The 121,896-nt window shown below is 41.7% G+C and overlaps 1 protein-coding gene across 1 annotated transcript; it reads right to left on the minus strand.

Moving 5' to 3' along the window:
- Positions 1-44,921: 44,921 nt before the first annotated feature.
- Positions 44,922-112,446, minus strand: PNOC (prepronociceptin). Its single transcript, XM_070741826.1, has 3 exons — positions 112,385-112,446; positions 58,801-58,942; positions 44,922-45,511 (listed from the first exon to the last, which is right to left on the minus strand). The coding sequence occupies exons 2-3, from the start codon at positions 58,924-58,926 to the stop codon at positions 44,945-44,947; spliced, it is 693 nt and encodes a 230-aa protein (XP_070597927.1). The 5' UTR covers positions 58,927-58,942; positions 112,385-112,446; the 3' UTR covers positions 44,922-44,944.
- Positions 112,447-121,896: the final 9,450 nt, after the last annotated feature.

Here is a 121,896-nt window from a genome sequence, read left to right on the forward strand (position 1 = left end):
GACTAAACAATGTCGTCTGGCGGGCCCCAGGTGAAGAGCCTTCTCTGTGGCGGCCCCGGCCCTCTGGAATCAACTCCCCCTGGAGATTAGAACTGCTCCCACCCTCCTTGTCTTCCGTAAACTACTTAAGACCCACTTATACCGCCAGGCATGGGGGATTTGAGACACCTTTCCCCCAGGCTTATTATAATTTATGTTTGGTATGTATGTGCTGTTTGGTTTTTTAATCATGATAGGGTTTCTGGTTTTTTCTTAATATTAGATTTGTGCCTATATATATTGTTTTATCATTTGTTGTGAGCCGCCCCAAGTCTTCGGAGAGGGGCGGCATACAAATCTAATAAATTATTATTATTATTATTATTATTATTATTATTATTATTATTATTATTATCATCCTAGCTGAAATTTTCCAGAAGGAATTTAGTAATGAATTTCACACACAAAAAAAATCATAATTGAATGTGAATATTATCTGAGGTGTGTTGTAGTGCCAGCCATTCCAGAGGCACTTACAAGATTGTGATTCCAGCAACTGGCATCAACAAGTAGAGAAGGTTAATTTCTCAACATCCCAGTTAATGTGTGCTTCAAGGGAATTTGAAATTTTTACCTATTATCGGTATTTATTTTACTGCCCTCTTTTCACTTAAGTAAGTGGAAAATGTTTGGTGCCTCTCCTTACCTGAAAACCATCTTATCTTTATTTAATAGAATTGAATGTCAAATGAATTTAGTCAAGAAGACAATGCTATGGAAATTAGCAATTTATGCACATGCTGATGCTGATAACACAAATTATAAACTTAATTATATTAATTATAAAATTATTAATTATTAAATATTAATTATAAAATTATTAAAAGTTCCTGATTTTTTTCCTGATATTTTACTCGCAGTACTAAAATTCTGAAGACATCATGGCCAATAAATTTGGAGCTCAATGTGCATATCAACAGAAAAGAAAGGGGATTGAACAGTGAGCAAACTGTTGTACAATATCCTTAATTTCATTTGCTATGAAAACCCCCCAGTGTCTAGGATTATCCAGTGCAGATTAGAGCCTTATATGGAAAAAGAGATACCAGATGTTCATGTTAGTTTTAAGAAAGGCCAGGGAAAATGAAATATTATAGCTGATGCATGCTAGGTAATGGAAAAATCACCCAGCATTACAAAAGTAATGAATACCAAGCCAAAGTCAGCATATGCTTCATCGATTGTAGAAAGGTCTTTGTTTGTGTTAGCCATGTCAGGTTGTGGAATGTGCTTAGAAAAAACAGGAATCCCACAACATCTCTTTCTCCTCATGTGAAAGCTACACATAGGTCATGAATCCAGGCCTGGATCAATAATGGAGAAATAGATTGACTCTAACCTGACAAAGGAGTGAGACAATATACTCTCCACTTATTCAACTTACATGCATTTATTTATTCAGCTTATATGCAGAGTTGGATTGGTTTTAAAACTGTTGGGAAAAATAACCAACAACCCTCACTGGGCTAATGATTCTGTTCTGATAAATTCAAATTATCTGCAAAACTTATAATAGAAATCAAAATGTACAGTGGGAAAGTGTGAAGAAGACCAGTCTAATATAATGGATCTTGAAGATATTGAAGTAGTAGATACTTTTTGCCTTTTATGTAAATAGTAAAGGAATCAACAAGAAATTAAGAATGGCATTTGGTAAAGTAGGTAAGAAACATCCAGAAAATATTGGCGGTTTTGAACTTTAGTGTGGGAAAAGTCTCCTGAGAATGCCATACAAATAAATGGATTATTGAACAAACCAACCTAGAGAAATATTTGAGTTTGGTCATTTGAGGCACAAATGACCAAACTCAAAATTTATGTACTTCAGAGATATTATGTGAAGATGTGATGCAGCTCTCCAAAGTTGCCTATAATGCTGGGAAAGATGGAAAGAAAGAGAAGAAGAGAATGGCTAAAAAACTACAATGCTGATCCAGCCCTCAAAGAAATCCAGTTTAACACCCCTGATGTAATTTAAAAGATTTGATTGTTTTTAAATGGAGTAACTTTTAATTAAATAGTCAATTTTTAAAAATTAAAGGAATTTTAAATAGTTTGTTGAGTTGTTTTAAAATAATTCAGTCAGATACACATAATTTTTAAGATTCCTCTGCTGGAAATATTGTGAACTTGTGTAATTCAGGCTTTTGTTTAAATTCTTGACCCTGTTTTAAGATTATCCCACCATATTTCCATTGCCAATAAAAGAGAATAGAACTCAGGATTTGAATTGTGGAGTCCTTGATGTTTGTGAGCTTGGCTGGGGTTGGGTCCCCCCCCCCCAGATCTTTCATTACCAAACTAGGTAACATCATCAGACTAGCACCAGTTTAGTAATGAAATGTCTGCAAGAAAACAACCAAGCTGAGAAAGTACCAAAACCCCCAGATTTCCTTAGTCTTATGACCAACGATGGGCTGCCAAAATGTTTACTGCCACACTGTGGGTGTGGCTTATTTTGTGGGTGTGGCTTGATAATGTGATAATATGACCAGGTAGGAGTGGCTTTACAATCATGTGACCAAGATGGCTTAAAGGTCATGTGACTGGGTGGGAGTGGCTTACTAACCAAGATAAGTTTTCAAATAGGTGCTTGGACTCTTTTTCAGTGGATTAAGTCACATTATTTGAATAGCTACAAAAAGGACAAATGATAGACAGCATTATTTGCTGAGGAGCACATTAACATTTTAAGGTTTTGTACTGAACCCACAAGGTTAAGTATGATAACAAATTAGGCAAGTAGCTCAATTTTCTTTAATTGCTATAAAAGTTCAGTTCTACATAATGATTAAAATGATTAAAGTGTTTATGGGTAAAAACATACTATTTAATTATTTCCTATTTTAAAAGTAATTAAGGATCATACTAAGCTACTAGAGAAGGAAGGACAATAAAACATGGGGCTACCTTTGAAAAGTGTTCGGAAACTTCAGATCGTGCAGAATGCAGCTGCGAGAGTAATCATGGGCTTTCCCAAACATGCCCATGTCACACCAACACTCCGCAGTCTGCATTGGTTGCCGATCAATTTCCAGGCACAATTCAAAGTGTTGTTTATGACCTATAAAGCCCTTCATGGCATCGGACCAGAATATCTCCGAGACCACCTTCTGCTGCACAAATCCCAGCGACCGATTAGGTCCCACAGAGTGGGCCTTCTCTGGGTCCTGTCAACTAAACAATGTCGGTTGGCGGGCCCCAGGGGAAGAGCCTTCTCTGTGGCGGCCCCGACTCTCTGGAACCAGCTCCCCCCAGAGATTAGAACTGCCCCTACCCTCCTTGCCTTTCGTAAACTCCTCAAAACCCACCTTTGTCGTCAGGCATGGGGGAACTGAGATATCTCCCCCGGGCCTATATAATTTATGTATGGTATGTTTGTAGGTATGTCTGCTTAAAAATGGGTTTTTTTAACTATTTTAAATTTTAAATTGTATATTATTAGATTTGTTATGAATTGTTTTATTGTGTTGTGAGCCGCCCCGAGTCCACGGAAAGGGGCAGCATACAAATCTAATAAATAAATAAATAAATGAATGAATGAATGAACGAACGAACGAACGAACGAACGAACGAACAAACAAACAAACAATAAATAAATAAATAAATAAATAAATAAATAAAACTATTAAGTATTCAATAAATGGTGCATAAACTTGCTATCCCCACTGCAAACCCCTCCCCATGGGGGCAGCAGCCCATTTCTGCTTATGACCAAGGGGCGCAATTGTGTAAGTCCGTGTTTGTTCTTACAATTTCCTCATTGCTTGGGATGATTTGAATGCTTAGGCTGTCAGTTACTGTGCAGGAGGTGGGGTTAGACGCCAGGTAGCAAGATGGAGGATGGTGAAGAAGATAGACAAGGGTTAACCAGCGTTTAAACAGAGCCTCCTCTTCCTTAGTAGATGCCTGAAACTGTAGGTAATAAGAGCGTCCGTTGATCAGCTGGATTTTGATGAGTTGCTTCTTGGGGTTGTAGATGGAGATCCGCACAAACTTCAGAGGGAGGAGTCTGGAATTATACCAAAGTTATAAATATATAGAACTTTTCATTCCAAGTACTCAAAGAACTGTGGATGGATTTGCCATTTAGTTAAAATGTTAGTAAGATAATAACAATGGTTCTAACAAATGAACAAACAAAAAGTGTCAAATTCATCTATGCTGTGCCATTAACTAACCATATTGTCTGAAGGAGCAACATTGTATACAGTTCATGCAAGATTCAGAAATTATATAATTTTTTAAATGTTGGTGAATCTTTGAAAAGTGGCTGAAAATTGTCATTGACTGAAAATGCAGTGCCTTTGTTTATTTGTTTATTTGTTTATTTGTTTATTTGTTTATTTGTTTATTTGTTTATTTGTTTATTTGTTTATTTGTTTATTTGTTTATTTGTTTATTTGTTTATTTGTTTATTTGTTTATTTGTTTATTTGTTTATTTGTTTATTTGTTTATTTGTTTATTTGTTTATTTGTTTATTTGTTTATTTGTTTATTTGTTTATTTGTTTATTTGTTTACTTACTTATTCTTACTTACTCTTACTTACTCACTTTTACTTACTTACTCATTCATTCATTCATTCATTCATTCATTCATTCGTTCATTGGTTCATTCATTGATTTGATTTAATTTGATTTGATTTGATTTCTATGCTGCCCTTCTCACAGCGACTCAAGGTGGCGTACAATATTATAAATACAACAATACATAAAAAATATCGAATTTACTTCAAAGACTAATATAGATTGCTAAAATGTGCTAAAACCCCATATACAGACATACGCACTCATCTGATCCAATCATTCATAATATTGGCCAGAGACAATCTCATCGCTCATGGCCCCCATGTCTCCCGGCAGAGGTGGGTCTTCAGAGCTTTACAAAAGCCCAGGAGAGAGGGGGCAGTACGTCTCTCTGCAGGGAGTTTGTTCCAGACGGCCGGGGCCGCCACAGAGAAGGCTCTTCCCCTAGGTCCTGCCGACGGGACCTGGAGAAGGCTGACTCTGTGGGACCTAACTGGCTGCTGGTATACATGAGGCAGAAGATGGTCCCGAAGGTACTAATGGTTGCTAATGATGCAAGATACAAGGGTTATATGATGTCCTTACTGAAAGCCCTGCACAGAATTTAAAGGGCTGGGATTAAGGATTAATGCCTACCTTTCCTGTAGGGCCATCTTTCCTGCAGGTCATTTTGATCAGCAGGACAGGCTCTTTAAAAATGCCACCCCCACTACGTAGCTTCTCCTTTGTGTAAAGGAATTACAACAATCTGGTGCTCTCAATAGTTGTCAAAAACATCCTTTTTGCAAAACATTTAGTCAGAGGTGGGTTCTTACCAGTTCTAACCAGTTCTATAGAGCCATTAGCAATTTGGCAATCTGGGTCACTGGAACTGGCAGTGACCCAGGGTTGCCACCCCCCCGAGCCGGTTCTCATCTTGTTTTTTGTTTTTGTTTAGAACTGTGCATGTGTGCGCATGCACAAAGGGTGCACATAGCACACAACACCCACCTTCATGAACAGGCAGTAAAAGAATCTGCAGCCCACTCCTGCATTTATAATAATTTGAGTGGTGATAAAGCTAGGTACAATTCTAATTATGCATTTTTACAGAGGCATAACTGAGAGCATTTTAACAAAGTACATCACTGTTTGGTTTGGTGGCAGCATTGCCTCAGATAGAAAGTCCATACAGAGAGTGGTAAGGACACCCGAGATATTAGGAAGCTCCCTCCCTGTTATTCAGCACACTGCTTATTAGTGCTATGCGCTTAGGGCTCAAAGCATTGTTAGACCACACCCATTTTACGATCTGTTTCAGTTTAGAAGTATTTCTAGCAAGATTTCCAGATTCTGTATCAGCTTTGTTCCCTATGACATCCATCTGGTAAACTCACAAGCTTTGTTTTTCTCTCCATGTGCATGTATACATCCAAACCAGACTGTGTTGTTTCTCTGTGTCATATAATATATGTGGGCATATGCACATTTTTGCATTTGTTTGTTTGTTTGTTTTGTCATGTTTATATTGTGCATATTGAGGTGGTGACCTTTTGAGAGCTCTATGAAATTTCATTTTAATATATGCCAGTTACTGTACATTCAAAGTGAAAATAAAGTTATTCTAAACTCATATTTACATCAATATCTGGGGCTCTTTATGTTATATTACAACTCCTATCTTCATCCAGTCAGCATGTGATCAGCAGATGGTAAGTGCTATATGTAATTCAACAGATTTAGGAGGGCACAGTCTACAGAAGACTGTCCAAATGATCATAAGAACATAAGAAGAGCCTTGCTGAATTGGGCCAAAGCCCATTGAGTCCAGCATTCTGCGTCACACAGTGGCCCACCAATTGTACATGGGGATCTTGAGCAGAAAAAGAAGGCAAGACCCTCCCTTTCCCCTGACCCCCAACGAATGATACCCAAGGGAATTCTGCCCTCCTCAACCAACACAGAGGAGGCGCTTGGACATCTGTTTCAATAACCACCAACACACTTTGCATCCATGAATCTGCCTAATGCTGCCTTGAAGCTATCCAGGCTGACAGTTGTCACGACCTCTTCTGGAAGTGAATTCCATAAACCAACGACCCTCTGGGTGAAGAAATATTTCCCTTTATTTATCCTCACTTTCTTACCTATGAGCTTTAGGGAGTGCCCCCCCCCTTGTGTGATAGAGAAAAGAATTTTTCTATATCCCCCTTTTCTATCCCATGCATGATTTTATACACTTTGATAAAATCACCTCTTAAACACCGTCTTTCAGGCCTGGAGAGACCAAGGCACTGCAACCTAGTTTCATAAGGGAGGTGCTCCATTTCCTTGATCATACTTGTTGCCCTTTTTGTACCTTTTCCAGTTCTATTATCTCTTTATTTCCTCTTTTGCCTAGCACTATAATCCTGTTACTTTTTTATCTAGCAAATACAATAGATGCAGTTATATCACTTCTGTAACTTAACCTGGTGAGTGTCAGTTCCTCTGCTTGTGAACCTGGCGAGGAGACCTGTTCTGCAACAGGACGAGCAATAAACATCAGATTGGGCAGTGGCAAGTTGTTGTTGGTGGAGGCAATACCTATTATGGCTTCATTGGAACAGTTGTGGATGTAGATATGTCTGCCTTTTCTCGTGACCTGGGATAAAGGAAACCAAAAGCAAAGTTTAAACAGAAGTTCATTTTCCAAAGAAGGACATAAACAAAGGATATATGTTTGGGAGGGGTAATTAACAGCTCCACTGAAGTATCATATTTTTCGGAGTTTAAGATGCACCGAAGTATAAGATGCACCTTAGTTTCTGGCAAGTGTCCTTAGTCAGGTTAGTTTCAGCACATTACTTTATAATAATAATAATAATAATAATAATAATAATAATAATAATAATAATAATAATTTATTAGATTTGTATGCTGCCCCTCTCCGAAGACTCGGGGCGGCTCACAACAATAATAATTTTTAAAAAAATCCCCTTTATCCCCTGGTTAGGGCTTTAAAAAAAACCTTATTTGGAGAGAGTAACAATGAAAGAGCTTGCAAGCCGAAAAAACCTGGGAACATCGTGAGTTAGGGCTGGAAAGAAACATTCGGAGCAAGTAAAACAATGGGGAAAACCTCTCTGCAAAGACAGGGTTTGGAAAACATTATTTGCAGAGAGTAACAATGAAAGAGCTTGCAAGCTGGTAAGAACTGGGAACATCATTAGCACCTGGTTAGGGCTGGAAAGAAACTTATTTAGAGCAAGTTAGAGCAATGAAAAAAATCTTGCAAAGACTTAGGGCTTGGAAAACATTCTTTGCAGACAGAAACAATGAAAGAGCCTACAAGGTAAGAGCTGGGAAGATTGTTAGCAGCTCGCAGTTAGAGCTGGGGAAAAAAAGCTACATTTAGAGTATAAGACACACCCAAATTATCAGCCTTTTTAAGGGAGGTGCGTCTTATACTCTGAAAAATAGGGTACAGTGGTACCTTATGATACGAACGTAATTGGTTCCAGGAGGAGGTTTGTAAGGTGAAAAGTTCGTAAGATGAAACAATGTTTCCTATAGGAATCAATGTAAAAGCAAATAATGCGTGCAAATCCTTCAGGAAAACTCCAAACTTTAGAAGGGAGGCGAACAGAGGGCAGGGAGGAGCAGCTAAAGGGGGCGGGTGGAAGAAGCAAGGCTAGGCTAAAGGGTGAGTGGGAAGGAAGAAAGGCAAGGGGGGCGCCCCTCCCTTTTCTTTCTTCAAAAGACACCCTTTCAGTGCCTCTGCAAACAAGTGTTCTCTGCAAAATCTTTCCTCCTCCAAGCTGCCTCTCTCTTTTCTTTCTTCAAAAGACACCCTTTCAGTGCCTCTGCAAACAAGTGTTCTCTGCAAAATCTTTCCCCCTCCAAGCCGCCCCTCCCTTTTCTTTCTTCAAAAGACACCCTTTCAGTGCCTCTGCAAGCACGCTGTTCCCTGCAAAATCTTTCCCCCTCCAAGCTGCCTCTCTCTTTTCTTTCTTCAAAAGACACCCTTTCAGTGCCTCTGCAAGCACGCTGTTCCCTGCAAAATCTTTCCCCCTCCAAGCCGCCCCTCCCTTTTCTTTCTTCAAAAAAGGGGAAAAAAAGAAACCCCTTCATCCCAGCAGCAGCAGCTTGGGTTCGTAAGGTGAAAATAGTTCGGAAGAAGAGGCAAAAAAATCTTAAACAACGGGTTCATATCTTGAAACGTTCGTTAGAAGAGGCGTTCGTAAGATGAAGTACCACTGTAATTTGTTTTTCACTACTGGTGTGCTATGCATCAGGGTTGGGTTCTAACTTATTTCGCTGCCGGTTCACTTCCTCATGCGGCATGTTGGTGCACAGGCATTGCGTACACACAATGGCATGCATATGCAGTGCTAAAAACCTTGCTTCTGTGAATGCCGAAAGAGCCGTTTTGGGGGCATGGCCAGCTGGCCATCACTGCCGGTTCGGTAAGTGGAGGGGAGGGGGCAAATCCGCCAAATTGGTTCTATAAAACCGGTCTGAATTATCAGGAACCCACCTCTGCTATATATCATTTCTTTTGCACCATCAAATGATCTAAAGGGATGGGTTTATTCAACTTGCTGGGTTTATAACACATAATTGCTAAATTTACCTAATGTGCTTTACCCATCAATTTAAGCACGTTATAACTTAAAGGTAATGGCCTATTTTGGACAATATGTTAAGTCAGTGGCTAAAGCCCTAAAATTTATTTATTTATTTTATTTATTTGGTCGGATTTCTATGCCACTCTTCTCCGCAGACTCAGGGCACAAAATACACTGAAACAGTGATGGCGAACCTTTTTTTGGCTTGGGTGCCAAAAGGGTGCAGTAGCACTCACGTGCGTGACAACGCCTATAATACAATGCCTTTCCCCTGTGCACATGGACACAATCCTGTTTGAAGCCTGGTGCACCAGGTGCCGCCCTATTTGGACAGGGAGTCACTGCTCACAATCACTCATGCCCTCATCACCTCGAGGCTCCACTACTGTAATGCTCTCTACATGGGGCTACCTTTGAAAAGTGTTCGGAAACTCCAGATCGTGCAGAATGCAACTGCAAGAGCTATCATGGGCTTTTCTTAAATATGCCCATGTCACACCAACACTCCACAGTCTGCATTGGTTGCCAATCGGTTTCCGGTCACAATTCAAAGTGTTGGTTATGACCTATAAAGCCCTTCACGGCATCGGACCAGAATACCTCCAGGACCGCCTTCTGCTGCACGATTCCCAGCAACCAGTTAGGCCCCACAGAGTTGGCCTTATCCAGGTCCCGTCGACTAAACAATGCCGTTTGGCGGGACCCAGGGGAAGAACCTTCTCTGTGGCGGCCCCGGCCCTCTGGAACCCACTCCCCCGATATCAGAGTTGCCCCCACCCTCCTTGCCTTTCGTAAGCTCCTTAAAACCCACCTCTGTCGTCAGGCATGGGAGAATTGAGATATTCCCTTCCCCCTAGGCTTATAAAATGTATGCATAGTATGTCTGTATGTATGATTGGTTTCTCAAATTGGGGTTTCTTTTTAAATTAACTTAAATATTAGATTTGTTTATATTGTTTTATTACTGTTGTTAGCCTCCCCAAGTCTACGGAGAGGGGCGGCATACAAATTAAATAAATAAATAAATAAATAAATAAATCCCCACGCTGCCAACTTCCTGCACATGCGCACAACTCCCTGTGCTGCCCCCGCCTATGCATTTGCACAGGTCTCACTGAAGCCCCCAGACTTCCAGTAGGTCCAGTTTTTGCCATTCCCAGGATTCAGGAAAGCCTCCTGAAACCTGGAGATAGAGAAAACGAGCAAACGGGCCAACCGGAGAGCGAAAACGCCTGAAAACAAAGACCCAAAATCAGCTGGTCAGCACACGCACGAGCACTGGAGCTGTCATAGGACCTCGCGTGCCCTCAGATATGGCTCTGTGTGCCACCTGTGGCACGTGTGTCATAGGTTCATCATCACTGCACTAAAACATGGACTATCTTAATTCCACGTTAATCTACTGCAGAAAATTACACGGACCTGTCACAGTTATTTTGAATTTGTGTTGAAAATGTGGAGGATACCAGTCACTGGACAGTTTTCTTTTTTTCCAAATATTTTATTGTTTTTCTCAAACAAGCATGACAGACACAACATATAACATTTAGTGGAGCTACAGTCGCTCCGCTCAAAATAGAAGTCTTCATTATACAAAAAGAAGAAAGATCTTATTGTTATTTAACACCGTCTATGAAATATATAAAAATATCTATTTATAAAACACTACATAAAAACACATCTAAAAGTTTATAAGGATATACAGTGTTCCCTTGATTTTCGTGGGTTCGAACTTCGCAAAAAGTCTATACCACGGTTTTTCAAAAATATTAATTAAAAAATACTTCTTGGGTTTTTTCCCTATACCACGGTTTTTCCCGCCCGATGACGTCATATGTTATCATCAAACTTTAGTCTGCCTTTAATAAATATTTTTTAAAATAAACTTTAATAAATAAACATGGTGAGTAATAATCTAAATGGTTGCTAAGGGAATGGGAAATTGCAATTTAGGGGTTTAAAGTGTTAGGAGATGGCTTGTGATACTGTTCATAGCCAAAAATAGTGTTTACTTCCCCATCTCTACTTCACGGATATTTGACTTTCGCGGGCGGTCTCGGAACGCATCCCCCGCGAAAATCGAGGGAACACTGTATATAGAAATTCTTATTTTGTAAATTAAATCAAAATAAAATAAAGAAGATAAGAGAAAAAGAAATTACATTTATATTATAGATAATCACAATCTAATACGCTTTTACTATTAAGTTCAAATTTTCAAAGTAATATAACAACAAGCTTATCTCTTTATCTTTTTATCCCACCAAGTATATACCTTCTGCCAGATATCATAAAATTTTGAGTCTTCTTGATTATTTAACTGTCTCGTCATCATGTCGAGCTCTGCGCATTCTAAGACTTTCTTAAGTATTTCTACTTCTTTTGGACTCTCCATTTCTTTCCATTTTTGAGCAAAAACTATCCTAGCGGCTACTAATATGTATTTTTTTACAGTTTTCTTAATAAGGATGCTACAGCAGGAGTTCTTTCTTCAGAAGGTTCTTTTACTTTTCAGTAGTATCAAAACTATTAACCCTATACTATATTACAGAACAAACCACTATACAAAACACCTAACCAAACTATTACACCAGACAACATTATCACAGCAACCACTCTATACTAAATGACAACAGACCACCACATACCAGACCACCAAACCATACACAGGTGTATTACAATATATACAAGTATTGACCAACCAGGTTGTAGAACAGATTGCACCATTCTGCTGATGCACCATGACTCAGCAAATTACTTCACAGTAATTACAGCATTTCCACTGTACTTGCAATATCACCTCAGGTTTAAATCCTGGCAGGACCCAACCAATATTTTATCTGATTTATTGTGGTACTTTCCCACTCCACCCACATGATATTCTCTGACTGGGAAGTGCTTTGAACTGAGTTTATTGTCAAGTGAGGTAAATATTTTTGCCAATGCATTTCTTTTTCCATTTAGATATTATTAAATTAGGTTTAGCTACTGGTGACTTAAGTATATTTGCCATCTTGACTTGTCTTTAGCTATAATTCAAAACTCTTTCAAGGTCTTTTCAGTAATCCCTTTGATCAATCTTAACCACATTCATTACCTTCATTTCCTTTACGTCTCTAATACCTTGGCAAATATAGTCATTTGATATAGTCCATTATCCCATGGACAAAATAAGTGAGTTTCTGCTCGCTGATCTTTGCTTCAGAGGAACAGCAAACCTTTATTTGCTACAAAATTGATTAGTTGGTTATTCAAGTCTACTGCAACGTTAGTACTGTAATTATCTCCAAATCCATAATATGGACCATTTCTTTTGCTCTTGTCAGTCTCCAATATTCATAGCCAATTTGTTACTATTGCTTTCACTATAATGGCCTTTCTAAAGACTCACTTCCTTTCCAATTCTGAATTATTTTGCTACTTTGCTTCTCCAAACTTAGTTTTTAACATACATTCTTGTTCATTACAGAGTCGTCAGAAAAATAGTCTGTTCGACTGTATCCATTAGCCTGTTTTACATTCATAAGCTGTGCGATACTAAATGGGCAAATATAAACCTGCTTTTCATATTATTTTGCTTTTCCCATTATTTAGCCTGTATTACTCATCTGATTTCATATTCCTCCGTAGCCTCAGAAACATGCCTGCGTATTTGGTATTTCTTTCTTCTTGTGTAGCTCTACTCTTTTTTGTAAGAACTGAAGCATAACTGGTTCCAAAAGGAACTAGTGCAGTTACTTGTTAACCAGGGATGGGTTCCAAATTATTTACTACCACTCTGTGGGTGTGGCAGCTTATTTTGTGGGCATGGCTTGATGCTCATGTGATGGTGGGCATGACTTCATACTTCACCAGAAGAGCCCTTCACTCCTCCACTCGAAACAGAATACCCTACGAAAGCAGACTATCAATCCTAGGTCTAGAAAGCTTAGAACTACGTCGCCTAAAACACGATCTAAGTATTGCCCACAAGATCATATGCTGCAACGTTCTACCTGTCAATGACTACTTCAGCTTCAATTGCAACAATACATGAGCAAGCAACAGATTCAAACTTAATATTAACTGCTCCAAACTTGACTGTAAAAAATATGACTTCAGCAACCGAGTTGTCGAAGCGTGGAACTCATTACTTGACTCAGTAGTGTCAACCCCTAACCCCCAACATTTTTCCCTTAGACTATCCACGATTGACCTCTCCAGGTTCCTTAGAGGTCAGTAAGGGGCTGAAATAAGTGCACCAGTGTGCCTTCGGTCCCCTGTCCAATTGTCTCCCCTTATCTCATTTATCTTTTCTTCCTTTCAAATATGTTCACCTATACTTTTATATCTTTTCTTCTATTCTTTTCTTTATTTATATTATTACATATCTATTCTCTTCAATGTGTATTATGTATTGGACAAAATAAATAAATAAATAAATAAATAAATAAATAAATAAATAAATAAATAAATAAATAAAATAAATATGACTGGGTGGGAGCGGTTTGCAGTCATGTGATTGGGTGAGAGTGGCTTTGCAGTCATGTGAATGGGTGGGGAGTGGCTTAGTGATCATGTGACTGGGTGGTCATTTATTTATTTATTAGATTTGTATGCCGCCCTTCTCTGTAGACTTGGGGCGTAGACTCGGGGCGGCTCACAACAACAATAAAACAATTCAAGACAAATCTAATAATTTAAAAACATTAAAAAAGCCCCGTTTATTAAAGCAGACATACACACAAACATACCATACATGAATTGTATAGGCCCGGGGGAGATGTCTCAGTTCCCCCATGCCTGATGGCAGAGGTGGGTTTTAAGGAGTTTACGAAAGGCAAGGAGGGTGGGGGCAGTTCTAATCTCAGGGGGGAGCAGGTTCCAGAGGGTCGGGGCCGCCACAGTGAAGGCTCTTTCCCTGGGACCTGCCAAACGACATTGTTTAGTCGACGGGACCCGGAGAAGGCCAACTCTGTGGGACCTAATCGTTCGCTGGGATTCGTGTGGCAGAAGGCGGTCCCGGAGATATTCTGGTCCGATGCCATGAAGGGCTTTATAGGTCATAACCAACACTTTGAATTGTGACCGAAAATTGATCGGCAACCAATCCAGATTGTGGAGTGTTGGTGTAACGTGGTCATGTGACATCACTAGCGGGTCGCTACTGGTTTGATAGAATCTGAGCAAGGTAAGAGTTCCCATCACTATGAAACAGCTTGTCTCTTTTTGAAGCATTTCTTCCAGAACAGAAATTGAATCAGTAACTACTTAGTTACCAGCATATTAAGGTACCAATTAACCAACTCGAGCCACAAGAAAATCATTGAGGGTATACAAAACCTTTACTAATTTTAGATTGTTCTCGGCTTACAACAGTTCATTTAGTGACCATTCAAATTTACCACATGGGGAAAGACAAATTTCCCATGGTGTTATGAACTAAAGCTTCTATTCTGGGTACCTTGAAACATATTTTTACAATCCGACCAATGAGGCATTTACAGTGAGGGTGTCCTTCTGACCTTCCTGCCAATCAGCTGAAAGCTCTGTTGGGAGAATTGGTGCTAGACTTATGGTTGGGGATCACCACGACATGAGGAACTGTATTAAGAGGTCACAGTATTAGAAAGGTTGAAAACCACTATCTTAAAGAAACAGTCTGACAGTCTCAAAATGGTGAACAGTGCAGTCAGGCGGTAGGGAAAGCAAGTAGGATGCTTGGCTGCATAGCTAGAGGTATAACAAGCAGGAAGAGGGAGATTATGATCCCGCTATATAGAGTGCTGGTGAGACCACATTTGGTATACTGTGTTCAGTTCTGGAGACCTCACCTACAAAAAGATATTGACAAAATTGAACGGTCCAAAGACGGGCTACAAGAATGGTGGAAGGTCTTAAGCATAAAACATATCAGGAAAGACTTAACGAACTCAATCTGTATAGTCTGGAGGACAGAAGGAAAAGGGGGGGACATGATTGAAACATTTAAATATGTTAAAGGGTTAAATAAGGTCCAAGAGGGAAGTGTTTTTAATAGGAAAGTGAACACAAGAACAAGGGGACACAATCTGAAGTTAGTTGAGGGAAAGATCAAAAGCAACATGAGAAAATATTATTTTACTGAAAGAGTAGTAGATCCTTGGAACAAACTTCCAGCAGACGTGGTTGGTAAATCCACAGTAACTGAATTTAAACATGCCTGGGATAAACATATATCCATCCTAAGATAAAATATAGAAAATAGTATAAGGGCAGACTAGATGGGCAAACTAGATGAGGTCTTTTTCTGCCGTCAGACTTCTATGTTTCTAACAGCTCCTAAAGTGAGTTAAATATCCCTTTAGTCTGTCAGCACACTTCCACTGTTCACATTGACCTAGCATCCATTTCTATTTCTTTAATGTTTTTCCAAGTGTCAGTACACCACTAAGAACCTGTAGATTTTGGAGCATTCTCCTTCCCCATTAAAGTATGTTCTCTCTTAGGTGTATTATACTCCAAGTCCTACCTCCAACTAATCACATTGGATGAGGATGGTGGAAATGGCAACCAGGAGTTTCCAGATTGGGAGAGGTCGCCTGGTTCTTACCTGTACAAAGCTGCTTTCAAACATGGCAATAGACTGAAATGAAGGGTATTCTCCCTTTTCAAAGTATTTCTGCAGAACTGCCTTGCTAGGAGCTTGGACCACAGGAGTAAAATCCATATTCTGCTCAGTCCTGGGGAAAAGATCCAGCACCAGGCTATCTGCAAATGAGACATCAGGGCCTTCAATAATCATCTCACTACCAAAATTCTATCTATCAAGCCTTCTCTGTGGCGGCCCCGGCCCTCTGGAACCAACTCCACCCAGAGATCAGAATTGCCTCCACCCTCCTTGCCTTTCGTAAGCTCCTTAAAACCCACCTCTGCCATCAGGCATGGGGGAACTGAGATATTCTTTCCCCCTAGGCCTCTACAATTTATGCATGGTATGTTTGTATGTATGTTTGGTTTTATAATAAGGTTTTTTTTAGTTTAGTATTGGATTGTTACATGCTGTTTTTATCACTGTTGTTAGCCGCCCCGAGTCCACGGAGATGGGCGGCATACAAATGAAATGAAATGAAATGAAATGAAATGAAATGAAATGAAATGAAATGAAATCAAATCAAATCAAATCAAATGACAGACAAACAAACAAACAAACAAACAAACAAACACAGAGGTCTTGTCAATGCTCTTTTTTACTTTTAATATAAAATAAAACAACTCCTGAAAAGTGATAGTCAACAAGCATAGTACTAATATACGATATTAAAAGAATAAATATTTGACCAGAGTTCTCTATAGTTCCGAGGAATCTTATTATCATTTATAAAAGAATGGCATGTATTATAAAAACTTTTGGATCTGTGTATCTTTTAAAACACACTATTTTACTTTTTCTATAGTTACAATTTATCATATTTTATGTTACCATATGTCAAGTGATACGAGTGGGCGGGGAATCTGATTTCCAGCACTGAATTATTGTCAGTCTGACAGATACAAGCAGGGCAATTAACATGTCTTTTGAAGTAGTACTTAACTAGGCTTAGAACAGATAGACAACAGATATAATTTTACTTCTGCTTCAAATAGTTTAAAAATAATACTGTGACTTTTCTCACTGGATGTATTGTAGAAATTTTTATTTCATTGTAGGTATTCCTAACAGATATATAAAATAGTTCCTTTCTGTCCATAGCCTTTTCAGATTAGGATTTCAATTAAGTTTCTGTGAATTTATTTAACATATATTTTATTTATTTATTTATTCATTTATTTATTCATTTGTCCAATACACAAATGCATAGGAAGAAAAATAGACATGTAGTAATATATATAAGGGTAAAGTGAACTTAGAGGAGAGGATATATGAAAGAAAGAAAATATATATGATAAGTGAGAGAAAGGAAAGACAATTGGACAGGGGACGAAAGGCACACCAGTGCACTTATGTACGCCCCTTACTGGCCTCTTAGGAACCTGGAGAGGTCAATTGTGGAGAGTCTAAGGGAGAAATGTTGGGGGTTAGGGGTTGACACAATTGAGTCCAGCAATGAGTTCCATGCTTCGATAACTCGATTGTTGAAACAATATTTTTTACAGTCAAGTTTGGAGCGGTTCGTATTATGTTTGAATCTGTTACGTGCTCTTGTGTTGTTGCGGTTGAAGCTGAAGTAGTCATTGACCGGTGGGACGTTGCAGCATATGATCTTGTGGGCAATACTCAAATCGTGTTTTAGGTGCCGTAGTTCTAGGCTTTCTAGGCCCAGGATTGTTAGTCTATTTTCGTAGGATATTCTGTTTCAAGTGGAGGAGTGAAGGGCTCTTCTGGTGAAATATCTTTGGACATTTTCAAGGGTGTTGATGTCTGAGATGTGGTATGGGTTCCAGACAGATAAGCAGTAGTCTAGGATGGGTCTAGAAGTAGTCTAGGATTTGTCATGATGGTCATGAAATAAACCTTTTAAGCAGATTTTTAAATTGTTTCTCCATGATAGAAAGAATCTTGCCAAACTGAAGCATGCTAACATTATTTAAAAAAATAACTCTATAACTGTCTGGTTTGGTGCTGCAACCCAACAGGACCGACACAGACTTCAGAGGATAATCAGAATTGCAGAAAAAACAATTGCTGCCAATCTGCCTTCCATTGAGGACCTGTATACTGCACGAGCCAAAAAGAGGGCGGGTAAAATATTTACTGACCCCTCGCATCCTGGACACAAATTGTTTCAACTCCTACCCTCAAAACGTCGCTACAGAGCACTGCACACCAAGACAACTAGACACAAGAACAGTTTTTTCCCGAACGCCATCACTCTACTAAACAAATAATTCCCTCAAAACTGTCAGACTTTCTACTAAATCTGCACTTCTATTCTACTAGTTTTTCTCATTATTCCTATCACCCATTTCCTCCCATGTTGACTGTATGACTGTAACTTGTTGTGTATATCCTAAGATTTTTATTAATATTGCTTCTTCATTGCTTATTTGACCCCTATGACAATCATTAAGTGTTGTACCACATGATTCTTGACAAATGTATATTTTATTTTATGTACGTTGAGAGCATATGCACCAAGACAAATTCCTTGTGTGTCCAATCACACTTGGCCAATAAAAATTCTATTCTATTCTATTCTAAAAAAGATACTGCAAGAATTAAAACGTTAGGCCAGTTGTTTGAGATTTTCAATGGATAATTAACCATTGTATTATCAGTTGTAAAATTGTTACTTTTTAAAGGTGAAAAATATATTTTGAACCCAACATAGTTAAGAACTCCATAATTCTGGGAAAGCTGAAAGGAAAGAGAAGAAAAGAAAAGGTTGAACTCAATTAGAGTGGAAATACCATTGGAAAACCTGAAGGGCAAAGTTGAAGTCAATCATTGTGAAGTACTTGCTAAGAATTGGTAACTTGATTGTATATAATCAAATCAGTTTTGGAATGATTAATAGAAAAATGAACTATGGAGTTAAACTCCTGTACTAAATTTATTACATGGACTGAAATTTCAAGCTATTGTATAACCGATACTGTAGTTTCTAAATTATTTTCTATTATAAAATCCAAAGGGTTCTAAAGAAACATAAATAACAGAGTGTTCAGTAACACTAGCAATTCTAAATTGTGTTGAATCTCTTTCATTAACTCTAATACTAGGAAATGATTTAAAGTACAATTTAGTTGTTATATTAAGAAAAAGGCAATCCCATTCTAATTAAAAAGCACAAATTTAGACAAGTGGTTTATATGCACAGAGAATTGTCAAAAGAAATTTGGTAATTTTACTATGAACTGTATTATATTTAATAGCCTTCTGATAAGATCTGAAATTTGTCTGCCCTTCATAGACCGATTAGAATCAGCATAATGTGAAATAAATGAACTGAAAAGACTTGCTAATATAGAGGCAACTAATTTTATACTTTGAGTTAATAATGATGTGGGTCCCTAGTTGGATACTTATATTTTATCCTTGCTATGTTTAAGTAAATGTTAAAGGAGATCCTGCAGATTTTCTCCACTTCTCTTTGCCAACTATAGCGGGCAATACTCATCTCCATTTCAAGGCCATTGAGCCAGTGCTGTCCCAAGACATTACTGCAGCCATTTATTTATTTATTTTATTCAATTTTTATGCTGCCCTCCTCCCTAGACTCAGGGCGGCTTACAACATGTTAGCAATAGCACTTCTTAACAGAGCCAGCATATTGCCCCCACAATCTGGGTCCTCATTTTACCCACCTCGGAAGGATGGAAGGCTGAGTCAACCTTGAGCCGGTGATGAGATTTGAACCGCTGACCTACAGATCTACAGTCAGCTTCAGCGGCCTGCAGTACAGCACTCTACCTGCTGCGCCACCCCGGCTCAATTCATGTCATGTGGCCAGAATGATGCCATAGAGCACTGTTACCTTCCTAACTAAGTGGCACCTATTAATCTACTTGCGTTTGCATACTTTTGAACTGATGGGTGGGTAAGGAATTGGGAAAGGAGTTTATCTCGGGTTTCGAACCTGGGTTGCCGGTTTTCCAACGGACAAGCCCAGCAACTAACCAATGAGACACCATGCTGCCCCTACCATGTTTAGACAGAAATTAAAACAAATATAGCCATGAATTGCAAGTTAGACATCTGTCTCTTAATATTACAGAAAATCTTACTATCTAAGCAATCATGCTTTGTATAAGTATTATTTATTTGTTATTTATTTATTTATTTGGATTTGTATGCCACCCCTCTCTGAGGACTAAACATCTCTCTTAAAATATCTGTATAGTTGCCAATCTTAAATCAAACTCCCTAAAGTAAAACAACATATAGGTAATCCTCAACTTACAACCATAAGAAGAACTAGGTCCTTAGTGTTCTTTTGCAAGATTAAAAGAATGGAGATCTCTTGTGGGAGAATGTTCCATAGGACAGAGACTGCAATGGAAAAAGCATGCTTCCGAGCACCCACAAGATGGCAATGTTTAAGGGAAGGGACCTGGAGTGTGGTTAAGGGACCTCTGGGGGCCATTGATTCCATAGGGTTGGAGCTGCCACAGAGAAGGCTCTTCCCCGAGGTCCTGCCAACCAACCTGGAGAATGCCGACTCTGTGGGACCTCACTGGCAGCTGGGATGCATGAGGTAGAAAATGGTAATCCTAAGCCATGATCCCATCACTCTTGTTCTGGGGTGTGAAACTGGTGGCCGAAGGACTTGCTGGCCACACCCACCCCAGCTCTGCAAAGGGGAAAATGTTGCGATATGTCATGCAACAGCAACATGACATGACATGGTGAATTTGACACCTGTGTTCTAATTTCTTTGACGTGACTGTGGTTATGGGGCTCAAGTTTGTTTGCCCTCTGGGCCATTGTGCTATCGTTGTGTTATTTGTTCTTTATAATTATGTATTGTTTATATTTTGTTGGTTTGAATCCTATATTCCGTATCTTGAGCGTTACTGTGAGATGAGTGCTATAGAGATTGAGAAAGAAACTGCATTTATAGTATGTAATACCATGCAAATATTGATCATATCGATCATTTCATCATAATGTGCTGCATTATTTATAATGACTCTTCAGAAGATGGTTATTAGAAACTCTATTTTTGTCTCTTGGAGATAACTGGCTGCCATTCAATCTCTTGAGCTAGTGAGATCTCAAAATGTATGTTATCCTATTTGATCTGGTCTCAATATTGAGATTTTCACTTCTAGCTTTTCTCTAGCTTTAGGATTCTCTACAACAGATTGCCAATTCCATTATCTTTAATGCTTAGACCTTCATGAGTCTATAAATTGCATGTTTTGGACCAATTCTCGACATTGTTACGATTTGTTTATGCCTTGTTGTGAGCCGCCCCGAGTCCGCGGAGAGGGGCGGCATACAAATCTAAATAATAAAATAATAAAATAAATAAATAAAATAAATTGTTCTAAGCTACAGTTAATTAAATAAACTCTACTTATTTGGAATTATACAAGTTGCTAAGCGGTAAATCAAGATTTACAGAGGCTCACTTTCTACAGCATGCTTAGCCAAAATCCAGCAAATTGCATTTTGGCTTAGTGAAATATGAGATCCGGTCCTTAGATAAGGACTGATGGTTTTATCTGGGTTATAAACACATTTTATTGCTCTTTTTTATTTTCGTTCTGTTCAGCTTGATTGGTTTTTTAAAAATATGTAAAGACAAAATTATGAGAGTAAGCTTACATTTGAAAGGGTTTCATGAATGCTAAAACTAATAATATAGTTTGTTGGAGTAGCTCCACAATTAGATAAAATAAGATTAATCTGGCTAACAGATTTAAAATAATTTGAAGGGATGGCAAACAGTTAGCTATAAAATTTGTTTTAGTACTGCCAGGGATTTTTCCATCCAATGGGCCCAAATAACTTACCTGGGTTAGAATACAAACCAGTTTGGTTTTGAATTGGGGCAATATGATAAAGCAATTTGCTTGCATTGTTACCAATTGTTATTGCGGTTTGTTTGACATATTCTCTAAAAGAAAGGATTGCAGCTTAAGTTCTCGGGATGAGACCTTTGACTTACCTTGATGATGATGGCTCCTTTTTTTCTTGTGAACTTCTCTGTCTGGTACAGATTCGCTGCTGGAACTCTTCTGAAAGCTCAGGACAAAATTTTGTCTTTTGATCCATGACAAAAATCCCATCTGGCCAATAGATACGTCAGTTCAGGTCTACTTAGCTTGATTGTATGAGCTGATTGGAGCTTCTTTAACCTTGTCAAATTTAATCAGCGTATATGAAAATCAGAGTGATGGAATCTATACAGTTTAATGGCAATAGATTTAGTTTCAAGGTCTCACTTGCTTGATCTAAGAATAACAGATCTCTATTTTTCTCTGCCAAACATTATAGGTTTTATTATGAGACCAAACCTACTGTCATACATATATACATATGTGTATGTGTATGTGTATGTGTATGTGTATGTATATGTATATGTATATGTATATGTATATGTATATGTATATGTATATGTATATGTATATGTATATATATATATATATATATATATATATATATATATATGTATATGTACGGAGAGGGGCGGCATACAAATCTAATAAATAAATAAATAAATAAACAAATAAATAAAATATGTATATGTATATGTATATGTATAAGTATATAAAAATTGTATTATCCCACAACATGAATAAACGTGATGATACCGCCCATCCTACAAGACATCTGGAAACTAGCAATAATCAACAAATGAATCCCAGCCACAAAAACTGACACCAGACCCAGAACAGCACAGGGAGCCACCACCAATTACCCTCACCAGACCCAAACCCATCCCCACCCCACAGACAAAATACAACCACCACCCAGAAGCCAAACCATGGTGGTGCCTCCAACTGCTGCACCCCCCTCTGACACACACATAAAGCAAACTGACACACACCATAAACACATAGTCAGACCAAAAGCTCAGAGCCAAATCCAAACCAGGGATATTACACCACAGACATACCTTACAAAACAGCTGACTAGTGTGCAGGCATCAACTGCTACAACTACTCAGGATGTCATTCCTAATCTGCATACATCAACTACATCAATTACTCAAGGTGTTACCCCACCAACTAATCAGGATGTTTCAATACAGCTAACCAACCCGCTTGCAGCAGCTGATCCAGCACTCCATACCCACCCAGCAGTATTTATAGAGGGATGGCAGCTCAGACCACGTTTTGATCACCTCACCACAAAGCCAAAGACACCAGCCTGAAGATGATGAGTGGGACCTCATCAAAATGTTGCCAGGAGTCTATCAATCTTACACAGAAAAAGACCCGAATATGCATATGCTCCGAAAGAGCATACATGCATGCTATTGCGCATGCACGAGTGCCCACACCCATAATTCAATGGCTGGGGTGAGCGAAAACAGCTTCCCCCACCTCCCCGGAGGCCCTCTGGAGGCCAGAAACAGCCTGTTTCCCAATTTCTGGTGGGCCTAGTAGGCTCATGTTTCACCATGCCCAGGCTCCAAAGGCTTCCCTGGAGCTGGGGGAAGGTAAAAATGCCACCCCATCTCCCCGGAGGCTCTTTGGAAGCCAAAAACATCCTTCCAGAGCTTCTGTGTGAGCCAAAGATCAACTGGCTGTCACACACATGTACGTTGGAGCTGAGCTACAGCAATGGCTTGCGTGCCAGCAGATATGGCTCCGCGTGCCACCTGTGGCACCCGTGCTATAGGTTTGCCATCACTGTGTTAGACTAAGTAGCTTTTGGGTCTGTTTGAGGCACAGGAATATTCTGTTGTTGTTGTTTTTTAAATAAAAAGGTAACTAGCATGCCTGTAGGTTGAAGTTCTCAACTGGAATTAACACAATGTCGGGTGAATGGGCTTCCTTTCAGCTCAACTGTTGTAGATGAGATGTTGTTACTGAGGTATCTTGTAGTCTGTTCTTCTCATAGGTGCAGGCAAGCTGGTTATGTAAAGCAACTCTGAGGAGGCAGGATATTGCCCCCAGCCTGTTCTGATCCTGCCTTGTGATGTCATTTCCCTGGTTGCATCACCGCATTCTAATCTATACTTTTTAGCACCTTATTCTGAGGTAATTCAAAATTTTTGTCCATCATTTCTGTTGTCTCTGGATGATGAAATCTTTCATCTGTGTACCTGCTAATCAATCTATCTATCTATCTATCTATCTATCTATCTATCTATCTATCTATCTATCTATCTATCTATCTATCTATCTATCTATCTATCTATCTCTGTATCTATCTCTGTATCTATCTCTGTATCTATCTCTCTATCTCTCTATCTCTCTATCTCTCTATCTCTCTATCTCTCTCTCTATCTCTCTATCTCTCTATCTCTCTATCTCTCTATCTCTCTATCTATCTCTCTATCTATCTCTGTATCTATCTCTGTATCTATCTCTGTATCTATCTCTGTATCTATCTCTGTATCTATCTCTGTATCTATCTCTGTATCTATCTCTGTATCTCTCTATCTCTGTATCTCTCTCTCTCTATTATAATATAATATAAGAAAAATATAATATAGTATAATATAATATATAATATAATATAGGAAAAAGGGAAGCAGTATGCTACCTCCCATATTTGGATACACCAGGGTGATTCGACAGAAAAAACAGATATAGCGTATAATTTGGAGTATAAGATGCACTGGAGTATAAGACGTGCCTAGATTTTAGAGGTGGAAAACAAGGAAAAAAGTATTCTGAACCAAATGATGTAGTAATATATTACTTAATAAAATACCAGTGTAGCAGAATATCCTTTTCCACCATGTACACTTTTTACAAACTTCAAATTTGACAGCTTTTAGACTAGTGGACTTCAACTCCCAGAATTCCTCCTCCAGTCATGCTAGCTCAGGAATGGGAGTTGAAGTCCACAAGTCTTAAACATGCCAAGATTGAATACCCTTGCACCCCTAACTCCTAACTCAGGGGTCTTCAAACTTGATAGCTTTAAGACTAGTGGACTTCAACTCCCAGAATTCCTTCTCTAGTCATGCTAGATGGGGTAATTAGAAGGCAACACCAGCCCAATTTTTGTGAGAAAACGGGCCATATTTTGCCCACTATTTTGCTAAAAATTAGGTGGGCAAAGAGTTTGAGGATCCTGCAGACCGCTCTGACGTAGCTGTCCAGAATGAAAGAGTTCATTTCATAGCCATCTTTCCTTAATGAGAAACTTGGACTTTCTGTATACAAAGGAATGCTTGGTCACTAAGATCAGAATAAAATGATCCTTGGATGGGGCTAATAGAACAACTACATTTTTAGAGATATTCCTTTCCACGTGCCTTTGGCAGGCCACATTTGTTGTAGTAGTAGTAGTAGTAGTAGTAGTAGTAATGATAACAACAATAACAACAACAACAGAGTTGGAAAGGACCTTGGAGGTCTTCTAGACCAGGGGTACGCAAAGTTGGTTCTTCTATGATTTGTGGACTCCCAGAATTCCTGAACCAATCATGCTAGCTCAGGAATTCTGCGAGTTCAAGCCCACATGTCATAGTCCTTGGAGAGAGGTGGCATACAAATCCAATTAAAATAAAATAAAAATAAATAAATAGAAGAGCCAACTTTGCCTGTCCCTGTTCTAGACCAACCCCCTGTTTAGGCAGGAGACCCCACACTACTTCAGACAGATGGTTATCCAATATCTTCTTAAAAGCTTCCAGTGTTGGAGCATTCACAACCTCTGGAGGCAATTAGTTTTGTCATTCAGTTATGTGGGCTGTGGAGATATTTGGAGTGTCAAGGTTCCAACTAGTGCCCTAACACAATTAATAATCTCAAGCCATCTGGAAATAAAAACCCAGGCTTTTATTAGGAGCAGCATGTCAGTATTACCTAGGTGGAGCCAACTCTGATTTCACCCCCTCCGCTCCTTGTCTCTGACCCTGTTTTTCCCTCCCCCCAAAGTGTGTCACCCATTCCCCAATGAGGTAATTTCGTGGGTTGTAGAAATCACTCCCTCCACGGAGATGGCCTTGGCTTGATCAGACAGAATGCATCTTGTTATGACTGAGAAGTAAATTCCTTAGTGCAGCTGTGAGGTGTGATTTCCTATCCCTCTGCCTATGGCAATTCGTGAGTGTCAGAAATAAGTTTATTTCTGGAGGTAATATTACAATGTAAGTAAATGGTTTGGAACCATGGGAAGGGCTGTTGTAAACCATAATCAGTATGTAATCATGTGCTGCAACCTGATTGGCTGTAACCTATATATTAGGAGGAACACCCTTGCATGGGTGTGATTTGTTACAGTGGTTTGTTATAGAGTGGTTTGTGCTGGGTGGCTTGTAGTTAGTGTGTTGTGGTTAGCTCTGGCCCAGTTCTTGCCCCAAGCAATGTGGAGGTGGTTGTGGGGGAGACATCCACATGCCGCAGGCCTGTTTGCTTCCAGTAGAATCTGTCTCCTCTGACCAAGGAAGCGTGAGTGACAGGGAAGAGGGGAGTTTGGCAGACAGCCCAGGAGGAGATCAATCATCTGTATCATCCCTGGATTCTGAACAAGAATTAATGACATATCCACGCATGCGTAGAGTGATGCATAGGAGACAACAACTGAAGGATTATTACAAGAGAAAATGAGACCACCTGTGGTTGGGTGGGGCTGTTGTAATTAGTGCTACAGATTGTGTGTATGGACTCTCTGGACTTTAGAATTGGACTCAATTTCCCAGTTATTGGGTGAGCAATTTGATTGCGGCGCAGGCGGAGTAATAGTCGGACACAAGGTGTGGGTATAACGGGGTCACTTTTTATTCAAACAACTTAACTTCTTAACCGATTAACTTATTTAAACCATTAACCCCACATGACCTGCAGGGTGCATAAATCAAATGGGGGCGGAATTAACTTAAGCCAATTCAACAGAGCAACCCTCGGGCGAAAACTCCTTGAAACTGGGTGCGGGTCATGGTAAACTACACCTGCCCCCTGCACCGTTACTACGCCACCCCTGGCGTGTGGGATGGCTCGCTACTGGTCTATGTTAAACTCCAGCAAGCAAGCCACAGGAGCGACCCACTCCCCGAACCCAGGCCGGTCGAGCCCTGTAATCCGAGAAGGAGCTCGCCCCTCACCTCAGTAGAGGTGCCCCTAAAGGAGATCACCAGTTGCTATTTACTTTATTTTCCGCCCCCTATCGGCCACAGCAGGGGGTGAAATTTTAATTTATTCCCCCTGCTCCCCCCCCTGCACATATATGTGCAGGCACCTCTGCAGGTCTGATATAAATTTATCGTTCCCCCTGTCGGTCAAGTGTACCCCGTCCTGTCTATACAAGTCTATTAGGGATGCCCTGATGTCTGGATGGTCTATCACTCCACCCCCGGCCTGAATCACCCACTTCTTAACCGCTCTGTTTACCCTCTTCCTGGCCTTATCCACTGCAATAGGGCTTCTAGCCTGCCGCCAACTCCTCCTAGGCAGGATGTTGGACCACCACACACACGTATCTGGCCACCGCTCCCAGATCACTTGCAAACTCTCCCAAATGTGCCACAGCAGATCTATACCTGTCATCGCTCCCAGATTGTTCCCACCAATGTGCAAAACCAAACAGCCCGGCACCCCTTGCACCTTCCCGCTGTTGAATAACAGGGGAAGAACCTCGCGCCACCGTAGGCCACGACGGCCCAGCCACTGAACAACCGCTCGATCCATCTCCAACTGCGTGCCGGGCGTTGTCTCACGGGCCCTCTTCTCGGCCCAGTACACCATGCTGTGGCCACATATCAGGATTCTGCGGCGCCAGTCAAGTATTCGGTCTAGAGAAAGGGAGGAAGCAGAGCAGCATCAGACGTGGCGGCCCGGCAAAACCTCCCGCCCCGCCCCACTCACCTAGGGGCGGATGTACGTCCGGAAGGCCCCAGATCTCCAGCTGCCCACTGTCTTTATATCCAGCCTGCTGAAACCTTCGACTGCTGCCAACGACGCTGCACCTATCCTGAATGAGTGAGTCCCGTAACGTCTGGGGTCCAAGCCCAGCCTTGCCAGCGCCTTGGACGTGACAGCCCAGAATTGGTACCTGGTAAGGGGTTCGCCGGACACATGACAAAACAAAAAACCCGGCTCTTCACCCCTATGGGCCCAATACGCCACCAGAGCCGCCACCGGGCACACCCTCCGGTTGTTAGCCCGGGAAAGTTGGACCGTCACACCTCGACCCCTCTGGTCGGTCTTGGACCGTCTAAGCCTCAGGGACACCGAGCTACGACGTAACTTGATATCCCTTGTGGTGAATGCCTGGCCGGAGCTATCGGCTCGGGAAGCTGCAAGAACCTCACTAACCCGAAACGCCCCGAAGAACAAGGTCACCGCAACCGCGTGGTACAGTGATGCCTCATACTCAGAGCGGCAGAGCCGACCCCACAGCTCATAAAGCCCCATCAAGTGGGCGAGCTTTAGGGGACGCCTGCTGTCACCCTGGGCCTGACCTTTCTCCCTAATCCACCCCTCCAATGTCTTCCTGATCCTGAAATCCCCTGTGGTGTCCAAAAAGCCCCGAGACTTGGCTACGAAGGCCAAGCCAGCCAGCTTGCCCCTAATCGTCCGGGCAGACAACCCACGGCGATGGTTAAGCACGCAGAATTCGAGCAGGTGTTCGACCGGGGCAGGCCAAAGCTGATCGTATCTCCTATCATGACGAAAAGCCCAAAATTCCCTACCTGCCCGCTGGTATGATCTCCTGGTGCTGGGGGCTATGGACAAATCCATGGCCTTGCTTACGTCGGCCCTCCAATCAGCCACAGATGCTGTGGGGCTGCTTCCGGGTGCTCCTCGGCCTGTGGGGCAAGCAGCCGGAACCTAGCCAACTGCCCCCTTGACAGTGCATCAGCCACCCCGTTTCTTACCCCTGGAACATGGTGGGCCCGGAAGAGCATATTATTGGCAAGGCATCTCGCTACCATATGCCGGACCAAACCCATAACCCGTTCATTCCTAGAGGAGAGTGTATTCACTACGTGTACTACCGCCATATTGTCGCACCAGAAGTGGACTGTCTTACCGGCAAAACTGGTGGCCCACAGCTCGATGGCCACGACAATTGGGAATAGCTCCAAAAACGTCAAATCCCTACAGATGGCCTCACCGCGCCACTCTTGCGGCCAGTCAGCTCGAAACCATTTGTCCTGCCACACCACACCAAAACCGGTCATGCCCGCCGCATCGGACTTCACCTGAAAGTCTGCTTTCAGCAGCATATCCTGTCTCCATAATGACACACCGTTGTACCCGTCCAGAAACCCTTGCCACACCACGAGGTCCTCCCTAACGCTCTTCGACAACCTGATCCTGTGGTGCGGCTTCGTCAAGCCGACCGTTGCCCTATACAGTCTAAACATAAAAGCCCTACCTGGCGCTATCACTCGACAAGCAAAATTTAACAGGCCAGCCAGCTCCTGAACCTGCCTAAGAGTCACCTTCTTAGTGGCTCGGGCAACCCTCACCGCATCCTTGAGTCTAGTCAGTTTATCATCGGGTAGCCTACACGTTTGCGCAACGGAGTCCACCTCGATGCCTAAAAATGTCAGTCTGGTCGAAGGCCCCTCGGTTTTTTCGTGAGCCAAAGGTACGCCCAAATCCAAGCATAAATCCTGGAAACCTGTCATACCCCGCTGACAGTCGTCGGAGCCCGCCGGCCCCGCGAAAAGAAAATCATCCAAATAGTGCACGACGGACGCAATGCCTGTACTTTTAACATGTGCCCACTCCAAAAATGAACTAAACTTCTCGAACAGCGAGCAGGATACTGAACAACCCATTGGCAGGGCCCTATCAACAAAGAACCCGCCATCAAACTGAAAACCTAACAGGTCGAAATCCCCCGGGTGAATAGGCAAAAGCCGAAAGGCCGATTTGATATCACATTTTCCCATCAGCGCCCCCACTCCGCACGCCCGGACCATCGCGACAGCCGTCTCGAATGGTGTGTAGCGCACCGAGCAAAGCTCCTCGGGAATGTGATCGTTCACCGATTCACCAGGGGGGAACGACAGGTGATGTATGAGCCTGAACTCTCCCGCGGCCCTCTTGGGCACCACCCCGAGTGGGGACACCTGCAGGAAGGGCAGGGGGGGCTCCGCAAAGGGGCCCAAAACCCGGCCCTCGCGCACCTCCCTCATAATTTTGTCCCGCACTATGTGGCCCATACCTGCCACAGACCTCAAATTATCCACCATGCAGGCCCTACGCGGCCCCCTGTACGGGATCCTGAAGCCCGCGGAGAACCCCGCGAGAAGAAAATCAGCACCTTTCTTGGGGCGGTAGCCGGTGAGCCAGTACTGCAACCTGTCCAATCTAACGGGGGTTGGGCCCCTTACCTTGAGCTCCTCCCGGTTGGGGTTTGGCAGGGGCCCCGGCGTCCTTGGAGCCGGCCCCTCCCCTTCCCCTGTAACAAGCGGAGGTCGGGTGCCTGCCATTACACAAGGCACAGGCGTGGCGAAAACGACAATATGACCTGGAACAGGCCCCCCCTGGCGCCGTACTCGTAACAGTACGGTGGGCCTCGAAAGGACGACCCGGCCGCGCTACGCTGGCCGGAGGCCGGGGTCCCCGTACCCACCGCCGGGCGGGGAAGAGTAGCCTCCTTGCCCGTCGTCAAAAGCAAATGACCCGTGGGCGTTCGCCCACTGGCCGGGGTCGACGCTTGCTGCGTGGCCTGAAGCCACAAATCATTATGCCTCATATCCCAAGGCCAGTGTCTATTGTGGGCGGCGAACCTACGGAAGTCCTCGTCATAACGCTTCCAAGCCTCGCCCCCAAACTCCTGATAAGCTCTCAGAACCATGTTCATGTACAAGATGAGCTCATGGGTCTTATGGACGTCATCTTCCACAACCACAGAGTGGTAGGCCAAAAATGCATACGCCCATGACAGAATTCCCTTGTCCATTTTGGTGTCTTTCGGGTCATCCGACCCCTTCTTACCCTCTTTATCCCTATCCTTTTTAGACTTCTCAGGTAGCAAAATCTGAAAAATGTCAACATAAGCGCCACGCCAAATTTTATGCTTGAGGGCCTGGGACATGTGCATACTAAGCGGAGTGTCCGGGAGGCCAGGTGCGAAAGGATTATCGCTGTCAAAAGAGGTGCTGGTGGACCCAGAGGTGGTCGACCCTGAGCTATCCCTCGAGGTATCCCTCTTCCCCTTGTGCCTCCTGGCCACTACCCTTCTACGCCCCCTCCTCCAAACTTGAGCAGCCGTGCGGGAGCGCCAGGTCCTATGAGCCCCATGTGTTGTGCGTTTAGTAGCCCGTAGCCTGCCGCGAGGCCCCCTTGGGAGGGACCACCGGTGCCTAGGCACAGGGCACTCACCCCAATGAGAAGAGTCATCGTCTGCGTCCTCGGAGCCGGACACCGTTCTCCTGGCCTTCCTCCGCCTGCTTTTCTGTTTCGCGCGCCTAGTCCCGCGCGCCCTCCGCGGGCTGTCTGCAGACTCTGATGAGCTCCGAGACCCCTCTGCATTGGCAACGCACGTGGCGCGGCCCCGCCGGGACCTGCCCCGCTTCCTTGGCCTCTCATCAAGTTTCTCAAGCAAGGAAGACAGTAGATGTGAGGAAACCGAAAGGGAATCCCCCTCCCCCTGCTCCCTCCTGGCATGCCCTGCAGCAGGGGCCTCAACCCCAGACAGCCCCGTTTCTGATCTGCTGAAGGTCACCTCCTCTGCCCCAGTGGCCTCACCTGCTCCCCCCGGTGCTTCCACCGGCAGGGCCCGGCCCTGGCGGCGACCCGTCGCCCCTGAGGAGGCCCCCCTGCGGCCCACTGCACGCCCCCGGGGGCTCACCTCCCCGCTGGGGCTGCCCTCTTCAACCGGCCTCCTTGCCAGCCGTGCCCCCGGGGCCACATTCCAAGTTTGTTTGGGGGCCCGCTTCCTCCCAGTGCGGCGTGGCTCAATGGGGGGGCCCCTAGCCCTCTGGTCTGCTCCCCCGTGGCCCGCCGCCGTGCCCCTGAACGACTCCGCCCACCCCCGCCATGTATCCTTGCCCAAATGCGCCTCCAAACCCTGTGGGGGGTGTCGCCGAAGCGAACTGAGCCTCCAGCCGCCGCTCGCGGCTCTTCTGGCCTCGAAGGCCGAAGCTCCAGCGACGATCGGCTGCTCCGCCGGCCTTCGGGCCTGTGACGCAGCAACCCGGGCCGGCAACAGCAGCAGCAGCCTCGCCTCACGATGCTCCGGGCGAGACTGCTGCGCCACGAGGCAGCCCCCTTTTATAGGGCTGCCTGGCTCGCCCGGCCAATCGGTGCCCACGCACCGCACCACGTCATCACGGCACCCCAACGTGGGTGCCGTGGCTCCGCCCCCAACATGGCGGCCTCCTGTTCCGCCAATCGCCGCAAACCCCACCGGCCGGTAAGTCGGCTGTGGGAATTGCATTTAACCTGTGCCTTGTGTGTACCAGTAAATCCCTTTGACATTTAAAAAGGGAGCTGTTTCTTTTTTTCTGTTTATAAAAACTTTTGGGTTTTCCTTTTATCATGTGGTGTGTGTTTTCCTGGACTAATTACCCTGTAATTATGGGCAGTTGAGACACGCCGGCAGAACATAGTGGTTAGTGCTTAATGCTTAGTGGTTGCAGTGGTGGATGTAATAAGAATCATATTGTAGATTTTTGTGGCTGGCTCTGGGCCAGCTCCTGCCCCAAGGACTGAGGGGGTGGATGTGGGTGAGTTTTCGCAGTGTCAGGGGCCAGTGTTACTGCCTTCTTCTGCTGCCTTCGGATGACGAACCCTTTATTGATGTACGCAGCCACAGAGCACTGAATAGAAAGGAACAGCTGTGCAGATATTATCAGAAATAAGAGAATTCACATGTGTTTGGGTGTGGTGCAACTAATTAGGGCTGCTGATAAAAGGACAGCTTGTCGGCTGCTGCGTGTGGAAGATTATCTGTTTGTCTTTGGAGGAAGAGTCTGGCGTTTCAAGAAATCTCTGTTTGTTGATTTTTCACGACTTTGAAACCAAGCCATAGCAAAGCGTATTTGTTTCAACTTGTGGAAGAAAGAGGGCTGTGACGTTCTTCACAGCTGCTAGCTAAGTACTTTAGGACTGCTTAAGGGGTTTTACTGCCTACAAGTTTGTTTTGGAAAGAGTGCTCTTTGTAATGCAAAAAGGGTGCTTTGTTTCTTTTGAATTTTGTGGGGAAAAAACATTGTTTTTTAATTTTCAAGTGTGTGTCTGACTTTTTTACCCTTGAATTTTCGGGAGGCTCATGCCATAGAGCCCGACATAACAGTAGATAGTTTATTATAGTGGTTAAATGCAAAGGTGATAGTTTATTTAGAGAAATATCTTGATAAGAAGAAAAATAAAATATATTTTTACAAGAAAGCTTGCTGTAGTGTTTTTCATGGAAGACTTCACTTAGGTATGGTAGTTAACTGTGGCTAATTGGTGGGTTTACCTTCCGGGTGCACAAAACTCTCCCAACAGGGAGCAGGCCAGGGAAGCTTCACGAGTTGACATGGATCTTCGCACAGTCCAGCCATCTTCTTTTTGGGTCTCATGACCAGACCTTTCACCCAGGCAGGGGTTCCTACTTACTTAGCTCCAGGCGCAGCTCTGGGTGACTAGAAGCAAAACATTGCCGAAGCATGTGCAGAAGCAAAAAAATCACTAAAATCTCTCACGCATAGGCGTCCCCTCGTGAGATTTTGTTCCCTATGCATGCACAGAAGCAAAATCTCATTTGGACACATGCGCGCCCCCACCTGTCACCTGGGGGCTGCACACACAGCTCCATTTTTGCTGCTGGAGCTATGGTGAGGCCCCTACTGGTAGCAACCCGCTACTGCTTTCACCTCATTTATTTATTTATTTTGTCCAATACACAATGAGGGTTTTAGTGGTTATATATCTATATACACATAGTAAAATACATGATGAAGGTTATAGAGGAGATACTCATAGTAAAATATATCTAAGAAATAATAGAATAATAGAATGAAAGAATAGAAGAAGAGATATAGGAATAGAAGAAAGGAATAGGAGATATAGGAGAGCAATAGGACAGGGGACGGGAGGCACTCTAGTGCACTTGTAATTACCCCTTACTGACCTCTTAGGAATCTGGATAGGTCAACCGTAGATAATCTAAGGGTAAAGTGTTGGGGGTTTGGGGATGACACTATGGAGTCCGGTAATGAGTTCCACGCTTCGACAACTCGGTTACTGAAGTCATATTTTTTACAGTCAAGTTTGGAGTGGTTAATATTAAGTTTAAATCTGTTGTGTGCTCTTGTGTTGTTGTGGTTGAAGCTGAAGTAGTCTCCGACAAGCAGGACGTTGCAGCATATGATCTTGTGGGCAATACTTAGATCTTGTTTAAGGCATCTTAGTTCTAGGCTTTCTAGGCCCAGGATTGAAAGTCCAGTCTCATAGGGTATTCTGTTTCAAGTGGATGAGTGAAGGGCTCTTCTGGTGAAGTATCTTTGGACATTTTCAAGGGTGTTAATGACCAGACTGATGCTGATGATTGCAGGCAAATTCTCTCTACCTTGAGGAACAGCAGCGCTCCCATCCTTTGGGTGGGATTTTTTTTAAAAACAGGGATTGAATTTTTGTGGTTCTACAATGAAGATTAATGGTTCTTTGAACTACTTTCTGCACAAAATCTGTATGAGTCAGAAATTTCTACAGTTAGGTCCTCTGACCCAGGTTGACTTTAAATAGATTTTATGATGAAAAATGTCTATCTAAATTCGGTCAGATTGCTTCAAGAAAAATGGATGTGGCCACCAGAGACAATTCTGTGATTAGTCTGTGAGAGCAAAGTGTTGGCAAATGATGTTATAAGAGGGTATTGTGGTGGATAATTACTTGTTTACATTACTAATAAAACTCCACTTGCCAGTTGGACTGGTAGTAATTCAATCTGTCGTCATATTTATTCAGATGAAGACATTCTGACAATTTTGTGGACCCTTCTCCGGGTCCCCGTCGACCAAACAATGTCGTTTGGTGGGCCCCAGGGGAAGAGCCTTTTTTGTGGCGGCCCCGGCCCTCTGGAATCAACTCCCCCCGGAGATTAGAACGGCTCCCACCCTCCTTGTCTTTCGCAAGTTACTCAAGACCCACCTATATCGCAAGGCATGGGGGAACTAAGACATCTCCCTCAGGCTTTTTATATTTCATGTTTGGTGTGTATGTGCCGTATGGTTTTTAATTATTGGTTTTTTAATATATTTTTATTATTAGATTTGTCCCATTGTTATACTGTTTATATTACTGTTATGAGCCGCCCCGAGTCTTCGGAGAGGGGCGGCATACAAATCTAATAAATTATTATTATTAATTATTTGTCTTATATTCCAGTAGCCAAGTCCATTGTCCAAACAAGAGCTAACTTCCTTCCTTCCTTCCTTCCTTCCTTCCTTCCTTCCTTCCTTCCTTCCTTCCTTCCTTCCTTCCTTCCTTCCTTCCTTGGAGCAAAGCAGATTAAATTTCATGGGTGGAGGATATATGTACATTCTTTATTGTTTTGGAATACTTCAAAATGTGATGTTTGGACTTGGCCATTCATGACACAAAGGATGCAGTCACACAAGGTTGGTGAATGGGAGGCTAGATTAGGCTTACTATGGTAACACAGCTTGTTTCTTATTGGTTAGTTTAGGTTTCAATGTACTGCATGCATTTAAAAAGGTTTAATTAAATAGCCAGATTAAGCATATTGTGAAACGCTGTCTGGGTTGGATTGAATCAAATGACAATTAAATAGAACACCAACTAATACAGTGCACCAGTGCTAAATTTCATAATATTTTTAGTTCTCTCTTGTGAGGGGAAATAAAGTTTTATACTGTCTGAAGCTGATTGCATCCTCTGACTAAATTGCTAAAGCTATCCAATTTGGATTCTATTGATTCTTTTAAAAAAGCTGATATCCTATCTGCCATTATCTCCAATTGCATTAATATACCAACATGGTGCATGTTGATCCACCCAGGCTGCCAGACTTTTGAGGCCAGAAGAACATTCATAGCAGAAGAGAAGCGAGCACTACGCAAAGCCAGAGCTGCAAATGTGGCGACAATGGTGCCCCTACATGTCTACCCAACATGTGGCAGAACATTTTGTGCCCAGCCACCTGTGGACACATCGCGTACAGCCCTCAACCCATTAGATGTCAAGGTCCTCTTCCAACACGATGGACAAACATCATCATCTCCAATTTCATGAATATAAAATGTAAATTCCCACCGTTCCCTTCTTGGTATTCTCTTCCCAATAAAAAATTGTTTTATTAAGAATGGAGGTAAATTCAACTCCAGGTGGATTTCAGATATTTTCGGAAATGACAGAAAGTCATGGTTCCTTGGCTTTTTTAAAAAAAAATCTAAGTGCCCTCTAGGGAAAGATACAACCAAGGTACAGTGGTACCTCTATTTATGAACTTAATTCATTCCATGACTGTTCTGCCGGCGTGTCTCAACCACCCATAATTACAGGGTAATTAGTCCAAGAAGACACACACCACACGATAAAAGGAAAACCCAAAAGTTTTTATAAACAGAAAAAGCTCCCTTTTTAAATGTCAAAGGGATTTTCTGGTACACACAAGGCACAGGTTAAATGCAGTCCAATTGCTCACCCAATAACTGGGAAATTGAGTCCAATTCTAAAGTCCAGAGAGTCCACACACACAATCCTGAACAGCAAAAACCATGATCTTGACGAAACAATGAATCAGATAAACTGCCATGAAGCTAAAACACCAGGCTGCACTTTTATCTGTAGCACTAATTACAGCAGCCCCACCCAACCACAGGTAGCCTCATTTTCTCTTGTAATAATCTTTCAGTTGTTGTCTCCTATGCATCACTCTACGCATGCGTGGATGTGTCATTAATTCTTGTTCAGAATCCAGGGATGACACAGATGACTGATCTCCTCCTGGGCTGTCTGCCAAACTCCCCTCTTCCCTGTCACTCATGCTTCCTTGGTCAGAGGAGACTTCGTCGGCATATTCTACTGGGAGCAAAACAGGCCTATGGCATGTGGGTGTCTCCCCACATCCACCTCCACATTCCTTGGGGCAGGAGCTGGGCCAGAGCTAACCACAACAATGACCAGGTTCTTAAGAAGACAAGTTTGTAAGAAGAAGAAATTTTTCCCATAGGAATCAATGTAAAAGCAAATAATGTGTGCGATTGGGGAAACCACAGGGAGGGTGGAGACACTGTTTCCTCCCAAGAGATTCTTAGAGAGGCCCTACAGAGGCTTCTCCCTGCCTTTTGTGGCCCTGTTTTCTCCCAGGAGATTCCTAGAGAGGCCCCACGGAGGCTTCTCCCTGCCTTTTGTGGCCCTGTTTTCTCCCAGGAGATTCCTAGAGAGGCCCCACGGAGGCTTCTCCCTGCCTTTTGTGGCCCTGTTTTCTCCCAGGAGATTCCTAGAGAGGCCCCACGGAGGCTTCTCCCTGCCTTTTCTGGCCCTGTTTTCTCCCAGGAGATTCCTAGAGAGGCCCCACGGAGGCTTCTCCCTGCCTTTTCCGGCCCTGTTTTCTCCCAGGAGATTCTTAGAGAGGCTTTTGTAGGTAGAGGTACCACTGTATTTATTTGGAGGTATTTATTTAATAATCCTGAAGGAAACTCGATATCACGTGCATAATCAGAACATGGGTAGCCGCCTTACTGGTGGGGAAGTAGCTGAAAAAAATCATCCATCTGAACCTATAGGGCTATGGGACTTGTCCAGTGCCTCTTCCCACCTCCCCAATCCCTCAATTGAATAAACAGCTCCTCTTAACAGCAGGAACAGGGCTCAAAAAATCAAGAGAAAAAATCAAGAACCCTTAACCACACATTTGGAAATTTGCAACACATTTTTAAAAGGGACAAAGTTTTAACTACATAGTTGATGACACCATCGGACTTTTGGATAGCTGCTCCTCCTACCTCCAGCTGAACTTGAGCTGGAGTCCTACAAAGGCTCAACAAATTGGGTTTATTATTTATTTATTTATTATTTATTAATTCGACTTCTATGCGGCCCTTCTCCTGAGACTCAGTGCTCTTCAACTCTTTATCTTCAACTTTTATCATTGCTCTTCAACTCTTTCATTCAGTGCCATACCCATAAGAACATAAGAAGAGCCAGGCTGAATCAGGCCAAAGCCCATCGAGTCCAGCATTCTGTGTCACACAGTGGCCCACCAATTGTCCATGGGGATCTTCAGCAGAAAGAGAAGGCAAGACCTTCCCTTTCCCTTGACCCCCAACAAGTGTAAAAAATATGACTTCAGTAACCGAGTTGTCGAAGCGTGGAACTCTTTACCGGACTCTGTAGTGTCATCCCCAAACCCCCAACACTTTACCCTTAGATTATCCAGGGTTGACCTATTCCAGATTCCTAAGAGGTCAGTAAGGGGTGAGTACAAATGCACTAGAGTGCCTTCCGTCCCCTGTCCTATTGCTCTCCTATATCTCCTATACCTTTCTTCTATTCCTATATCTCTTCTTCTATTCTTTCATTGATATGTTCTATTACTATATCTTCTATCTATATTTCTATGTTTTTATGTTTCTTTTCTATTCTTTCATAGATATATTTTACTATATCTCCTCTATAACCTTCATCATGTATTTTACTATGTGTGTGTGTGTATATATATATATATATACCCACTAAAACCCTCATTGTGTATTGGACAAAATAAATAATAAATAAATAAATAAATAAATAAATAAATAAATAAACAAACAAATAAATAAATAAATAAATAAATAAATAAATAAATAAATAAATAAATAAAATAAAAGTTGTACTCAAGAGAATCCTGCCTGCCTCAACCAACATAGAGGCAGCACTTGGACATCTGTTTCAATCACCATCTATATTCTTGGCATACCCAAATACATTTAGTTATTTATTTAATTTATATGACGCCCAACTCCCGGAGGACTCTGGGCAGCTTACAACATCTAAATTTTTTTTTTAAAAATGATTTAAAACCCAGTTAATAAAATCATGCAATCTTTTTGTGGCTGGATCTGGAGGAGTATCATTTGATCAATGGTCCCAGGCCTGCCGGCAATAGCCAGGTCTTGAAGGCTTTCCGGAAGGCCAGTAGGGTGGGAGCAGTACGGATCTCAGGAGGTAGTTGTTTCCAGAGAGATGGTGCCATCACCGAGAAGGCCCTCCCAATGGCCCTGCCAACTGACACTGTTAGTCGACAGGATCCGGAGAAGGCCAATCCTGTGGGCTCTTATCGGTCGCTGGAAGCTATGTGGCAGAAGACGGTCTCAAAGATAGCCTGGCCCTAAGCCATGTAGGGCTTTATAGGTGATAAACAACACCTTGAATTATGCCTGGAGACCAATTAGCAGCCAGTGCAGGTCACAGAATTGGTGTGATGTGGGTGTACCTAGGTGCACCCACAATAGCTCACGCGGCTACATTCTGGATTAGTTGAAATGTGTGAAAACAAGTAAACAAGCATGAGAAAGAAAACAATAGAAACTTCACCCTCCAAGGAATGAGATTGTATACCTTCTGAGGGAGAACTGATAAAACCCTGATAAAACATTCTGCTGCTGTGGATGAAACCAAAATGTCAGACTATAAGGTAGAGCATAATATCAATGGAAAAAATAAATGAAAACCTGATAGCTTGAATATCAGCTAATCGTTTTTTCTTCTGCTGTAATTTCTAGATTGTTGGGTTTGTTGATTTCTTTGCTAAAATGTGATAATATTGCTCCATCCACCATGAAACTTCTTTCCCTTATAGTGGACTATCTTCTACATCTCTGGGTAGATTATATGACTGCCACCAAGTTCCAATAAGTCACAATTTTAAGAACTGACTGAGAGAAAATGTTATGATTAAATCATCTTGCTATTATCCCACCCTGTCTGCCTACAGGAGATAACTTCTAATAAATAGAGAGGACATTTGCCAACTCTTTATGACTGAGTTTTTAAGCTTGGTTTGTCCTTTTTTTTGACATTTGTAATAGACCATTTTCTCTGGGATGGATATAATCCCTTCTCCAAAACCCAAGAGATTAAAAAAAGGATGTTAGTAATGCATTGCAACACAGGATATATTACAAGATTGTGAAAAGTTGATCTGGTCTAGGCGACGTAATGGAATCTCTCTCTCTCCCTCTTCCTCTCCCTCCCTCCCTCTCTCTCCCACTCTCTCTCCCCCTCCCCCTCTCTCTTCCTCTCTCCTTCCTTCCCTCCCTCTCCCTCTCTCCTTCCTTCCCTCTCTTTCCCTTTCTCCCTCTGCCTCCCTCCCTCTCGCTCCCTCCCTCCCTCTCTATCTCTAGTCAGTAATGGATGTCACCTTCACAATCATCACCCTATATCACTATAATTATTATTTCTGCTATATGCTTGCTATTTTCTGGATTTTTAAAATAGCCTTTCTTAGTATACTATTATAAATATATTTTGTTGTGCAAATATATTTATAATAGTATACTAGTATACTATTTATAAGAAAGGCTATTTTAAAAATCCAGAAAGTATTGATGTCCTATACAGTTGTACCTCTACCTATAGCCAAGGAAACTATTAGCCTACGCAGACTCGCTGCTCCTGAGATTGCAGGCTGTGAGTCCCTCCTTGTGAAGTTGGACCTAGGGGTTCAGGTGGGTCTGTTGCTCATGTAACTGCTTCCCAGCTGCATGTCAACAGCCCTGCCTGTGCTGCTCGAGGAGGTAGCCGGGCTGGCGGTAGAGTTCCCCAGACTCATTGTCTTGGGGGACATGAATCTGCCGTCACTCGGCGAACCCTCTGGACTGGCACAGGAGTTCATGGCCACCATGACAGCCATGGCCCTGACTCAAGTAGTTGAGGGTCCGACTCACGAGGGGGGGCACATGCCCGACATGATATTTCTCTCGGAGCAGCTGAGTGATGGTCTGAGACTAAGGGGCTTAGATGTGATGCCTTTGTCATGGTCAGACCATTTCCTGCTGTGGCTCAACTTCAAGGATCCAATCCTCCCCCGCAGCAAAGCACCTGTTTTTGCACTGCTGGGATTCCCCTGCAGCATCACAAAAACATGGAAGTCCAGAGGTGGGGTTTCCCATGGAGGGGAGCGTCAAGCGAATCCCAGCAGCGCAATAACGGCTGCTTCGGCTGGCAAAAGGGTTGCGTTTTGGGCTTGCACACATTAATCACTTTTCCATTGATTCCTATGGGAAACATTGTTTCGTCTTACAAACTTTTCACCTTACAAACCTCATCCCGGAACCAATTAAGTTTGTAAGACAAGGTATCACTGTAATTTAAAATAAATAAACCAAACTTCTCCTTAGAAAATACACTCCTAGCCATGTGTACTTCACATGACAACCTTATTAACTTCAATAGTCTGTAAAGTAAAACATAAATTTCAATTAGTTGTAATAAATGTATTGCAACCTATTATATGTAGGTGTCATGTCCTGTTCTTATAGCATGCCAGTCAGCACAAATTAAGTCAAATCTCTGTATTTTAGTACATAATTACTTTAACCAGGTTGAAAATCATTATTTGGGACCAGCGAAGGGCAAGGCTACCAAAATTTTTACCACCACACTATGGGCGTGGCTTATGCAGGATGCCCTGCATTTTCTTTCAACATCTTTCAGTCCAAATTGGATGCTCTGGGGTGGAGCTACATTTTTGCTACCCCACTCCATTCCCCCCTGTCCGGGCAGTAGCCCACCCGTTTGGGACACAAAGTTCTCACTTGACTTAAGTGTTCCCATAAGACAATCAACAAATGGTGGTAACTTAATTTGAATTAACTTTTTTTGTAGCCTCTTTTCAGGCTAGAACATTTATTCAAAGGCATACATTTTTGTCACAATGGACTAACACTTCCTCCTACAATGTCTAATCCTTGGGAATTAATTGTCTAGGTTAATTCATCTGTTCTTAGAATTTCTATAATGTCCTGGGTCCCTCATTAACCCTGGTAGGCATGTTGTGAAAATAGAGTTACTCTAGAATGTTGGGTTTGACTCAGAAGCTACTAAATTCTACAATATGTAGAATTTATTCTACATCAATATGTAGAATTTATTGGCAACAATATCGCCAAAAAGGCTTCTAGAGTTGTTAACCTGATCTTACGCAGCTTCTACTCACTAGAGCCAACAAAACTTTTGCCAGACCCATCCTTGAATACAGTTCATCTGTCTGGAACCGATACCACATCTCGGACATCAACACCCTTGAAAATGTCCAAAGATACTTCACCAGAAGAGCCCTTCACTCCTCCACTCTAAACAGAATACCCTACGAGACTAGACTTTCAATCCTGGGCCTAGAAAGCCTAGAACTAAGATGCCTTAAACAAGAACTAAGTATCCAAGATCATATGCTGTAACGTCCTGCCTGTCGGAGACTACTTCAGCTTCAACCACAACAACACAAGAGCACGCAACAGATTCAAACTTAATATTAACCGCTCCAAACTTGACTGTAAAAAATATGACTTCAGCAACCGAGTTATCGAAGCGTGGAACTCATTACCTGACTCAGTAGTGTCAACCCCTAACCCCCAACATTTTCCCCTTAGATTATCCACGATTGACCTCTCCAGGTTCCTTAGAGGTCAGTAAGGGGCGTGCATAAGTGCACCAGTGTGCCTTCCGTCCCCTGTCCAATTGTCTCTCCTATCTCATTTATCTTTTCTTCCTTTCAAATATGTTCACCTATACTTTTATATTTTTTCTTCTATTCTTTTCTTTACTTATATTATTACATATCTTTCTCTTCAATGTGTATTATGTATTGGACAAAATAAATAAATAAAATAAATAAATAAAATAAATAAATTATCGTCAGATGCAGCTGCATATGTTGGGAGAGTGGGAGGAGGGATGAATTTTGGCAATGAAAAAGTTGGGATGGCAAAGTAAACAACAAAAAAAGGATAATTATGGCATATAAAAGTAAAAGCTCAGAAAAGAGCAGAGGATTGAAGTATCTTAATATGAACTTGTCTGTAAAGAAACTGTTACACGATGATGCATATTTGCATTAGCAAATGGGCTTGGACAATTTACTTTGTAAATATAAGCCATAACTGAAGACAAAATTGAACAGGGGATGTAATGGTATGTAGGAATGACCCTGGGAGACAAGAAAAAGAGCTGTAGCCTAGACAACCATAAATGGATTTTGAGAGGTAGGGGTAGGAGGGGGAAGGTGGAGAATGTGTCTCAGAAAGGACTATGCCTAGTTTTTGGAGAGGAAAAGTGAGAGATGGGCGTGGCACTTTCAAGCTTGCACAATTCTGTTAATGCAACCTTGCAATAAAAACAGAGACCATTCATCATCTTGTCCGAACTACTTTAAAGAGTTAACAAAAGTTCAATCTACCTGCACACATAATGCTGCAGAAATAGAGCTGCTCCTGGTGCAATCAATATCATTGATGGGTGGTAATGAATCAGGAAAAAGGAGAATAAAGTATCAAGCAAAAATGACAGCCCCCGTAGACTTAAGGCTTAATTTGTTGATTTGAAAATTGTTTTTTTGTTCAGAAATAATGGGGAGCTGAACACAAGAGCTGAACACAAGTGAACACAAGAACAAGGGGACACAATCTGAAGTTAGTTGGGGGAAAGATCAAAAGCAACGTGAGAAAATATTATTTCACTGAAAGAGTAGTAGATCCTTGGAACAAACTTTCAGCAGATGTGGTTGGTAAATCCACAGTAACTGAATTTAAACATGCCTGGGATAAACATATATCCATCCTAAGATAAAATACAGGAAATAGTATAGGGGCAGACTAGATGGACCATGAGGTCTTTTTCTGCCGTCAGTCTTCTATGTTTCTATGTTTCTATGTTTCAAAGGGGTGCTACTTGTGAAAGGGTTTTTTTGGGGTAACTTTCCACAAACTGTTGACCTCAAACTTGCAAGACTATACCATTGAATTTCTAATTAGCATCATTCTGCTAGTTAGGATATTGGAAGTTCAATGCGTCTGGTGAGCATCAAATTAAGGAAAGCATTTTTTTAAAAAGTTATGAGCCGCAACAGATGACTTCCAAATGGCAATATTTTCCTGTTTCTTTGCTATCCTAGTGGTCCTCCAGATTTTTTGCACTCTAAATATGGCCTGGATTTTTAGCATTGGAAACTCATACGTTTATAAGATAATAATAATGTATTAGATTTGTATGCCGCCCCTCTCCGATGTGCAAGTGGAGCTTTAAGTGGTGATGAGAAAATATGTAGCCATTGAAAGTGTGTCGATCACAATGCTACAGTAGAAATAGAAAACTAATTTATTAATCTTTTCTTTTTCTTTTTGCTATGTACAAGTTTAATGGAGAAATCTTTGTGCCTGAAATCAAAAAGGACAGAATTTGTTTCCGTTTTTAGATATTTAACATTCAATAATTAACAGAGGAAAAGTACCCAAGCCAGCTACATCATTTCTTTATCGATCATGCGTCTTGTTTGAAAATTGTTAGCAGGCAGCAGTGAAAAGGAATTCACTTGGTCCTGGTCCTGGCAATTAATGAAACACATCTTTGAAAATGACAGCATGGAGACAGCAGGCTTGACAAAATACATGCCATGGAAAGAGAAAGAAAATGGGAGAGTGATAATAAAAATCCACAAAATACCAAAGCACTGCCATATCAAAGATGTCGACCCCAGTGGGAAGCAAATCAGGGTTTATTTGTTTTTATTTTTTTTAATTCTAGATAAATCTCAGTTCTAAAAAAAATTCTGAAGCCTTAAACCAGGAGCTGGAATCTGGTTTCATATCCATTTTTCCTAATGCACAGGAGCAAAACTTGATCTTCGTTCTAAGGAACAGGCTGGTAGGATTCTGAATTGGATCCGTGGAAACTGCTGGTGAGAATGAAATCTGCTGCATTTTTTGAAAGCCCACTTCCCCAATGAAAATGATTTTTTTTCCTAAACATAGAAAGGTAATATAACAGGAGGAGTTACCATGACCTGCCCTCTAGCATGTTAACCATACTAAATATAGATTTGTGTTTTTAAATTTTATTCATACAAATGTAAAAATTGTGAAATATTATTACACAAAGCGATTCTGAATTTTATTTCAAAGAAAAAATAGGCTTCCCTTTCCGGTGCTAAGACTGGTTGGCTGATCATAGGCAAAGCAGAATAGTACACATGGGGTTGGCTTCTTTGGCCATGGCAGCTCTGAAATCAATTCACAACATGTTTATAATCTGAGAAGGAAACGACAACGACGACAACAACGACAACAATCCAGGGAAAAGTCCATTTGCTTTAAATCTCATTTGGTTCCTTCAGGTCATCAGCCATGCCATCGTACTCGACGGAACGTGGGGACATCCCCAGATACTGCTTCAGGAATTCACTGAACCTTTTTTGGTTGTGCCACTTCCGGGCTGATTTCCGAACACCAATGAAGCCTCCAAATCGTTTTTGGAGCGCTTGCACCTCGGGTTCTTCCATCTGCCCGTAGTTGAATGGGGCCCTCAAGAAATCACCCACCCTCTTGGGAACCTTGAGCTGATCCTGTAAATCCCCAAGTGGAGATTGGCTCTCATCACTAGTGTCATCTTCCGCCTTTGGCTGACGGATGAGACCTCTCAACTTGGACACTTGCTTATCTTCTTCGTCACTGAGGTCCACCATTCTGGTCAGGTCACTGCGATGCTTCTGGTGACTTCTGGCTCCTTTCAGGCTGCCATCCCACATCTCCAGTGGCCATTTCATGTCTTCCAGGCTACTATGGTCTAGGGACAAAGAACTTTTCCCGCCGATGGCTTTATTGCAAAGTCCCCACGTAGCACTGGAAAGCAGTTTCCCTTCACACTCCATTACACAGATCTGTAGGGAGGAAACAAGGGCAGTTAGTAATATGCCTCACTTTCTGAATGTAAGGAAAGGTACAAATCATAATCTTTGTGTCAAGGCTCTGACTAACAAACCCAAGCAAATCAAAACTCTTGAGATTTGGCTCCTTCTCAAAGGTTCTCTTTAATGAAGTACATCCTATTGGCAGAGCTTCACAGGAAAACCAAATCTAAATTTTCCCCGCAGTTTCAGTATATCATATTTTTCAGAGTATAAGATGCACTCTTTCCCCACTTAAAAGAGGCTGCATCTTATACTCCAAATGTAGCTTTTTCGAAACTTTTCTCCCCGGCACTAATGAGGGTGCGTCTTATACTCCAAATGTAGCTTTTCAAAAGCTTTTTTCGAAGCAATCTACACGGCTTGCAGGATTTTTTTTCACTGTTACTCTGAAGAAGTTTTCTTCCATCCCTAAGTTTTGCAAGCTTGTTGTCATTGCTAGCCCCTCTGAAGATTTTTTTCCAGCCCTAACCAGTGGATAAAATAATGTGCTGAAGCTGACCAAACTAAGGATGCTAGGGAGATGAATATCTGATACATTGATCCCCCCCCCTATTTTCCTCCTCCAAAACTCAGGTGTGTCTTATTTATTTATTTATTATTATTATTTATTTAATTTGACTTCTATGCCGCCCAATCCTGAAGGACTCAGGGTGGAGTCTTATACTCTGGTGTGTGTTATACTCCAAAAATTACAGTAATTAAATTAGGAAATAATCCCATCCCCAAATGTTGCAGGTCACATTGGCCAATTCGCTTAATTGGTGGGCTCTTCAGGTGTTCCTTCCCCAACCTTATCCATTGCCAGTAAAGATGACCTTTGTTGCGTCTAATAATGCCTTCCAACCTTCCCCCCCCCCCATGTGGCAACTGAGGAACAGAAATATGGCTGTGGCCAGGTTCAATTCAAAGTTGAGACTTTGCTGAAGAAAGTCAGAGAGGCTACCGATCAGTTTCCGGTCACAATTCAAAGTGTTGGTAATGACCTTTAAAGCCCTACATGACATTGGACCAGAATACCTCCGGGACCGCCTTCTACTGCATGAATCCCAGCGGCCGCTAAGGTCCCACAGACTTGGCCTTCTCTGGGTCCTGTCGACCAAACAATGTCATTTTGCGGGCCCCAGGGGAAGAGCCTTTTCTGTGGTGGCCCCGGCCCTCTGGAATCAACTCCCCCTGGAGATTAGAACGGCCCCCACCCTCCTTGTCTTTCACAAATTACTCAAGACCCACCTATATCGCCAGGCATGGGGGAACTGAGACACCTCCCCCAGGCTTTTATATTTTTTGTTTGGTATGTATGTGTTGTATGGTTTTAATTGCTGGGGTTTTATATATCTTTTTCTTTTAATATTAGATTTGTTTCACTGTTATATTGTCTTTTATTATTGTTGTGAGCTGCCCCGAGTCTTTGGAGAGGGGCGGCATACAAATCTAATAAATTATTATTATTATTATTATTATTATTATTATTATTATTATTTTATTACAGTAAATTATGTTTTAAAATAATCATGTTTCTTCTTTTGGTTAGACATATAACTTAATTTACAAAGAGTGAGTTTCAGAATACATGGTTGCAATGGAGAGGACAATTAAAATGTTAAATTCCTTCTGATTTCCTTTCCTGCAAATTCTTTATTACTTTCCTTAAACTCTACAGGTTTGCAAACTAATTCAGAAGTCAAGGTGTTGGATTTGATCTTTGCAATCAATTCACCAAGAATTTTTCCTTACTATCTGACAGATAGTGATAATCTCATAGTTGTGGTAAAAACAGAAGACAGTTTCAAATCAGTCTCCTATTATATGAACATCTATCTATCTATCTGTCTGTCTGTCTGTCTGTCTGTCCGTCCGTCCGTCCGTCCGTCCGTCCGTCCGTCCGTCCGTCCGTCCGCCCGCCCGCCCACCCACCCACCCACCCACCTACCTACCTATTTATTGGATTTATATAACACCCTTCTCCCAGGACTCGAGGTATCTTACAGCATATAAAAGAAAAACAATACAATATAAGTGTCCTAAATCCAATTAATTTCAACTAACTAATCTAATCTAAAATCCCCAGTTACATTAAAAACTAGTCATTCCCGCTGAATAGTGGCCATTGAAGACTGATCAGAACTGTCATTCAAAATGGAATTGTTCAATTGCTTCCTAGGATCTTGGTGAGCAAATGCCATCAATCTTTGAATATGCTACAGCTTTTGGGTTTCTTATTCTGGTCCAATCTTAAAATAGTTGTTTTTGGCTTAGTCCTGCTCATTCTTCTGTGGATTTAATCATGGACGTTTGCTGAGTTCTCAGAAGCCAGATGCTCAGGCTGTGTTGCTGGTGAATCTCCAGATCTGTCAGAAATTAGGCGTCTATTATCTGATGGTAATTATTGATAAGATTAGCAACCTCAGGATGCCTTCAAGAATTTTCAAATATGTTTGCCCAGTCATATGGGGCTATGGAAACTGCAGTCCAGCAATAGCATTAAACTCAACCTTGAGCCAGTCAGAATTGAACTCCTGGCAGTGGGCAGAGTCAGCCTGCAATACTGCATTCTAACCATTCTGCCACCATGGCTCTGTTGGATAAATACAGGATATCAGCTTGTCCATTAAATAGTTTTTATTCTTAAAAATGTGAAGAGATGAAATATTTAATTCAGGGGGATGATGAGGTGGTAGATTCTACTTGTCACTAATGGCATTAATTTCCTAAGGAAATATCTTGACAGACTGAACCATGGTACCTTTAGCAACCATTTGAAGTCAATGTTCAAGTGTGTGTTCCTATAAAATGTTTTTGTACCCGGTCCTGGCTATGGATTGGAGAACGTTCTTGTTCTTTCTGTTTTGTAGAATCAACCTCCCACATTGAAACTACTCTCCATTAGTCTCTGCAGGGAAAAATGTATTTTCTTTGGTACCAGTTGTCTAAGGGTTCAAATATAAAAATTCATATCTGAAATGCTTATTACCTCTTTCAAACAAAAATGGGGCTTCTGGTCTTTGTACCATTTTGCCCAATAAAGAATTCTAGAGAACTCAAAAGCATGTACAGTGATACCTCGTCTTACGAACTTAATTGGTTCCGGGAAGAGGTTTGTAAGGTGAAAAGTTTGTAAGATGAAACAATGTTTCCCATAGGAATCAATGGAAAAGCGATTAATGCGTGCAAGCTGAAAATTCACCCCTTTTGGCAGCTGAAGTGCCTGTTTTTGTGATGCTGTGATTTTGCTGAGGCTCCCCTCGCTGGGCAACCCTACCTCCACACTTTCATTGCCAGCAAAGTGCCCGTTTTTGCACTGCTGGGATTCCCCTGCAGCATTGCAAAAACACAGAAGTCCAGAGGTGGTGTTTCCCATGGAGGGGAGCCTCAGGAGAATCCCAGCAGCACAAAAACGTGCGCTTCACTGGCAACAGAAGTCCGGAGGCGGGGCATCCCAGTGGTGGCGGCTTGGGTTTGTAAGGTGAAAATAGTTTGGAAGAAGACGCAAAAAAATCTTAAAACCTGGGTTTGTATCTCAAAAAGTTTGTATGGCGAGGGGTTTGTAAGACGAGGTATCACTGTACGTCCAAAAAAAACTATTGTCAAATTATAGATTTGCATTGTTATTTTAAAAAAGAAATTGACTTATATTTGTTATGCATGTACCATCAATTTCACAAGAACTTTTAACAAAGTAATATAAAAGCAGTATAAATATTCTTATAAATGAGCGCATCAAATCAAATCCTGAGGATTTTCTGTCACTCTGGATAAGCTGTTTGTCTGGATAGGCTGTTTGTCATGTCTGTAGATGTACCCAACCCCCCCCCCCCCAACATCAACCCCACAACAGGATGAAAACAATAGCTTTTGGACTGTTAAAAGGCAGCTAATCTAACTGCTCACAGAGAAAACAATTGCTTCTAGAAATAGTAGCATGGTTGTAAAGGTTTAGCAATTTGGGCTGAAAAAAGAAAGCAGGGTTAATGATCACACTTGGCTTTTAATAACCTCTTACTGTGAATTCAATTCCCTTTGAATGAAAGGGAAGTATCAACTCTGGCTGCCATCTCATAATTGCTTTCCCTTAGATACTAAGAACCTCTTTTAAATGACTATTTGTGATGAATCAGCTCTGTAGTGAGAAGACGCTTGAACAATGTCATTGGAGTCAGAAAAAGTCTCCTCTGTCACCATTATGAGAAATAACAGGGCTTATTTTTGAACTGGGATATTCCGGAGTACGTAGTAAGTGTCACCACTTGAGTGAATGTCAATAATTGAGGGCATTTAGTTGGTGTTATTTCAGATAGAGTTGAAAATTATCAGCAATTTTCTTTACTTCTCGGAGTCAAACAAGGAGGAATAACTACCATTTCCTGAACCTGAGCTGCCTCAGATAAAGGATTGGAGAAAGAGAAAAAGAGATTTATATAAAAAAGGGAAAGAACAAGCAAAGCAACCTGGGCCTTTTGTAATTACTGGTCCTTTGTCAAAGAAAAGGAGGAAAATGACCAATCTGTCAACTTCACACATTTTATTTTAGCATGATATTGAAGGGTAGAAATTATCAAGCCAATGTATTCCCCCTAATTATTATTATTATTATTTATTGGATTTGTATGCCACCCCTCTCCGTAGACTCGGGGCGGCTAACAACAGTGGTAAAAAAAAATGCGACAATCCAATACTAAAACAGCTAAAAACCCTTATTTTAAAACCAATCATACATACAAACATACCATACAAAAATTGTAAAGGCCTAGGGAGAAAGAATATCTCAGTTCCCCCACGCCTGACGACAGAGATGGGTTTTAAGAAGCTTACGAAAGGCAAGGAGGGTGGGGGCAATTCTAATCTCTGGGGGGAGTTGGTTTCAGAGCGCCGGGGCCGCCACAGAGAAGGCTCTTCCCCTGGGTCCCGCCAAATGACATTTAAACAATGACGGGACCCGGAGAAGGCCCACTTTGTGAGACCTAATTGGTTGCTGGGATTCGTGCAGCAGAAGGCAGTCCCTGAGATAATCTGGTCCCGTGCCATGAAGGGCTTTATAGGTCATAACCAACACTTTGAATTGTGACCGAAAACTGATCGGCAACCAATGCAGACTGCAAAGTGTTGGTGTAACATGGGCATATTTCGGGAAGCCCATGATTGCTCTCGCAGCTGCATTCTGCACGATCTGAAGTTTCCAAACACTTTTCAAAGGTAGCCCCTTAAAGGTCTTGTTAGGAATGGGAGGTGGGTAACAGTTCCTTTTGAAAGAAGAAGACATTTCAGAGCCTTACAGAAGCTTCTAATGTTTTCAACCATTCTGCTGTTGTCATATGGTGACAGAAATTAGGAGCTGCTTTTAAACCAACACGAAAGTCGTCATTTAGACCTTCGGGAATTCAAATTCTTGATTCACAACCTAGTACTAGTTTTAGGGAAGTACTAATACCAATATATAATGCCCTAAGCAGATCACATCTGGAGTACTGCATTTAATTCTGGTCACCTCATGACAAAAAGGAGAGGGGCGGCATACAAATCTAAATAATAAATAAATAAAAAAAATAGAAACTCTGGAATGGGTACAGAAGAGAGCAACAAAGATGATAAAGGGATTGGAAACCAAGACATACAAAGAGAGGTTGCTGGATCTGGGCATGGATAGTCTAGCGAAAAAGAGGATTGGGGGGGACATGATAGCAGTATATACAGTGATCCCTCGATTTTCGCGATATCGATCTTCGCGAAACGCTATATCGCGATTTTTCAAAAAATATTAATTAAAAATATTTTCCCACCCGATGACGTCACTCTCTTCCTTTCTCATCTTTCTTTCTCTCTCTCTTTCTCTATCTTGCTTCTTCCTCTCTCACACTCTCTTCCTCCCTCTCTCATCTCTTTCTTTCCTTCTCTCTCTTTCTCTATCTCTCCCCCTCTTGCTCTCGAGCGGCGGGCGGCGGGCGAGCGGCGGGCGGGCAGCAGCGAGGAGCTGAAGATTGGGGTTTCCCCTTTGCGTGGGCGGCGGGGAAGACCCAGGGAAGGTTCCTTCGGCCGCCCAGCAGCTGATCTGCTCGGCAGCGCCGCAGCAGCGAGGAGCCAAAGATTGGGGTTTCCCCTTTGCGTGGGCGGCGGGGAAGACCCAGGGAAGGTTCCTTCGGCCGCCCAGCAGCTGATCTGCTCGGCAGCGCTGCAGCAGTGAGGAGCCGAAGATCGGGGTTTCCCCTTTGCGTGGGCGGCGTGGAAACCCCGATCTTCGGCTCCTCGCTGCTGCGGTGCTGCCGAGCAGATCAGCTGCTGGGCGGCGGAAGGAACCTTCCCTGGGTCTTCCCAGGTGCGGAAGTAAAAACACCATCTGCGCATGCGCGGCCATGGAAAACAGGGCGCGCATGCGCAGATGGTGTTTTTACTTCCGCACCACTATATTGTGAAAAATCGATTATCGCAAGGGGTCTTGGAACGGAACCCTCGCGATAATCGAGGGATCACTGTAGGTACTAAAGAAGTTGCCACAGAGAGGAGGGAGTCACATTATTTTCCAGGGCACCAGTGGCCCAGAGTAGGAGCAACAGATGGAAACTGACCGAGGAGAGATTCAACCTGGATATAAGGATGAACTTTCTGACGGTGAAGGTGATCAACCAGTGGAACAGCTTCCCTGTGGAGGTTGTGAATGCTCCAATGCTTGAAACTTTCAAGGGGAGATTGGACTACCATTTATCTGGGGTGGTATATGATCTCCTGCTTGAGCAAAGGGTTGCACTAGATGACCTACAGGGTCCCTTCCAACTCTAATAAAATAAATATTACAAAAGTGAACAAATATTTTGGAAATTAGTAAGATTTGCTTGCATCTTTGCCCTCCCTTACTTAACTTAACCTGTAGTTGTGGGCAGTCTACCTCTCCCCCCTTTAAAAAAAAGAAAAAAAGAAAAATCAAGAAAACCTTGTCAAGGCTTGGCTTCATCCCAACCAGTACAGTCTTTTTTTTTTTTTGGCAAATTGTGTAAATATATCTGGAAATGAAATAGTTGCAACCAACACTGTTCTGCTGGGCTCTCTGGTAGGAGCCTCCCGAAAATTCAAGGGTACAAATTTCAGACACACACATGTTTGAAAATTCAAAACAATGTTCTTTATCCCCAAAGTCAAAATAAACTAAGCACTCTTTTTGTATTGCAAAGAGCCCTCGTCCCAAAACAACTGAGTAGTCTGTACAATGTCCCTTAAGCAGTCATTAAGTATTTAGCTAGCAGCTGTGAAGAAACTTCACACCCCTTCTTCTTCCAACGAAGTGAGACACACACACACACACACGTTGCTCTGCTTTGTTTTCAAAGGCGTGAAAAATCAACAAAGTCCAGAAACCAACAACACAGGATTCCTGATGAACTGCCATCAAATACTCTTCCACAACGGCCAAACCCACATGCTGCTATTTATAGCAGCAGCCCTAATTACTGGAGCCCCACCCAAACACAGGTGGCCACTCTAATCTCCTGTAATATGTCCTTACTTGGTCTCTTCTATGCATAATTCTGCACTTGCATGGATCCATCCAAAACATCTTCATCCAAATCAATGGAACATAAGGGAGATTGACTGCCTGGGCTGTGTGCCAAGCCCCCCTCTGCTGAGTCATTCCCACCTTCTTCTTCATCCGAGGAAACTAAACTCTGAACTGATTCTGTCGGCAATAACACAGGCCTGTGACATGTTGAAATTTCCCCTGCATCCACCTCCCCATTCCCTGGGGCAGGAGCTGGGCCAGAGCCAACCACAACACAGCACAGTCTTCATCTTCATCTTGTGGACACCAAGCAGCTAAATGGTTGAACAATAGAAGGTATAACTGGGCCATCATCCTGATAGTACTGTAGCCCAGAGGTGGAGCTCTTGCCTCACAATCAGGAGGTTGTGAGTTCAATCCTAGGCAGAAGAAAAATGTAGGTTCTTCTGCTTGGGCAGGGGCTGGTCTAGATGACCTGCAAGGTCCCTTCCAACTCAAAGGGGTGTGTGCATAAGCACACCAGTGTTCCTACCATCTTCATTTCCCCCCATACCCATTTACAGTGTTCATATTTATGTTTATATTATACCTGTTATCTTGTAAATGTTTGACAAAGTAAATAAAAATAAAATAATAGAAATAAAAAATAATAAAAATCATCACCGTCGTAATAATGATGGTGATGAAGAAGGTGAAATTGAAACAATGGCATCTTCTAGATTACTTAGAAAAAACCTCTTGCTGGTGGGCTTTCAGAGGAGCCTGTGTGAAACTGCCTTAAGATCTATTTGGCTTCTGTAACCTACTGATCATTATATATACTCAAATCAAGAAGAACCCATTGTTTCCACCTCATCTAACATGGTCCTCGTGTCTTTACTCTCTTGGGGACAACTTGCAAAAGGTCTGTTCCTTCAGCAGTGCCCTTGGAAGTTTACTCAAGGTGGAGCCAATTATGGAAATTTGTTATCGCTGTATAATGAGGAGTCCATGCGTCATGGCACAGAGCAGAAAAAGGCTATTCAAATGAATATTAATGATCTGTCAATTGCATTTTCTAATTGTACAGAGGTTCTACTGCCAGCACGATGGAGACTGGTCTAGTTAGCCAGTTTTATTCATTCATTCTGACTCTTAAACTGCCCAGCCATGTCAGCAGATAGAAAATTAGCAATTGAAGTTACAGATGAAAGGTTACATCTCCTAATGTTGAGAACAGCATTAATGACCACGTTCTTACATCTTACTGATGTTAGCCTGAACCATAGGTAATGAACCAAAAGAACAATTGTGGTTGTCATAATCTCAAGCCACTTGCTAAAGGCACACATTATCTGTCTGACTGCCCATCTGTCCACCCATCCACTCACCGTGCAAAGTATGGATTGGGTGGCTAACACAGACTTAAAAGCATAAACAAGATTAAGAATGAACATAAAAACAATGAAAACAAAATATAAAATAGCACCAACGTAGACCAAATATAACATATTCAACAACTCAAGCTGTTTACTAATTGGGCTCACTCTAAAACCAGACACAGTACCTGCAGGAAACAAAATGCTAAAAAGTTTTTAAGTTTGGGAAGAACAACAGGGTTGTCTCCTCTAAATCTCAGGGATATGCTATTCCTGGAGGGAAAGGCAAGGCTCCAGGTTCCTGTTAGATGGTGTTGTTTTATAAAAGGAACCCAAAGCATCTCTATTCTCTGAGATATTGGGGGACAGGCGACACCTTCTATTGAGGTGCAGAATAAACCTATTTACTGGAAAGTCCCTTCCTTCCTTCCTTCTTTCCTTCCTTCCTTCCCTCCCTCTCTCCCTTCAATTGACAAGAATTCAGTCTTCACACTAAGATGGGAAGTTGTCAATGATGAGGGGGAATCAACAGATGAATGTCATATAAAAGGAGTTTTAATGGAGAACAATCACTATGTACTCATGGATGTCCACAGAAAAGGTCATAGGTGCAGTGGCAGTACAGTACCTCTACATATGAACTTAATTTGTTCCATGACCAGATTCTTAAGTAGAAAAGTTTATGAGAAGAACCATTTTTTCCCATAGGAATCAATGTAAAAGCAAATAATGCATGCGATTGGGGAAACCACAGGGAGGATGGAGGACCTGTTTCCTCCCAGGAGATTCCCAGACAGACCCCATGGAGGCTTCTCCCCACCTTTTCTGGCCCAGTTTCCTCCCAGGAGATTCCCAGACAGATCCCATGGAGGCTTCTCCCTGCCTTTTCCGGTTACAGTTTTGGAGACTTGTAAGTGGAAAATGGCTCTTGAGAAGAGGCAAAAAACCCTCTTGAACACCTGGTTCTTATCTAGAAAAGTTCATAAGTAGAGGCGTTTGTAGGTAGAGGTACCACTGTACTTCTTGTCCTGCCACAGGTGGAAGAAATTAAAGATAGCAGAATCCACCAAAGTAGAGTGCAGACTAAACACCAGCCCAACATGCAGGCAAAATTGAAATCTGGAAAAGAATGATTTAAAATGGCTTCATTCTGGCTAGTTTAGGTATGACAGTCAGAGGCTTGGGGCTAAAGTGTAGAAAAATCTCACTTTTTCCCAGATTATTCCTGGTTTGTGTATATCACTTTTGATCACAGTATTTTATTGTGGCAATGTTATAGACATGTCTTTATTTCAGCAAAGGATTTAATCACAAAGTACACCAGTACCCTAATTATGTCTTGCTGGCATGAATATTGAATGAAATGCCACAAGGTTTGATGCATGGATCCTTTATTGTTCAACATTAAGTGAGAAATGAAATCACCTTAGAGGATAGGGTCCCCTAATCAACTTATTCAGAGGAAGCAACTTGGATAAACAGGAAAACATTTCAAACCCAAAAAGAAAAGACTTTCTTGTTCGGGTTCGGGAAGTTCGGACGAACTTTAGGCAAAATTCGGCTGAACCGAACCGAACCAAACCCAAACCTGAACCCGAACCAGAACGGGGAATCCCACCAAGAGATTCTGGGGGCGGAGCTTTGACGTCACGTATACCGGCAGGTTGCTAAGGACGCCAAGGTGATCACTTCCTGGATTCCATGGAATCCAGGAAGTGATCACCTTGACATCCTTAGCAACCTGCCGGTGATGTCAAGGCTCCGCCCCTGGAATCTCTACGTGGGAGGGATTCCCCAGCTCCTTCAAAGGAATAACATTGTTATTTTTACGAGAAAGAACACCGCAGCGGTGCTGCAAGCAAAGGGTGGTCCTTTCACGTAAAAATAAACATGTTTATTTTTACATGAAGACCTCCCTTTGAAGGAGCTGGGGAATCCCTCCCACGAAGAGATTCCGAGGGTGGAGCCTTGATGTCACCGGCAGGTTGCTAAGGAATCCAGGAAGGGATCACCTTGGCGTCCTTAGCAACCTGCCGGTATACATGATGTCAAAGCTCCATCCCCGGAATCTCTTGGTGGGGTTCCCTGTTCGGGTTTGGGTTCGGTTCGGATTCGGCCGAATTTTGCCTAAAGTTCATCCAAACTTGCCGAACCCGAACACCGTTGGGTTTGCCCATCACTACTTATTGGGAGAATTAAATATGCTTTTAGATAAATCCCTTTATTTGCTCTGTTGGGAAAGTTACACTGCTATACCTACATCTCCAGTAATGTCTTTCCCAATAAGCTGGAACCTTGTGGGGAATATATAAGAGCCACGGGGGTGCAGTGGTTAGGGTGCAGTACTGCAGGCTACTTCTACTGATCACCAGCTGCCAGCCATTTGACAGATCAAATCTCACCAGGCTCAAGGTTGACTCAGCTTTCCATCCTTCTGAGGTGGGTAAAATGAGGACCCAGATTGTTGGGGGCAATATATGCTGACTCTGTAAACTGCTTAGAGAGGCCTGTAAAGCACTGTGAAGCAGTATCTAAGTTTAAATGCTAAATGCTAAACATCTTTGGTGGAAATTAATAAAAGCAGGGTGTGAAGTTAAGAGTGTAAGCAAAGGGACCAGGGGAGGAAGGTTACAGATTTTTGAGCATTTCTGTTGAATTTATTTAATGCCTTCTTGCTCCAATGGCAACTATTAGGCAGCTCAATTAGGTCAAATAATACCAGAGTCAAAATCAAGGGTGTTGGGAGGACAAGACAAAATTCCAGTGAGAAAGCTCTGACGATGGCATTATGCAAACAAGGTAACTTACATATCTATGTCCGATGGTCAACCTCTATGATAATGTCACATTGCAAGTTGTTGTCATTTTGATGTCGTTGTGGTTTGCTGACCACATCACAGTCAGTTAGCTATAGTGCGGAATGAAGTGTCCGCATAGTAACAGCCGGCTGCTAGAGCCGCGTTCGCTGGTCCCTATCCAGGGTGCTGATTGGGCACGTATGCCCCAGTTACATTGTAAGCGGGAAAGTTCCTCTGTTTTGATTGGAGGCTGCCTCAGGCAGCTAGCTGTATAAAAGCCTGTGTATTGATTTTATCTGTAAGCCTGTACCTGCCTCTGCTGGCACGTTGATTCGATTAAACCTTCATGTTTGAATAAGGCCTCAGTTATTATACGGAAGGCACCAGATTAGAATCTGGGAGATTGTGAGTTCTAGTCCTGCCATAGGCACAAAGCAGCTATGTGACCCAAATCTTCTCCTAGCCTTAGGAAGCAGGCGGTGGCAAACCATTTCCAAATATTGCCAACAAAATCTGCATGAATTTCTTCAGGTAGTTACCAGGAGTCAAAACTGATTTGCAAGAACATTTCTTTGCTGGTGGATAGGACACAGGGATATTTCAGAATTACCACAGTGGAAAGGACAAGTTATAATGTCAATGATGGGCAGGAGACTTATTTTACCTTGCTATCAGGATGACATCCATGTTTGAAAGAGGCCCTGCTTTCTGGAATTTGGGGTTGGGATGGGGGGAATGTGTACTGAGACCAAACTAGCTGCATTTCAAAAAAGCTTGCACATCAGGCAAGACATATACAGAACATGAACATACAATAGTACCTCGTGATATGAACCCCTTGTCATACGAACTTTCCAAGATAAAAACCTGGGGTTCGGAAATTCTTTGCCTCTTCTTACAAACTTTTTCCGCCTTACGAACCCGCCACCCGAACGCTGAACCTGGAAGTTTGGCAAAAGTTCAGGTTTGGGTGGCCACCAAGAAGCCCCGCCGCCCGGCTGTCGCCTTTTGAAACAGCCAGGGGGCTTCTCGGTGTCCTCCCAAACCCGAATGCCAAACCCGAACTTTTGCCGAACTTCCGGGTTCGGTGTTCGGGAGGCTGCCAAGAAGCCCCGCCGCCTGGCTGTTGCCTTTTGAAACAGCTGGGGGGGGGGTCTCCTGAACGCCGAACCCAGAAGTTCAGCAAAAGTTCGGGTTCGGGGTTCGGGTTCGGGAGGACGCTGAGAAGCCCCGCCACTCGGCTGTCAGCTTTGCAAAAGAGCCATGGAACTGTCAGCAGGTCGGGAGGCTCAAACGGAGGTGGGGAATCCCAATAGGGAATTCCATGGGTGGAGCTTTGATGTCACAGAGACCTCCTTCCTGGCTGGCCGAAACGTGGACTCCAGGAAGGGCGTCTTCATGACAGGTGACAGCCAGGTGACAGCCAGGTGGCGGTGCCCAGTGGAGCGCCGTTCTTGCATTTTTTTTCTTGCACGCATTAATTGATTTTACATTGTTTCCTATGGGAAACATTGTTTCGTCTTACGAACTTTTTGCCTTACGAACCTCCTCCGGGAACCAATTAAGTTCGTAAAACGAGATATTACTGTATATGCAAAGATAATTGCTGGGATTACTCACCAGAAGACTGAAGTCATCTTGGTGGCTGTACAGATGTCTGTGGCAGTTCAGACAGTCCTTCCGGCAGTCACCGCGGACATAGGCCAGCAAGCAGAATGACAAGATCCCCCACAATAGCATCCTCATGATGTCACGTTAGAAGCTATATGAGAAGCAATTAGAGAATGATTATTTCCAGTAAGAAAAAGCTAGGAAATGTGCTATCATTGACACAACCACATCAACAGCCACCTTCCTGAATCTCTGCAAAGCAACTTGCTCTCTGGCTTTTATTCTTTTCATTAAAATATGAATATGATAAAGAAACTGGCATGTTACTAAGTTAAGAACGATCCTCCAGCACAGTGAAGGACTGCAAAAAATTTTACTACCACACTGTGGGTGTGGCTTTTTTGTGGGTGTGGCTTGCCAGCCATGTGACCTGGTGGGAGTGGCTTCATGATCATGTGATTGACTTAAAGGTGGCCAACTTGAAATCACTCACGTCAAAGATTTGGGTTAGGGTTAGGGTACCTGGCATCACCTCAAAGAGATATAATTTCCCTATCTATTTACTATTACTGAACATTCAAAATATACTATTTAATTCTATGTATATATGCCATAAGTATACATACATATTACGCACAGGCTCACAAAAATATATATTATCTACTATATGTTCTGTTGAGCTCTCTGGTAGAATCCTCCCGAAAATTCACAGATACAAATTTCAGACACACACACGTTTGAAAATTCAAAACAATGTTCTTTATACCGAAAATTCAAATAAACTAAGCACTCTTTTTGTATAGCAAAGAGCACTCATCTCCAAACAAACTGGTAATTTGTACAAGTCTCTTATCAGTTCTGAGATACTTAGCTTGCAGCTGTGAGGTAATTCACAGCCCTTCTTCTTTCACAAAGTGAAACACACTTTGCTCTGGTTTAGTTTCAAAGCGGGGAAAAATCAGCACACAATGGTCGAAGTCAGCAAGGCAGGCATGAAACACAATGATCAGATAATCCTCCACAATGGCCAAACCCACAGGCTGCTATTTATAGCAGCCTCACTAATTACCACAGCCCCACCCAACCACAGGTGGCCTCATTTTCTTTGATAATAATCTCTCAGTTGTTGCTGCCTATGCATCGCTATCCGCATTAACTCTTGTTCCGAATCCAAGGAGGAACTAGATAATTGATCTCCTTCTGAGCTGTCTGCCACACTCTCCTCTTCCCTGTCACTCATGTCTTCTTGGTCAGAGGAGCCTTCATCAGCAGATTCCACCGGGAGCAAAGCAGGCCTGCGGCATGTGGATGTCTCCCCCACATCCACAGTCCTTGGGGCAGGAGCTGGGCCAGAGCTAACCACAACACTATATAAACTGTATGTGTATGTACACATACACACACACAGCTCTTCTAAAATTACACACATTCAACCTCATTTACTGTGACAGAAAAAACAAACAGCTGCTCCGAGTCCTTGGAGAAGGGCAGCATACAAATCTAATTATTATTATTATTATTATTATTATTATTATTATTATTAATAATAATACCCAGAGCCCAGAAAGGAAAAAAAATATCAAAATTTTTCTACTGGTTCTCTGTACCTGACCAAACTTTTTCTACCAGTTCTGTGTATCTGACTGTACCTGTAGGAGCCCATCACTGCTCCAGCATCAACTCTAGTTACAAAAATGCTTCTGGTTCCACATGAAACATAGAATTTTTAGAAAATAAAAAAGTTGAAGGTTTACTAGAAAGTATATTGTTTAGGACTATGCCCACCTCCTCAAAAAGAAATCACTTGAAGTAAGATGGAGGTGAAAACAACCATCTTCAGGGATTTCAGAAGAAGACAGGAAATAAACTACTGGTTCATTTCATTCGCAGCCATTTTGTAATCAGTCAAGCCTCTCTCCCTACATCTCCAGAAACCATTTTGTTAGGGCACCCATCACCTGCTCTTAAAATTCCAGATATATCCAGGAGGACTGTCAGAAGAAAAGACATATTTCATTGCAAAGAAAGACCTGAGATACGTATTTTGTTTCATCATTTGTCATTTTTATGCTCAGGTTTGTTTCTGCACTACTAAGAAAAAATGTGAGCACAAAATAAGAAAGATGTTATATACTGGCTCATTCATATGATCTGCTTACTGAATTAATCTATATTTCTGGGATTGCATAAATGCTGAATCTTAAACTAATCTCTCTCTCTTTCTCTGTGTGTGCGCGTATGCACGCTTTAAGCACTAATGGAGGTTGCCATGCTGGGCAAATATAATAATAATAATAATAATAAATAAATAAATATCTCCTAAGTTTTTGATTTGATTAAGAGTATTGCGAGAATGCAAGGATTTGTTCATGCCTAAAAGGCACTGCTTTATAAATATATGTAAATGTACATTCAAAGCAAGTCTATTAATGTCTTTATAAAACAGCATGACTCTGAATAAAAAAATAAAGGTAATTTTATCCTATTACGGAGTTTATAACTCATCATATTGAATTACTATGTTTGCATAACAATTGGTTTTATTTGGAAATCTATTCCCATGGACTATTCTAAACAAATATTTTTTCAAAAGTGGTTAATTATAATTATTTAATGTTTAAACCAAAATGTTGCATTCTTAAATTTGTTGGTTAATAATATATATTTCTAATTCAAACTATAAATTCAATTATTAAACATTATATAGAATTTTTTTTGCACTTTTGTATTTTAAAATTTAGTAATAAGTACTCAGTTGTGTCAGATTATAAATCCTCCTTAACCAGCATATATTTTCTGTCACAGAGTCAACCTTATGATCAGTCTGGATTTGGCATTTTTATCTACATATCATTTATTTATTTATTTTTATTTATTTATTTTGTCCAAAAACACAATAATACACAAAGGTTATAGAAGATATACTCGAAGTAAAATATATCAAGGAAAGAATAGAAGAGAAAATATAGGAATAGGAATATAGGAATCAATGAGGGAATAGAAGAAAAGTTAGAGGGATAGAAGAGAAGATATATGAAGATATAGGAGAGACAGTAGGACAGGGGATGGAAGGCATGCTATTTTCTTCTGGATCATAATGTTATAGTTCAAACTTAGATGCTGTCTATTTATTTTTTGGTAAAAATTATTGGCCGCCCACCTTACCATAGGATAACCTTATGGTTATTGTATGGTAAGCTTACATGGGTGGCTTACATCTGTATTTATCTGGTTACAGCTATTCAGGAGCAAAAGAGTGTGTGGTTCTTCTTTTTCTTATTACATACATGTTCTGGTATAAGCTCAACTTTTCCCAGTCAGATAACTCACACAACGAGATATCCCAGATCATTTTATTACTAGAATTCTCACAATATCTCACAGTTACTGCAATATCTTAAAGAGACATGCCTAAATACAGTCCAGCTATCTCTGTCTCTGGGGACAGCACAATGCATATGGACTCAGAAATTGTGCAAAATTTTGGAAATATTTGAAAAAAGATGCTTGAAGCACCTTACACCCAAACATAGCCCATCTCAGCAACTCCTGTGTAATCCAGGAAACAAAGCAGCTGATTTAAAAGGGGCACCATATGTGTTCCAAATCACCTTTTAAAAACTACTCTGAAGCGTTGCACACCCCTAATACATAAATACTTATCATACTTTATTTCTAATTTTTCAATATCTTACTGGTTTTCAAATTAGCCCATTAGCTGCATTGCAAAGATGTAATCTTGAAAGTAATTAAGATACTGTAAGATACACTGGCAATAACATATAGAAAACAGACGTAAATGAGATTAGTCTCCAAGAGTTTATTTATATTTTGTTGGAAATAAATCTGCAGATTGCCTTAAAATGGAACTGCACAGACTTTTGTAGGAATGATCTATAATAGACAAATGGAACTTTATTATCTAGATATAGTATACCTCTGTAATCCAGAGAGAAAAGGAATTATCTTCACATTAATATATTGTTATTGTTTTTAATTTTTTTATGGTTCAAAATTCCCAGTTACCTGGGAATCAGGCAGCCTAAAAGGTAATAAAAATCAGTTTTGCTATTTATTTCTGAGGCCACATAGCTACCAGATTTGGGTTTGATCAATCAGATTTTTTTCAGTTGCAAAAGACCCAGCAACTCACCTAACCCAGACCCTTTTTATAGCTTTCTACAAGTATCTCTTTCTCTACACCTGTGTGATTACCAGGTTGACAACTGGAATATCAAGCTCTGCCTTTCCATCCAGTTGAATCAGATCTGAGGATTCCAAAATGAAGCCAGACAATGTTAGATACTTTTGTGGAGATGGATTTGAAAAATAAGAGAGATGTCAGCATTATTGCAAATACAAGGAGTTTGTTTGTTTGTTTGTTTGTTTATTTGTTTATTTATTTATTTATTTATTTTGTCCAATACACAATGAGGGTTTTAGTGGGTATATATCTATATACACATAGTAAAATACATGATGAAGGTTATAGAGGAGATACTCATAGTAAAATATGTCTAAGAAAGAATAGAAAAGAAGATACAGTAATAGAACATATCAATGAAAGAGTAGAAGAAGAGATATAGGAATAAAAGAAAGGTATAGGAGATATAGGAGAGCAATAGGACAGGGGATGGAAGGCACTCTAGTGCACTTGTACTCGCCCCTTACTGACCTCTTAGGAATCTGGATAGGTCAACCATAGATAATCTAAGGGTAAATTGTTAGGGGTTTGGGGATGACACTATGGAGTCCGTTAATGAGTTCCACGCTTCCACAACTCGGTTACTGAAGTCATATTTTTTACAGCCAAGTTTGGAGCGGTTAATATTAAGTTTCAATCTGTTGTGTGCTCTTGTGTTGTTGTGGTTGAAGCTGAAGTAGTCGCCGACAGGCAGGACGTTGCAGCATATGATCTTGAATCTGTGAACAAGCTGTGCAAAGACTAACATTCAATGGATGGATTGTATCAGCTGTTAGGAAAAGCACTGCCACCCATGGTAGTGGGGAATGGAAGATGTCTCCCCTCCTTTCATTTGTATAAAAATCCAGGAAGAAAGTGCTATGCAATTATACATTCACTTAATCTAGCAGAATAGCCCCAGGCAATCCTTCCACCGAGGCTGTTAAAAAGGCTAAATTGTGTTGAGTATTCATGAGAATCTGTTCTTTTCATTTCTCTCTCTCTCTGTGTCTTCTTGTCTCTTTGTGTCTTTTGTGAAACTTCTCTGCTGTGTTTCATTGAATAAGAGAACAATGTCTCCCCACTAGGTTCAGGACCTTTTGACAGAAGACTGAAAAAAGTGCCCCCTGCCTAGAAGCAAGGAAATTCTTCTGATAGTCCACAGATTACTTATAAACTGCTCCTAATCCTACCTCTCTGCTGCCAAAGCTTTGAAGTGAACATTGTGTGAAGCAGCGTGCACAAAACAGCAATGTTATTTGCTCATCCCGGGGGAAAGAGATGCTATTTTCTGAATACGGCAGGAAATGTGCATTTGAATAATATTTCTGATAGTTGGAGACGTTTGGAACTATTTTCTAACACAACTGACTGCATATCAGATATTCTTGTCACAAAATTCCTATCAGAACAATGACAGCATTAGGCCAACTAATGAAAGGGTGCACAAATGTGCAAGCTCTTGAAATTTACAAATCTCTTCATTCAGACAATATTCTGCTAAGAGCAAGTTCAGTCCAGTCAGCGAAGCAGTGGAAGTGATGTGCTGGTGTCTGGAGGCTGTTGGGGTCTGGATGGGTGTCAACAGACTCAAACTCAACCCTGATAAGACAGAGTGGCTGTGGGTTTTGCCTCCCAAGGACAATTCTATCTGTCCGTCCATCACCTTGGTGGGGAGTCATTGACCCCCTCAGAGAGGGTCCGCAACTTGGGCGTCCTCCTCGATCCACAGCTCACATTAGAGAAACATCTTTCAGCTGTGGCGAGGGGGGCGTTTGCCCAGGTTCGCCTGGTGCACCAGTTGCGGCCCTATTTGGACCGGGAGTCACTGCTGACAGTCACTCATGCCCTCATCACCTCGAGGCTCGACTACTGCAATGCTCTCTACATGGGGCTACCTTTGAAAAGTGTTCGGAAACTTCAGATCGTGCAGATTGCAGCTGCAAGAGCAGTCATGGGCTTCCCCAAATATGCCCATGTTACACCAACACTCCGCAGTCTGCATTGGTTGCCAATCAGTTTCCGGTCACAATTCAAAGTGTTGGTTATGATCTATAAAGCCCTTCATGGCACCGGACCAGATTATCTCCGGGACCGCCTTCTGCTGCACAAATCCCAGCGACCAGTTAGGTCCCACAGATTGGGCCTTCTCCGGATCCCGTCAACTAAACAATGTCGTTTGGTGGGACCCCGGGGAAGAGCCTTCTCTGTGGCGGCCCCAGCCCTTTGGAACCAACTCCCCCCCAGAGATTAGAATTGCCCCCACCCTCCTCGCCTTTCGTAAACTTCTTAAAACCCACCTCTGCCGTCCGGCATGGGGGGAACTGAGATATTCTTTCCCCCTAGGCCTTTACAATTTACGCATGGTATGTCTGTATGTATGTCTGGTTTTTATAATAAGGTTTTTTTTAGTTATTTTAATATTGGATTGGATTGTTACATGTTGTTTTTATCATTGTTGTTAGCCGCCCTGAGTCTACGGACAGGGGCGGCATACAAATCCAATAAATAAGTAAGTAAGTAAGTAAGTAAGTAAATAAGTAAGTAAGTAAGTAAGTAAGCAAGCAAGCAAGCAAGCAAGCAAACAAACAAACAAACAAACAAACAAATAATAAATAAAATAAGTAAGTTGCAACGGGGAAGGAGATTTGGGAAAAGGTAGGCTTAGGAAAAAGCAACATGGAGATGAGAAGTGTCTGGGTGCACCTTTTGAATCTGCTTTGACTCTTAGTGATTGCCTGGTTTGATCCTTACATTTTCCTAGGCAAAGGTTTTTGGAAGAAGTTTGCCATTGCTTCCTTTCTTGGGTTGAGAGAGAAGGACCAGCTGGCTTTGGTCTGGTTTCTAGCTTGGTGCTACACTTAGTCCTTAAATTATGACCACAATTGGGAGCAGATTTTTTATTGCAAAGCAAGGCATTGGTTAAGTATTATATCAAAAAAACCCAAAAGTATGTTGTAGATTTCATACAAACACATACACGCACAAAATGTAATGGTTAAGAACTGTACAACAATGAAATTCTAACAGGGGAGGATATGGGTTCTTAATCTCTGGAAGTTTTAAAGAAGAAGCTGGAACAGCCATCTCTTGTGGATGGTTTTAAAAAGCCGCTCAGAGTCATTTTGGAGTGAGTGGCATATAAATACAACCAACCAACCAACCAATCAATGGCTTTCCTGCATTAATATGGCAGATTACTTGATTAATGTATGTGTTCTGAAACTTCAGATCGTGCAGAATGTGGTCAAGCGAGCAGTCATGGGCCCTCTCAGATACGCCCATGTCTCGTCAACACTCCGCGGCCTGCACTGGTTGCCGATCAGTTTCTGGACACAATTTAAAGTGTTGGCAATGACCTTTAAAGCCCTACATGGCATTGGACCAGAATACATCCGGAACTGCCTTCTGCCACTCGAATCCCAGCAGCCAATTAGGTCCCAAAGAGTTGGCCTTCTCTGGGTCCTGTCGACTAAACAATGTTGTCTGGCGAGACCTAGGGGAAGAGCCTCCTCTGTGAAGGCCCTGGCCCTCTGGAATCAACTCCCCCTGGAGATTTGAACTGCCCCCACCCTCCTCGCCTTCCGCAAGACTCTGAAGACTTATGTCGCCAGGCATGGGGAGATTAATGCGCTCCCTTCTGACTAGTAAGACTTGAGTATGGTATGATTGTGTAGTATCGATTGTTTTTTAATGATAGTGGGTTTTTACTTTTAGTTTTAACTATTAGATTTGTACTATATAGTTATTGTTGTGAGCTGCTCTGAGTCCTCAAAAAGGGGTGGCATACAAATCTAATAAATTGTTATTGTTATTGTTATTGTTATCGTTGTCATTATTATTATTATTATTATTATTATTATTATTATTATTTTCAGAGTATAAGAGGCACTTTAGTTTTTGGAGAGGAAAATAGGGAAAAAATAAATTGCCTACCAGGTATTCCTCTGGCTAGTCCTTAGTCTGGTCAGCTTCAGCACCTTAGTTTGCTGCTTTTGAGGATGTGTGCTTGTCTTTTTATCCCCTGTTGGGGATAAAAACCAGTTTCTCAAACACTTCACTTCTCTCTCTCTTCAGAAAGAGAAACAATGAGAGAAGCAGGCAAAAGGAAGATCACTTTGCTAGCAAAGCACATCACTCGTTAGCACTGGCCTTAGGCCAGGGCGGCTTCCCATTCACATCTCTGAAATCTTGCACGCACGCACGTCCCCTTGCAACATTTTGCTTCCTGTGCATGTGCAGAAGTAAAAACACACTGGGACACATGTGCAAGAGAACAGAAGCTGCGCGCGCAGCACAACTTTTGCTATCGGTGCACCGTCCTCAACTGTACCGGTAGCAACCCTCTACTGGCCTTAGGACTGAAAAAAGGCTTCTAAAGCCCAGAAGCCCAGCTGATTGTTGGAGAGAGCAGCTGTGAAAAAAGCAGGCAAAGGGAAGATCGCTTAGCTAGTAAAGCATAAAAGATCGCTTCACACATTAGCATCACGTTAGGGCTGAAAAAAAGCTTAGTAAAAGTGACATTCGGACACAGCCAACTTTTCAATCTCTTTGGGGGGTGGGTGGAAAGGTGCTTCTTATTCTCTGAAAAATATGGTACTTTTGTAATGCCTTTTGACTAGTGATGGGCAAACCCAACGGTGTTCGGGTTCGGCAAGTTCGGCTGAATTTTATGCAAAATTCGGCTGAAACCGAACCGAACCCGAACTTGAACCTGAACGGGGAATCCCTCCCATGAAGAGATTCCGGGGGCGGAGCTTTGACATCACCAACAGGTTGCTAAGGACGCCAAGGTGATCACTTCCTGGATTCCATGGAATCCAGGAAGTGATCACCTTGGCGTCCTTAGCAACCTGCCGATGATATCAAAACTCAGAATGCTGAACACGACCCTGAACTTTGGAAAAATTTCGGGTTCGTGTTCGGCATACCAAATACCGCAAAATTCGGTACGGACCCGAATTGTGCGGGTTCAGTTCGCCCATCACTACTTTTGACTCCACAATTCTAAGATTCTATGCTCAGTTAAAAATGCTAGCCATAGTTTAGCCAACCACAGCTTTCACAACCATAATATAACCTAAAGAGGACATGATGAAAGAAAGAAATTAAGGAGAGATTTCCTAGCAGTGAGGACAAGGGCGGGTTGCTCGCAGGATGAGGGGAGATGCCATTCTGGTAACAGAACTGGCAGTCGGGAGCCTCACCTGTCCAACCCTCCTGCTGTTGGGCTTGCTGCAAGCCAGCAAGCTGACCCAAGCCGCTTCCATGCCCCAAACTGATGGGCCAAATCTGTTCTGATGCTGCAGGGCCCACAACTCCTGCTGCAGTCTCCCTCCAGCCCTCCAAGCCCTCCAGCGACACGTACAAAACAGGGGTCCTGCGGACGCTGTCTAAGCCGCCACCATCCGCCAGCTATGTTTTCACGGGGAAGAACAGGCAAGCTTTTTTGAGCGTTTTGAGTTTTGTCAGTCATCCCTTCCTCTCCCCCTGCCGCCGATGGTGTCCCGCCGTACCTAACTCATGATCTGGTCACTTTACCTATGTAGATTCTTATTATTCCAAGTATTAGAGATGAATTCTAACATGGGTGGGGGCAATAGAGAGCAGCAAACAATTCTTTAGTTCAGTCCCTTGCTGCTGTTTTTTCTGAAATTTTGCAACGTTAATATGGTGCTTCCGTGGTAGAGAAAGAAAACGGATGGGCAAAACAACAACAACAGTGGAAACAATAAAATTGCCAGAGACCGGAAACAAAAATAAACTAACAAACAAGGTAGTTCTACATAATTCTAGAAATCTGGCCAACCTGATCAGACTTCCTCTCATTTCTGGGAAAACTACGTGGACATATCCTTGAGTCACCAGAAGTTGAGCTCAGCTTGAAGGAATTTTATCTCCTTTGCAGAGCCTGGGGGCTCTTCTGTAAATAAAGGCAATGTTTGATGTGACTGTTTTGTTTCCAGCATGCATTCAGTTAGCACCTGTATTAGCTCTGCTGTCTGCACCAGCACAGAGCAGGCCTGTCCATCTTCTGAAGGATAGCCCTTCAGCTATTAAGAAAATGCGACCACCTCCTTCTTTAAATCTCTCAAGAACTGTACAATGTTCTTGCAATGTTTTTTAAAAAAAGCTTAGTTGTTGAATATTATTGGGCCAATTGCTATGTCCCGCATAGCTTATCCCTGGGTATGTATATGTGGAGTTTATGGCACATTTTCAAACCACCGACATAAAAATAAGAATGTAGCAGTGTGATAAAATGTAACAACAGGTTATCAGTGGAAGCAATATGTCCAACGAGATGAGTAAAATCATCAAGCCGTTGAATGCTACTAAATATGCAATCATTAAAAGTCATTATGTACAAAGTGTATTCACGCATACTGGGAATGAATGAATTTCTCCTTCAACTCAGTCAATCAATCAATCAATCAGGCAGTCAGTCGGTGAAAAGCATCAACAGGACGCCCTGCTTTCTGTACTGCAAAATCTACCCATTTGTTCATTCGTTTTTACAGCAAACAGCGTGAACTCCTAATGTATTGATGTGGTACCATCAGAGCATTAAAACGGACTGCTTGGGCCATTAAATTCAACCTTCTGCTCAGTGCAGGAATCCATATGAAAGCAGCCCTGACAGATGGCTGTCAGGTCTCAGCTTAAACCCATCTGGAGAAGGGAAATCTACTAACTCTGTGGGTAACTAACTGTATTCCACCATCAAATTGCCATTATCATTAGGATGTTTTTCAAGATACTCATAACTGCCTTTCTGTAACTTCACTATTATTTCTTGCCCTGCAGTCAGGATGGCAGATCAAGTCAACAATTCACATCTTGAGAAAACAAAGTACACATACTTAGCCCCCCCTTTTTTTTACAGTTAGCATCAATTTTGTTAAATTAGCCTGTGTAAATTATCTTGCTTAAGCATTGCATGGACTTTTATCATGTCCAAAATTTGGGTTTCTCTTCACATAAGGCTTTAAATTAAAACTTTAGAATTTTATTTTACTATCACAAGAATGGACTTCTTAAATTTGACAACAGTTCCTATTAATTGTCTACTATGATTAATGATTCTTTTTACATTTGTCCGAAGGTGACCAATTACTTGTCATTAAATTGATTGCAAGAACAGTTTAAGATGATCTTATATGAAGTTATTTTGAACATTCTTATTCAATTTTATGCGGTTTGTAAATCTGTATTTCTTTTTTCTTTTTGCTTGTCCTTTGTGTGCCATGTGAATGTAGCCAGTCATTCCATTCTAGTTGTTAATGTTTTGATTAACGACAGTATCAATTGTCATTATGATTTGACCAAAGGTATTGCAATTAGCAAAATATGCTGATTGCTCTGTAGCATATATAAATGGGCCATGTTCTATTAATAAAGAATGTAGCTTAGTGCGATGGCACTAAGACAGCAATGGCTAACCTTTTTCTTGTTGTGTGCTGAAAGCGCGCACGTGTGTGTGTGTGTGCTAGCACACATAATGCAATGCCCCCCCTGCACATGGGTTCATGACCTTTGCTTCTGCCAGTGGTGGGCTACGAGCCGGAACGCTAAATTGCTCTTGCGGCCGCGGCTCATAAGTGCTTGCGGGGCCAGGGCGATTTTGCTTTTCCACTCGTGGAGGTAGCAAAATCGCGCACGGAACGGCAGGAGCGCCCGTGTTTCAGCATGCGTGGAAGCAAAAAATCCTCACTGAAACATGGGCGCACCTGAGGCTCCGTGCGCAATTTACGTATGGTTTGTATGAGACGTATGATTGTTTTTTCTATTAAGGGTTTTAAATTGTTTTTAACTATTGGATTTGTATTGTTCTATTGCTGTGAGCTGCCCCGAGGCTTCGGAGAGGGGCGGCAGACAAATCTAATAAATAAATAAATGAATAAATAATTTTGCTATCTCCACGGGTGGAGAAGCAAAATCGCCCTGGTCCCGCAAGCACTTACGAGCTGTTGTGGTTGGTTCTGGCCCAGCTTCTGCCCCAGGGAATGGGGAGGTGGATGCAGGGGGAAGTTCAACATGTCGCAGGCCTGTGTTATTGCCGACAGAATCAGTTCAGAGTTTAGTTTCCGCGGACGAAGAAGAAGGTGGGAGTGACTCAGCAGAGGAGGGCTTGGCACACAGCCCAGGCAGTCACTCTTCCTTATCTTCCATTGATTCAGGTGATGATGTTTTAGACCCACACAAGCGCAGAATTATGCGTAGAAGAGACCAAGTAAGAACATATTACAGGAAATAAGGGAGGCCACCTGTGTTTGGGTGGAGCTTCGATAATTAGAGCTGCTGCTATAAATAGCAGCACGTGGGTTTGGCTATTGTGGAAGAATATCTGATCGGAGTTCATGAGGAATCCTGTGTTTTTTAGACTTTGTTGCTTTTTCACACCTTTGAAAACAAAGCAGAGCAACGTGTGTGTGTCTCACTTCGTTGAAAGAAGAAGGGGTGTGAAGTTTCTTTACAGCTGCTAGCTAAGTGCTTAATGACTGCTTAAGGGAAATTGTACAGACTACCCGGTTGTTTTGGGAAGAGTGCTCTTTGCAATACAAAAAGAGTGCTTTGTTTATTTTGAATATTGTGATAAAGAATGTTGTTTTGAATTTTCAAACGTGTGTGTGTGTCTGAAATTTGTACCCTTGAATTTTTGGAAGGCTCCTATCGGAGAGCCCGGCAGAACATGAGCCGCAGCGGTGAGCACAATTTAGCATTCATGCTCATAGCCCACCATTGGTTTCTGCCATCCCTCACTCCCCCGCATGCACGCTACACAAGCCACACCCTCTTTTGGGCCTAGCAGACTTCCCTGCAGCCTCCTGAGACCAAAAACAGGCCACAGGGGGGAGTGCCTCACCCCTCATGATCCCCTGTGCCCCGCACATGCCCGTATTACCCTCCATGTATGCCTGAACATCTCCGCTATGCACCTTGCCCCCAGTGCATCTTGAAAGTCAGCTGGCCTGTGGAAGGCGCACATGCGCGATGGAGCCGAGCTGGGTGATGCCTCACATGCCCAGAGAGAGGGTTCTGTTTGTCAGCTGTGGCGCATGTCATGGCACTAAGGCAATGGCTCCTATCCCATAAAAAGTTAGATATCATCAAGGCTTTTTTATTTCAGTCCATTTAAGGATGCCTAAACCTCTGCTGGACAGCAAATTTTGCACTGGGTAGTAACACGCTGCTGTTTCAAAGTATGCTACTCAAACCATTGCCTGCCTCTTAGCAACCTTTTTTTTTTTTTGCAATTGCTGGCAGCCTTGAGAGAGACAAGGTAGGATATAAATTGCTCGTGGTTGATTAGGAGCCACAAATTCACAGCCCTCTACTCCCACTTGAAGTTTTTGATTTTAACAAAGTTGTTGAATCACGTCATGAAAAGATGACTAAAAAGGCTCCCTCTGGTTTACATTGAGAAGCCCAAATGTAGGTTTGGTGGGATTGATTAACATAGTGTTTCCCAACCTTGGCAATTTGAAGATATTTGGACTTCAACTCCCAGAATTCCCCCAAATGCTGGCTGGGGAATTCTGGGAGTTGAAGTCCAGATGTCTTCAAGTTGCCAAGGTTCAGAAACACTGGATCATTAACAGCTTGATTAGGTGAAAATAGCAAATGAATTGCAGATGAGAACGCATAGTGTGGTGGGCGATGGGGCCTTAATTTGGGAAAACATTTCAAGAGCTCATGGCTAGGATGCTCAAAGATGCAAGCGTGAAATGGAAGGTTGTATCACTCTGTCAATCATGGCTGTGGGTGATTTAACTTTGGAGATGATGGGTCACCGGTTGCAAGATTGGCTGATTATTGCTGTTGCACACGGAGGAGTTGCCACTTAACTATGGTGGGATATGGGTGGTTTAAGGAGAAGCTTACCTTAGTGATATGAGAAATAGCCCAATGGGAGGCTTTCCCGAAGCCTGGGGGAGACAAAAATGACCTCACCCCACCCTCCGGAAGGCTGAATATCAGCTGGCCAGTTTGCAGGATTTTTTCATTGCTACTCCAAGCCCTAAGTCTTTACAGGCTTGTTTTCATTGCTATTCCCTCCAAATAAGTTTTTTTCTCAGCCCTAACCAGGGGATAAAATGATGTGCTGAAGCTGACCAGGCTAAGGATGCTAGCCAGATGAATACCTGGTAGGTAGATTGTTTTCCCTATTTTCCTCCTGCAAAACTAAGTTGTTTCTTATTTATTTATTTGTTTCTTTCTTTGGATTTCTATGCTGCCCTTCTTCGTAGACTCTGGGCGGCTTACAAAACAAGAATAAATACGAAATGCAACATGTGAAAAACCCAGGATTATTAAAAACAGACACCCACATTCATCCTATAGAAACATAGAAACATAGAAGATTGACGGCAGAAAAAGACCTCATGATCCATCTAGTCTGCCCTTATACTATTTCCTGTATTTTTATCTTAGGATGGATATATGTTTATCCCAGGCATGTTTAAATTCAGTTACTGTGGATTTACCAACCATGTCTGCTGGAAGTTTGTTCCAAGCATCCACTACTCTTTCAGTCAAATAATATTTTCTCATGTTGCTTTTGATCTTTCCTCCAACTAACTTCAGATTGTGTCCCCTTGTTCTTGGGTTCACTTTCCTATTAAAAACACTTCCCTCCTGAACCTTATTTAACCCTTTAACATATTTAAATGTTTCGATCATGCCCCCCTTTTCCTTCTGTCCTCCAAACTATACAGATTGAGTTCATGAAGTCTTTCCTGATATGTTTTATGCTTAAGACCTTCCACCATCACACTCATACACTCATATTGTTGATTGTATGGAGCAGAATGCCAGAGCTCAAAGGCCCCAGCCATGCCGGCAAAGGTGAGTTTTTAAAACCTTACGAAAGGGCAGGAGGGGGGGGGCAGTGTGAATCTCTGGAGGGAGTTGATTCCAAAGGGCTGGAATACTCCTGTGTGTCTTATACTTCGAAAAATATGGTGTGTTCTTTCTCTTGTATTAATAATTCAATGCCTGAGGAGGGCGAAAACAGCTTCCATAATGGAATAATGGAGGCCTTCTGGAGGCAGGAAGTGGCCTGTTTCCCAACTTCTGGTGGGCCCAGTAGGCTTGTTTCGTCCTCCCCAGACTCCAATGGCTTCCCTGGAGCCAGGGAAGGGTAAAACACCCTCCCCCATCCTCTAAGAGGCTCTCTGGAAGCCAAAAATGCCCTCCCAGAGCCTCTATGCAAGCCAAAACTGAGCTGGCCAACACACACATGCGCGTTGGAGCTGAGCTAGGGCCACGGATCACATGTCAGCAGATATGGCTCCACGTGCCACTGTGCCATAGGTTCACCATCACTGGCTTAGATTGTTTTACTTGGAATTTCTACATTGAACAGGAGTTTAGATGTAGTGATCTATGTAGTGATGTAGTGATTCCAAAAATATGATTTAATGACTCTGTTCCTTTGCATCTTTAAGGAATTTTATTTATTTATTTATTTATTTATTTATTTATTTATTTGTTTGTTTGTTTGTTTGTTTGTTTGTTTGTTTGTTTGTTCGTTCGTTCATTTGCTTGCTTGCTCACTTTCTTACTTACTTACTTACTTACTTACTTACTTACTTACTTACTTACTTACTTACTTACTTACTTACTTACTTACTTATCAAATTTATATGTTGCCCTAGTTGATACAGGGCAGCTTACAACAATAAAATAACAACAAAGATTAAAATACTACAGTTTTTTCAGAATCCACACTCCCAGTTTCTAAAACTGAATCTAGGAAGATGTTCTCTGCTATTCGGATAAAAAAGCATCTGATTGTGGGATGCTGTTGTGTAGCAGTGCGCCGTGTTCCTTCTGTAGCAGCATCCTTTTGTTTTCATCAAGGAACGCTCTTCCCTATTGGACAATATATACCCTGACAGCAAAGGACAAACGGTTTCTGTGCCATAGGATCATACTGACTGAGTCATGCTCATTTGGTGAACTGCTGTCCTCTCAAATTACTTCTCTGCGGTGCTGCTTTTTGGCCAATTAACCTCTAAATGTTATGTGCACGCATTTCTTCTTTATGTCCTGCCTGTAATTCCATGTATCCCTGTCTCTCGAGTTCCATTTAGGGCTCAGCATCCATAAGCACAGTGGGCGATGCTGCAAAGATATTTGATGGCAGGGAGATGTATTTGTTCAGCCTTGTACTTTTGCATTTGACAGATTGATTCGATGAAGGTGTTAAGTAAAGGAACGGCAGCTGCATAATCTCCTGGAGGGACAGGATGGCTGGATTGATCATTTGAACAATCAAACAGGAGAAGAGAACCCCTCCAGTTCAGGGATGGGCTTCAAAAACTTCAGCAAGGGGTGATCTGCCCGGTTGCTGGGTGTGTGTGGCTATGGTGGGCATGGCCTAGTCAGCCTCCTTTATTTATTTATTTTATTTATTTATCGTGCTGAAATTTGATGAAAAAGTTCATATAAGATGTTTGGACAAGAGAACAGAAATGTTTACTCTCTCTGGGTATACCAAAGACCATTTGTAAAGCGTGCTACTCTTCACAAGAAGAAGAGACACTAGACAGAAGCTAAAGAGCAGGTTAATATACTATTAAAAGACCTCCCAATCCTACGCTAGCTAATCTAGCATGGTGGGTTACAACCTATCACAGAGGTACACAGAATTCCTGCCTAAATATGGTCTACATCCTGTTACCTTTCTCCTGAAGATGAATAGTACCTTAAATGGTTTATCATCTGTCATCTGCACTTCTATAACTGTCTGCTTTGGTGCTGCAACCCAACAGGACCGACACAGACTTCAGAGCATAATCAGAACTGCAGAAAAAACAATTGCTGCCAACCTGCCTTCCATTGAGGACCTGTATACTGCACGAGTCAAAAAGAGGGCGGGTAAAATATTTACTGACCCCTCACATCCTGGACACAAATTGTTTCAACTCCTACCCTCAAAACGTCGCTACAGAGCACTGCACACCAAGACAACTAGACACAAGAACAGTTTTTTCCCAAACACCATCACTCTGCTAAACAAATAATTCCCTCAACACTGTCAGACTTTCTACTAAATCTGCACTTCTATTCTACTAGTTTTTCTCATCATTCCTATCACCCATTTCCTCCCATGTTGACTGTATGACTGTAACTTGTTGCTTATATCCTAAGATTTTTATTAATATTGCTTCTTCATTGCTTATTTGACCCCTATGACAATCATTAAGTGTTGTACCACATGATTCTTGACAAATGTATATTTTATTTTATGTACGCTGAGAGCATATGCACCAAGACAAATTCCTTGTGTGTCCAATCACACTTGGCCAATAAAAATTCTATTCTATTCTATTCTATTCTATCATATGCCCTAAAAAGAATACGAATTGGGTAAACAGTCCCCTCCACAACAGCAGCACACACATCTTCTTATCACAAAACTTAAACAGCAAACATTTATCTTGTTAAAACAAAACCTAAAACAGCAGACAATAATCTTCTTAAAAGAAAAACACGAAACTCTTTTATCTTGTTAAAACAGAACCTAAAACAGCAGACACTGATCTTCTTAAAATAAAACTTAAACTATTTTATACACAATGAATTCTGAATTTTTCCTTCATTTATTTTGTGATATTTATATGCTGCCCAACTTCAGCAGGACTCTGGGTGGCTCACAATAGTTACAATAACTAAAAAACAGTGTAAAATGTCACAATAGTAAAAACAGCAAATAGCATAAAATACAAAAATAACCCATAAACCATACTGTACATACACTCAATCATTCCTATTCCCAGGCCTGCTGGACAAGCCAGATCTTAATGGCTTTCCGGAAGACCAGGAGGGTGGGGATAGTAGGGTTCTCTGGAGGCAATTAATTCCAAAGGGTCGGAGCTGCCACAGAAAAGGCCCTTTCCTGTGGCCCCACCAGCTGACAATATTTGGCGGACAGGACCTGGAGAAGGCCAGCCCTGTGGGCCTTTATTGGTTGTAGAGAAGTATGAGGCAGGAGGCGGTCCCATAAGTAGTCTGGCCCTGAGCCATGTAGGACTTTAAAGGTGATAACCAACACCCTGAATAGCATCCAGACACTGACTGGTAACCAATGCAACTTGCGTAGACTTAGACTAATATGGGCAGGGGTGGGCTGCTGCCTGGATGTGGTGGAATGCAGAGGGGTGGCGAAAATGGAGCTCCACCCCAGAGCACCCAATTTGCTCTAAAAGATGTTGAAAGGAAATGCAGAGCGTCCTGCATAAGCCACGCCCACAGTGTGCCAGTAAAAAAAAATTGGTAGCTCTTCACTGAATATGGGTGTATCTCAGTACATCTGCTATCACTCACACAGCTGCATTTTAAACCAGCTGAAGTCTCCAAACGCTCTTCAACCAGTAGCCCCATATAGAGCGCTTTTGCCCTCCCTGAGCTCCAGAGCCTTTTCTTGGGTCTCCAGCAGGGTGAAAATGGCCTCCTCGGGCTCCATAGGCCCTCGGGAGGCTGGAAACAGCACATTTCCAGCCTTTCCAAATTTCTAGTAGACTCGTTTTTTCACCTTTCCTGAGTCTCCATGCCCGCCCTGCACTTACCTGCATCCAAAATGGACTCCTGGGAGGGGCACTCCATCCAGGAGTGGGATTTAGGGGTTTTCTGAACTGCACAGAATCTTAGCTAGAGGTTCTCCTGAACCCCCGTGAACCCCCATGAGCCTACACCTATTCAAGTTACTGCTGAACTATAATCCCCAGTACATTCCAGTGTTGCAGCATTCACAACTTCCAGAGGCAAGCTCTTCCACTGATTAATTATTCTGTCAGGAAATGGCTCCTTAGTTCTAAGTTACTTCTCTCCTTCTTTAGTTCCCACCCATTGCTTCTTGTTCTACCCTCAGGTGCTTTGGAGAATAGGTTGAATCCTTCTTCCTTGTGGCAGCCCCTAAGATATTGGAACACTGCTATCATGTCTCCCCTGATCCTTCTTTTCATTAAACTAGCCATGCTCAGTTCCTGCAACCGTTCTTCATATATTTTAGCCTCTAATCCCCTAACCATCTTTGTTGCTCTTCTTTGCACTTTTTCTAGAGTCTCAACATCCTTTTTGCATCATGGAGACCTAAATTGAACGCAGTATTCCAAGTGTGGCCTTGCCAGGCCCTATAAAGTGGTATTAACATTTCATGTTATCTTGATTCTGTGAATTTCTATCCCTCTGTTAATGCAGCCTAGAACTGTGTTGGCTTTTTTGGTAGCTGCTGCACACTGCTGGCTCATATTTAAATGGTTGTCCACTAGGACTCCAAGAACCCTCTCACAGTTACTACTGACAATAACAACAATCATAACTCTCATAAGAACAATCTTGGGCTGAGTTAAGAAAGAGTAACTAGTCTAAAATCATCTTGTGAATTTCCGTGGGTGAAGATGAACTTGAACTTGGCTTTCCTTGCTCCTGGGGTTAATAACATGTTATTGCTTAACCTAGTTCCTTAACAATTAGTATGGAGAGATGAGCCATGCTACTTCTATTCCTGGAGTAAAAATATAGCTGTTGTAATTGATTGTTGTTGATAATTGGACACAAATGATCCTTTAAAATTCTCTAACATATTTCTAGGAGACGCTTGGGAAGAGTTTCCTTGTGATGATTTCACTTGGAATTGCATTTCAGTATGAAAATCCTGATGGATAGAAAGAAAAGAAAAGAAAAGAAAGAAGGAAAGAAAGAAGGAAGGAAGGAAAGAAAGAAAGAAAGAAGGAAGGAAAGAAGGAAGGAAGGAAAGAAAGAAAGAAAGAAAGAAAGAAAGAAAGAAGGAAGATAGGAAAGAAAGAAAGAAGGAAAGAAAGAAGGAAAGAAAGAAAGAAAGAAGGAAGGAAGGAAAGAAAGAAGGAAAGAAGGAAAGAAAGAAAGAAAGAAGGAAAGAAGGAAGGAAAGAAAGAAAGAAAGAAAGAAAAAATACAATCTAGCCATACAGTAAATAAACTGCTTAAAATCCACACTTTGAAATCTTTTTTTCCTTATAGAGATTTTTTTTAAAATTGTTTTTCATCCAATTGAAAAGATCTTGATGTTTTGATTTGAGAATCATCATAGGTAGACATCACAGAGAATGGTGACTCTGGAGAGCCATCTCAGTGACTTGCTATGGAATTTTACTAATACTGTATCCAGTTAGGTAGTTGGCTATCCAGATTAAGAGACTGGAAGATGTACAGTGGGTGGATGGGAGGTGATTTTGCGATAGTACTCTTCTCTATCCAGCATTGGAGTGGGCTGCTTCATTCTGCCTGATGCTAGCATGCCACCTTGTAAAATTGTCTACTTTAGGGCTCATAATGGATTAAAACTTTTCATTCTCTTTCTAATTAATATCTGTGGCTCCACGTCTATCCACTTTCTCTACATGATACGCTGTTTTGTACATCTGATTCTTCTTCTACTTCATTAAAATTCAGCATTACTCATAACCTAAACCTTTTCTAAAAAAGAATCAATTGCATCTCCCACTTACGTGCCAAAAGAAATAATTGTTTTGACAACAACTGGAATGATCTGGAGAGGCAAAGCAATTTGTAAATGGCAGATTAAGTAAAGGATAAATTATAAACGGAGAATATTGACACTGATTTTAATCGTCATCATCAACATCTTGATTATCTGCCGCTTGCGAGTTAACACTAAGTTGGAAATCCTAGTTTTGGGCACTTGAAATTAAAACTAAACACAGCTAAAATCTACACAATTCCCTTTAACTGCATTATGATGCAAAGAGATAATAAGCAGGACTATTATCTGCTGAAAAAATGAAAAAAAAAAGATAATATTTCCAAGGAGGCTCATAGAACTGATTATATGTAACAGGTCCCAACAGATAATTTAATTCACAAGAATGGGATATTTTATATATCCAAACTACCTTCTACATGGGGGTCTCTGTTCAGTTATCCATAGATCTCCTTTGAAGTGCTGCAGAATATATTAATAACCTTAACAGTGGTACCTCTACCTAAGAACACCTCTACTTACAAACTTTTCTAGATAAGAACCGGGTGCTCAAGATTTTTTCGCCTCTTCTCAAGAACCATTTTCCACTTACAAACCTGAGCCTCTGGAAAAGGCAGGGAGAAGCCTCCGTGGGGCCTCTCTAGGAATCTCCTGGGAGGAAACAGGGCCAGAAAAGGCAGCAAGAAGCCTCCTGGGAGGAAACAAGGCCTCCACTTTGACTGTGGTTTCCCCAGTTGCACACATTATTTGCTTTTACATTGATTCCTATTGGGAAAAATTGCTTCTTCTTACAAACTTTTCTACTTAACAACCTGGTCACCGAACGAATTAAGTTTGTAAGTAGAGGTGCCACTGTATTCTCCAGCATTCCTAAAAGGTGGCATTTACTGGTGTATGACCTCAAAGCATCTCATGAGGAACAGCTTATAGAATTTAGTATTTAAGCATCCCCTGCAATTATAAATACGGATGAGCAGCCTCTGACTCATAGACTGCATGTCCTTCCAAAACTGTCCAGACTGCTCTGCCAAAATCTGGTGGCAATATGCCATAATTCAGTGACCCATTTTTCCCCCCAATTTTCTTTTCCAAAATAAGAAACAGAATAATTGTGGAAAGAAAATTATCTCCCTCTCTTTAAAAACCAAAAAAAAAAAAAAAACCAGATATGGGATCTCCTTTTTCAGAAGACTTGAAATGTTTTTGCAATAGTTTGACTTGAATATTTTGGTAGATAACCAGGGAGAATGTTATGGTCAAACCAGTTTTCCTATAGCCAAGTTCTTTTTTGGTTATGTTATCTAGGCCACTCTTAATATTTATTCCAACGTACAGTGGTACCTCTACTTGTGAACTTAATTCATTCTGTGACCAGGTTCTTAAGTAGGAAAGTTTGTAAGAAGAAGCAATTTTTCCCATAGGAATCAATGTAAAAGCAAATAATGTGTACGATTGGGGAAACCACAGGGAAGGTGGAGGTCCTGTTTCCTCTCAGGAGATTCCTAGACAGGCCCCATGGAGGCTTCTCCCTGCCTTTTCCAGCCCTGTTTCCTCCCAGGAGAGTCCTAGAGAGGCCCCACAGAGGCTCCTCCCCACCTTTTCCGGCCCTGTTTCCTCCCAGGAGATTCCTAGACAGGCCCCACGGAGGCTTCTCCCTGCCTTTTCCAGTTACAATTTTGGAGGCTCAGGTTTGTAAGTGGAAAATGGCTCTTGGGAAGAGGCAAAAAAATCTTGAAATCCAGTTCTTATCTAGAAAAGTTTGTAAGTAGAGGCGTTTGCATGTAGAGGTACCATTGTATTTGGTAACCATCAGAGTGGAATAAGGCAAGGCTCCTATGCTTGAACTGCAACATCAGGCAGCTTATTAAATGGCAGCAAAAAGATACAAAAATTAACTCCTTGATGTCATTGGATGTCATTCTGGACTTTTGCCATCTTTGAGTGGATTATTTAATCATTAGTGATTAGGCTATCATAATCCTTTGCTCATCCCAAACTTTTGGCACATACCATAATAGGAAGGGTTAGTTGGATATATTTGATTAAAATACATTAGAAAGGATTTGGAGGTAATTATTGAATTTGCTTTGTTGGAGCTAATGTAATGAGGGGCAAGAGTAAATGCCAATTGGATAAAGATCAATAACCTTTGCTAGACATGCTGAAGAATCCAGGAAACACCCTCTGTGGTCATTCGTTTGAAGTCCACCAGCTGCGTTCAATTTGCCACCTTTCTTACTGACAGAGGTCCCATGTCTTTAACAGAAAAAGTCAACAGCTGTAGCCTGCTGCTATGCACCACTGTAACTATTCCTAAGGTATATTAACTTTGAATTGCTCCAGTCATTTGTGGCTTTAAAATTCTGCTTTTGCAAATCACCTTGGGAACCTATCCTCTGTAGCAGCCATTCTCAGATGCATTAGAAAACAATTCCTTAGAATGGTCAGCGCAGGGCTGTCAAAGTCATGACTCATGGGCTGGATGTGTCACGCACTGGCCATGCCTACGCCCAAAGGGGGGGAAAGGCCACTATACGTCACGTGATGCCTCCGTGATGCCATGAGTTTGACACCCCTAGGTTAGAGTGTAACTATTAGACTATTTTAATGTAATTATTGGAAGGACCCTGGGTTGGCAACAATATATAGATAGAATAGATAGATAGAATAGATAGAATAGATATACAGTAATCCCTTGCTACTTCATCGTTCATCTTTCATGGATTCGCTATTTCATGGGTTTTCAAAGGGGGCTTAAATCCATTAAATAATTTAAATCCATTAAAAATTCATAAACTTTTTCTACAGTACTACTGTACTCTATTAAAGAAACTGGTAGATATCACATGTAGTTCCAGCTGAGAAACATTATAGAATGGCTGTTTAATGCAAAGGGTGGGTTTTAAAAGTCCAAATACTTGTTAAATACATTAAAAATATCTTTCCTCTGTTTCACGGAAATTCGTTTTTCACGGGTGGTCTTGGAACGCATCCCCTGCGAAAAATGAGGGATCACTGTATTCTATCTCTCTCTCTCTCTCTCTCTCTCTCTCTATCTCTCTCTCTCTCTCTCTCTATCTCTTTATCTCTCTATCTATCTATCTCTCTCTCTCTCTATCTCTCTATCTCTCTATCTCTCTATCTCTATCTCTCTATCTCTCTATCTCTCTATCTCTCTATCTCTCTATCTCTCTATCTCTCTATCTCTCTATCTCTCTATCTCTCTATCTCTCTATCTCTCTATCTCTCTATCTCTCTATCTCTCTATCTCTCTCTCTCTCTCTCTCTCTCTCTCTCTCTCTCTCTCTCTCTCTCTCTCTCTCTCTATCTCTCTATCTCTCTATCTCTCTATCTCTCTATCTCTCTATCTCTCTATCTCTCTATCTCTCTATCTCTCTATCCATCCATCCATCCATCTATCTATCAGAATATTGTAATTTAATTATTGGAAGGACACTGGGTTGGGAACAAGTTCCAAAGAAACCATATTATCGAGATTTGGGATATTCCCATGACTGAAATATACCAACAAAAGGATCCAATGTGTTCATAAAAACAGAAGCAAAAAGAAATGGAGGCAGAATAACATTGCATGTTAAAAATTGCTGTTGCTACTCAGAAATCAAAATGAACAAACCTGATAATTCTGGAAATAGTATTTGGGTGAAAATTAGTGCAGAAACAAATAAAACCAAATACCATTGTTGATATCTACTTCAATCTGCCCAGTGAAGTGAAAGATGTGGACTTGTAAAAACAAACTGCAGATGTCTCCAAGGGGGAGAAATTACAGTGCTGGGAGGCATTTATTAGTAAATAAACTACCAAAAACGGTCCTTCCAAGAAAGTCCAAACTTGGTATGTGGATACATTTAACCTTTAGATGGTGGAAGAAGGACCAAAACAAAACAAAACAAAACAAACCACATACACACACACACACAAAACGCACACACACACACACACACACACACAGACTAATGGGCTGCTGCTCCCTGGGGGGGGGGCACAGAGGGGGTAGTAGGTTTATGCACTATTTATTGAATACTTAATAGTTTTTTTATTGTCCTTCTCTCTCTAGTACTTTAGTATGATCCTTAATTACTTTTAAAATAGGAAACAATTAATTAGCATGTTTGTACCCATAAACGCTTTAATCATTTTAATTATTGATTGAGCTACTTGCCTAATCTGTTATCATACTGAACGTTGTGGGTTCAGTACAAAATCTTAAAATGATACTGTGCTCCTCAACAAATAATGCTGTCTATCACATGCCCTTTTAGTAGCCATTCAAATAATGTGACTTAATCAACTGTAAAAAAGTCCAAGCTCCTATTTGAAAAATTATCTTGGCCGGTAAGCCACTCCCTTCCAGTCACATGACCTTTAAGCTATCCCCGGTCACATGATTGTCAAGCCACTCCCACCTGGTCACAAGGTTGGCAAGCCACACCTACATGACCATCAAGCCACACCCACAAAATAAGCCATGCCCAGTGTGGCAGTAAAAATGTTGGCAGCTCATCACTGCATACACACATAGACACACCAGCACCACAATATAGGACTCTAAAGATCTAACAGGTACTTTGAATGTTATCTTGATTCTGTGAATTTCTATCCCTCTGTTAATGCAGTCTAGAACTGTGTTGGCTTTTTTGGTAGCTACTGCACACTGCTGGCTCATATTTAAATGGTTGTCCACTAGGACTCCAAGAACCCTCTCACAGTTACTACTGACAATAACAACAATCATAACTCTCATAAGAACAATCTTGGGCTGAGTTAAGAAAGAGTAACTAGTCTAAAATCATCTTGTGAATTTCCGTGGGTGAAGATGACCTTGAACTTGGCTTTCCTTGCTCCTGGGGTTAATAACATGTTATTGCTTAACCTAGTTCCTTAACAATTAGTATGGAGAGACGAGCCATGCTACTTCTATTCCTGGAGTGAAGATATAGCTGTTGTAATTTATTGTTCTTGATAATTGGACACAAATGATCCTTAAATATTCTCTATCATATTTCTAGGAGACGCTTGGGAAGAGTTTCCTTGTGATGATTTCACTTGGAATTGCATTGCAGCATGAAAATCCTGATGGGTAGAAAGAAAAGAAAAGAAAGAAGGAAAGAAAGAAGGAAGGAAGGAGGGAGGGAAAGAAAGAAAGAAGGAAAGGAAAAAAAATACAATCTAGCCCTATGGCAAATAAACTGCTTAAAATTCACACTTATTGAAATCTTTTTTTCCTTATAGAGATTTTTTTTTAAAATTGTTTTTCATCCAATTGAAAAGATCTTGATGTTTTGATTTGAGAATCATCATAGGCAGACATCACAGAGAATGGTGACTCTGGAGAGCCACCTCAGTGCCTTGCTACTTTGAATTGGGCCTAGAAGCTTAATGGTAGCCAATGCATCTACTTTAAGATGGCCAAGTCTAGTCGTGGCATTTTGTATCGTTACAGCTTCTAGGTCAGTGATGGCGAACCTTTTTTGGTTTGCCTGCCAAAAGGATGTTGTGTGCGTCTGTTAGCATGCATGCACACATGTGCCCACCCCCATTCTTTCCCCACACACATGCGCATCTCCCCACTGCCTCAGCGCATGTACAAAATCCCCCCCGTCCCCGCGCATGTGTACTTGCCTCACAGAAGCCTGGGACTGTGAAAAAGAAGCCATTGAGTATGAAAATCAGTCAAAGGGCAAACTGGAAGTTTGGAAACATGGACTTCTGGTTTGCCTGTTGTGCTGTTTTTTGCATTCTGGAGTCTTAGAAACATAGAAACATAGAAGTCTGACGGCAGAAAAAGACCTCATGGTCCATCTAGTCTGCCCTTATACTATTTTCTGTATTTTATCTTAGGATGGATATATGTTTTTCCCAGGCATGTTTAAATTCAGTTACTGTGGATTTATCTACCACGTCTGCTGGAAGTTTGTTCCAAGGATCTACTACTCTTTCAGTAAAATAATATTTTCTCATGTTGCTTTTGATCTTTCCCCCAACTAACTTCAGATTGTGACCCCTTGTTCTTGTGTTCACTTTCCTATTAAAAACACTTCCCTCCTGGACCTTATTTAACCCTTTAATATATTTAAATGTTTCGATCATGTCCCCCCTTTTCCTTCTGTCCTCCAGACTATACAGATTGAGTTCATTAAGTCTTTCCTGATACGTTTTATGCTTAAGACCTTCCACCATTCTTGTAGCCCGTCTTTGGACCCGTTCAATTTTGTCAATATCTTTTTGTAGGTGAGGTCTCCAGAACTGAACACAGTATTCCAAATGTGGTCTCACCAGCATTCTATATAGCGGGATCATAATCTCCCTCTTCCTGCTTGTTATACCTCTAGCTATGCAGCCAAGCATCCTACTTGCTTTCCCTACCGCCTGACTGCACTGTTCACCCATTTTGAGACTGTCAGAAATCATTACCCCTAAATCCTTTTCTTTTGAAGTATTTGCTAACACAGAATTGCCAATACAATACTCAGATTGAGGATTCCTTTTCCCCAAGTGCATTATTTTACATTTGGAAACATTAAACTGCAGTTTCCATTGCTTTGACCATTTATCTAGTAAAGCTAAATCATTTACCATATTACAGAACCCTCCAGGAATATCAACCCTATTGCACACTTTAGAGTCATCGGCAAATAGGCAAACTTTCCCTACCAAACCTTCCCCTATGTCACTCACAAACATATTAAAAAGAATAGGACCCAGTGGCACACCGCTTCAGGAAAGCTTCAGGGAAGCTTCCTGAAGCCTCTGTAGCGCAAAAAATAGCACAATGGGCAAACCGGAAGTCTGTTTTCTGAACTTCCAGTTTGCCCATTGGCTGATTTTCATACTCCATGGCTTCAGGAAGCTTCCTGAAGCCTCCGTAGTGCGAAAAACAGCACAACAGGCAAACTGGAAGTCTGTTTTCTGAATGTCTAGCTTGCCCATTGGCTGTTTTTAGCACTCCAGGACTTCAGGAATCTTCCCTGAAGCCTCCGATGTGCAAAAGAACAGCACAATGAGCAAACTGGAAGCCTGATTTCTGAACTTCTGGTTTGCCCATTGGGCAATTTTTTGCACTCTGGGGCCTCAGCAGGCCTACAGTGCCACAGATTGCATGTGGAGCTATACTGGAGGGCACATGAGGCATTGTCCTAGGTCAGCTCCAGTATGCATGTGCCTGCCTGCCTGCCTGCCTGCCTGCCTGCCTGCCTAACTAACTAACTAACTAACTAACTAACTAACTAACTAACTAACTAACTAACTAACTAACTAACTAACTAACTAACTAAGACTGGGAGAGGAGGCATATGTTCACAGATAGCTATGTATATAGCTATGTACATGGCCATTTAATATACAAATAGCAACTCTGGATGGCTAGCATATAGTTAAAAGTTTCAAAACAACATAACCAAAGACAAAAAACACAGAAATATACCACAACACAGCACAACCAACTCACAGGCACAGGCATATTCCAGTCCCAAAACCGTGACAATACAAGCTCAACCCTGCTGTGTTCCCTTAGGAGGAGAGTAGGCAGAGCTAGGGAGAGTTAAGTGCATCTTCAGTTTAGAATTGTAGTGTTGCCAGAAGCGCTCCAAGTCCAATGCCTCTTGAGTTCTCTTGACCCTCATCTGGTGCCAGTTTAATATTGAAATTTAATTAACCAGATTCTTGTATGTAGGCTTGAATAAATCTTCTATGCTACAACCTTACAAATGGTCCTACTCTTTGCATCAGTCAATTCCAATGCTGGGGGAATAACCAGGTTTTCAAGTCTTTATTGGAAGCCAGTGATACTAGCTGTATCACCAAAGAGAACAGAGTTGGCCTTCTCCGGGTCCTATCGGCAAAACAATGCCGACTGGCGGGACCCAGGGGAAGAGCCTTCTCTGTGGTGGCCCTGACCGTCTGGAATCAACTCCCCCCGGAGATTAGGACTGCCACCTCCCTCCTTGCCTTTCACAAACTCCTAAAAACCTACTTTTCCCTCCAGGCATGGGGAAATTGATTCCCCTTAGCCGCTCTGTATGACTTGTTTGGGTTGTATGATAGTTTTTAAATCAAGGGTTTTTAACTGTTTTACTTTTTAATCATTGGGTTTGTATTTTGTATTGCTGTTGTGAGCCGCTCCGAGTCTTCGGAGAGGGGCAGCATACAAATCTAATATATTATTATTATTACTATTATTATTACTATTATTATTATTATTATTATTATTATTATTATTATTATTATTATTATGTCAGTTCAACACAGCAAACGAGATCACTATGCTGGATTTCGTATTTCATCACCAGTCGGGCGCTTCCCAAGCACCTAGGACTGCGTGATATAGCAGTGAATTATGTTTGCCGATCCCAGTAAAGCGGCCTTTTGCAATTGACAGATGGAGATTTCAAATGTCCGCTGAGATCCTTTGGTATTGCGCCCAGTGTGCCAAGTACCACTGGGACCACTTTCACTGGCTTATGCCAGAGTCGTTGCAGCTCAATTTTTAGATCTTCGTATTTCATTAATTTCTATAGCTGCTTCTTCTCAATTCTGCTGTCCCCTGGGATTGCGATGTCGATGATCCATATTTTCTTTTTCTCCACGATCACAAAGTCTGGTGTGTTATGTTTCAGAATTCGATCAGTCTGAAGTCAGAAGTCCCACAGTAGTTTTGCTTGCTCATTTTCAACCACTTTTTCGGGCTTATGATCCCACCAGTTCTTTGCCACTGGTAAATGGTAGTTCCGGCACAAGTCCCAGTGGATCATCTGTGCCACAGCAACATGTCTATGCTTGTAGTCAGTCTGTGTGATCTTTTTATCACATAGCTGAGTATGTGATCGATTGTTTCACCTGTTTCTTTACAGAGTCTGCACTTTGGATAGTCTGTTGATTTTTTAATTCTAGCTTTGACAGCATTTGTTCTAGTGGCCAAATGCCATTATTATTATTATTATTATTATTATTATTATTATTATTATTATTATGGCATATTATTATGCCATTATTATTATTATTATTATTATTAATTATTATTATTATTATTATGTACTGTGACAGAGAATAATGATGCTGATTTAACTGCTTTTCAGACCCATATAGGAAAAAATATACATCACAGAGCACTGGCAGGTCACTTTAGAAAGATCCTGGATTATTATCTTCTTTATCAATCTGCTGGTACTTTGATGAGAGCAGGCAAAGCAGAACTCTAATTTCTTAAAGCAGTGCCAAACCCCCTAGAGAAAGCGAGAGAGCAAGGTCTTTCAAACAGGTAGATTGTTATAGTGACATCCAGGTCAACCACTTCTACTGCGGTAGAGATAGTGCCCTTGTTTCTCTCCAGGTGTTATCTCATTCCATCAAAACCAAAAAAATACCATACAGTGAAGTTGCAGTGACTGAATAGCCATGTTCACAGCAGTGAAAATAGCCAATAGAAGCTGGGCAGATTCCAGCCACTGCAGCAACTGCTGTTAAACTCACACAAATTGTGTAGATGACAAGACTTACAATGGTAGAAAACACTAATCCTATATCATATTGGAAAAAACCCAGTTAGATTAGGCTAAGCATGAGAAAAAATGACTTACTTAATGACCACTCATTCAGCAACTGTTCAGTGTTACAATGGCACCGAATGAGGAGACTTACAAAGGAATAATATATATAGGCAGTTCAGAACTGGTGCCAAGAAAATCCAGACTGAGATAGGTTAGCAAAGGATGTTTAGGAATAACAAAAATGGCTTATTTAGATGTGTTTAAGATTTTTTAAAAATCTAGTGAATAAAAGTGGAAAAATGTTAATAAGCAACCAAAAAAAAAAGGCAGAGCTATTCTACCCTATTTGTGGTTCTGTCATCTTCAATAAAAAGTTATATCTTGCACCAAGAAATTATGAAAAGTGTTGGTTATGACCTTTAAAGCCCTACATGGCATTGGGCCAGATTACATCCGGAACCGCCTTCTACCACACGAATCCCAGCGGCTGATAAGGTCCCACAGAGTTGGCCTTCTACGGGTCCCGTCGACCAAACAATGTCGTTCGGTGGGCCCCAGGGGAAGAGCCTCCTCTGTGGTGGCCCCGGCCCTCTGGAATCAACTCCCCCCAGAGATTAGAACGGCCTCCACCCTCCTTGTCTTTCTCAAATTACTCAAGACCCACCTTTTTCGACAAGCATGGGGGAGTTAAAATATTCCTTCCCCCTAGGCCATTACAAGTTATGCATGGTATGTTTGTGTGTATGTTTGGTTTTATAATAAGGGTTTTTAGTTGTTTTATTAATTGGATTGTTACATGCTGTTTTTTAACATTGTTGTTAGCCGCCCGGAGTCTGCAGAGAGGGGCGGCATGCAAATCCAATAAATGATGATGATGATGATGATGATGATGATGATGATGAGCAAAATGAAGGGCTGGATTGAGATGGGAACAAACAGGATCAACAATTATTTCTTTACTTCAAATGACTGCACACCCTAGGATCTCGAAGTTAATTTTCTAAGCAACTCCTTATGTAAATTTCTTTAAGAAATCTTGGCACTTTATCTGGCGAGAAAATGTCCCTATCTTTAAACGTCCACAGCAGCATCTATTGGACAGAGAGAGAGAAAGAGAGTCAGACTGATGTAATTGCATCATTGTGATGCAAATCCCACGTCTTTTCTAAGTACATCACGATGTGTTTCCCAGAGGTAGAAATTACACCACGACACTACGATATTATTTATTGGGATAAAAGCATTGAAAGCCTTCAATAGCTGAATGTCTCCTAGTTTCAGAATGGAGGGTAACAAAAGATCCATCAAATCAGCCTGCCCACATCAATGCCTGCATAGATTCTAAAGCAGATTATAGTGAGATTTTATCAATGAAGGCCAGCTGGTATCAATGAAGGCCAGCTGGTATACAAGCAATTTCAATTACACCTGAACACTTGAAGAAAATTCCTGGAAATCACCCTGGTAGGTGGGCAGAGCGTCCCGGGTGGGTGGGCGGAGCTTCCAACTGCTGGCGCTATTGGTTCGCAGAACTGGGCTGAACCGGGAGCAATCCACCGCTTCCATGGGGACATAAAATTGAGTGTGATAACTACAGTAATACCTTAGAAAACATAACTAGTACTCACAATGTTCTTTGTGGGTTTGAGTAATGGGCTAAAAATAATAGCCTGAAATTTAACTGAGATAAGTTCGAAGTACTTATACAGGTACCACAAAAACAGTGGTACCTCTACTTAAGAACTTAATTCATTCCGTGACCAGGTTCTGAAGTAGAAAAGTTTGTAAGTAGAAGCAATTTTTCCCATAGGAATCAATGTAAAAGCAAATAATGCCTGCAAACCCATTAGGAAAGAAATAAAAGCTCGGAATTGGGTAAGGGGAGGAGGAGGAAGAAGAGGAAGAGGACAGTCACTGCTGAAGGAAGAAAGTGAGGTGAGCGGAATCAAAAACATCTAAAACTTTAAGGCTTAAAAAGAAAGAGGGACTCGGAGGTGGCGAAGAGGAGCATGCGCCTTCCATATATCCAGCACGAGGCTGCCCCCCATATATTACGCCAGAGAGAGAAACCTAGGGGGAATGGCAGGAAACTGGCCGGGCCTTCATGCCGCTCTCATATTTCCTGGGAAATTTTTCTGGGCTTGGGTTCTTAAGTAGAGGCAAAAAAATCTTGAACACCCAGTTCTTATCTAGAAAAGTTCTTAAGTAGAGGCGTTTTTAGGTAGAGGTACTACTGTATAGAGGTATTTGTGCACAGGGATATAAATACAGTAATACCTCGTCTAACGAACTTAATTGGTTCCGGAAGTAGGTTCGTAAGGCGAAAAGTTCGTAAGACGAAACATTGTTTCCCATAGGAAACAATGTAAAAGCGATTAATGCATGCAAAGGGGGGGGGGAATTGCAAATTGGCGCTCCGCTGGGCGCCACTGCCCGGCTGTCACCTTTTAAAACAGCCGGGGGGCTTCTCGGCATTCTCCCGAACCTGAACCCGAACTTTTCAGGTTCAGGAGGCCGCCGAGAAGCACCGCTGCCCGGCTGTCACCTTTTTAAACAGCTGGGGGGCTTCTCGGCGTTCGGGAGAACACTGAATCCAGAAGTTCGGGTTCGGGTTCCGGAGGCCACCGAGAAGCGCCCGGCTGTTTCATAAGGTTACAGCCGGGCAGTGGTGCCCGGCAGAGTGCCGTTTTTGCGATCGGCGGTGGTGTTTTCAGCCGATCTGGAGGCCGGAAAGGCGGTGAGAAATCCCAATAGGGAATTCCATGGGCAGAGCTTTGACGTCACGAAGACGTCCTTCCTGGAGGTTGAAATGATAATGATGTGATGGTGAACCTTTTCAGCACCGAGTCCCAAACTGGAATGTGCATAGGCGTGCATGTGCTGGAGAACTGGAAACCTGAAGACCACATTTCGGCCTCCAGGAAGGACGTCTGGTCATGACTTGGATTTCAGCACCTTCTGAGGAGCTTCAGACTGAAGATTAGACTAGAAGAGAACAAAATAAGATGCGGCCATGATGGAACGTGAAAGAGTAATTCCTGGCCCTAATAAACTCCTTGCAAGGGTTGGGGTGGCCTGAGGCCTCTTAATCAGATGGCGGACAGAACGCTATAGTGCAACCTTTAATTTCATTTCACTCAGTGCTGAGACTCTGTTACTTTTACTGATTAAAAGTAGATTGTGACTGTAGCTCTGCCTGGAATGTTTTGGTATCTTCCGTTGCAGTACATAGCTCGGAACCGTGACAATGGATTTCTGTAAATTTCCTTGAAACTTTCCCTAGGGCTTATTTTGTTCCTCTTCCAGTCTAATCTTCAATCTGAAACTCTTCAGAAGGTGTCGAACTGCTAGCTTGTGTGGAATAGAAAGAATTCTATTTTATTCTATTAAATATAAAAAAAATGAGCATGACAAATAGTTAGTCTTCGGAGAGGGGCAGCATACAAATCCAAATAATAAATAAATAAATAAATAAATAAATAAATAAATAAATAAATAAATAATAAAGTTGGAGTTTGCAGTTCTGTTCAGCAACATCTGGAGGCTGAACAGAGGCTCCTCATTCTATTTCATTTGAATATTTGCCAATATAGTTTCCAATTTTGCCTTTCTTTGAAGATTTCCACTTGATCACGCTTATGTCTGGAACTACTCTAGATTCTTACGTCTATCTATCTATCTATCTATCTATCTATCTATCTATCTATCTATCTATCTATCTATCTATCTATCTATCTATCTACCTACCTACCTACCTACCTACCTATCTCTATCTATCTATTCTCTATCTATCTATCTATCTATCTACCTACCTACCTACCTATCTATTCTATATCTATCTACCTACCTACCTACCTATCTATCTATCTATCTATTCTATATCTATCTACCTACCGACCTACCTACCTACCTATCTATCTATCTCTATATCATCTATCTATCTATCTATCTATCTATCTATCTATCTATCTATCTATCTCTATCTATCTATCTATCTATCTATCTATCTATCTATCTATCTATCTATCTATCTATCTATCTATCTATCTATCTATCTATCTATCTTACCTACCTACCTATCTATCTATCTCTATCTATCTATTCTATATCTATCTACCTACCTACCTACCTACCTACCTATCTATCTACCTATCTATTCTATATCTATCTACCTACCTACCTACCTACCTACCTATCTCTATATCATCTATCTATCTATCTATCTATCTATCTATCTATCTATCTATCTATCTATCTATCTATCTATCTAGACTTCTATGCCGCCCAATCTCAAAGGACTCAGGGCGGCTTACAACAACAATATGTAAATACAAAATGATAAAAAGAAGTCAAATTTAAAATCTAAAAAATTATAATGATGTGATGGCGAACCTTTTCAGCACTGAGTCCCAAACTGGAATGTGCATACGCGCGCATGTGCTGGAGAACCGGAAACCTGAAGACCAGCTGGTAGACCTGGTCTTCCGGTTTCTAGTATACCACCTGGTCTTCAGGCACACCAGAGCACCAGAAACCCAAAGACAAGGTAGCTGGCACATGCATGTTCATAGCCAGCTGGTCTTTGGGTTTCTGGCATTCGGCACGCATAAAGACCAGCTGGTGCACTGGAAACCAGGTGAGCACTTTGTGACGGTGGGCGTGCCCACCGAAAGGGCTCTGTGTGCCACCTCTGGCGTGCGTGCCACAGGTTCACTATTATGGCCCTAAGGTGCCACCTCCCTTGCTTTCATAAAAGCCAACTCCCAGCTTTTTCAACCAACACACAAGAGTTGACCTGTTACCAGAACAGTCAGGTGCCATGCTCCGGTAGCAATTTTCGGGATGTGCACGCAGCTTCTCTCCCCAGTGTGAGATTTGGCTTTTGCGCCTTTGCAGCAAGCAAAATCTCTTATAAAGATAATAATAATAATAATAATTAATAATTTATTAAATTTGTATGCTGCCCCTCTCCGAAGACTCGGGGCAGTTCACAACAATAATAAAACAATGTTACAGTGGAACAAATCTAATATTAAAAGAGAAAAAGACATACATAACCCTATCATTTAAAACCAAACAACACATACTTACCAAACATAAAGTATAAAAGCCTGGGGAAGGTGTCTCAGTTCCCCCATGCCTGGTGGTATAGGTGGGTCTTGAGTAGCTTACGAAAGACAAGGAGGGTGGGGGCAGTTCTAATCTCCGGGGGGGAGTTGATTCCAGAGGGCCGGGGCCGCCACAGAAAAGGCTCTTCCCCTGGGGCCTGCCAAACGACATTGGTTAGTCAACAGGACCCGGAGAAGGCCAACTCTGTGGGACCTTATTGGTCGCTGGGATTCGTGCGGTAGCAGGCGGTTCCAGAGGTACTCTGGTCCAGTGCCATGTAGGGCTTTAAAGGTCATAACCAACACTTTGAATTGTGACCGGAAACTGATTGGCAGCCAGTGCAGACCACGGAGTGTTGTAGAAACGTGGGCGAATCTGGGAAGCCCCACAATGGCTCTCGTGGCCGCATTCTGCACGATCTGAAGTTTCCGAACACTTTTCAAAGGTAGCCCCATGTAGAGAGCGTTGCAGTAATCAAACCTCGAGGTAATAAAGATGCTCGTGCCAGTGAGATTTTGGCAATTTTCACCGATCTTTTGCTTCAGTGCATGCGCGGAAGCAAGAATATTGGCAAAATCACCAAAATCTCGCTCCTGTGCAAGATTCCGCTTGTTGTGCATGCTCAGAAGCAAATCTTATGCCAACAGGTGTCTGTGCACCCACCGGACACGTGCACATCCACGGCGGCCTCGGAGTGCGCACTGGTAGTGCCAAAGACAGCAGTCCTTCGCGGTAACACACATCCTGTCTATTCCTTTGGAGCTTAAATACAAGTAACTTTGACATAGCCACAGTTTATCCCCAGCATCCATTCATTTTCCATTTGTCTATTTCAGATTATTAACCCTTTGGGGTATTATACACTGCTCAAAAAAAAAAAGGGAACACTTAAACAACACAATATATCTCCAAGTAAATCAAACTTCTGTGAAATCAAACTGTCCACTTAGGAAGCAACACTGATTGACAATCAATTTCACATGCTGTTGTGCACATTCAACTTTGTACAGAACAAAGTATTCAATGAGAATATTTCATTCATTCAGATCTACGATGTGTTCTTTGAGTGTTCCCTTTTTTTTTTTGAGCTGTGTATTTTCAATTCAATGAAAACTGCCATGAACATTAAGGTCTTCCAGTTATTCCAGCAATAGATGGATTTTTGCTATTTGTTCCATAGTATCTGGCATAAAAGCTTATAGCACAAGGTGAGAGTGTCCATGAAGTTGGATGGATAGTGTCAGAAGGACATGTCAACCCATGTTTATCTTAAGATATTTTACCTAATACAATGGCTTAAGTTTTGCACAGCACACTAAACCCTAAATTAATTACAATTGTTGGATTTAGATAAACTACACTAAAATATTGGCGTAGCTTGGTTAGTCACAGACATTGTGAAATGCTACAGGTAGACAACCTGTCCCCAACTGTTGAATTCTGCTTAACTGAATGGGAGGTTGATTTATTCAATGGGGCTGATGTGGAAATGACCATGTGGACTGGGCTAAGTCCATGGAGGGTGTCTAATTTAATGCATTCTTCTCACCAATTCCATGCAAACCTGCCAGTCACATTAACTTTTCTTACTTACATGCATAATATTTCATGATGGACCATGAAAGGAATACCGTTTTAGAAAACATAAATGTAAAATATAATATGGCTCCCCACAGCCCAGCCTTCTCTTGTAGTTATTGCAAAATATGTTGCCTACTATTAACAGACTTCTTTAAATACATTTCAGCAGACAAGTTAATGCTGGCAGTGTAACAATGAGGGGACCGGAATTGCAGCTCAGATATTCATCAGCCCTCTACTTAAGAAAAATAATTGAAATTCCGTTCCCCCGCCCCCAAGTTTGGCTGGACCAAAGCAGATTTTCATGGTTAGGCATCTCCATTTGCCAGCTATTTCAGAAATAACTGTGCCACTGTAATTACTCTGAAATTGAAGCATTGCTTTCTGCTCGGAATTTTACAATCTGTGAAGATTATTTAACTGAGAGGGAAGATCTGAGGAGCTGGGCTATTTGGCTACAGCTTGCAAGCCTTTATGTAAACTTGCTTGAAACTGGGCCCTACTTTTTGAAGATAGATAGACAGCTATTTTTGCCTATGCTAGGAGTAGTAGTGGATTCTAAAATCCTTTACTACTGGTTCACAGTATTTATGTATTTATTTATTTATTTATTTATTTGTCTGTCTGTCTTTCTGTCTGTCTGTCTGTCTGTCTGTCTGTCTGTCTCTATCTATCTATCTATCTATCTATCTATCTATCTAATCTATCTATCTATCTATCTAATCTATCTATCTATCTATCTATCTATCTATCTAATCTATCTATCTATCTATCTATCTAATCTATCTATCTATCTATCTATCATCTATCTATCTATCTATCTATCATCTATCTATCTATCATCTATCTATCTATCTATCTATCTATCTAATCTATCTATCTAATCTATCTATCTATCTATCTATCTATCTATCATCTATCTATCTATCTATCTATCTATCTATCTATCTATCATCTATCTATCTATCTATCTATCTATCTATCTATCTATCTATCTATCTATCATCTATCTATCTATCTATCTATCTATCTATCATTTATCTATCTATCTATCTATCTATCTATCTATCTATCTATCTATCTATCTCTATCTATCTGAGTTGAAAGGGACCTTGAAGGTCATCAGGTCCAACCCCCTGCATAAGCAGGAAATCCTACAGCGCCACAGCCAAATGACAGTCCAATCTCCTCTTGAAAATGTCCAAAATTGGGGAGTTCACAACCTCCGCTGGCAGGCTGTTCCACTGGTTGATCGCTTTGACCCTCAGAAAGTTCTTCCTTATTTCTAGATTGAATCTCTCCTTGGTCAGCTTCCAACCATTGTTCCTCATCTGGCCCTCTGGTACCCTGGAAAACAACGTGACCCCCTCCTCTCTGTGGCAACCCTTCAAGTACCTGTAGACTGCTATCATGTCCCCCCTGTCCCTTCTTTTCCCTAGGCTATCCATGCCCAGTTCCAGCAATCTCTCTTCATAAGTCTTGGTTTCTAGTCCCCTAATCATTTTGGTTGCTCTTTTCTGCACCTTCTCTAGAGTTTCTATGTCTCTTTTGAAGTGTGGTCACCAGAACTGAATGCAGTACTCCAGGTGTGGTCTGACCAGGGCGTTATATTAATACCTCTTGGAGGTCTTGGAGTGTATCCCCCTGTTGATACAGTTTAGGATTGTTTTGGCCTTTTTAGCCGCTGCTGCACATTTCTGGCTCATATTTAGTTGATTATCCACCAAGACTCCGAGATCCCTTTCACAGTCACTACTGCTAAGTAGGGTTCCTCCCAGACTATATGCGTGTCTGGGGGAGGGGGGTTGTGCTCGTATGCTTGCTAATTCTGCATTCTGGGTGTGTGGGTGGAGCGTCCCATGCTGGCACTATTGGTTCTTAGAACTGGGCCGAACCAGGAGCAATCCACCACTAGCTATGAGGCTGTGTTTGTACAGCATGTTTAGCTAGGCTTCACTGAACCTCCTAGCTGAATTTCCTGAGTTGGTGCCAAATGTTGAGCTATAAGCTAGCCATGGTTGGCCGAGCTAAGCCAGCAGGCTTCCCCCAAATCTCAAGCCTAAAATATGGCTAGTTTTGGCATGTCATGCAAGCATGGCCAATAAATTATGATGAAGCTGCACTGCGGTGCTATCTCATCCCCGGTTATGTGCAGCTTATTAACATTGTGCAATGGCTTAGCCAGTTGTTTGAGCACAGATAAGCCTTATCTGCCGCCAGATTTCCATTCTCTGAGTAAACCTAAACAGCCCTTATTTCTGACTAGACATTCGTAGGCTTATACTTCTTATTGCAATCCAATAATTCACTTGGGAATAAACCCTGTTGAAATAGATGACTAAAAAAATGCAATTAAAAAAAAACACCAGAGTTGTGATCTTTGGAACTCTCACTTCAAATAATGCCCTCTGGGTTGAGGGTAGAGTTGACTAACCGTGATCAACATAGAAACATAGAAGACTGACGGCAGAAAAAGACCTCATGATCCATCTAGTCTGCCCTTATACTATTTTCTGTATTTTATCTTAGGATCGATATATGTTTATCCCAGGCATGTTTAAATTCAGTTACTGTGGATTTACCAACCACATCTGCTGGAAGTTTGTTCCAAGGATCTACTACTCTTTCAGTAAAATAATATTTTCTCATGTTGCTTTTGATCTTTCACCCAACTAACTTCAGATTGTGTCCCCTTGTTCTTGTGTTCACTTTCCTATTAAAAACACTTCCCTCCTGGACCTTATTTAATCCTTTAACATATTTAAATGTTTCGATCCTGTCCCCCCTTTTCCTTCTGTCCTCCAGACTATACAGATTGAGTTCATTAAGTCTTTCCTGATACGTTTTATGCTTAAGACCTTCCACCATTCTTGTAGCCCGTCTTTGGACCCGTTCAATTTTGTCAATATCTTTTTGTAGGCATTCCAAATGTGGTCTCACCAGCACTCTCAACAAACACAAGACCTCCCGTCTTGATTATTGCCATGCGCTCTACATGGGGCTACCCGTGAAGAGTATTCAGAGACTGCAGATAGTCCAGAATGCAGCCATGTGAGCTGTCATGGGTGTACTTCATTATGCTCATATAACACCAACACTACACATGCTGCACTGCCTACCGATTAGTCTCCAGTCACAATTCAAGATGTTGGTTATCACCTATAAAGCCCTACATGGCTTAGGGCCTGACTATTTATGGGACTGTCTCCTGCCACATAACTCCCAAAGATCTATTAGATCTCACAGAATCGATCTTCTCTAGGTCCCATTTACTAAACAATGTAGGTTGGCAGGACCACGGGGAAGGGCCTTTTCTGTAGCTGCTCCGGCTCTATGGAACCAACCCCCCCCCCCTCCCCAATGTTCACATTGCTCTCACTCTACTGGCCTTTCAAAAAGCTATCAAGACCTGGCTTTGCCGACAGGTCTAGGGGCCATGAATTTTAACATCTGGCACACCCGATTCATGTATGATTGGTATGTATGTTGTTGTTAGATTGACTTTAGGGATTTTATTGGGGCTATTTTAGTATGGGTTTATAATGGGTTTTATAATTATTATTAATATTTGACTTTTTTATTATTGTATTATTGTATTGTTTTGTATTGTTGTAGACCACCCTGAGTCCTATGGGTTGGGTGGCATAGAAGTTGAGTTAATTAAATTAAATCCTAGAGCATAACAGCTGCACTTTTCTGTATTTTTGTCCCTCCACACTGACTTAACTATGTTTGTATTATTGCCAAGAAAATCAGATTGTTTTGTCCTTGTAGATGGGAAGAGATGACCACCAATAGAGGATAAAGGCGTGGGGGAATTGAGATATTCCTTTCCCCCCAGGCCTATGCAATTTATGCATGGTATGTTTGTGTGTACGTTTGGCTTTTAATAAGGGTTTTTAGTTATTTTAAATATTAGATTTGTCATATGCTGTTTTATTATTGTTGTTAGCCGCCCCGAGTCTACGGAGAGGGGCAGCATACAAATCCAATAAACAAACAAACAAACAAACAAACAAATAAATAAATTTATCTTTCCCTCCAAGAGCTGAAGTTGATTTTCATGACATTTATTCCTTGCTCAATTAATCTTAACAACCGATGCCCTGTTAGGTAGGTTTGACCAAAAGATAAAGACTGAGCTACAGTCGTCCAGTGAACATCCATAGCTGAAGACAGCCCAAGTCCCATCGCATGTACTGCATGGATATCTACAAGTCTTTGTTTTATAGCAACAATCCCCAACTGTTTTGGCACAAGAGACCAATCTTGTGGAAGACATTTTTCCATAGACCAGGGTGAGGTATGACTTCAGTTTTGCTTGCTCACACACTTTAAGTCTCACTTTGTACACACATTTCCGAGTTATCTTGCCAACAGTACAGAAGTGGTATCCCTCCTGCCATCTGCTGGTTTGGCTATGTTTGAACTTCTCTATTTAGTGTATAGCCCAGGGATTTCTGAGTGGTCTCCTATCATGAATTATGCAGTTCTAGCTTGCTTTGCCTTTTCAGCTACTTGCTACTATGTAATATTTTTTCCTTAATTTAAGAAAAAGCTAATCATGGAATGGGAGGGGATGGGGTGGGGTGGGGTGGGATAGAATGGAATGGAATAGAATGGAATAGAATGGAATAGAATGGAATAGAATGGAATAGAATGGAATAGAATAGAATAGAATTCTTTATTGGCCAAGTGTGATTGAATATACAAGGAATTTGTCTTTGGTGCATATGCTCCACATAAAAGAACATAAAAGAAAAGATACATTTGTCAAGAATCATGAGGCACAACACTTAAGGATTGTCATAGGGTACAAGGAAGCAATCAGGAAATAATCAATATTAATATAAATCATAAGGATACAAACAACAGGTTACAGTCATGCAGACATAAGTGGGAGGAGATGGGTGATAGGAATGATGAGCAGACTAATAGTAATGGGAATGCAGCCTTAGTCAATAGTTGGACAGTGGTGAGGGAATTATTTGTTTAGCAGAGTGATGGCATTTGGGGGAAAAACCTGTTTTTGTGTCTTGGTGTGCAGTGCTCTATAGTGTTGTTTTGAGGGTAGGAGTTGAAGCAGTTTGTGTCCAGGATGTGAGGTGTCTGCAAATATTTTCCCCACCCTCTTTTTGACTCGTGCAGTATACAGGTCCTCAATGGCAGGCAGATTGGCAGTAATTGATTATTCTCTGACGTCTGTGTCCATCTTGTTGGGTTGCAGAACTGAACCAGACAGTTATAGAGATACAGATGACAGACTCAATTATTCCTCTGTAGAACTGTATCAGCAGCTCCTTTGGTGGTTTGAGCTTCCTGAGTTGGTGCAGAAAGAACATTCTTTATTGTGCCTTTTTGATGACGTTTTTGATGTTAAGTGACCTTTTTAGGTCTTGAGATATAATAGAACCTAGATATTTGAGGATCTCAATTGTTGATACTGCGCTGTCTAATATTGTAAGAGGTGGTAGAATCGGAGGGTTTCTGCTAAAGTCTACCACCATTTCTACAGTTTTGAGTGTGCCCAATTCCATATTGTTCTGGTCACACCACAAAGCTAGTTGTTCAACCTCCTGTCTGTATGCGGTTTTATTGTTGTCTTGAATGAGACCAATCACTGTTGTAAACTTCAGTAGTTTAACAGATGGATCATTGGAGATGCAGTCATCGGTATACAGAGAGAAGTCGAGAGAGCACAAAGCCTTGGAGGCGCCCTGTGCTAATTGTACAGGTATCTGATTTTGCCTAGCTTCACCTGCTGCTTCCTGTCTATTAGGAAGCTTGTGATCTACTTACAAGTGTGTTCAGGTACTGCTAGCTGATTTAGTTTAGTTAGAAGAATGTCTGGTATGATGGTATTGAATGCTGAACTAAAGTCTACAAAGAAGACCCTTGTGTAGGCCTTTGGAGTTTCAAGATGGTGTAGGATCAGTTATGGGTAGACAAAATTTTTACTGCCACACTGTAGGTGTGGCTTATTTTGCGGGTGGGGCTTAATGGTCATATGACTGGGTAGGAGTGGCTTGGCAACCATGTGACCAGGTGGGAGTGACTTGAACAATCATCATCATTCAAGTGAACTGTTAAGTCCTTGACTTACAACCTTACCAGTGTCGCTTGCTGGGTTGACAATTTGCTTCGCATTTCCTGCGCTCTCCTTCATGGGTCGCCCCCCCCGCCTCAGGCTGGGTAGCTAGGCGAACGGGTGCTGCCAGAAACATTAATGTTGCCAGCGCCGCTTCCACCCACACCTTCTGCTTGCACCTCAGGCAGGAGGTGGCCACGTGAGGCTGGAGGGAAGCCGGGCAGGAGACAGGGAAGCTCATCCGAGGCCAGGAAGGAGGAAAGAGGAAAAAAGCAAGGAGCGAAGATGCAGCAGCAGCAGGGGAAAAAAGGAGAGCCGAACTGAGACCAATAGTCCAAGAAGTGACTGCCACCAATCAGCTGGAGCTGGACACGCATCTTCATTTCCGCCGGTGGAACTGTGTTCCACCCCATATTGCCTGCTGCCCACCCCTGTGTAGGATGTAGTGCAGAGCCATATTAACAACATACATTGCAACACAAGGCACAACACAAGAGCCCATTCTAAGAAGAGACATATGCCCCTTCCCAAATGTGGTGTGAGAGCAGTTACATTTGTAGGAACACTGTTTAGCCATTCCCATTGATCAGCACAGGTGTAGGTTACTAAGGCTGTGTAAGGACTTTACCAAAGAAGATAAAATGGAGCTTAACCAATCTGTTGGCTCTTCAACAGATGTTCTTCAAATGCCCATCCTTCTAAGTCTTAAAAAAGCATTTTCTACCCTTGTGCTATAATTTTCCTCTACTTGGAAAACAGGAAAAGTCTGTTTATAATGTATAATGTATAATGCCTCATCCTGAAATCGTGGAGCAAATTATGATTGTAGCAATTAAATCTTCATCTCATCTTATCTGTGATCACCAAAGTACCGCCCTGGGATAAAAATAGAACAAGCTGCGAACCTAAATACATTTACTAGAGAGAGAGAGAGGGAGAGAAAAAACCTCTTTAGCATATCAGTAGGACTTTAGGTTTCATTTGCTAGTAAAAGTATGCAAAACTGCGGTTGTCCTTCTACTTCCTAAAGAGGAAGCCCAGTCTTTAGTTTGGGCAAATCTCCAAGGAGAGTTATGGCAATTTGTTTCTAACAGGTCAACTGATTTCCAAATCAGTTTGTAAGTAAATGCTTTAGAACCTATGGCACATGTGCCCAGTAATGGGCAGCCGAAAGTTTTACTGCCACACTGTGGGTGTGGCTTATTTTGTGGGTGTGGATTGATGGTCATGTGACTGGATAGGAGTGGCTTGCCGGCCATATGACCAGGTGGGAGTGGCTTGAACGATCATCATCGTTCAAGTGAACTGTTAAGTCTTCGACGTACAACCTTACCAGTGTTGCTCTCTGGGGTGACAATTTGCTTTGTGTTTTCCACGCTTTCCTTCCTGCGTTGCCCCCCCACCTCAGGCTGGGTAGCTAGGTGAACGGGTGCTGATCAGCTGTTGAGAAAAGATGGAGGAGGAAATGGCCCCCCTGCAACTCCTGCCGGTGCTGGTCTCCCTGCCACTTTCTGAGGAGGAGGAGGAGGATGGGTGGGACGGATGGTCAGCTAAGGCTGGACACACAGCTTCATTTCCGCCAGTGGAACTGTGTTCCACCCCGTCCTGCCTGCTGCCAACCTGTACATGTGCCACAGGTATCCATATCTGGGGGCAGGTTAGGCGTTGCCCTACATCAGCTCCAGCTGATTTTTGGCCTTCTTTTTGGTTGTTTTTATTCCCACCAGGGTTCAAAAAAGCGTCCTGAACCCTGGAGATGGTGAAAAACTGCCTAACAGGACAACTGGAAGTTTAGAAACGAACTTCTGTTGGGCCATTTTGCATCATCTCCATGGTTCAGGAAAGTCTCCTGAAGCCTAAGGATGGCGAAAAACAGCCCAACTGGATGTTTGGAGGCTTTCCTGAACCCTGGGGGGGACGAAGAGCAGCACAATGGGCCTACCAGAAGTCTGGAGGCTTCAGTGAGGCCTGTGCACATGCTTCAAGGGGCAGTGGGTGGGGATTATATGCATGTGTAGGGTTGCAGCCTATGTGTTGTGTGCAGGAATGTGGGGAGGGTATTTCATTATGGGTGTGGGCATGTGTGCACCCAAACGAAAAAACGTTCGTCATCACTGCTTTAGAAGAATAGAAACAGCTTACTTGGTTAGTGTTTTTGATCATCTCCACCCCTTTTAATTCCCCCAGGAATACAAGGAAGATTTAAAAAACGAGGTAAGACCATTCGGATGGTCTGAACAAAGTACTTTAGCATTCTGGAAGCAGCCTTTGATGCTGTTTACTGACCTCCCTTGTAATTCGGTGTATCAACCCTTCAAGGTAGGCCAGGTCATAAGGCTGACACTGAAGGATTTCAGGAAAACTGCTATATCGTAGCAGGTCCAAAAAAATAAATAAATAGAATCTTGAAAGCTTTCCTAAGTTTCTCTCTGCCTCCTCTGGTAGTAACCAAGATAGAGTTATTCTGAGTTTCTCACACTTGCTTCATCCACTGGACTATGGGATCCCCTCTCCAAGACCCTTCTCAAGAGTTCTTTCATACACTGCTCAAAAAAAATAAAGGGAACACTTAAACAACATAATATATCTCCAAGTAAATCAAACTTCTGTGAAATCAAACTGTCCACTTAGGAAGCAACACTGATTGACAATCAATTTCACATGCTGTTGTGCACATTCAATGTTGTACAGAACGAAGTATTCAATGAGAATATTTCATTCATTCAGATCTAGGACATTTGAGTGTTCCCTTTATTTTTTGAGCAGTATACATTCTCAGTTATTGCCTTGCAAGTACCAAATGCTGTTCTAACCCCTTTCAACGCTTGCATTCTTCAATCTAAATGCCAGCATTAACTAAATTGAGTTGAGCCAGCTTCTATGGGGACAGCTAAAGTGCTAAAAGCATTGCCTTTTCCATTAATCTTTTTTTTTTACCTCTCAAAGTTCACTTTCGCAAAATTATTTCCAATCACCTTAAACCCTGGGTTGATTCCTGAGCCTCACTTTTCTGACCTTCATTACAAACGCAGCAGGAAAAAAGTGCAAACGAGGAAGGAATTGCCAAAGCAGGGTTTGCTAAGTCTGATATTTGCATTCAACATAAATTCAATTGTGTTCTGATTTTTCCATTTGAAAACAGCCCTCTTGTGATTATTGTCACTGGAGGGTGTATCACATTTTCCTGGTTGTTAGGCAGTTTGCAACAAGTCATTTTGAAAGAAGTCGTGCAAACCAGCTTATCAAAAATAAATTCATCTACCAGGAAGCTTATAAAGGAATAAACATGCACTCAGGGTAAAAAAAAAAATTAGAGGAAAAAATTTGGAGGAAAAGTGCAGTTTATTTGCCATGTAAAAATGGAGTACTGAACAAAGAATTTTATGTACACGCACAAACACACAAATCACATACACAAACACGCCTGCACACACATACATATACATATTTAATCAGAAACCCCTTCAATAGTCACACTCAAGCTGTTTAAGACATTAAATGTCAAAATTTGAGCTGCACATAGAGACTGGCTGACAATTTTTAGTTTAGCCTTCTGTCGGTATCTTCTTATTGATAAAATTGAGCGGGTCCAAAGATGGGCTAAAAATGATGGAAGGTCTTAAGCATAAAACGTATCAGGAAAGACTTCATGAACTCAATCTGTATAGTCTGGAGGACAGAAGGAAAAGGGGGGCATGATCAAAACATTTAAAAACCTTAAAAGGTTAAATAAGATTCAAGAGGGAAGTGTTTTTAATAGGAAAGTGAATACAAGAACAAGGGGGCACAATCTGAGGTTTGTTGGGGGAAAGATCAGAAGCAATGTGAGAAAATATTATTTTACTGAAAGAGTAGTACATGCTTGAAACAAACTTCCAGCAGACGTGGTTGGTAAATCCACAGTAACTGAATTTAAACATGCCTGGGATAAACATCCATCCATCCTAAGATAAAATACAGGAAATAGTATAAGGGCAGACTAGATGGATCATGAGCTCTTTTTCTGCTGTCAATCTTCTATGTTTTTAATATGCATAATTGGAGATTTATTGAACTGACCTGGAAATACTAGTTCTTTATTCAAAGAACTTTTCAGATATTTTTCTGAATTGTTAAGAAAGTCCAGTTCTTAAGGTGAAACGCAACTATGGAGGAGAGGAATAATGCTTTATATTTCTGTCCTTTGTCCCGAAAATGATTTTTCTGGTTCCTTTTTCGCTCTGCTTCGCCTTGCAATTTGAAAGCTGCTTTAAACCAAGCCAAGCCTGGTTGATCTAACTTGGAGATTTAGATCGGAATCTTTACTAGCCTTACTTAGGAATATTGTGGGAATAACAGGAACACTTCATAGAATTAGTAAAGCAGCCAATGACTTTTGCGTATTAAATAAATTAGTAAAGCAACCAATGACTTTTGCATATTAAAAAACAGCAAGGTGGAGGATTCAATTGCATCTTGCCTTCATCCCCCTCCCCAATGTATGGAGTACATTACAAATAGGAGTAACTCTGCTTGTAACATTGTTAGTCACTTTGGTGAGAGCAGCTTTTCAAAATCTGGTGTCTTCTAGGTTAGTTGGATATCAACTATTTAAATTCTCAGCCCATCCAGCAGCATTTTCCCCAGTATCCAAGGGAAATGTTGATTAGTGTACAGTAATGTTGCATATTGAGACTTTTTAACTGCATAAGATGCTTTTCCTCTTAAGGAACTCAGTGTAACTTAGAAATGTGCTTTGTTTCTTTCACTCACATCTGTTCACCCACTCTCACAGAAACAGCCTCTGAACTATTTTTGGCCCTCCCTTTTAAAACTTTTTTTGCCTCTGAAAAGTGCCTACAGCTGAAGGCATAATACCAAAGAAAAAAGGCATAATTTCCTTTATAAGAGATACTGGTTGTTATTCTTTACATTTTTTTCCTATAATTATACGCAGTATATTTTTTGAGCAAGACAGGTGCACATAATTCTGATTACACATATAGTTTATTTACATGCATTGCATTTTGTAGAGACGCAAGAGTAGTCCTTAACTAGAGTATAATGGTTAAATAGTTAGACTACAATTATGGAAACCACTGGTCCAAATACTCGCTAAGCCAGGAAGTTTACTGTGTATTCCTGAGCTAGGAAAGTTATTTCTCTTTCTCCTTCTCACAGACAGGCAGGCAGGCAGGCAGGCAGGCAGGGTCTCTCTCAAACCATAACCTACTCTACAGGGCTATTGTGAAGGTGACACTGGAAAAATAGGGGACCACACTGACCTATCTGGAAAAAAGAATTACAAACCAAATCAATACCAATTTGTTTTAGTAAAGGAAAAAGCTCCAGAGGGAGGGGAGGAAAATAAAACAAGCGTCAACAGAAAGAATTACGTATTTGGTTCAATTACACATCCCTTTATCAAGTGATGAGGATGAGGGTGACTCCTGGGGACTTGAAATGGCAGGAGATAAAACGGGAGTGCTTAAAAAGTGATTGAAGGTGTAAGGGGGCAAAAAGAAAGAATGTGCAGAGATAACTGGAGGAGGAGGAGAACTGTGGATGGGCTGAAGTTGGGGAAAGGTTGTGAGAGAGGAGATTGGGGTGGTAATAAAGTGACAGAGTGAGGATTTCCCCTTCTCTGGAAGTGAATATTTTGTCATAAAGACATTCATTTTTTAGGATCTACAAGGCTATTTGTCAAGATTGGCTGCATGTAGTCTCAGTCATTCAAGTTTAAAAAAAAAGAAGAAGAATGGATATGGGCTGCAAAAATCCAGAGGACTATTAGCCAAGACACAAAGAAAACAATGTCTCATGTGTTAAATTTGTTAAATGACCCTGGTTAAGTGCATTGTCTAAACATTGCCACAGTGGGCAAACAGAGAGACAAGCGTTTACTGTACCTTAAGAACAAGGGAAATTCCCTTACACCAGCTCAAGCTATTTGGCCTCTTTAGCCCAGTGCTTATTGCAGTTGCTCCACAAGGTCTCAAGTGGTTAAATTTTCCACTGCCTTCTGCCCGATCCTATTTTATTTATTGTATATGTTGGACATCTATAAGAATGTAAGATGAGCCATGCTGAATGGAGCCAAAGCCCATCGAGTCCAGCATTCTGTGTCACACAGTGGCCCACCATTTGTCCATGGGGATCTTGAGCAGAAAGAGAAGGCAAAACCCTCCTTTTCCCCTGACCCCCAACAAATGGTACCTAAGGGAATCCTGCCTGCTTCGACTGACATAGAGGCGGCACTTGGACATCTGTTTCAATAACCACCGATACACTTGGCATCCATGAGCCTGTCTAATCCTGCCTTGAAGCTATCCAGGCTGATAGCTGTCATGACCTCTTCTGGAAGTGAATTCCATAAACCAATGATCCTCTGGGTGAAGAAATATGTCCCTTTATTTGTCCTCACTTTTTTACCTAGGAGCTTTAGGGAGTGCCCCCTTGTCCTAGTATTGTGTGATAGAGAAAAGACTTTTTCTTATGGATAGAGAAAAGAATTTTTATCACACAAGATAGAGGCCAAATAGCTTGAGCTGGTGTAAGGGAATTTCCCTTGTTGTTAAGGTACAGTAAACGCTTGTCTCTCTATTTCCCCACACAAGAAAAGAATTTTTCTCTATCCACCTTTTCTATCCCATGCATGATTTTATACACTTCGATCAAGTAACCTCTTAAATGCCACCTTTCAAGGCTGAAGAGACCAAGGCTTTGCAACCTGGTTTCATAAGGGAGGTGCTCCATTTCCTTGATCACTCTTGTTGCCCTTTTTTGCACCTTTTCCAGTTCCATTATCTGCATGCTGGGAGATCTTTAGATAGATGGGCTTAAATCCTCAGAATTTTCATCAATGTCCATGTTGCCTGAATAACTCTGGAAGTTGAGGTCCATGCATCTTGGAGGACACCCAGGTTAGAGAACTTTGGTGAGACATTCTATATATTCCTAGTCTGATGAGAATCTACCTCTTTGGCTTTCATAATTTTTGATTAAGTGCATAAATGTGTGACAGCATTCTCTTCTTTCATTGGCAGGATCATCAAAACACAAAGCCTGCATCCACGGCAGGTGCAATTAAATGGTTAGGCATGTCATAATTTGTACTCCTGATGCATATTTAAATCAATGCTTAAAGTCATTTGGAGTGCTTCCCTGCTCTTGGATGCAATGCTATCAAATTAATGTTATCTTCTGCAGCTGTAAACTGTGCAGAAAAGTCACATAAAGTGGGAAAAGGAACATTTTCCTATCACCCCAATTCATAAGTGTTTTTCTTCAACCGATAAAGGTGGTGGCAATGGGGATTCAGGAAAGACCAGAGAGAGTTTTTCCTCATCATGTGCATAGCTGACTTTTGGAATTTGCTGGCATGGAATATTGGTAGTACAATAAGTCCTCCAGGAGTTGGGCATGATACAAATTCAAACAAACAAACAAACAAACAAACAAACAAACAAACAACATGATGGATGAATTCAGCAACAGCATGATGGATGCACTGTTGGAAGATAAGAAATATTAGGTTAGGGACAAATCACCCTGGAGAAAATATATATGGTTGTGCTAAAATAACACATAATCTGTCAATTAAAAAAGGGGATAGGACGGCTTTTGTTGGAAGCATCCATCAGTAGCTCCTAAGGATGAGTGCAACTTTTGCATACTGTGAAATAATTTATAGATTTATAGATGTCTTAATATGAAAGAACTACTGAGAAGGGAATTGGGAAGAGCCTTCTCTGTGGCAGCCCCGGCCCTTTGGAATCAACTCCCCCCAGAGATTAGAACGGCCCCCACCCTCCTTGTCTTTCGCAAATTACTCAAGACCCACCTTTATCGCCGCCAGGCATGGGGGAACTGAGACATCCTCCCCCAGGCTTTTATATTTTATGTTTGGTATGTATGTGTTGTATGGTTGTAAATTGTTGGGGTTTTAGATATGTTTTATTTTAATATTAGATTTCTCTCACTGTTGTATTGTTTTTGTATTACTGTTGTGAGCCGCCCCAAATCTTCGGAGAGGGGCGGCATACAAATTGAATAAACAATAACAATAACAATAACAATAACAATAATAATAATAATTGGAGACGCGATCCCATAGTCCAGAGGTTGAAGCAAGTGTGAGAAAGAAACTCAGAATAACCCTATCTTGATTACCACCAGAGGAGGCAGAGAGAAACTTAGGAAAGCTTTCAAGATTCTATTTTTTTTCTTTGTCCTGCTACGATATAGCAGTTTTCCTGAAATCCTTCAGTTTCAGCCTTATGACCTGGCCTACCTTGAAGGGTTGATACACTGAATTACAAGGGAGATCAGGAAACAGCATCAAAGGCTGCTTCCAGAATGCTAAAGTACTTTGATCTTATGGAAGAATTGCAGTGCAGTGTATCCTGATAAATGACTCAATTTGTTCTAGATTAGGTTTTTTTTTCTTAGCACAGGAAAACAACAACAACAATCCATGCAGTCTGAACACGAGAACCTTGGAAATAAATAATTTTGCCTTCAGTTATACTGGACTACATTTGAAAAATAATCTTGAAATCTAGACTTATGTATTACTCCTTACCTGTGTACAATAAACAGTATATCAAAGTCTTTGAAAATATACATATTGCAGTCATTCCATTTATATGCCTAACAAGTGGAAGATGGAACTAGAACTAAGAAAACAAATTAGATGGTTTTGTTAATAGGTGGGCATGATCCAATAATATTGAAAAATAATCCTGAAATCTAGAATTATGTATTTCTCCTTTCCTATGTATAATACAGTATATACTGCTAAAAAAACAAAGGGAACACTTAAACAACAGAATATAACTCCAGGTAAATCAAACTTTTGTGAAATCAAAAGTATTCAATGAGAATATTTCATTCATTCAGATCTCGGTTGTGTTATTTGAGTGTTCCCTTTATTTTTTTGAGCGGTGTATATCAAAATCTTTCAAAATATACATATTGCCATCATTCCATTTATATGCCAAACAAGTGGAAGGTGGGAACTAGAAAACAAATTAATAGGTGGGAATGGTCCAATAATGTTGTTTAGATGATACCAGTTAAATCTTGCCAGGTCTCTCTCTCTCCTTTCTCTGCAACTGCAATTAGCTTTGCTGCCTGTCAGAGAGTCAGTCTATCAACATGTCAAATGCCAATATTTTCATTTGCAAGTGGGCAATGATGATTTCAAAGATGCTACATTGAGACAGCTTCAAAAATTGCAGAACCAATTCCTGGTTAAAAATCCAGATTTTTGTTTATATGTATACAAGGCTGGGGAAGGTTTATTGGCTTCAGAGTATAATAAGCACGAAGCTGCATTTCACTGTAAGAGCATTGAAACTTTTAGGGTATTTTAATGCAGTTCAGGAATGTGAGGATTCAGTCTGCGCTGAAATTTGGGCAGGTACGGTGTCTTTGCATTCTTTCACAACAGAGCCTTGAAAACTACTCTGAACCTGTATTTGCCACACATCTCTCTAGAAACCAACAAAAATTTAAACAACTCCAAGGTTCACTGTGTCATAAAACTGATAATAATTGCTTATATTACACATTGCAGAAAAAGTTGCAAGCCAGGATCAGAGATTGAGATATAGAAAAACTCTTCCATAAAAATCAGATGTGAAAAGGGGACATAAATGAAGTTTTGCCTTACCTTGTAGACACCACTAAGGGTCTGATTCTTCATTTCATTCTATCTTTAAGTAGCTATGTGTTCTTTTTTGCCATTAAAAAAAAAAGCTGCATTCCTAGTTAAACCACTTCGTGGATATACAGCTTTAGTACCCATATTAAAGTTTCAAAGTTTTGAGAGGAGAGGAAGGTAACAATTGGTCCACATGCAGGATGAAAAATATTGGCTGTAGGAAAGTGATAGTATTGAGAAATGAAAAGAATCTATATTGAAGAGAGGTTTGTAATAGCCAATCAACAAAGGCATCTTCCCGGAGGCATTATAATCCCTTTTCAAGAGAAGCAAGCAAGCAAACATCACACGTTTTCCCTAATCAGCTCAAAACAGATTTTCAGTATCAAATGGTTTGTAAAATAAATAGTTTAGTAGGAGCCGAGAAAAAAAAGAGCAATAGAAAGTAAAAGGTGACTGAGGCGAGATAAATACTTAACACCTACAAGCACAAGAAACATCTTATTAGCAAATGCCTACAATACTTAATACATTTCAATGCACACAGAGAGATTTCCCCCCCCCTTTCTGAATTGATGAAATTTCTCTATAATGCTCCATTATCCCATCCCTTACTTTTCTTTCAAAAAGAAACATTGCTTTGACAAAAGACAAATTCTTTTTGAACCATCTTGGGCAGGACACATTCAGCTGGCTAGCTTTCTTTCAACTCTATTCTCAGACCAAAATATCTTCAAGAGGCTTAACCCCATGAAACGAGGATTTGGACGCAGGAGGAACTCATTTAAAACCTACCAAAGTGCACCCCCCTCCCAGAAACAAATACCCCCTTTCCAGTCCACCCCGTTGAAATCTGCCCGTTGCAAAGAGCTAGGTTAGGAAACAGACTCCTGCCGTCCTAGAAACTCATTCCCCCAAGCTGTTCAAAGGCACCCCAAGACAAAGAGAACACAGCAGCATGCTGGCAATTTGGCTGAGCAGCTTCCTACCTGCCGGTGCGCTCCGAATCTCAAGATTTCTTCCGACGTCCGAACCTTGCACTGTTTCTCTGTCAGCGTGGCCCTTATATATGTACAGGGAATGGCACAGAGAGAGAGAGACACACACACCTCCCCAGCCCATTAACATGTGTATCGGTGAGTCCAACCCTCTGAAGAAGCCACCTGACTTACACACTGCCTAACAGCTGGATACCCCTTGGCATCCGCCAATGAAACCTTCCCAGAAAAGGGTTTGTCACACTTCAAGCAACTGAAACAATGGCACATGTGCACACACACAAACACACTCATCCTTCTCATGCCAGCCTTACAGTCATCTCGGCAGCCCTAAAGCAGGGCTTTTGCTGCACGCTTTGTTTGAGAGATAACACTCTCACACCTCTGGTTGCAAGGATAATAACAGAGTGGCTCGCTCAAGCATCCTTGATGAGGCATCTGGGTAGGATTTGATTCTTCCAGGCCTCTTGGAAGCTGCCATGGACCAGGCACATGGTTTCTTAAGCTAGGCTGGGCAGGCAGTTATTCAGTGCCTTCTTTAAATCTTTACAGCCAAGGGTTGCATTCAGCAATCAATAAGGTGACCCTGGTTGTGACATGGTTAAAAAGAAATAGTAAGGATTATTTCCCCCACTGCATCCTCAAAAATCTTAAAAGGGTGAAAGAATAAGAACCCAGGATAAATGTTAAAAGGGTCATTTGCAGTTAAATTGACCTCTCCAGGTTCCTAAGAGGTCAGTAAGGGGGCGTACATAAGTGCACTAGTGTGCCTTTCATCCCCTGTCCAATTGTCTTTCCTTTAATCTCATATATCATATATATTTTCTTCCTTTCGTATATCTTCTCCTCTATTTTTACATATTATCTTTATATATATTACTTCATGTCTATTCTCTTCCATATGTATTGTGTATTGGACAAATGAATAAAAATAAACAAACAAACAAACAAATAAATAAATAAATTCTGGCAGCAAACAAACTTCTGAATTTCTGTGGCACTCCATGGATGTGAGATGGGAGGCTTGGGCAGCCACGTAAGTGCTCTCTCTTAATCCACTCCTGCATTGTCACAAGAGGAGCAAAACTCTCTCCTCTCACCAGCTGCATGTGGTTGTTTTTTTAAACTGGAAACCCCAGGAATGGAGAGCTGGCATCCTCTACAGCACAAAGGATGTGCTGTAGGTGCCCTTCATCCGCGGAAGACAACAGAATGGGAAAATCTCTTGAGTACGAAGAAAAATTCTACCTAACTCACATACTAATAAGTGATTTCGGGCATGTTTTATACCTTAGTTCTAACCAGAGAGAACAAAAAGAACATTTTCCTGGGGGTTTTTTCTGCTAATGATTTGGTCCATTAACCAACTTCCTTTCCTTTCCTTCCCTTCCCTTCCCTTTTCTTGATTCCTGATAACTGCCTGGACAAGTCCCTACAGTTTACTTGGCAAGATTTTAAAAAGTAGTTTGCCATTGCCTGCTTCCTAGGTCCGAGACATAGTGACTGGCCCAACCTCACTCAATAGGCAGGGCTAGAACTTTGGGTCCCCTGTTTTACCCTGGCGATTTAACCACTAATCCAAATTAGCTCATTCTTCTGTTGCTAACATACATTAAATAACCATACTTCCAATATATTTCCCATTCTGATCTTATCCTGCCTTTAATTTCCCCCCCTCCCTTATGCCAAATTATATAATATACCCCACCCAACCCAACCCCAGAAGAAGTGAGCAGGTTAAAAATCACAGTTTAATCATATTCTTCTGGTCATGGGATCTATTTTATTTATTTTTGTACCAGAAGGTCACATGTAACAGTAGCAGAGTGAAGCCACAGGCAGGAATGGAACTGAAATATCCAGACTGGTGGGTTGTCTGCTTTTAGAAAGAGGGACTTTAATTTAGTTTTTTTTTTTTAAAAAAAAGGAAATTAAAAATCAGCATATCAAGCCAAACAAGAAACAGTGTTCCCTCGATTTTCACGGGGGATGTGTTCCGAGACCGCCCACGAAAGTCGAATTTCCGCGAAGTAGAGATGCGGAAGTAAATACAGTGATCCCCCGATCATTGCGGGTTTTCGCGAAGTAGCGCTGCGGAAGTAAAAACACCATCTGCGCATGCGCAGATGGTGTTTTTACTTCCGCAGCACTAGAGAGGAGCCGGACTCAGCTGGGAAGCGGCGCTGGGGTTTCCCCACCGCCCATGCAAACTCCTCGCTGCCGCTCGCCCGCCCTTCGCCCGCCCACCCCGCTCGCTTGCGCCGCTTCCCAGCTGAGTCCTGAAGCAAATTCTCAGCTGGGAAGCAGCCCCAGCGAACGGCGTGGGCGGGAGAAGGGTGGGCGAGCCGCGGGCGCGCGGGCAGGCAGGCTGCGGACAAGCCGTTCGCTCGGGCCGCTTCCCAGCTGAGTACTCAGCTGGGAAGCGGCCCGAGCGAAGCGGCAGCAGCGAGGAGTTTGCGTGGGCGGTGGGGAAACTTCTCGCTGATGCCCGCCAAGAGGGGGAAGACCTAGGGAAGCCGCCCAGCAGCTGATCTGCCCGGCGCCATCTATGCATGCGTGCCCATAGAAAAAAAAAGGGCGCGCATGCGCAGATGGTGTTTTGACTTCCGGGTTGAAAAATCGCAAATTAGTCTGTTCGCAATGGTCGGGGACGCAATAACCGGGGGATCACTGTACACCATTTTTGGCTATGGACAGTATCACAAGCCTTCCCTTAACACTTTAAACCCCTAAATTACCATTTCCCATTCCCTTAACAACCATTTACTCACCATTATTACTGGTACTCACCATTGAATAAGACACTTAGTGATCCTGCTATTTATAAACATAATTATTTATTAACAATAATTAAATTTTTTGTTATTTATTTGCAAAAATTATTAGTTTGGCGATGACGTATGACGTCATCGGGCGGGAAAAACCATGGTATAGAAAAAAACCCGCGAAGTATTTTTTAATTAATATTTTTTGAAAAACCGTGGTATAGGCTATCCGCGAAGTTCGAACCCGCGAAAATTGAGGGAACACTGTATATTTATCTTAGGGGTCACATCTTTTAAAAAATCCGCCCCAAAACACTGCTGTTTTACTATTAAATTCTGTCAGTTCAATCTGAACTAGCTTTAGGGGTTACAAAAATAGTCAGGGACATTTTATGTTTCCCACTCTCACTGATGCGAAAGCAGAAGTGCACCATGAAATAAATGGCAGTGTTCCTAGTTTTCTTCCTTCCAGGAGTTCTCAAGTCAGTGCATTGAGTCTCCCAATGCACATCTACCTGAGGCGTAGAAGCATGAATCCCAACAAAAGGTCAGAACTATGGACAGGTAGCTGAGAGGAGCTAGATTTTGTTTACTCCAATTTGGTGCCTCCAGGAGTTTTGGGCTACTATTCCCATCGATGATCTCAGCTATCTAAAATAATTGGCATGAACCAGTTGGGGAAAGCTAGATGCTTTACCTTCTGTGAAATATTTATTTATTTTTACTTATTTTATTTATTATATTTATTTATTGTATTTAAGAAATACCCAACTTCCTTATGAGAAAAGCATACTGGTTGTACTCTGGAAATACTGGACATTTGAAGTAGACATGCAAATCTGTATAAAAGGGGCCAATAGAAACATAGAAACATAGAAGACTGACGGCAGAAAAAGACCTCATGATCCATCTAGTCTGCCCTTATACTATTTTCTGTATTTTATCTTAGGATGGATATATGTTTATCCCAGGCATGTTATATGTTTATCCCAGGCATTATTATTATTATTGATTTATTATTAAATCAATAAACCAATGATTTATTTATTATTGTTATTATTACTATTATTGTTATTATTACTATTAATATTATTATTACTATTATTACTATTATTACTATTATTACTATTATTACTATTATTACTATTATTAATATTATTAATATTATTAATATTATTAATATTATTAATATTATTAATATTATTAATATTATTAATATTAATATTATTAATATTATTATTAATATTAATATTATTAATATTATTAATAATATTAATAATATTATTAATATTAATAATATTATTATTTTTAATTAGATTTGTATGCCGCCCCTCTCCAAGGATTCGGAGCGGCTCACAACAAGGAAAACAGTACAATGGATACAAATCCAATATTTAAAAACAGTTTAAAAATCCTTATTAAAAAACCCCCAATCATACAAACCAAACAAACCATGCATAAACCTCAATAGCTAAGAGGTGTGCTAATTTCCCCATGTCTGGCGACATAGGTGGGTTTTCAAAAGTTTACGAAAGGCAAAGAGAGTGGGGGCAATCCTAATCTCTGGGGGGAGTTGATTCCAGAGGGCCGGGGCTGCCACAGAGAAGGCTCTTCCCCTGGGTCCCGCCAGACAGCATTGTTTAGTCGACGGGACCCGGAGAAGGCCAACTCTGTGGGACTTAATCGGTCGCTGGGATTTGTGCGGCAGAAGGCTAACTAACTAACTAACTAACTAAATAAATAAATAAATAAATAAACCCAACATATAACGTAGAATCACAGGGCTGGAATGGACCTTGGAGGTCTTCTAATTCAATCCCATGCTCAAGGCAAGAGACCTTATACCAGTGATAGCGAACCTATGGCACCTGTTACCCTAGCTCAACTCCAATGTGCATGTGTGTGCCAGCCAGCTGATTTTTGGCTTGCCAGAGGCTCTGGGAAGACATTTTCGGCCTCCAGAGAGTCTTCAGGGGGATGGGGGAGGGAATTTTTGCACTCCCCAGGTGCCAGAGAAGCCTCTGGAGTCTGAGGAGGGCAGAAAATGGACCTACCGGGCCCACCAGAGATTGGGAAACAAGCCGTTTCTGGCCTCCAGACAGCCTCCGTGAGTTGAGGAAGCTGTTTTTGCCCTCTCCAGGCATTGAATTGTAGGTATGGGCACTTGCACATACGAGATAGCATGCGCCCATGGTCTTTTGGCACTCGAGAAAAAAAAGGTTCACCATCACTGCCTTATACCATCCTGGTCAAACGATTGTGCATACAGTGTTAAGGAGTGTGCAGAGTGAACTCTGAGTGGTCAAAGTTACACGTAAACACAGGAAACGTGGAGGTCTTGCAAATATCTATCTGATAGCCCAGATATAGAAGTAATAATTCAATAATACAATACAAATGCATTAAGTTTATAAAATATTCTTTACTTTGGCAAATATCTTGGTTAAGAACAGTCTCAGTAATACACAGTTAAATCAGTCAGTGGTACATCTACTTAAGAACTTAATTCGTTCCATGACCAGGTTCTTAAGTAGAAAAGTTTGTAGGTAGAAGCAATTTTTCCCATAGGAATCAATGTAAAAGCAAATGATGCATGCAAACCCATAAGGAAAGAAATAAAAGCTCGGAATTTGGGTGGGAGGAGGAGGAGGAGGAAGAGGAGGACAGTCGCTGCTGAAGGAAGAAGGGGAGGGGAGGGGAATCAAAAAAATCCAAAACTTTAAGGCTTAAAAAAAAGAGAGAGACTTTGAGGTGGCGAGGACGAGTACGCGCCTCCCAAACGCCTGATGCGAGGCTGCCTCCCATACACTGGGCCAGCAAGACAAACCCAGGCAAGCGAGGGGGGGAACCTTCCGCTCCTTTGACCGAAAGGCAGCTGCTGCTGCTACCTGCTTCCTCTTCCTTCCCATGCTGAAGGGCTCCCCTCTCCTCTCACTCGCTTGCTTAATAGCTGCCGCCTTTCCTTCACTATGGTGACTCCTCGGTTTTGCTGAAGCCAAGTTGATCCGGCCAGGGTGAAGTGCCCCCTTTTGCCTTTCCGCGGCCAGACACTCTGGGAGGCAACTTCACGCTGGATGTTTGGGAGGCAGCGTGAGGGAGTCACCACAGCAAAGTGGTTTATTCCCTCTCCAAGCGCCCAAAGACAGGAAAATGCTCCGCTCGCTCTGGGCTGCCAATTTATTTATTTTATTTATTTTATTACTTGGATTTGTATGCCGCCCCTCTCCAAAGACTCGGGGCGGCCAATGCCTCCTTAAGTGCCACCGAAAGGCTTTTCTGGCAGCCCAGGAAAGCCTGAGATGGCCAGGATTAAAGGGGGAATGCTTAAGAAGAGGCAAAGAATCTGGAACATCCCGTTCTTATCTAGAAAAGTTCTTAAGTAGAGGCGTTCTTAGGTAGAGGTACCACTGTACAGTACTTCTCAATACATTTTTTTTCAAATATCAAAGGATATAATGGAATACCTCCGGGACCGCCTTCTGCCGCACGAATCCCAGCGACCGGTTAGGTCCCATAGAGTTGGCCTTCTCTGGGTCCCGTCGACTAAACAATGTCGTTTGGCGGGACCCAGGAGAAGAGCCTTCTCTGTGGCGGCCCCGACCCTCTGGAACCAGCTCCCCCCGGAGATTAGAACTGCCCCCACCCTTCTTGCCTTTCGTAAAGTTCTTAAGACCCATCTCTGCCGCCAGGCATGGGAGAACTGACACATCTCCCCCGGGCCTATACAGTTTATACATGGAATGTTTGTGTGTTTGTTTGCTTTTAATAATGGGGGTTTTAGTGTGTTTTAAATTATTAGATTTGTTCTTACATTGTTCTTGTTACTGTTGTGAGCAGCCCCGAGTCTATGGAGAGGGGCGGCATACAAATCTAATTAATAATAATAATAATAATAATAATAATAATAATAAGTAATAATAATTGGAAAAGGTGCAAAAAAGGACAACTCTAAAATTCTCAGTTATTTGGGCCATATTTATTGAGAGTTCTATAAATTGCATTCCCCAAACTGAAAGAGTCCCAACTGAGAAAGGCTTATCTAATTTTTTGGAGTTAACTTTCTTTAACAGCTAGCGGACTGTAATCTATATTTTCTTATCTTGCAGAGTCTCTTTTTAGAAATAAGGAAGAAATGTGTGAGTCCATTTCTCATTGTCACCAACCACAATGAGGTGTCCACAAAAGCCGGCTACAAATTAGCAGCCTGTTAAAAACTTTGCACTGGTTCCCCCCACCCCCAAAATAACAACAATCAATCTCAAAACTTTCACTTGTTTTTCAAAGGGCCCATGACTTCCATTGACAGCAAAAGTACTTTCCTTGCCTCAACAAGTGAAATTGCACAATAAAACCGCTGGTAGAAGAGAGATTTTTATCTCTATAATTTCTTGGAACAATACCCAGAGAAAGTGTAGGTGTATAAACTCTGCAAGCTTTCGAGATGTTATTTTGTTTTTGCTGCTGTATAAGTGGATAATATATAATCACGCCTTGACTTATTTTTTTGATCATTAAGTCTTTCCCAAGGAGATGGAGTTTATTAACTTCTGTTTTGGGAGGGAGAAAGAATAGAATTGTCGGGAGCTACAAATAGACTTGGAAGTTGACGAGAAAAGCCATAACTGTGAATTTCCTTCTCATTTTTGCACCCGCCAGGAAGAGACCAGCAGCTGTTAATCTGTCAGTGTTCTCCCCAGCCATCACTTTGCTGGTCATTTGGATGTTCACCACTCCTTGACACAGAAGATAGATGGAAATTTATCTGAAGGAAGCACTACTAGTGAATCATGGAGAGAGAACTGTGAGGAGTAGAGGTGGAGGTTTTAAGTGATTAAACATGAGCCATGAGGCTACAGTTTGAAACCTTGCAACTTATGTCAGATGTCGGGATGCAAAGACGCAATGACATCCTTGTGGTTGTGTCACGATCACCTTGGGTGCAAATTGTCGCATTTGCATTATTGTGACTAGCCGTGGAAGCTTATGCCTATTGCTCACTTAACCTGGGGAGAGAAAGTGTCTAACCTCATTACTGGATCTTAAAGCAACTCTGGAGATGTCCTTCTTCCAGCTGCTTTTAAATTATATTGTGCCCGAGGCATTTTTTTTAGCTGCTGTCTTTTTAATGCAATGCTTTCTGAAGTTGAAATAGGAATAATTGCATTTTAAACGTTGTGGGTGCTTTGAAAGGCTAATTAGAAATGTAATCTTTTTGCTCTCCTCTCCACTCCTGGCCTTCGGGCATTATCCATTTCCACTTACTGCCTGAGAACCTGTCTTAGCTGGAGGTGCCTGCTCATAAGCTCTATGAAATCTAAGTGAATGACTTGATCTAACACATTGCTGCTTCTGATTGGCAGAGATTCACCAAGATGAGGCAAAGAGATACATTTCTTTGGCAATAGTTTGTGGCCCTGGTTTATTTTACTTATTTAAACATCTATATAGCCATCCACCATCCAGCCAACTCTGGGAGGCTCCCCCATTAAAGATTAAAAGACATATAAACTAACTTTTAAAACTATAAAACACAACCATTTAAAACATAAAACCTTAAAAACAATGAAAACAATGAAAACCTAAGGCCAATCTATGCTAACGTGCCATTATCTAATCTTCCCCCAAAACCAGGAGGGAAAGACAGGCCTTTAAAGCTTTACAAAAGGCTAAAAGAGTGGAGGCTAGCCAAACCTCAGGCGACAAGATCAGTGATGGACTCCTACGGATATGGTAAGGTACGCAAATTAGAAGAGCTGTGCGTGCGTGTGTGTACATGCACTTTATATAGTAGATAATGTATATTTTTGTGTGCCTGTGTGTAATATGTATGTACACATATGGCATATATATGTAGAATTAAATAGTATATTTTGGATGTTCAGTAATAGGTGAGGAGAGGCCAGGCATCCTAATCCTAGCCCAAACCCTTGACGTGAGTGACATCAAGTTGGCCACCTTTAAGCCAGTCACATGACCTTTAAGACACCCCCCGTTGCATGACCGTCAAGCCACTCTCACCTGGTCACATGGCTGGCAACCCATACCCACAAAAGAAGTGGCACCCACAATGTGGTAGTGTTCTGCCGGCGTGTTTCAACTGCCCTTAATTACAGGGTAATTAGCCCAGGAAGACACACACCACATGATAAAAGGAAAACCCAAAAGTTTTTATAAACAGAAAAACAGAAACAGCTCCCTTTTTAAAATGTCAAAGGAATTTTCTGGTACACACAAGGCACAGGTTAAATGCAGTCCAATTGCTCACCCAATAACTGGGAAATTGAGTCCAATTCTAAAGTCCAGAGAGTCCACACACAGGTTAGGTTTAGGTTTATTGGATTTATATGCCGCCCCTCTCCGCAAACTCGGGGCGGCTCACAACAATAATAAAAAACAGTACAGTACATAATACAATCTTGAACAGCACAAAAACCACGATCTTGATGAAACAATGAATCAGATAAACTGCCACAAGGCTAAACCAGCACGCTGTTCTTTTTATCTGTAGCACTAATTACAGCAGCCCCACCCAACCACAGGTGGCCTCATTTTCTCTTAGAAACATAGAAACATAGAAGTCTGACGGCAGAAAAAGACCCCATGGTCCATCTAGTCTGCCCTTATACTATTTTCTGTATTTTATCTTAGGATGGATATATGTTTATCCCAGGCATGTTTAAATTCAGTTACTGTGGATTTATCTACCACGTCTGCTGGAAGTTTGTTCCAAGGATCTAC

Source organism: Erythrolamprus reginae, chromosome 1 (assembly GCF_031021105.1).
Source record: "Erythrolamprus reginae isolate rEryReg1 chromosome 1, rEryReg1.hap1, whole genome shotgun sequence".
In the NCBI taxonomy this organism is placed as follows: Eukaryota; Metazoa; Chordata; class Lepidosauria; order Squamata; family Dipsadidae; genus Erythrolamprus; species Erythrolamprus reginae.

What these genes read in the sequence shown, in the direction of transcription:
- PNOC (XM_070741826.1), bottom strand. Translation starts at nt 58,926, where the DNA reads ATGAGGATGCTATTGTGGGGGATCTTGTCATTCTGCTTGCTGGCCTAT. An exon ending in AAGATGACTTCAGTCTTCTG is followed by an intron (nt 45,512 to 58,800) that starts GTGAGTAATCCC and finishes TCCTCCCTACAG; the next exon opens with ATCTGTGTAATGGAGTGTGA.